This window comes from Puccinia triticina, chromosome 18A (genome assembly GCF_026914185.1).
Source record: "Puccinia triticina chromosome 18A, complete sequence".
Classification (NCBI taxonomy): Eukaryota; Fungi; Basidiomycota; class Pucciniomycetes; order Pucciniales; family Pucciniaceae; genus Puccinia; species Puccinia triticina.
In genome coordinates, this window is record NC_070575.1 from 1,290,313 (window position 1) to 1,431,930 (window position 141,618).

The 141,618-nt window shown below is 46.2% G+C and overlaps 21 protein-coding genes across 21 annotated transcripts; 10 read left to right on the top strand and 11 right to left on the bottom strand.

Moving 5' to 3' along the window:
• Positions 1 to 3,661: 3,661 nt before the first annotated feature.
• Positions 3,662 to 3,874, top strand: PtA15_18A165 (uncharacterized protein; the record flags this gene model as incomplete). The annotated part of the gene is made up of 1 exon (XM_053164676.1): positions 3,662 to 3,874. A coding segment is annotated over one exon (213 nt), but the record flags the coding sequence as incomplete, so codon positions are not given.
• Positions 3,875 to 11,830: 7,956 nt separating this feature from the next.
• Positions 11,831 to 13,099, top strand: PtA15_18A166 (uncharacterized protein; the record flags this gene model as incomplete). Its single annotated transcript, XM_053164677.1, has 6 exons — positions 11,831 to 11,855; positions 11,975 to 12,131; positions 12,204 to 12,344; positions 12,412 to 12,478; positions 12,547 to 12,689; positions 12,775 to 13,099. The coding sequence occupies 6 exons, from the start codon at positions 11,831 to 11,833 to the stop codon at positions 13,097 to 13,099; spliced, it is 858 nt and encodes a 285-aa protein (XP_053028663.1).
• Positions 13,100 to 24,047: 10,948 nt separating this feature from the next.
• On the top strand, positions 24,048 to 24,995 carry PtA15_18A167 (uncharacterized protein; the record flags this gene model as incomplete). The annotated part of the gene is made up of 2 exons (XM_053164678.1): positions 24,048 to 24,218; positions 24,300 to 24,995. 2 exons carry the CDS (start codon positions 24,048 to 24,050, stop codon positions 24,993 to 24,995), a joined length of 867 nt encoding a protein of 288 aa, XP_053028664.1.
• Positions 24,996 to 25,995: 1,000 nt separating this feature from the next.
• Positions 25,996 to 27,099, bottom strand: PtA15_18A168 (uncharacterized protein; the record flags this gene model as incomplete). Its single annotated transcript, XM_053164679.1, has 2 exons — positions 25,996 to 26,080; positions 26,192 to 27,099. 2 exons carry the CDS (start codon positions 27,097 to 27,099, stop codon positions 25,996 to 25,998), a joined length of 993 nt encoding a protein of 330 aa, XP_053028665.1.
• A 2,543-nt stretch (positions 27,100 to 29,642) lies between these two features.
• PtA15_18A169 (uncharacterized protein) lies at positions 29,643 to 31,547 on the top strand (the record flags this gene model as incomplete). Its single annotated transcript, XM_053164680.1, has 5 exons — positions 29,643 to 30,121; positions 30,380 to 30,462; positions 30,526 to 30,830; positions 30,899 to 31,196; positions 31,321 to 31,547. 5 exons carry the CDS (start codon positions 29,643 to 29,645, stop codon positions 31,545 to 31,547), a joined length of 1,392 nt encoding a protein of 463 aa, XP_053028666.1.
• A 1,743-nt stretch (positions 31,548 to 33,290) lies between these two features.
• Positions 33,291 to 33,860, bottom strand: PtA15_18A170 (uncharacterized protein; the record flags this gene model as incomplete). Its single annotated transcript, XM_053164682.1, has 1 exon — positions 33,291 to 33,860. The coding sequence occupies one exon, from the start codon at positions 33,858 to 33,860 to the stop codon at positions 33,291 to 33,293; it is 570 nt and encodes a 189-aa protein (XP_053028667.1).
• A 155-nt stretch (positions 33,861 to 34,015) lies between these two features.
• PtA15_18A171 (uncharacterized protein) lies at positions 34,016 to 34,889 on the bottom strand (the record flags this gene model as incomplete). The annotated part of the gene is made up of 4 exons (XM_053164683.1): positions 34,016 to 34,170; positions 34,241 to 34,369; positions 34,442 to 34,566; positions 34,633 to 34,889. 4 exons carry the CDS (start codon positions 34,887 to 34,889, stop codon positions 34,016 to 34,018), a joined length of 666 nt encoding a protein of 221 aa, XP_053028668.1.
• Positions 34,890 to 35,590: 701 nt separating this feature from the next.
• PtA15_18A172 (uncharacterized protein) lies at positions 35,591 to 36,864 on the bottom strand (the record flags this gene model as incomplete). Its single annotated transcript, XM_053164684.1, has 2 exons — positions 35,591 to 36,198; positions 36,267 to 36,864. The coding sequence occupies 2 exons, from the start codon at positions 36,862 to 36,864 to the stop codon at positions 35,591 to 35,593; spliced, it is 1,206 nt and encodes a 401-aa protein (XP_053028669.1).
• A 2,953-nt stretch (positions 36,865 to 39,817) lies between these two features.
• Positions 39,818 to 41,399, top strand: PtA15_18A173 (uncharacterized protein; the record flags this gene model as incomplete). The annotated part of the gene is made up of 9 exons (XM_053164685.1): positions 39,818 to 40,024; positions 40,117 to 40,274; positions 40,360 to 40,441; positions 40,518 to 40,537; positions 40,602 to 40,666; positions 40,744 to 40,863; positions 40,926 to 41,006; positions 41,074 to 41,192; positions 41,265 to 41,399. 9 exons carry the CDS (start codon positions 39,818 to 39,820, stop codon positions 41,397 to 41,399), a joined length of 987 nt encoding a protein of 328 aa, XP_053028670.1.
• Positions 41,400 to 54,588: 13,189 nt separating this feature from the next.
• On the bottom strand, positions 54,589 to 76,424 carry PtA15_18A174 (uncharacterized protein; the record flags this gene model as incomplete). Its single annotated transcript, XM_053164686.1, has 5 exons — positions 54,589 to 54,802; positions 54,870 to 55,080; positions 55,159 to 55,215; positions 76,041 to 76,107; positions 76,194 to 76,424. The coding sequence occupies 5 exons, from the start codon at positions 76,422 to 76,424 to the stop codon at positions 54,589 to 54,591; spliced, it is 780 nt and encodes a 259-aa protein (XP_053028671.1).
• A 515-nt stretch (positions 76,425 to 76,939) lies between these two features.
• PtA15_18A175 (uncharacterized protein) lies at positions 76,940 to 77,613 on the top strand (the record flags this gene model as incomplete). The annotated part of the gene is made up of 3 exons (XM_053164687.1): positions 76,940 to 77,146; positions 77,318 to 77,403; positions 77,481 to 77,613. 3 exons carry the CDS (start codon positions 76,940 to 76,942, stop codon positions 77,611 to 77,613), a joined length of 426 nt encoding a protein of 141 aa, XP_053028672.1.
• Positions 77,614 to 79,344: 1,731 nt separating this feature from the next.
• Positions 79,345 to 88,507, bottom strand: PtA15_18A176 (uncharacterized protein; the record flags this gene model as incomplete). Its single annotated transcript, XM_053164688.1, has 8 exons — positions 79,345 to 79,483; positions 79,574 to 80,891; positions 81,048 to 81,209; positions 81,343 to 81,427; positions 81,613 to 81,694; positions 81,859 to 81,915; positions 81,984 to 82,155; positions 88,429 to 88,507. The coding sequence occupies 8 exons, from the start codon at positions 88,505 to 88,507 to the stop codon at positions 79,345 to 79,347; spliced, it is 2,094 nt and encodes a 697-aa protein (XP_053028673.1).
• Positions 88,508 to 89,088: 581 nt separating this feature from the next.
• Positions 89,089 to 90,494, bottom strand: PtA15_18A177 (uncharacterized protein; the record flags this gene model as incomplete). The annotated part of the gene is made up of 5 exons (XM_053164689.1): positions 89,089 to 89,126; positions 89,219 to 89,355; positions 89,540 to 89,613; positions 89,705 to 90,279; positions 90,359 to 90,494. 5 exons carry the CDS (start codon positions 90,492 to 90,494, stop codon positions 89,089 to 89,091), a joined length of 960 nt encoding a protein of 319 aa, XP_053028674.1.
• Positions 90,495 to 91,437: 943 nt separating this feature from the next.
• On the bottom strand, positions 91,438 to 92,337 carry PtA15_18A178 (uncharacterized protein; the record flags this gene model as incomplete). Its single annotated transcript, XM_053164690.1, has 4 exons — positions 91,438 to 91,803; positions 91,876 to 92,020; positions 92,084 to 92,170; positions 92,240 to 92,337. The coding sequence occupies 4 exons, from the start codon at positions 92,335 to 92,337 to the stop codon at positions 91,438 to 91,440; spliced, it is 696 nt and encodes a 231-aa protein (XP_053028675.1).
• A 1,373-nt stretch (positions 92,338 to 93,710) lies between these two features.
• Positions 93,711 to 94,881, bottom strand: PtA15_18A179 (uncharacterized protein; the record flags this gene model as incomplete). Its single annotated transcript, XM_053164691.1, has 4 exons — positions 93,711 to 93,841; positions 93,905 to 94,323; positions 94,404 to 94,523; positions 94,613 to 94,881. The coding sequence occupies 4 exons, from the start codon at positions 94,879 to 94,881 to the stop codon at positions 93,711 to 93,713; spliced, it is 939 nt and encodes a 312-aa protein (XP_053028676.1).
• Positions 94,882 to 102,538: 7,657 nt separating this feature from the next.
• Positions 102,539 to 104,657, top strand: PtA15_18A180 (uncharacterized protein; the record flags this gene model as incomplete). The annotated part of the gene is made up of 3 exons (XM_053164693.1): positions 102,539 to 102,809; positions 103,013 to 104,224; positions 104,338 to 104,657. 3 exons carry the CDS (start codon positions 102,539 to 102,541, stop codon positions 104,655 to 104,657), a joined length of 1,803 nt encoding a protein of 600 aa, XP_053028677.1.
• Positions 104,658 to 105,440: 783 nt separating this feature from the next.
• On the bottom strand, positions 105,441 to 107,024 carry PtA15_18A181 (uncharacterized protein; the record flags this gene model as incomplete). The annotated part of the gene is made up of 4 exons (XM_053164694.1): positions 105,441 to 105,558; positions 105,649 to 105,835; positions 105,926 to 106,539; positions 106,624 to 107,024. The coding sequence occupies 4 exons, from the start codon at positions 107,022 to 107,024 to the stop codon at positions 105,441 to 105,443; spliced, it is 1,320 nt and encodes a 439-aa protein (XP_053028678.1).
• Positions 107,025 to 109,418: 2,394 nt separating this feature from the next.
• On the top strand, positions 109,419 to 110,221 carry PtA15_18A182 (uncharacterized protein; the record flags this gene model as incomplete). The annotated part of the gene is made up of 2 exons (XM_053164695.1): positions 109,419 to 110,032; positions 110,218 to 110,221. 2 exons carry the CDS (start codon positions 109,419 to 109,421, stop codon positions 110,219 to 110,221), a joined length of 618 nt encoding a protein of 205 aa, XP_053028679.1.
• A 20,616-nt stretch (positions 110,222 to 130,837) lies between these two features.
• On the bottom strand, positions 130,838 to 131,585 carry PtA15_18A183 (uncharacterized protein; the record flags this gene model as incomplete). The annotated part of the gene is made up of 4 exons (XM_053164696.1): positions 130,838 to 130,918; positions 131,019 to 131,169; positions 131,283 to 131,412; positions 131,573 to 131,585. 4 exons carry the CDS (start codon positions 131,583 to 131,585, stop codon positions 130,838 to 130,840), a joined length of 375 nt encoding a protein of 124 aa, XP_053028680.1.
• An 829-nt stretch (positions 131,586 to 132,414) lies between these two features.
• On the top strand, positions 132,415 to 133,704 carry PtA15_18A184 (uncharacterized protein; the record flags this gene model as incomplete). Its single annotated transcript, XM_053164697.1, has 6 exons — positions 132,415 to 132,533; positions 132,618 to 132,661; positions 132,756 to 132,931; positions 133,053 to 133,339; positions 133,423 to 133,491; positions 133,578 to 133,704. The coding sequence occupies 6 exons, from the start codon at positions 132,415 to 132,417 to the stop codon at positions 133,702 to 133,704; spliced, it is 822 nt and encodes a 273-aa protein (XP_053028681.1).
• Positions 133,705 to 134,927: 1,223 nt separating this feature from the next.
• Positions 134,928 to 136,480, top strand: PtA15_18A185 (uncharacterized protein; the record flags this gene model as incomplete). Its single annotated transcript, XM_053164698.1, has 2 exons — positions 134,928 to 134,991; positions 135,090 to 136,480. 2 exons carry the CDS (start codon positions 134,928 to 134,930, stop codon positions 136,478 to 136,480), a joined length of 1,455 nt encoding a protein of 484 aa, XP_053028682.1.
• Between the last annotated feature and the right edge of the window lie 5,138 nt (positions 136,481 to 141,618).

The window sequence follows — 141,618 nt, forward strand, 5'->3', positions numbered from 1 at the left end:
GTTGATTGATTTTGCGCCAACGACGCCCATTTGGGAGAATCCTTGACCACAGTCCAAGCCTGTTCATAGGTAAATTGTTGGCCTTCTTTCTTGTTGTGGTAGACACTTTTGTTCCGGATGGAAAAATTCAAAAATTTCTAGTTTACATATGTAGTGTTACATTACACCATCTAGTGATACACACACTCCCTTCAGCTTACATACACAGTTTTACAAAACTGCATGGATATAGCTTACATACTACCCTTTTACATATATATGTGTGTATATATGCGGCTACGTAGCAACCAGCCAGCCTGAGATGTGGCTGTGTAGCAACCACAAGCCACTTATTACAGTAACCTAGCAGCCACAAGCCACATTAATAAAGCGGCATAGTAACCATGGGGCTGTGCAAGTCACTCAAGCAGACTACACAGCAATACAGAAAGCTGTGCAGGTCACTTGAGAAGACTCCATAGCAACCAGAGGGCTGTGTAAGCCACACTTGTAACTAGATCACCAGCTAAATTTGCTCAGGTATACACTGCCACACTGTACATAGCTGTATTTGCACATCATTTGTAAAGGCACACCAGCCAAAACCCCTCATGTACATAGACCACCAGCACAAATGCCTCACATTTTCCTATATAAGGAGGGGCTCTCTCTTCCTTTTCCCCCCATCCATGGCATCCAATCAAGGAGATCATTCCCCCCACGAGATTCAAATAAATTGTCACCCTCACGCTCTCCGCCACATAATAAAATACTAGCTTTATATTTTGAAATACAGTCCATTGTGAGCCACTTGTGAGAAAAGTATTCAACTACACTAGACCGCTGTTAGAGCTGGTTGCTTTTGTAAAAATTGTGACAACTAAGAATTTATTTCTAAGTCAGAGAGGTTGTTCTGAGGACTATGTACATGACACATGGCTTAGGGCCGAAGATGAAGAGGAGAAAAAGAACAAATGGTGAAACTGTTGTTTACCTAAGAGCAGGCGAGATGGCCGTACTTCTGAGTCTAAGAGGAATTGAAAGAGTAGCATGAGGTCTGTGGAGAGATGAAAGTGGAAAAGGGATCGGCTGAATAAGAGATTGGAGAAATCTAGGTCATGATCAAAGTCAGTCTCTGGCTAGGATCAATTACACGATCTGGGCAGAGATTGTTTACCTCTGTGTTTCTGCTCGCTCGCAATGACAATGAGTTACGACGAGTCTTGTGTCCTGTTACGGCTGAAGGTACAACGTCTGGTAGTTAGCATTTAATCTTAGGTGCAACAACTAGAGTTTCTATGGCTTACTCGATGTTCGGAGAACTAATTTGAGTGCTTAGGCTGAAGGGGCTTTTACTGATTCTGTGAGAAAGCGGTCTGACGGAGTGATTGATGATTAGTCTGATGAATCATCTCTTCGCCGAAGCAGTCTCTTAAATACTAGAGATGGCAAACGGGTACCCGCGCGGCGGTACCCGGCACCCGCCGGCGGGTACTCATCAGGGTCGCGGGTACCGCCGCCGCGGGTGCCAAGTACGGGTACGGGTGTTGGTTTTTGTGTGATTTTTAGGCGGGTACCCGGGTACCGCCGCTTGATACCCGCCAATACTGCTACCTATTCTCCGCTGTGTATGTCCCCGACCCCCTTCTGGACTTGTCTCCTGCAAGTCCTGTGTGATATCCTCGGCTGCAGCGCCACCAGCTCGCCCACCAGCCCGCCAAGAGGGATTCCTCTCGGCGAGCAGGTATACACACACCAGCTCGCCGAGAGTTCGGAGAGCTGGTGTACACACACCAGCTCGCCGAGAGGTCGGAGAGCTGGTGTACACACAACAGCTCGCCGAGAGTTCGGAAGGCTGGTGTACACACACCATGACCGGCTCGCCGAGAGGGATTCCTCTTGGCGAGCACCGGTATACATACACCAGCTCGCCGAGAGGGATTCCTCTTGGCGAGCACTGGTATACACACACCAGCTCGCCGACGAGCTGGTGTGTGTATACCAGTGCTCGCCGAGAAGCAGGTATAAATCCTCTCTCGGCGGCAGGTATACTGATACCAGCTCGCAGAAGCCCCCTCTCGGCGAGCAGGCACATATCTACAAAAAACAACTTGGCGGGTACCGCCGGTACCCGCCAGAAAGACCCGGGTACCGCCGCCGCGGGTGCCAAGTACGGGTACGGGTATCTGTTTTGGGCCAAAAAAGCAGGCGGTACCCGGACACGCGGCGGGTACCCGGGTACCGATTGCCATCTCTATTAAATACTCACAGGTCCGAAGAATCGAGAACTGTGGTGGCCCTGACGTTGCTAGGTTCTGCGGCTGGTGGTTGCGCCCTAGGAGTCTGGTCGCTCGTGTCACCTGGTGTAGAGGATGAGACGACGGGGTCAGCAACTTGTGGCTTTGTTTCTAGAGGGATGAAACTTAGTGGCTTACGATGCTGTGCATCAGAGCCAGTATCTCCCCTGCGTCTTTTGGCGCTTTGCGCTGCGGAATCAATATTCCGACAGCTTTGAACCCGGGTACCCGTTTGTGTCCGGGTACCCGCAGCCTTTTTTGGGCAAAATGAGACACCCGCAGAGCGGGTACAGGCGGTACCCGCGCGGGTATTCGCGGGTACCTGCCACTTCATCTTCTGTCGCCGAGGTTACATCGGCGACCAGGAGGTTGTCTTCTCGTCGCCGAGGTTACTTCGGCGACCAGGAGGTTGTCTTGTCCTTGCCGAGGTTACTTCGGCGACCAGGAGCTTACCTTCTGGTTGCGCGGCAAGGTTATTCAACCTCTGCGACCAGGATGATTTCCTCTTGGTTGCCAAGTTTTTTATAACCTTTGTGACCAGGATACATTCTGGTCGCCGAGGTTTTTTAACCTTTCCAACCGGGATGATTTTTTCCCTCTGGTCGCCGAGATACAGCCCCGGCACCCGGAAGGAATCCCTCCTGGTCGCTGAGGTTGTCTGTCATCGGCGACTAGGTGGGTCTTTCTGGCTGCCAAGGCTGTAAAACCTTGGCAACCGGAAGGGATCAGGCCTTCCAGCCAAAGAGGTGGGCGGGTGTGGATTGTATTAGCATATTAGCACTATCACTTCCTATTAGCATATACTAGTCCATTATAGTTACACGTTGTAGTCCGCAGCTCCTCTCTTGAAACCTATCTTGATTGTATTTAGTCCAGCATCTCATGTTACTGTTTTTTCTTCAATCATCTTTGTTTCAAGATCGTTCGCTCTGCTCACTCGACTACACCTTTAGGTCCGTTTTCTACTCTTGCTATCTCATCAACCTTGTTTCTTATACTACTCTTTCATCCAGTTTTTTCTAGTGCTCTTGTCGCCGCCGCCCGTTTCCTGCTTGCTCACGAGCACCTCAAACCTTTATAAAAGGTTAGTATAACTTGAAATCAATCATCTTTGTTTCAAGATCGTTCGCTCTGCTCACTCGACTACACCTTTAGGTTTGTCTAGTGCTCTTGTCGCCGCCGCCCGTTGCCTGCTTGCTCACGAGCATCTCAAACCTTTATAAAAGGTTTGTCTAGTGCTCTTGTCGCCGCCGCCCGTTGCCTGCTTGCTCACGAGCATCTCAAACCTTTATAAAAGCTTTTTGTCTTATAGTTTATGAGCCCAGTTGGCCGCTAAAGCACCCCTGGATTATTTTCTTTAACTCGCATCTCTCCGCAAATCAACCATGTCGACCACTCCTTGCCTTCCAACTCTCAAGGAAGAAAATTACAGCCACTGGAAAAGAAAAATTATGGTGTATTGTATGGAGAAGAACACAGACGACTTTCTCTTGTCAGACAAAGCGGCAACCGCCACCGAAGCGGTTAAAGTCTTGTGGACCGAGCGAAAGAAGCAAGCAGCTGGGGTAATTCTCAGCAACATAAGCGATGACATCGAGGCTTGCTTCGTCACTGATGAAAATTGGATTCACCCACAGCTCAAATGGTGATCTTCAACTCTGATTTTTAATCACGCCTTCTGAAGATGGTCCATGAAGATCTAGGTCATAGAGGAGTGGAAGAAACATATCAACGCCTTGTATGCCGGTTTTGGTGGCCCAGCTTAAAGAAGCAAGTTAAGAAATGGGTTAAGAGCTGTGACGCCTGTCAAAAACGTGACCCCACAATACCCCGTGAAGTCAGAAATCCCACCGGAGAAAGTTTCCTTTTTGGAAGAGTTGCCCTGGACGCCTGTCATATCAAAGCCGGAAGATTTAAACACTTAATTGTAGCTCGTGATGATCTTTCTGGTTGGGTAGAAGCAACAGCACTTGTAAAACTTACATCAGCATCTGTTTCCAAGTTCCTCCTGGAGAATTGGGTCTATAAGTTTGGCTCGATAAAGACAGTTACCACTGACAATGATCCAGAATTCAAAGATGAGTTTATTGAAGCAGTCAAGCAAATTGGGGCAACCCTTTGACCAACTACCCCATATTATCCCGAAGGGAACGGGATGATTGAAAGGGGACACAGACCAATTAAGGATGCCCTTGTCAAAATGTGTGGCGAGTCTGGTGGAAAATGGAAAGACCTTTTACCCTTAGTTTTGTTTGCAGACCGTATTTCCACAAAGCGGTCAACCGGATATTCACCCTACGAGATAGTCTTTGGCAAGAAAGCAGTTTTACCTGTGGATATAGAAGCAGAAACTTATCTTGGAGTTGATTGGTCAGAAGTCAACACCACAGCAGAATTACTGGAGGCCAGGACCAGGCAACTAGAACAGCGGGATGAGATGCTTCAAGAAGCCCATCAGAAGTTATTGAAGTCACGTGAAGATTTGGTACGGTACTGGGACAGAAGACTGGCATCAAAATTAAGGGATCCTTTGGAGCCAGGCACATTAGTCCTTACCTATAACAAAAGTCTGGAAGATCAGTGGGAAAAATTATTTTCACACCGTTGGAATGGACCCTATAGGATCATAAGACAGGTTGAAAAAGGTGCTTACGTCTTAGAAGAATTGGATGGTACTGAATTAAAAAGGAAGTATGCGGCATCCCACATCAAAAGATATTTTCCTCGGGGAAGATCGCTACAAGAGCTAGAGGAAGATGCAATGGATGTAGACGAGGAAGAGTCTACAGAAATTTCTGATAATGATGAATAGACCTTTGCTCCTGAGTAGGAGGGTAAACTGCTTACAATTGCGTACATTGCTCAGTTTCCATTGGGCGTAGTCTCTCATTTATACATACCTGGCCAAGATTATAAATGTTCTATATGCATATTGATCCCCGTCACAGTTTTTTTAAGTTGGGGGAGGTTCCTAGTCATTTCTGAAATACTGTTTTGAGTCAAGATATTTTTCATGACTTACATATGCACTTTTATATATAAAAGACAAAATTTTGATGCAGAGTAGGCTGCAGTTTCTTTTGTATGCTGAGGGTATGGGTGGGCACATCAAAGTTCAGAATTTTTATGTTGAAACAGACTTACTTGAAGATATGTTTTTTTTTTTTTCCTCACTTGAATCTCTCATTTGGTTGGATTGGGAGAAAAACAAAAATTTTAATTGCTGAAACAAAAAGAAAAAACTCCTTTGAAGCGACGAGGGGATCCCGCTCTCCCATATGATCTACTTGTTGGGCAACAAGTTGGGTGTTGAAGATACCAATGAAGAGATGTCCGAAGATCAAGGGTCGATCCTGATGGATATCGATGCAAACCATCGCCCTCCTCCTGGTGTGTACAGTTTTCATTTTACTAACATAATATATAGACAGTTTTATTGACTTGATTTCTAATTATTAACATTCTCTTTTTTTAATTTGTGATTTATAGTCAAAGACATTCCGGTCGCACCCGATGCGCCAAGGATGCAATTTCGCCCTGAACCTCCGTTGCCTATGCTCGATCCAATCTATGCATTCGGGAATGCATTCAACCGTCTCTATCAGGTTCCAACCAATAAGTTGGGGGAGAGAAGAAGGGAATACAATTTTTTTGGTTTTTTTGTGTTTAGATGAAAGAGAAACAATTTTTTTGGATTTTCATTTAGTTAAGAAGATAAATAAAGAATTTTTCGTTTTACAGTCATAGCATAAGGGAGCCACCAAAGAAAACCAAATGAACTTACTGGTGTCCATAGAATACCCAAAACCAGTCCCCTGCGAACGCAAGAGCGTTATCGATTTTGTTGATCGCCTCGAAGTCTGGATGGCCGACCGGGATTGTCGCGAGAAATCGAGTAAGAACCTGATAGAGACAGTTGAATGCATTCCCGAATGCATAGATCGGATCAAGCATAGGCAACGGAGATTCAGGGCGAAATTGCATCCTTGGCGCATCGGGTGCGACCGGGATGTCTTTGACTATAAATCACAAATTAAAAAAAGAGAATGTTAATAATTAGAAATCAAGTCAATAAAACTGTCTATATATTATGTTAGTAAAATGAAAACTGTACACACCAGGAGGAGGGCGATGGTTCGCATCGATATCCATCAGGATCGACCCTTGAGCTTCGGACATCTCTTCATCGGTATCTTCAACACCCGACTTGTTGCCCAACAAGTAGATCATATGGGAGAGCGGGATACCCTCGTCGCTTCCTACAGAGCCTTCGTTGGTGGCCATCACCGGAAGGTAGACAGGAGAGTTCCCCCCAAAGATCTGGCGCTCCAGAGTGCATTCCGATCGGGGTGATTCGTTATCATTAGCGTCTTGTGCGTCTTCTTCATAGTCGGGGAGGGAATACTGAGGCGAAGGACTAGGTTCAGATGGCGAAGAATCGGACGAGGATGAGAGAGGCGAAAGGGGAGATGAAGGAATCTCTACACTGTCGTTCGAACTAGCGCTGTCAGAAGATATAGAGATAACGGACTGATGAGCCATGTTGTTCAGCTCGTAGTGATGAGAACGAGGTGGTTGGCTGAGGGAAAGAGCTGAGAGGCCGGACGAACCTGCTCCTTAAATACTCTGACTGGGCGGCCGCGATCGAGACTGAGCTGCGCAGATCGAGATCCGATCGGAGGTCAGCGCTCCCTGGGCAGTCAATACAGATTAAACCTTAGCTTCATACAGCCTAACAGAGTACCGCTTGGATCTTCAAATTAAGAAGATTATGGAAGAATTGGAGGCTTACTGGCAACCGATGCGCACAGGCTCAATCCTTCCGTATCGAGACTCTACATCCCAGTTCTTCAGCGTTCCGACCTACTAAAACACCCGTTGTGATAAAATAACATGAATTACTTCTGTTCTTTAGCTGGCAAACAAACTTGAAGCTTACTGGACTCACGAGTATGCAGGTCGAGTTTTCTTTTTTTGCTTGTAGTGATGCCAGCGCAAGTGGTATGCCAAAGGACCTTCGATCGGCACGGTGACAGTTGAACGGTACCTGTATATTGTACGGTCTGCTTACCTGATGATCGAAGCTTCTTCAGCGACCTGTACACCTACCAAAAATCCAACAGACTATTTAAACATAGTACATACATGTATAAAAAGAAAAGAAGGAGTACTTGATTCAGTCAGGCCGATCACAAGAGGACTGCAGATGAAATTAATTGAACCTCAAAAGCAAATACTTACAAATAGCGAGACCAATTTCCATACGGCAAGGTTGATCGTGATCGAAGCCGAGTTGTATTCGAGGTGTATAGTTGTTCGGCAGAAGGGAGAGCACGTTACTGTGCTGGCTGAGACCCACCAGGGCCGGACAACTCAAGCCCGAACTCGTGTTTAGGCCCGCGCCCGCACCTGTAATTATGTAAACCTCAACTTGAACGCACTAGACCCCCCGCGCGACTTGACCAAGCAAAGCGGCGCGCGCGAGTCCGAATGGGAGCAACATGGCGCTGCGTGCTGCGCCCTCCGCAATTTTAGCAGACAAAGAACGTCAAGACATGTATAAGCTTGTCTGAGCACCTCTCAGAGACACTGTAAATAAATTCAAGACCACATTATACATGAAATATCCCGGTTATTTACATGAAAATAAAAACTTTACACTAGAACCTCACTGCCTACATGATGATGAGAAGGCAGGGGTTGATTTCAGCCAACTCACAGGGATTAAGGCTTTGTTTGGAGCCGATATAAATATAGGTGATATAATCATTGGTTAATTCAATGAAAACTACAAAATTCAACAGAAAGCCTCCAAATATTTTTCCTAGGCAACCTACAATACTGGTCTCTTCAATTATGAAGTCAGATTCAACTGATTCAGTCATATTCAGTACTGTAGTACCATTATATCGCTTTTGACCAAAACAAAGCAATATAATGGTATTATGGTGCTGAAGATGGCTGAATCAGTTAAATCTGACTTCATAGTTGATGAGACCAGTACTGTAGGTTTCCTACAAAAAAAAATTGGATTCTTTATGTTGAGTTTTGTATTTTTTATTGAATTTACAAATGATTATATCACCTATAATTATATTGGCTCCAAACGGGGCCTAAATGTGTGAATTAAATGCAAGCTCAATTCTTTTGAGGATAATTCGGAAAGCTAGCCACTTTTGGATTAAATATATCTTGTTTGAATTTCTTTCTCACATACTTTTTTATCCCACAGGATATTCTTCACATTGCTATATTTTATTAGGAGTTGTGAGGACTGGAACCCTGAAACAAAGATTCCAGACTGGAATATCAGGCTTAAATGTCCAAGATAAACACCAACATTATTGATATGAATTTTATCAACCAAGTTTTTTTTAGGTTTACTTACCATAACAAAACCTATTTTTATGGTGTTTGGGCGCAAATTTTTATGGCAGTAGTTGCACAATCTTTTCATCATCTAGCCCTGGCTATTGAAAGCCAGAGAGCAGTAGTAGATATATTCTAAAGGTAAAAGAATGTGTGAACTAGTCATTTCAGATAGTATATATTTATGAAGAAACTGGCCAAGTTGGAAAAAGCATCATCAATAAAAATTTCTGCTTGGATATACTTCAACATTTTCGACCAAGTAAAGAGGCGGGAAAATCAGCAGCTCTTCAATTCATTACGCACAACTCTGGCACATTGTCTGGGGACAGACAATAAGTTGGGGGAGGATGTGGTAGACACTTTTGTTCCGGATGGAAAAATTCAAAAATTTCTAGTTTACATATGTAGTGTTACATTACACCATCTAGTGATACACACACTCCCTTCAGTTTACATACACAGTTTTACAAAACTGCATGGATATAGCTTACATACTACCCTTTTACATATATATGTGTGTATATATGCGGCTACGTAGCAACCAGCCAGCCTGAGATGTGGCTGTGTAGCAACCACAAGCCACTTATTACAGTAACCTAGCAGCCACAAGCCACATTAATAAAGCGGCATAGTAACCATGGGGCTGTGCAAGTCACTCAAGCAGACTACACAGCAATACAGAAAGCTGTGCAGGTCACTTGAGAAGACTCCATAGCAACCAGAGGGCTGTGTAAGCCACACTTGTAACTAGATCACCAGCTAAATTTGCTCAGGTATACACTGCCACACTGTACATAGCTGTATTTGCACAGCATTTGTAAAGGCACACCAGCCAAAACCCCTCATGTACATAGACCACCAGCACAAATGCCTCACATTTTCCTATATAAGGAGGGGCTCTCTCTTCCTTTTCCCCCCATCCATGGCATCCAATCAAGGAGATCATTCCCCCCACGAGATTCAAATAAATTGTCACCCTCACGCTCTCTGCCACATAATAAAATACTAGCTTTATATTTTGAAATACACAGTCCATTGTGAGCCACTTGTGAGAAAAGTATTCAACTACACTAGACCGCTGTCTTCTTGCTTCCAGCCTAGCTGGGGGTGTTGTCAGTCTTTGTCTTTCAGAGAAGCAGGGGTTTCCCCACACATACTTCTCTAAATTCAGCCATAAGAGGTGCAAACCGCTTTTGGAGTCTCACATCGTAAAATTATTTTTTGGCATCCGCAAAGAGATCTCTCAAAGACAAGCCAGATGGTTGGTTCCTCTCGAGCTTTTGATATATGCCCGAGAATTTCAAGGTCCACTTTTGGATATGGCCCCATTTACGAGGCAAAGGAAGTAAAAAATAAGTAAAAAGATGCGAGAATGAATGATACATATGGCTCACCTGTGCATGACTTTTCCCCCATCTCTAGTCTCGCCGGGTGTGTAGAGGTTGTAGTCTTCTGCAATTAGGTTGAAGAAGTTTGCGCGCTTTTGACCGTTCGATCGGATCACATCCTCAGATGTTTTGAGCCAGCTTTTCGCAAGTTGCTCATCTTCTTGCAGTGTCCAATTCGGGCCTTGTTTTGGTGGCATTGGAGTTCAAGATTGTTGAGCAGCTGTAGGTGATATTGGATGTGTATGTTGGGCAAGCAGATCGATAGCTTCTTGGCAGGACCCTGGCAACCCCCTATAAATGGGCGGCACCAAAAATCTGGAAATTCGCAAAAATTCATACATTTGCAGAGCCCATTCATACACGTTTTGTGCGTACCCTCAGAGGATTTCCAAAATTTCCATACATTTTTCATGCCTACCATTATTTTTGCGGACGGGGGTGCAAAGCCTGTTTTTTTTGCAGCTAGCCATTTCTCATAGCTTCAGGGATCCTGGGTAAACTACCTAAACTGGCACAAAAATATTAACCTGGGTGTTCACCACTGCTGAGGGGGGGGGGGGGGGGGTGGAGAGAGAGCAGTTGTGTTCCCCTCATAAATTCATACATTTCTGGTTACTACCCTCCCTTCTCTGAGGAAAATTTTAGAAATTTGAGGTGCCTACCCTTAATGGCAAAAAAGGCCATTCATACATTTTCCGTGCGTACCATTATGCAATTTGGCCGGGAAATTCATACATTTTGGTGCCGCACATTTATAGGGGGTTGCCAGGGTCCTTTCTTGGCTCTAGCTTCATATGTAGATTGTGAGCTCACCGTTGCTACATGTAGCAACGGTTAGCCAGGATTCTAGCTTCGAGCTGACTTAGCTCAGAGCTAACCGGAACCGGTGCGGTTGAAATCTGTGGCTAAAGTCCTTAGCTCACGCTAAGTTAGCCAGCGATACGGATGCTCTTAGATTTTTGAAGCCTGTATTCACACACCACAGTGGCTTGGTTGGCTGGCCACAAAGACGTTCATGTTAAGGCTAGTCTGATCAAGGCAGAGGCTAAATACTAATAGCAGGGCTTGGTGTGCTATTTATCCGACCGAAATGGGCTGGGAAATAGAGGTGAGTTTTTCTATCACCTTTGTAAACCACATCCGACGTATCCGCAGCCACTCGGTGCTGTGCGCGCTCGACCGTTGGGCGTTGCGCTCGTGCCCCGATCAGAGTTGGTCATGGTTCGGTTGCACTGGCCGACGCTGGAGGATGGTCAACAGCTCATGTCCCCTTGATCCCACCTGTTATTGATCGCTGCTCCCCCTAGTGCCCACCTTCGGTCTGCTCCTTCAAATCGATTGACCCCATTCCTGCTTAACTTTTCGGCCTTACACTTGCTCTCGAACCACCCGATCTCATTGGTTAGTCGCTTCATAGTCTGGGGTGATCATCCACGTTGGCAGACCTCTTGCATCTGCGAGCCTCTTCAGAGCGCTGATAATCCACCAACCTGCTCAGGTCCATCCCCTCTCCAATCAGAAATAAGCAGACGAACCAACCTACTCAGCCAAACGACCTTGAAATGGCTACCTCTCACAATGACGCCGCCCCTAACGGAACCGATGGTGTAGCTGCCATTACTGATGCATTGGAGGCTACCACTATCCAAGAGTTAGGCAGAAAGGTGAGAATATGCTGTAATATGGCCCCCGATGATCCTTTGCAGATTCAAACTAACTACCGAGTTCCGCCCCGACCGATCTAGGTTTTTGTCGGAAACCTCAGCTTCGCGACCAAAGACGACCAACTCCGAGATGTGTTTAACACTCATGGTCAGATGTCAGTCAAATCTCCCGCCTTTTTCGGGGCGGGATTTTCGCGCGATGACCCCAATAGTCTTCCACTCAAACGCATGAACTGACATATTTATTGCTTGATTTATCGTGTGTGTCTAATAGCTCTGACGTCCAAATCATCCACCGTGGGACACGCTCCATGGGGTATGGCTTTGTCACCTTTGCCACCTGTGAGGAGGCTGAAAAAGCTGTCGCCGCGACCGACAAAACTGAAATCGACGGGCGAGCCATTAACGTTGAAATCGCGAAGCCTGCTCCCGTAAGTCTCTGGAGTCTCCTCCTTCAACACCGATAATATTTAATGTATTTTGCTTGTCAATGGTCCAAACAGGGCACACCTGGGGGCCCAGTCCCACGCGCAGCTGCCAGGGCTGGTAAGGCGTCTAAAGCTCGCCCAACCAACGGGGATGCGAAAGCTAGTGACCAGGACCCCGATGCCCAAACTGATGATCCCTCACCTACTGGCTCTAAGGTAAGGTTTAGCTCATTTATTAAAATGCATCCTTGCGAGTTCTCACGGCATCAATAATCTACCTTAGGCCAAACGCAGCGGAAATGGAGCTGGACGTGGTCGAAGCAGGCGAGGTCGAGCCCGCCGTCCCGCTGGTGAACCCAGGCCTGAGGCCAGCGGAGATGATAACGGTGCCGTGACCGATGCTTCCACTCATAACGAGGAAGAGCGAGCCAGCAAACCTCGTTCAACCCGCACTCGCAGTAGGCGAGGAAAAGCCCCAGTCGCAGCGGCTTCTGTAGATGGCGTCAAACGCGAGAGACGCCCTAGGAGAAAAGGTCCACCAGAAGGCGAACCCAGCCAAACGTTTGTTGAAATTATGACATCCAAATCTCGCGTTTTTTTCCCTATTGATGAACTTGAGTTGATTTTATTTTGTTTTGCTTGATAGGTCGTTGTTTGTGGCCAATCTGCCATTCGATGTGACGGACGAAAAACTGAAAGAGTTCTTTGCGAGCTACGAAGTCGTGTCGGCCCATGTGGTTTCCCGACGTTATGGATCGAGCACCGGAAGATCCAAAGGGTTCGGCTTTGTTGAATTTGCTAATGAGGAGAACCAACTGAAGGCCTTGGAAGAAATTCAAGGGAAGGAGATGGACGGCCGCGCGTTGCACGTCAAGATCGCCATCAACGAGGCCAAAAAGGATGCTGAAGAGGCCGCCGATAAAGACACCGGTGCTCCCGCCTCAGTCCCCGCCGAGCCCGCTGCGGCCTAGCGCCTCACATAGGATGTAGATAGTTCTTCGGTGTGGTCCAACTAACCGTCGAATTCACATATTTTGCAATTAAGTGCCACTCACATTGTTGCCGTCATCTTTTAGATTGATATGTTTCCTGAAGAGAAAATTATGAGTATCAATCTGAGAACATTTTCTCTGATCTAAGTGTGCGGGCTCACCACAGATGAGCCCTCGGAGCGGCCTGTTCGATTTCCTTTCGGATGCGGCGGCCCGACAGCAGGTTACTTGCCCATGGGAGCGGCAAGCAGTTGCAACTGCCTGTGGATTGCTCCGACACGGCTTCCCGCCTTCTTCACGGACAACCATGTCCGGCAAGAGGCACGAAGTGTATAAGGCGGGCAGGTCCGGACCCCTTCCAACCTATCTGTGAATTCAGGTGGGGTGATGAATGAGTTCAACAGAAGAGGGAGGCCATGTCTCAGAAGGATGGCTGCTTGCCTTTTCCTTGTCGCACCTCTGATTGACGCTAGCTTAACTAAGCCTCTCGAACGGAGGGTCCGGGGGACCCCGGCCGGAGGGCTCTCCGTAGGAGAGGCTTATGAATAATGTCTGCAGGCTGGCAGACAAAGGGAGAATTTTCAATCCTAAAAACACAAAAACACAATCTAAAATTTAGCACAAAAAATATGTACAAGAAAAACTGAATAGACAATTTTCTTGGCAGTACTGATGGGCACCCTCCCCCAAGTTTTTGAGGCATGAACTCCAAAACTGATTGAAGGAATCCGTTTTGGAGGTCAAAGGAATCCTGGAGGATATTCCATTGCACTGAAGATCCAATTTTGGATTTTCTGATAATATGCACAATTGAATATCCTATCTGCAACAATTGGGTGGCTGCAGGTGTAGGATCTGCAGATATCTGCAGGCTTGTGAATCCAATATTCACAAGGCATGATGGTTGTAATTCCTTGGTTTACATTCCTTTGTGTTTTTTTTATTTTTAAAACATTAGTACAGCAAAAATGATAAGGATTGGGGAGATGAGACCAGCACCATTTGAAAGCTGAGATTGAGAAGGTTAATTTGGCTCTGGGACAGGTCCACAGGAGCTGAGGGGGAGGCTGGGTGATGCTAAGTATTTTTCCTCCAGCCATTGGTGATTTCTTTCTCAGCCAAAATTTTGACTTTGTGCACAAGTCCCTCCCTGCGGGAGGGGCTGCTTCGCGGCCAGCCACAGCGAGCCTCCCACCAGGGGGGACTTGTGTCAAGTTAGGATTGACGGAAGTTTGGAAAATAAGTAGAGGATACAGACCCTAGTAGTCTTTGAACTCAAATGCCGCTTCCACGACTGAAGTGCTGTACCTCTCCTTCCGGCTGATATCAAGATTGATAGATGTATCATTTTGGAAAATGAAGGCAAAAGTAATTGAAAGTATGGTCATGAGTTCAAATAAACCCTCTAAAGGCACTACATGTCCCCCTTTTGAGATTGAAGAAGCAAAGAACTAAAAATGAATCTAAGAATGATATTAACCAAAAGTAAACAGGCTGAGGAGGGGAAACTTCAAGTGAGGCATGATTGAGAAAAAAAACCTGTGAATTCTGCTTTGTGAAAGTTTGAGAAGTGAAGATCTATTGGGTTAGGGCCTGTACCATAGGGCATGAAAATTGAAATTTTCCAAATTCATTTGCCTCAAAATTTCTTGGGACAAAAACTGAGCCTGGCCAAAATGTAGGCTGGAGCCTAAATGTGAAGAATTTCAACATTTGAACCCTCTGCTAGTTTTCAATTTTTGTGTAGAGGGCAAAAAAAGTTGAAATTTTTCAAAATTGAGGCCCATGGTACAGGCCCTTGATGTTTTTGCATAACAACAGAAAACAGATATGCTTTAGTAGCCAGTCAAGATTAAAGAACTCTAGGGATAATATGGCCTTATCTGAAGCCTCAAATCAATGGTAATGACAAAAGTCTTGAATATAATATGCGTGCTTGTTTCCAGAAAGGTGGCTTCACTATTGCTTGGTGTGTATCTTGAATTCTAAGCCCACACAATTTTTCATATAAATTCTCAATCCATTCTTGTAGTTCATTCTGTGTATCATAAAACTTTAATATATTTTTGGCAGGTTTTTTGTAATTCTCAACGTTTCGGTTCCATTTACCCCATTCCTGGCAGAATTCAACTAAATATCCCATCAATATCAGTTTGTTCTGCAGGAAATCAAAATCAATCTGATCAGGCTTCAATTTGATTAAAACTTCTTGATAGTGAATATTGAGGAATTTCACAATTTGGTAGGCCATTCTAAATTTGAAATTGAACATATTGCTGGATAGATCTGCTTGAGGTTTGTCAAAGTATTCAAGCACACTTTGAATTGTGAGCATTGTTTCCTGACTGACTGTCTTTTCTTTCACTCCAGCTCCTTGTTGAATTCTTAAGCTTGAGTCCATCTTGTTGATATCTTCAATAAAGCTGGCTGAACCAAAGTGTCTGAATACATTTTTCATTTTCTCAGATTCTTCATTGAATTCCACAGATGGTTGTGCCTCAGTTTCAATTATTTTTGCAATGGCATAATGTTTGGAGAGAACTTGATCTTGTGGAAAGATGGCTGTATTGCATGCAGTCATGTGTATCCAGGCAAGACGGGCCAGGAACATAAGAAAAAATCAGGTCTTCAGAAACAAGGCAAGATAGTGGAATCATGGCAAGGTGGGGACATACATTGGCAAGATTTAATAAAATGGTTTATTATATTGTCAGTCTCCCCAAATTCTCTTGCACTTTTAATCCCGCAACAACCATACAGGCCAATGTTGGAATTTCTGCGCTCCTCAATTGGGCATATAACTGCAATTTCTAGAGCTTTTTGCCTGAAAATGTGAACATCTTTGAGGAAATATGGTGTTCCTAGGTTGAACTTGCATAGATGAATCAGATCTACTAAAAGAAATAGGGTTCTTGAATATTCAGATCTGAAACCTTCTTCAAAATCTTGAGGATTTCTTTTTTGAAAACTGGAAAACAGTTTTTCCACACTTCTCCACCGCTCCAGGAATGGCTTCATCAGTATGGCATCTATGTCAGAGATAGGATCATCACTTATTGGAATTTTTGAATATAAATTACTCAGTTTGATACCAAATCTAATTTTTGTCTGTGCCTTCAATTCATTGTATAATCCTTCAATTTTGTTGGTGAGCATGTGTTGAAATTGATGTGAAGTTCTAAAACGTTTGAGTTTGTCAATTCCTTCCTCAATACCTTTTCTTCTACTTTTGAACATCTCAATTTTTTCTGTTTGAATGCAAGTGCGTGATTTGGTTGTTAGCAGAAAGGTCAGGATTGGGATCAAAAGGTCAACACCTACCCTTTTTTGTAGGTTCTGCTTTAGAAAATCTCTGCCTCAGACATGTCTGGTTTTTGACATTTCCTGTGTATCCATCCATTTTTGCAAGATCACTAGATCCTGGGAAACAATCCAAAGGGTAATGAAACATTCAAAAAGATGAAAAGACCAGTTAAGCCAAGAAAGGCAAATAGTAACAACATATTCATTTCTTACCCAAAGAGATCACTGCTGGTCCATTAAGACTTGACAGTGCTATCTGACTGGCTCCCAGTATGTACAGAGAGATGTATAAAAATTTGTGCGTGATGTTGATCAACATCTGAAGGTGAAGAAATTGTGCAGAGCCTTCAGGATAAAATGTGGGCAGAATCCCAAGGGAAAGGGGAATGTTTTTCTGGTAGACTGTCAATGTATCTAGGTTCCTTTGCAGATTTTACAGGTGATGCATAATTCTCAGACTCTACCCAGATAAACTCAAGCTTTTTAGGATGAGTCAAGAGGCTCTTACAGCTGACAGTGCCCTGGGCCTTACAGCACATCACACAAGCCCACACCGAAGTTAAAGCTCAGGCGCACCCAACACACCTGCCTGATGTCACTCAAGTACGTAACAAGAGGCGGCAGTTGCGGCGTGTCGGGACTCGGGAGGGATGTCTGAGCGGACCACCGAGGTCGGCGAGGCAAGACCGACAGATTGGGGATTTCTGTACATGGAAGTGGGCCGGTGAGGTTTAGAAGATGGGCGGCGCGCCGGAACCAGGAGAATCACCGCGGCGGATTCATAGGAGTGGGGTAGAGGGTCGAGGAGTCGGCAAGACAGCGGCACGCACATAGACGAGGACGAGGAAGTCCCTGGGATCGCATGTTCGACACGGTGAGAATGTAGAAACACCTACAAATTTACTTGGTGGAAACATGGCCTAGTTAATGAGACCATGGGTGAGTTTGTGAAGTGAATTTTATCTGTCGCCGGACACCCCGGGCAAAACCGGGTCCCGATACCCAAACAGGTTGCGCGGTCCTGTACGCATGTCAGGTGATGGAGGACCTGTCATGCATACAGGACAGCTAGCGCGGTAGCCCACACGCAGCTGTTGTACAGCTGACATGCATTGTATGTACATGTTTAGTCACCCACTCAAGTGCAAAACAGGAATTACATACTCATAATCCCTTAACCCATATCACATAATCTCTTAACACATAGCTCACATCACTGCACATATGTACATGCCGCATGGAGCGCAATACACACAGTCACCATGTGAGAATCGGAGTTACGTCCGATTACGCTAATGTCATGACTAAGGCTGTCTACTTTAAATACGCGTACATACGCGTAACAATTTCGAGAACTAGCTTATTGAAGATTACTTTCACACAGAGAAACGACGCAATGGGTTCGGATATTAGAGAAACATGATACTAGGAAATACGATGCTTGTATCTCCGTTACATTTAGATCATCTGATTGAAATCCAACCACAAAGCACAGATAATCTTGTAAGAAAGGAATATAAGACAGTTGTAGTTCACGTTGATTGTTTTCTTCTCTTTCTCCATCGTAATATTTTTGTTTTCTTCTCATCATCATCATCAGAAATCTGAAAAGGCATTCTTCAAAGTTATCAGTGAACTATCGTTAAGAAACACTCAATCTCTTATAAAGTTGTATCGCGCCTTTCGTTGTCATTAGCTCGTCTGTAGACATTTGTGAGACTTCATTCTCTGGCCTGTCCGATCCTTTATCGTAATACTCTAGTCATTACAAAAATATTACGATCATACTTCTTGGAGATTTCTTAGTTCTTTTATCACCGGATTTAAATACTTTAGAATGGATGTTAATCAAGAGGAACGCGTCCAGGAATTGGCCAACGTCCTCTCCAATCTTCAGCTCAACCATCAATCCGGACAACAAAAGACCGACCATCTCTCCAACGAAATCAACAGTATCAAAGTCGATCTCAACACCATCAAACTCACGCTTCAAGATGTCACCCAACGCCTTTTATCCTTTCATCATCAACTTTTGAATTTTCAACTTCAACCATCGGTACCTCAAGCTTTCTCGGATGTATCGGTAATGACACACGCCTCGTTCTCCGGCAACCCGAAGGAAATCAATAAATTCTTGTATTTCATCAAGGATCGCTTGGTCGAAGTGGAGGCGCGTTTCCCCAACGAGAAGAGCAAGATAAATTGGGTGGTCCGACATTTTTGACACTCCAATGGTAATATTTCTGAAACAGCCCCTTCTTATTTATGGTGGATTTCCGTTTTAAGAGAGAATGCTCGAACCCAAAACCTCCCTTCTAAATCCGCATCCGCCGAAGATCCTTATGTGTTACCATGTTTAGTTTCTATGCGCTCTTTTCTCTCTCACTTAGAAGAAGTTTTCGCCGATAGTAGTAGCGTTGAAGACGCAAAGAGAGCCTTGTATTCTTGTAAACAGGGCAATAAGCCTTTAGATGTCTTTAATTCTTTGTTCAGATCTCTTGTGTTCGCCGTAGATTTGACCGAAGATTGTCGCATTGATGTATATAAAGCTGCTATTAATCCGAAAATACTCGAAATCGCTATCCAGAAGGACTCGTGGAAGGAGGCGACCGATTTGAAGGAAAAGATGGCGCTATGCATTTTGGCCGCCAACATCCTGGACGAACTCACCATTCTCCGGACCAATCTATCAACCAAGCGGGCAGACTTTCAAATTCAGCGACCTCCTCCTCCTCCTCCTTCTCTTCCAACTTCCACTGCAACCCCTATGGACATCGACGCAATCACGGCAAGTGTTGGTTTCACCTTCTCCGCTTACCGTTCCCTCTGTGTCAAGCACAAATTATGCCAGCGTTGTCATAAGCCGTATGATGAAACTCACATCACCAATCGCTCCTGTCCCAACGTGGAGGTTCAAATAAAAGACAAGATCGCCCTTTTCACTAAACTCTCCAAATCCGCTCCCCCAACCACTCAACTCACTCAAATCGACTTGGCAACAACCGGTTCCGGTGCTCTTCCTTATTCTTGGGATCATATTGGGCCGGGTTCTTTCGCAGATATGTTGATGTTTGGCTGTGACGAAACAGGTGCACCACTTGATAATGGCGAGTTCAAATCTCTTTCCTCCCCTTTTGTTTCTTTAAATTCTCTCTCCCTTCCGAATTCTTCACCTTCTAGATTAGTTATCCCAATTCAATTATACCGTCCTGGGCTCCCCCCTGTGATTGCCATGGCTTTGGTGGACTCAGGCGCTGGGGATTTGTTCATCAACACAGACTTTGTAAGACTAAAACGACTAAAGCTAACACCTTTAACCATCCCTTTTTCGTGCAGAAGCTTTGATGGAACACCAGCTTCCTCCGGCGACGTCAGTCAGTGTTGGACCGGCAGTGTAGCGTCTTCGGATTTTTTGAATCATTCTCGGCTGTCCGAAGTTTCTCTCAACGTGGTTTCTCTTTCTTCAGTTGATGTAATACTTGGACTCCCTTGGCTCAAAGCAAATCAAGCTTGGGTCGGAGGTGCCAACGGACAACTCTATTTTTCACCACCCCTTCGTAATTCTCGCTTTTCTCTTTCAACTCAAACCCTTAATGTTGCTTCTATCACTAATAATCTACATCTCACTTGAGAAGAACTTTTGTTGTTACCATCTGCTCTTCGCTCTTTTGCTGATGTGTTTACTATAGCTAGCTTGCAATCACTACCACCTGTTCGACCTCAATTTGATTTGAAGATCCAAATTAAGGAGGGATGTACGCCTCCTTTCGGAGGATTGTACAATCTAAGCGAAGGCGAACGCAGACAATTGCGCGCTTACATTGACGAGAATCTCAGTAAGGGTTTTATTCGTTTATCTTCTTCACCCGCTGCAGCCCCCATTTTTTTTGTTAAAACTGAAGGAAAGGACAATAGACCTTGTGTTGATTATCGAGGACTAAATTCAATGACGGTAAGGGATAGTTACCCTATACCAGTCCTTTCTCTCCTTCTCAACAACCTGGCCGAGTGCAAATTCCTCTCCAAAGTTGATTTAAAATCAGCATTCAACCTGTTACGGGTAACTCCGGGTCAAGAATATTTGACCGCTTTTCGCACACCTTGGGGACTGTTTGAATACATGGTCATGCCATTTGGCCTTGCTAACGCCCCGGCCACCTTTCAACGATTTATCCAACACGTCTTACAAGAGTTCATTGATGTTTGCTGCTTTGTCTATATCAATGACATCCTTATATTCTCAAAGACCGAGGAGGAGCATGTCCAACATTTAACTTCAATTCTTAAGAAGCTTCGAGAATACTCCCTAAAGGCTTCATTGAAAAAGTGTGAATTTTTCCAGACGGAAGTACAGTTTCTGGGATTTATCATTTCTTCTCAGGGTCTTCGAATGGATCCGCGAAAATTAGACACCATTATCCAATGGCCTATCCCAGAAACTCTACGAGGCCTACGCCGTTTTTTAGGGTTTTGTAATTTTTACCAACGGTTCATACCTAGTTTTTCTCTTATTACTAATGATCTAACGGGTCTTACCAAGGAGGCTGCTTTTCATCCGACAAAGATGAAAGAAGCTTTGGCAATCAAGGAATTTGAAAAGCTTAAATCCGCATTTTTATCTGCTCCACTTCTCTCTCACTTTTCGTTTCAAGCAGATAGAATAGTTCACGTGGACAGTTTGGGATTTGCTATAGCCGGTGTCCTAAGCCAACCGGATTCTACTGGTCGTCTTCGACCGGTTAGTTTCTTTTCTCGCAAGCTGACCGATCAAGAAAGGGCTTGGGCTATTTTCGATTTGGAACTGTACGCAGTATATTCGGCGTTCAAGGAATGGAGGGCATGGCTTGCTGGTACTTCAAATCCAGTCCTGGTTTTTTCAGACCACGCAAATCTGAAATTTTTTATGACGTTGAAAAAGCTCACACCGAAACAAGCTCGCTGGGCTGCATTTCTTGATTCCTTTAACTATAAGCTGTTTCATCTTTCAGGAACTTCTAACCCAGCAGATGCCCCTAGTAGGCGACCGGATTTCGAAGTTCCGGAAAAACTCGAAATTCCAAATTCTTTACAAGCTCGTTTCTCTATCAATTCTATTGAGGCAAAGTCTCACGCAAGGGATGAACATGATATATATTTTCAACCAGTCTCATCTTCTTTTCTGGCGAGTTTACAGGAAGCGTACTTGACTCTTCCGAAGGAAGAAAAAGACCTGTATCATTTAAGCCAGGGTTGCTATTGGTTCAGACATCGCGTGTTTGTACCTTCATCACTTCGAGCACAAGTCCTTCAGATGTATCACGAGGACCAAATTGTTGGTCATCCAGGTATTGCCCGAACTTTATCATTGATTCTACAAACATTTGATTGGCCTAGCATCAGAAAGGATGTTATATCGTTCGTTTCATCTTGCGACTCTTGTCAACGCGTTAAGGCAAGCAGACAACAACCGGTGGGACTCTTACAACCCTTACCCATCCCCTCTTGACCATGGAATGTGATAGGCATGGATTTCATTACAAAGTTGCCCGTCTCTCATTCGTTTGATTCCATTCTAGTAGTAGTTGAACTTTTGAGTAAGACCACCCATTTTATTCCTTGTTGGGAGGCTATGACTTCAAAGGAGTTAGCAAAACTATTTCGACGAGAGATTTTTCGTTTACATGGACTACCGGACAGAATAATATCTGACCGAGGTACTACCTTCACCAGCAAATTTTGGCAATCCTTTATGAAACTGTTAAATATTAAAGCAGCGACGTCTACCGCATATCATCCTCAGACTGACGGTCAGACAGAACGAATGAATCAAATTTTAGAAGATTATCTACAACATTTCGTGGGTTATAATCAAACGGATTGGTCGGAAAAGCTAGATATGGCTGAATTCTCTATCAATAATTTACATTCTTCAACTTCTGGTGTTTCGCCTTTCTTCTTTGTACACGGTTTCCACCCTCGATTTAATACGCTTACCACTTCTTCGGGAAAATCAAAAGCTAACACGGTTGTACAGGATCTACAGAGGATACAGGATCAGGCTTGTTCGTCTTTACAAGACGCAAAACAGAAGCAGGCATTGTATTATAATAGGAAGCGACGAGAAACTCCCCCATACGAACCAGGAGATTTGGTATTGTTGTCTAGACGTTTCATTCAAACTAGACGGATAAATTCAAAACTTGACTACCGACATCTTGGACCCTTCAAAGTTATCGAGATGGTAGGAGAAGGGGCGGTCCGATTAGATATTAAGGAGCATTACCCAAAACTCCACCCTGTTTTCAATCTTTCCCTTATTACTCCTTACAAGAATCCCGTCGAGAACTCATTCCGCACAGCAATTGTAGATCCTGCTGTCTATTCAGCTCCGGTTAAAGACATTAACTGGGAGTTGTTTTCGGAGGTATTGGACCATCGAACACCTTGGAAAGGGACGGAAGAATATCTAATCCGATGGAAGCACGCTACTCCAGCGGCAGACAGATGGCTTTTTCTTTCTCAAATACCGCGTTTGTTACACTCATATCTTCTAACTTTTCATCGAAACAACGGTACTCCAGTTCCTTTGTTATTAACGGGTATAAGGTAAAGTATATTTGTGAGAATCGGAGTTACGTCCGATTACGCTAATGTCATGACTAAGGCTGTCTACTTTAAATACGCGTACATACGCGTAACAATTTTGAGAACTAGCTTATTGAAGATTACTTTCACACAGAGAAACGACGCAATGGGTTCGGATATTAGAGAAACACGATACTAGGAAATACGATGCTTGTATCTCCGTTACATTTAGATCATCTGATTGAAATCCAACCACAAAGCACAGATAATCTTGTAAGAAAGGAATATAAGACAGTTGTAGTTCACGTTGATTGTTTTCTTCTCTTTCTCCATCGTAATATTTTTGTTTTCTTCTCATCATCATCATCAGAAATCTGAAAAGGCATTCTTCAAAGTTATCAGTGAACTATTGTTAAGAAACACTCAATCTCTTATAAAGTTGTATCACGCCTTTCGTTGTCATTAGCTCGTCTGTAGACATTCGTGAGACTTCATTCTCTGGCCTGTCCGATCCTTTATCGTAATACTCTAGTCATTACACACCATATAGTATATACATAATCTGTTTCCTCATGTACGTATCAATGTAGATAATATTGACTTGATCGGGTGATGGGGGCTTGGGGGACCATCATACATATTACGGTTATGGTGAATATTGGAAATACATAACCAGGCATGACGGGCTATAATGTATAATATAGTTTCAGACTTTTAGTTGTGCTTTGGCTAAATGCTGGAGTTTCTGACATGCGAACAGATAATACAGACAGTTGACAGGTGTTGCGCGAGTGTGATGCATGAAAGCCTGTCATGCAGCTGTGACATGACACAGGGCGCGGGAAATCTTAATGTACTAAACAGGACCGCGCAACCTGTACGGCTTTCATGACCCGGGTTTGCCCCGGGTGGGAGCGACCGAGGATTCAAATCTCAGGAGGTCCGCGTTGCGGGAGGTTATTGTATCGACTCGGAGACGCTACAGGACGCTACCTACTTCTTCCAACCAAATTCCTGATCCCTGAAGGGCGAAGCAACCTGCCTCGAAACCTATTGCAAGATGACTACGTCGAAAATCTCACCCGCGTTAAAACAACTCCTCAGCGTCAATGCACATCCGCCCAGTCTTCAATCCGCCGCATTCCACCATCAATTGAAGGGACTACTCTCCGATTTCAATCGGACGGCTTCCGACAAGCGACTGACCTCTGACAGTTGGACGATTTTTTCAGTTGAGCAACCCTATGTCGAAATTCTCTGAACCAGCCTTATGCATACTTACAAACTGCTTTCTTTCCACCCATGTACGCAGACTGCAGCCCTAGTTTCACTCAATAGACCAAGCGCCTTCGAACCGTTTTGGGCATCGTTGAATTCAACGACCGGAAACAAGGCATCGCTTTACAATGCAAACTTGATTAGGGAGACGGCATTGAAATCGATCTCGTTTATCGGAATAGCCAAATCAATCAATGCCTTGAACACATTCAGAGCAGTTTTGGAAAATTCGAACCCGGACCTAATCCCTCCATTGGACCAACAAAAACCTAGAAGAATACCCGATGTGAACGAGAACTCGATCGGAAAGGTCTCTCAAAGAGCGCTGGGCACATGGAAATCTATCTATCGACCGTTAGACGAGAAGTTAATATCCAAACTTTCGGCCGCCCATCCCGACTTACCGGTTCACATCTTACATTCTCATTACGGACCCTTGTTATCCGACCCTACGGGAAACCCTGGCCCGATTGGACGGATCGGTACCAGTCTGATAGCCGTTGGAACCCTTCGCGCGGCTGGCAACCTAGGCCCTCAATTACTCTCGCATGTCTACGGTCTCAAGAAAGCTGGCGAGGAACTCCACCAAGTCGGCGAGCCTTCACTTGGTCAGGGCACTGAGTGGCTAACCTCAGACGCCGGCGCTGAATGGATCGTCAATGGTATCGACCGATTGTGTCAATTGATCTCAAACTCTGAGTCGGATGCCCATCATGCTTCAAAACTTTGAATAGACAAATTAATATCACTAATCGTGTTTTGAGACTCTACTTTTCTTTTGTAGTCCAACAACGCGCTCAGACGTAAATGCAAACTGACCCACCATTTCACAAGATAAGATATTACATTAGCTACTTCAAATACACTCTTACTGCACAAATTTATTTCTTCTGAACCTTGTATGAGTCTGAAAAAATAATTAGATTTCCCACTGTTCCACGTTCTAAAAATGAGCGCTCCTGCAGGTACAGGCTAAACAGTAACTTTTTCATACGGTAGCGAAATCAGCACTGCTCCTGAAAGCTAGGTTGGAGTAGTGGGATGCACCATCGAAGTTTGAGATTCCAGAGGGAATCCAGACCATTTGAAACTCAAACAAAACAGGTGCATGACAACTTTTAAAACAATCTGCAGTGGATTAGGTAAACTCCACCAGGGAACCATATTTGAACAAATCTTCATCAAGTGTGATGAAATGGCACTCCACCCCTTCTGAACATGATCGGAAAAAATCAAGGTCTGAACACGTGTCATCTTCCCAAGCTCCCAAGTCAGTTTTTCTCCATCAACCAACCGCAAGCACAACAAGAGTTTAGACCATTTGCCTGTGAATCCAATGCAGTATGTTTTTACGCATGTCACGTTTTGGGTATCTTGTTGAAGAACTGCAATTGCTGTAATGAATTCATGGGCTTGAAACTTGGGGCTGCCACTTCCTCCTCAACTTTCTTCAGATAATTGGCCAACCAGAGGGATCTTTTGTTGCGACTTCATTCTCTTTATCATTACATTTTCCTTCTTTTCTTGCTTCTTCCTGTTTCTCTCTTATCTTCTCCCTTTCAATGGTTGATCTTAATGTTGGATGCGACAGGCAAGTTGGGTTGCGGCGTGATGTTTTGCTTTACGACTAGAGATGTGAAGTTACAAGATGATAGATAGATAGTATTGCAGTACGTAGAATCAATAGCACCTATGACAAAATTGGAGGCGGGGTGAAATCAACGTCGACTCTAATGATCATCCTCCTCCTCCCCAGGACATTCGTTGTTCAGTTCTTCTAATGATTCGTATTGGCAGCCACACCAGATGCAGTAACTTTTTGGTCATCGATGCAGATATTTCAGAAAACAAAAGAGTATTCACGGTAAGAATCCATCTCACAATAACACATTGAAGGCAGCTTGAACATATTCAAAACTCGCTTACAAATATTCTTCCCGTAAATATTCGAGTGTACAGGATAGTCTGGTTGATGGTTCTAGAGCCAACCAGTTCTGTTTTTCTTCGTCATCTGCATCCTCGGCTAGGTTATCGGGGTCGTTTTGGCAATCATCTGATATCAACTTGTCCAGTGTATTAAGACGTGGACCTCTTTCATCTTGAGATGTATGGATCCAGAAGATGTTAGAATCCAATCTACGACGGCGATCGAGTTCCTCGCAGGTCCTACAGGCGCGACCCAGAATAGCTTCCACTTTTCGGCCATCGAAACGGGAACGAGACGTAGCCAAGAAGGCCTCTCGTTGGGCTGATTCTTCTTCCGTAAGTTTCAGTTTCCCTTCGGTTCCAAAGAGTAGACGTGGGAACTTCGCAGCGGACACCGGCTTGGTCGATATTCCAATACCAGCCCGACCTGATTTAGGGACAATGTTGATGGGTTCCTTTGATGACGAATTAGACGCTGATAAGCCTAGCGAGGTCCCTGGCTGGAAGCCCATCTTCAACATCATTTGAAAGGCCTTGCTATGCGACTCTGGCTGGACGTTTTCTTCCCGTGCGACATTTGATTGGATCAGATTTCGACTCAAACCTTCTTCTCGGGCCTCAATCTCTCGCTGGGATCTGGATCGTTTCTGGTTTGTTGTGGAGGCTTCTAACAGTCTGCGTTTGCGTTTTTCGGAATAGGTCTTAGTTTCTGATGATGATTCGACTGTGATTTGCTTGAGAAACTTGTCCGACATGAAATCTTCTTCTTCCTCTGGTGCTTGATCATCATGTATGATTGTCGGCTTCGCTCGCATCGAATTCGAAGTTTCACTGGGACACTGTGGAGTTGATCTCATGCGTTTTTTGTTGACGGTAGTAAGTCTTTGTGATTGTGTACCACCGTGCATGTGATGCCCACCTCGACAGCATGGTCCCGAGACAGCCCGGAGTCCCCGTGGGGCCAGCTTCCTCACAGGAGGTGTGATACCCGAGGAGTCGAAAAAGGGACGCCTCTGGTGACAAAAGTATCCGGAGAAGTTCAATCAGTCTATATTTTAAGTATCCCAAAAGGCGTGCACCCTGTCAAGTGAATCACAGGCTCCAGTCCTTCGGCCTTCCCCGCATATCGTCAAGTTAGCTATGTAAAAAACCTTAGATCCCTACCTCACGAGAAGTAGTTCATATGGATGCTCCAACGAAACCTCCCCGTCCACAAGAAACAACAAAACTATCACCAAAGTTTCAAAAATCATTATGCTCTCAATTCCACACAAGGAAAGTGTGGTCAATATGGGGGTCGAACCCATGACATCCGCATGAACCTTGCCTTGCAGGGTCCCTCTAGCCTCTCTCCGCTCGGTAGCGAGATATCTTCTGGGCCCCCTTGAGGCCTATTAGTACGGCGCTCTAACCAACTGACACCACCCGCAAATGGGTGTGGTTTCCTCCGCAGCCACACCCAGTGGTTTTCGCGCGGAGCTCGCGCGGCCCCCCGAAAACTCGTGCGGCCCCCGGACCCCCTAGCTGCATATCATTCGGGGTGCTTGTGGGGCCGACCGGTCATCAAGGCATACACCTCGATGACCGTCTCAATCGAACGGTCATCAAGGTGTATGCTTTGATGACCGGTCGGCTCTTGATGACCGGAGCCGGCCGGTCATCAAGGCATACACCTCGATGACCGTCTCAATTGAACGGTCATCGAGGTGTATGCCTTGATGACCGGTCGGCTCCGGTCATCAAGGACCTCAATGACCTCAATGACCGGTCGGCTCCGGTCATCAAGGACCTCAATGACCTCAATGACCGGAGCTGGCCGGTCATCTGGATACCACACCTCGATGACCGTTCTCGATGACCGTCTCAATTGAACGGTCATCGAGGTGTATGCGTTGAAGACCGGTCGGCTCCAGTCATCAAGGTACCTAAATATGTACCTCAAGGGCCAGCCAGCTGGCCGGTCATCGCGGTGTATCGATGACCGGAGCTGACAGTTCATCAACGCATACACCTCGATCACCGGAGCTGACCGGTCATCGAGGTGTGGTATCCAGATGTCCAGCTGGCTCCGGTCATTGAGGTCCTTGATGACCGGAGCCGACCGGTCATCAAGGCATAAACCTCGATGACCGTCCCATTGAGACGGTCATCGAGGTGTGGTATTCAGATGACTGGCCGGCTCCGGTCATTGAGGTCCTTGATGACCGGAGCCGACCGGCCATCAAGGCATACACCTCGATGACCGTTCAATTGAGACGGTCATCGAGGTGTGGTATCCAGATGACCGGCCGGCTCCGGTAATTGAGGTCATTGAGGTCCTTGATGACCGGAGCCGACCGGTCATCAAGGACCTCAATGACCGGAGCCGGCCAGTCATCTGAATACCACACCTCGATGACCGTTCAATTGAGATGGTCATCGAAGTATACAGATGACCGGCCGGCTCCGGTCATCGAGGTTTATGCCTTGATGATCGGTCGGCTCTGGTCATCAAGGTACTATGTACCTCAATGACCAGCCAGCTGGCCGGTCATCGAGGTTTATGTATACCTCGATGACCGTTCAGATGGTCATTGAGGTACATTTATACAACCTCAATGACCAGCCAGCTCGCCGGTCATCGAGATTTATGCTGATGACCGGTCGGCCCCATAAGGACCCCGAATGATATGCAGCTAGGGGGTCCGGGGGCCGCACGAGTTTTCGGGGGGCCGCGCGAGTTCCGCAGGAAAACCACTGGGTGTGGCTGCGGAGAAAACCACACCCGTTTGCGGGTGGTGTGAGCTAATCGACCTGTGTGTGTGTGAGCTCGTCAAGGTTGATAAATCTTATTAGGCAATATATCGTGAACGACCAAGTACAGCTTCACGTCGTAGCAATGTGATACGGCTAGTCCGGGCGGCAAAACAATATTTAATATGCCCGCCGTGTGTGGCTGCACACGTGCAAATGATATGATTTGAGGATCTCGCAAACCTGGAAGGGTTGTCTTCTGCACCCCTGAAGACTGGATACGACCTACTGAATAGCCTGCTTACATGATACATGCAGGCTATACAAGGTCCCCAGAGGTGGCCCTCGGTGCCCTCGCATGCCCTCTCACACCCGTATGACTAAGCAGGTCCCGAGCTCGCGACTAACGTTCGATCGCCTTCCATTGCTGCGTGGCCCGCTGGGCCTCGCAGCACTGCGGAACAAGACACATTGCTAACTTTGCGCAAGGCAGCATGTACTTCGAGCATGCTCTAGGGCGGCGCGAAGCTCCGCATTTGAAACCTAACTTACCCCAGGTCTCCCTCCAGCTCCCTCCATGATCCTTCTCCAAACTGCACGCTCCTCCGAACTCCACGCGTCTCCAAATCCAAACTCCACGCGTCTCCAAACTCAACGCTTTGCCGCACTCAAAACTTTTCCGCACTCCACACGTCTCCAAACTCAACGCTCATCGTAGATGTTTTCCGCTCAGTCCAGCCTCCCTGGCCCTTTAAGTGATCCCATCGGTCCCCGTCCACCTAACCCAGAGCCCCATACCCACCCCGTTGCTAACCAGAAGTCCAGCCGCAAACGCAAAAAGCAGCAACCCCGCCAACCCCCTCCTGCTAAAAATTGTAATGGCAGCAGTCAAGCCCGAATGATCCGAAACATTCCCGGTGCTGATGGTTTTCACCACCCCCTGCCTGGTGCAGGCTTGCGATCCACCATAGATATTTTGGAGGAAGCTGCTAACCGAACCACTTCCCTAGACCATCCTCTTGACACTAACCGCAGACAAGCTAATTCCAACATTCCATCCACCGAACCTTGTCCCCCTAATCATTCTGGACCTCTTGAAGGTCTCCATGAAGCCCTAAATGCCCTAGCTCCTAAAAGAAACGGTAAGCGGTTTCGTACCCGGGAGGAAGATGGTCGTTCCCGCCAGTCCCAACCTATGTCGGTCGAAGAGGTGCTGTCACATACTGTTGCCAATCTTGTTGCTTTTGCACGTGAACGGTCCAAAGGAGCCATGTCTGAGGCGGACAGGGCATTTTTTGTCAACTACTTCGAGGAGCAGCGAAAGCTTCTTGTCAGCAAAGCAATCAAGCGAGAAGTCTCCATGGAGATGGTCGCCAAGTTCCTGTAAGAAGCTGATCCAATTCTACATACCCTTGACCTTCTACATGCTTAAATATCATCATTTTGACCCCACAGTGGCACACAAAAGGCTGTCCGACCCCCTAACAAATGGAATCGCTTCCTTCAGCAACTTTCAGCTCGCAAGAAGTTTCGCGGAGGTAAGCACTTTTTACTTCCGCTGCACCCTTCCTTACAAAGAATGCTTAACGTTTGACTGTCAGTTGGGAAAGGAGTTGCCGGGCACCGGCTTGGTATGCGCGAAGTCTCTCTGTTGTACAAGCGATACAACACTCGGAAGCAACCACCCAGAACATCTGGATTGCCTACCACTAACCCTGCCAGTCGGAGCCCTTCCCCGGAGCCTGAGCTCACTCCATCCAAACTAGCTCTAGACGATGATTTGGATGTAGAGGAAGCCCTCAATCCACAATCAAACCCCCCTCTGTCGAGTCAACTACGAGGTCCTGTGTCTCTTTCAAAGGCGGAGAGTCGAGTGGAAGCTTTCCTGGCCAACTGGGTCAACCAGGTAATCAACATTTCCACTTTAGAAACCAACCACGATGTCAATCTGACATTTATATTCCTTTCCTCTAGGCCAACTCAATCGCGCAGACATGCAATTGCGAGATGATTGTCTTTGCGGTATCAACACACCTCGGTCGCCACTCCTTCCAGCTCACCAAATCAACTCATTGCGCCTTGCCATTTGTTGAGCTCGCTGACGAAGTCGACCAGCCTACCACCTACCCAGCTCGATTTCAGGCAAGTTTGGTTGGTACTTCTGCCTTGGACCTCGCTAAGCACAACAAGCCTGCTCGCCGGGTGCGCGCCCCACGCCCAAATGTGACCAAAAGGATGATTCAATTTGTGGGCAAGTATCCACCAGCTTCATGTACCAACTCATTCCTCTCACTAACAATTGCTCCCACACTACTTTCCCCCTGCACTCGAAAAAACAAACAACGCCATCAATCATTGGCCGTGGTCGGAAAATAAACGAGACCTTGCGCGAGCAGGTTACAAACTGGTTACCGATCCTCGGCTGCGCACCCCTATCAAGATGTTCACCTCTAGACCAAGTCGTTGGCTTAAGGTGCAGTACATCCAAACTTTAAACCTTGACCTCGACGATGGTTACATTGATATTATCCCCCTCGAGAGCACTGTTCCTGTCAGCTCCACTGACACTCCTATCCCAGACCCCAGTCTTCAGCGATCAATGCCACCAATTGAAGACTCTTGAATCTTCTCTTTTTCCACAGCTTGCTCTTGATACTCGTCTCCGACCCTCCCATCTGCCTGTTATATTTTCCTTGCCTCTCCCCAGTCTTCCCTGCTGTGATACCTCTTGACCTCTCTAAGGTCAAATTGATACATCAAGATGTTACCCATGCCCGATTTGTTCCTTCGCCACTTTTGCTCTTTGAACTGCTTAACAACACTGAAACCTGCTGGACGATTTGGCAACATGATGTGTTGTTGAGTAGTTCAAGGAGCAGAAAGTGGTCAAGGAACACTGGAGGTTTTCGCAGCAAATTGAGTAGTTCGAATGCTACTGGCAAGTATCAACAAACTTCACTCAAGGGTCAATTGACTTGCATACTTGGCAAGTGAATCAGATTTGGAACAAACTGGGAGGACTGCACCAGATGCGCCGGTGAGTTGAGCACCGGTGCACCAAGGAATGCTTGACCAGAAGTGGAGTTGTAGAATTATTAGAGTGCCGGAAAGAGCTCCTTCGGCTTGTGTGAAGGCCTGATTTCGGGACATCTGTGGATAATGAAAAACTGCTCCAGTGAGGTGTTCAAATTCCAAAAAACGGCTGCCTTAAGTATAGTGCTGCCCCCAAAATCCTAGCTAGCAGTTGAGTTGGCCGCTTTGTTCGCGGTTAAGCCATTCTGGAACAATATCTTGTTGAGTTTATGCTTAAGACTGCCTTCAAGCAATAATTTACTGAAAAAACCTAGCAGTTGAGTTGGCCGCATCACTTGTGGCTAGGCCATTAATCATGTTCTGGAACAATATCTTGCTGAGTTTCTGCTTACGACTGCCTTTAAGTATAGCGCTAGGCCCAATAATTGACTCCTAAATCCTAGCAGTTGAGTTGGCCGCGCACGTTGTTCGCGGCTAGGTCATTATTCAAGCTCTGGAACAATATCTTGCTGATTTTCTTCTTGGGGAAGGCCAAGCCGAATAGTCCAGACCAGATCGGGACACAACAGAAAGGGCATCTTCTCAAAGGTAGCCACCTCGTGATGCTACCTTTGTTTGGCATTGAATTTGCACAAGAATTTCTTTAATAGAAATTATTGCGTCCTTGGTTCTTGGTTGAATCCATTCACATACGCTTGCGGGAGCTATGAGTTTGCAAAGTAATTCTGCCTTCGTTGACTAATGCAATCCGGAAAACTATAGGTCCTGGTATTAAATGCCACTGTAAAATAGTAAGTATTTGTTCACTGTTCCAGTCCGGGGAGTAAATGACATGGTGTTTGTAAAAGAGTGAATGAATTAATGAATTTGCTTCTTTGTCAAAGAAATCATTGCGGAATCCTAATCCGCCTGTGGGAACTTGCGAGTTCATGGAAGTACTGGAATAATAAATGACAATAGATTTTTAAAATAAACCACAAGCTAATCCTAATTATCAACTTGCGCGCACTTCACAGAAGTGATTGGTAAAGGATACAGGCTCCTCAATTTTTGTTGAGCTTTTTTAAAATCCCATCTCCAGGAAGTGAGCAACGTCATTTTTTTAATACTCAGTGTATGGCTATCCCACTTCCTGGAACTTGATTGTTCGAGGCAGTGTGTGCACAAGGATAACTTAAAATCATTGCAGGAAGGAAGTGAAATAAGGAGGCAAGAAAGATGGAACTATAACACTCATTCTACGCACAGGAGACCAGTCTGAAAAATTAACAGATGATAATCAAAAATAATACATTCAAACGATGATCATCATACAATTCAAAGTAGTTTATAGTTATCCTACATTGGACGCCTGAGTGAGGTTTTCAAGTAGATTCACTTCAATCTGTAGAGCTGCGATCATGTCAAACTGGTCATCCTCATTGTCTGTCTCACCTTCGGCATCAGAATCATCCTCCTGGTTACGTTCAGCGCCATCATTACGATTAAGATTCTCGGCCTCAATGTGCGAATCCGTTTCCTCAATGAAGTGGGACAGAAGCCCATTGTGAATGTCGCCAGGTATGGATGAGAGAAATCCAAATCGCAGGGAGCCAGTAATCTTGGAAATTTGCTGCTCCCACAATTGTAAAAGCACATCATCATCTGTCTGTGGTGCAGTTTTACGGATGACCAACACAATCTCCTTGTCCCATTTGACTTGGAGCTTACTGATGGCAATCAAATTACTATGGGCCAGTACTTTGGCTGATTTGATTTTGTCAGCTAGGTGGAGGTGCGAGGAGAGAAGTTCGTGAGAAAGCATTGGTTCAAGGGCCACTGGAATATCCGACTGTTCTGTTGCTTGACACAGTTGTCCCAAATACAACCACACTTGGTTGTGTCGGTTGATCGCCCAGCGCATGGCCCTCCGGGCTTCCCAGCCAAGGCGTTGTTTTTCCTCACTGGCATGTTTAAATCGAGATAAGAGTCGAATCCCACGTTGAGTGTTGATATCAATGGCCCATGGATCATTGACATTGCTAAACAACCCGTTGTTCCAGAACGGATCATCCGGTGTTAGTTGAAGCAAGTCAGTGTATTCAATGAGTGGTGGTGGATGTTGTAGTGGACATGCTGCGATGAACGCTTGAGCTCGCTTAGTGTAGGATTCCAAACATGCACAGAGCTGGTCTGCCCGCTTGCGTACAGCAAGGACCAGCTTTTGATTCCCTCTGGTGCCTATAGCAGAAGGGATCAGTCTTGAGGGGAACAAATAGCATGGAAATACACCATAAGAATTACCTAGAGTGGTACTTTCACCATTCCGACAAACTCGGAATAATGGTTGTTTCTCCTCGACTAGCCCCAAGAAACGCTGTCGCAACTCCGTTTTCGAGTGCCAAACCTTCCAAAGCAAGTCACTTTGATCTCCTGTAGTATTTTTTTTCAAGAGTCAGTTACGAGAAGGGTCACCATCCGGTCAGATTCAATCAGTAACTCAACTGGTTAGGTCACCTATTATCTGATCAGCCCCAATTGCGAGCCGATGTCTGGCAATCTGATCGGCTATGTTACCACAGCTATTGGACCTTGCAATGGCCTGGGCAATGGTGTGCGTGGTGCGCCCCCTGTGAGTGAGTTGGGAAAGTCAGTCAAAGACGTTTGACAGATCTCAAAAATAAACCAAAACACACCAAGCTTCATCGAGGTCATCCTGTAGACACAGCAATTCACCTAGTTTCTTTCGTTGGTCCTCCCTTCTCTGGTTGAAGTTTGCGTGGAAGATTTTCTCAAGTGACCATTGCTCTTCAAGAAACGAACTGGTATATGCAACACCGGGAGTTGCAGGATTAAGTGTAGAGTAGAGGATTTGGAGCGCGTCGGAAGCCAGCCGGAGTGTTTCTTCGGCATTATCAAGCTTTCTACTTAGCCAATCGCCGGTTGCGCCCATCAGAATCTCCAAAAAGTAATCTGCTCGTGATTGAAGTGCAAGCAGTCGGTGCAAGCGAGTTGAGACCCGGAGATATGACACAAGAGGCAACATAAACGACCAGAACCGCTCGAGCCCCTCACCATCAGTTAACCCCCACGTCTCATTGAAACGGGGATTGTACTTTACTTGACATGCCCACTCATGTGCGTAGGCATGGAAGACAGATGTGGCAAATTTTATGTCACTTAGCCAATCACTGAGTAGGCCTCGCTACATTCTGTATGTAAGTATGATTACTGGAAAAATGGCATACAGCGGTCATTGCTAAGGCTCACCTTTAGGATGTGGGCCTCAAGGTGACAGCCAATATTGTATAGGATGCCAACCTTTGATGCTGGAAAGTCTGCCAAGAGGTTTCGTATGATTGAAATGGGATAATACAACCTGGTACCAAAGGAGTGCCACATCAGGATGATTATACAAAATGTTGAATTGAAAATACACATGGAAACGACTTACTTTTCCCCAGTCTTGTAAATGTTTATCATGAGAAGTGGTACGTCATGGCGACATGTACTTGCAAATAGGCCATTATCATCACACTTTTCCCAAGTCAAGCCATTTCTTGTGTCGTCAGCTGCTTTGTGCTGATCTGAGCATGGCGGCTAACAAGTTCGAAGGAAAAACAGAAAAGAACACTCAAGTCAGTGAGGGGGCAGTCAAAGAGTAACGTAATAACATACATTGATGCCTACTGCCACATGCTCTGATGCACTTAAAGCCTCCATGTCATTTGCAATCTTCGAAGGGAGGATAAAGCTTTCGGGGTATTGCTCCTCACGTGGATTATCTTTGCTTGCATCTGCATAGTGTCGTTGCTGAAAGTTTCCGTCTAGTGCTATCATAAAGTCGGGCTCAGTCGGATCAGATTTAACCTCGTGGTGTTGGGGTCCAAAACATTGTGGGCATTTGTTAGCCCACTTGTCTGATTTGGTCAGTTGTAATCCATCTTCAAACAATTTTTTTTGGCTAGTCAGGATGCGGGAGTAGAGGTCGCTGCAGTGTGAGAAGGGGACGCGGAGCTGACGACGCTTATGAGTACTTCCACGGTTGAGCAAAGGAGAATCGGTACGAGTGTCGAGGAAAGAGCTCAGAGATTCAATGAACCCCGACGCAGATACTGCGGTTGCTTGCCACAAGTGATGGTGGTACTGAACCAGTCGTATTGAAAAGGCTGTGCGAGGTGCTTCTGCCGAACATGCGAAATAACCGTAGTGAATCAATCGAACAACATCCGGTGTGCACTTGCAAAAAGGTATGGGCTTCCCTTGATGACGGTCTAATTAGAGACAATCAGCAATTATGATGTTTTGATTGGAGAGTCAAGTTGCTTACGGAGCATATCGAGTAAATCCACTTTCCGTATTGAAATGTCGTTGGATGGACATGTACATACGCCTGGGGGTAGGGTGTAATTGTTTGGTGGGGTGGTCCAGTTGAGAGTGGTTTGTTGGCACAGTAGGTATGCAGCAACAACTTGGTTATTGAGCTCGTTCCATTGTCGACTAATCTCCTCTCTTCTGTCAGCATAGCGTCGAAGGCAATAGTATTCTGCATGCTCTTCGAGTCCGCTGTCATTGCGCTGGGGATTAAAAATATTTGAGCTTCCAGGAGCGGGATCAAATGGGTTCGCAGTATCGTCATAATGTCCTTGGCCATCTCCTTTGTCGGAGGGATCTTCGCTTGCGTCAGATTCTTCACTCGATTCTTGTGGAAAACTATTCGCCAGACCCCCCAGCCCTCGTCGTTGAGAAAGTCGTAGGAATGCTGCCCTGCGTGCTTCCGCAGCGGCCTCTTGTGCCTTGGCGAGCCTGGAGGTACGGCGTCTAGATGAGCCAGTGGAAATGGTTTGCCTGCGCGTGTTCATTTGGGATGACGCTTGTGTGTTTGATTGGCCGCGGGATGGCGCCTGTGAGTTGGATCGGCCGGGCATCAAGCGGATGAGGGATGAAGGTGATATTGACGACCAAGCGAATGGGGATGGGGGTGAGAGGAGTTGAAAAGGAAAGTAACTTCGAGTGTAATATTTAATAATTGAGACACCCTTACAATGTGTATATACATAAAGGGACCCTTATGTTTATCCCTCTCGTTATACATAATCCACCTGTCACACATGTGGTACATGTAGCAACGTAGGTTCCGCAATGCTGCGAGGCCCAGCGGCCTGCGCAGTGATAGAAGCCAATGGAACGTTAGTTGCGAGCTCGGGACCTGCTTAGTCATACGGGTGTGAGAGGGCATGCGAGGGCACCGAGGGCCACCTCTGGGGACCTTGTATAGCCTGCATGTATCATGTAAGCAGGCTATTCAGTAGGTCGTATCCAGTCTTCAGGGGTGGTCTTCTGTCAGAAAGAGTCGTCTGTGCGGAGAGACGGAGAGAATCATATTTATACAACAGCCATCTTGAGCTTTGTCTTGCTTGCTCGATGTGCTGATATGCGTACGTATGTACTTGTTCATGAAGTTTAATAATCTATCCGAATCCAGCGACTAACTTTCGGAGGTCGCGCTTCGCGCCAGCCCAGGCTGTACCAGGGCCCTCCAATGTGGGAGACTTTGGGTTTGGATAGACTATTGAACTTCATGAACAAGTATTTAAATACACATGTTTATCAGCACATCGAGCAAGCAAGACAAAGCTCCAGATGGCTGTTGTACAAATATGATTCTCTCCGTCTCTCCGCACAGACGACTCTTTCCGACAGAAGACAACCCTTCCAGGTTTGCGAGATCCTCAAATCATATCATTTGCACGTGTGCAGCCACACACGGCGGGCATATTAAATATTGTTTTGCCGCCCGGACTAGCCGTATCACATTGCTACGACGTGAAGCTGTACTTGGTCGTTCACGATATATTGCCTAATAAGATTTATCAACCTTGACGAGCTCACACACACACAGGTCGATTAGCTCAGTTGGTTAGAGCGCCGTACTAATAGGCCCCAAGGGGGCCCAGAAGATATCTCGCTACCGAGCGGAGAGAGGCTAGAGGGACCCTGCAAGGCAAGGTTCATGCGGATGTCATGGGTTCGACCCCCATATTGACCACACTTTAATTGAGAGCACATTGATTTTTGAAACTTTGGTGATAATTTTGTTGTTTCTTGTGGACAAGGAGGTTTCGTCGGAGCATCCAATATATGAACTACTCCTTGTGAGGTAGGGATCTAAGGTTTTTCACAAATCTGAAAGTCACCTTATGCGGGGAAGTGTCCTGAACGGTGTTGAATCGGCTGGAGCCGGGATGGACTTGACAGGGTGCACGCTTATTGGGTACTTGAAAATTCAGACAGAGAGCCCTCCTGGTGGGATCCCCGGGACCCTCCGTTCGAGAGGCTTAGCTAAGCTAGATCCAGCAATGTTTGGCAAGATGCAGCAGGATCCAGGAAACCCCTTATAAATGACCGTAACCTAAAATCCAGAATTTCGACAAAATTCATACATTTTTTGACTCCATTCATATACATTTTGTGCGTACGCTTTGAGGATTTCCCAAATTTTCATACATTTTCCATGCCTACCATTCCTGCCGAGAGGGGGGGGGGGGTGCAAAAAAAAAACACCCTGGGGTGTGCTGCCAAGGTGGGGCACTGGGGTACCAAAAATAAGCCAAGCTGTGCTGCTGAGGGGGGGAGGGCTACGGGTTTTTCTGGTGCACTCTCAGGAATTTTATACATCTTAGTTACTACCCTCAGGCTCTTGTACCCAGGAAAAATTTCATACACTTGAAGTGCTTACCATTGAGGCCAAAAAAACCCATTCATACCATTTTTGTGCCTACCATTTTGGGTTTTTGCCAAAAAATTCATACATTTTTGTTACAGTCATTTACAGGGGGTTTCCTGGGTCCTGATGCAGCGTGCTCTCTGGGCGTTGAACCTTGCAACAAAACTTCTCACGATTGGCGGGTTTGGAACCGGTGCAGCATCGAAGTTAGCAAAGTCCCTCCCGTGCTCGCGGGGTGCTAGCACCCTTCACGATTTTTCCGGTTCCGTTTACATATGTGGATTCACTGCAAGTTCAAGATTGACTCCTGCTTCGTTCACACCTTCCTGCAAAAGAACACAGAGCGCGCTCAGCTTGGTCCCTTCACCGAGGCTCTCTCCTAGAGCTCCGCCAGCCTTATTGCCACGCTGTGCCTTATCGGGCAGTCGATGATGATCCGATCGACGCCTACTGTTTTGGTCAATCAGCTCATATTGATGTGGATTCCCCTTGGGGCCCCTGGTAGGACATGTGCGTGCGAGGAAGTGTGCAAGGTCAAGGTGCGAAGGTTTGCAGCTCTTGGGTCGCATGAAGGGATAAGCATACTTAACTCAATGGTCAAGCTCTGGCAGTCAAGACCCGGTAAGCCTCCCCAACGGTGAAACCCCATGCGAAGCAAATGTGAGCATCGCAGGCCTTTCAGCTTGGTCTTCAGCTGAGGTCTGCAGGTAACCTGAGCAATCCTCATCCAGGAAACCAAAGCCATCGATACACAGACTAGTGGTTTCTTTCTGCGACTATTTCCTGCGATAATTATTAATCCTGATCTAACTTTTTGTCACTGCTCTCAGGCTGAGCTCAGGTGGGATCTCAACCACACTCTGTGCCTGTCACTCTTTTTTTTTTACCTAAACTTTCCCCAGGCCTTGTCACAATCACCTTCCGGGCCCGGACAGCCAAAGACAGCAGAAGACAGCACTGAGCAATCCGTCCGCCTTGAGACTTCAAGGTTTCCTCTCAGCTTAAAGAAGCAAGATACATAATCGCGCCGAGGAGCTCTTCGCTACCTGCAAACAAGAAGGAGACCTGCGCTGCTGCTGTCGGCATCATACCACTTTATCATTCACCACTTCAAAGTTATCAGTTAAAAACATTTCATCCGCAAATCAACAACGATGTTGTTCAGTCTGTCCTTCATTACGCTTGGGTTTTCAATCAATGCCTGCTTCTCCAAGTTGACCCCCCCACCCGCTCATCCTGCCACCTCAAACATTCGATCGCTCTTTTCGGTGCCCTCAGGAACGCAACTGACCTACCCGCCAACTGACAAAGCTGGGCCAACACCTAGGAAAGAATGGATTGCAGCTTACCAAAGGGTAAAGGTACGTTGACCAATGTCCTTTCCAATCTGCACTGAGGCGCGCTTGATTGAGTCCTTACATATATTTACATCTTTTCAAATCTTCTTTTGCAGAAAGCGGGCCTTATTCCATCTGTTCCGCAGACCACAGAGGTCGATGGGGCTGCCGTTTATCCCGCCTCCTACCACGGTACCATCTGCAATCCAGGATACAACATGTGTAACGCTTCGGTTGATGTTATTAGCGCCCCGCCTGGGGTTGCTGGAATTAGGCGAGTCAGACGTTCCCGTTTGCCTATATTTTTGATGTTACATTATTTTAAAACTAACTTCAAATGCACGTTTCGCTACTCTTAGCTTTGACGACGGCCCACAGCCTCCTTCTTTGCCCCTGCTCGATTACCTCAAGTCGCAGTCGCAGAAGGCGACACACTTCCTGGTTGGTTATCCTTATTCAACCATCTCATTATTAGGCCCTCATTTTTTATCCACTTTTTTACTTTGATTTAAATTAGATTGGGTCACGGATTATCAAGTGAGATACTAAGTCTTCCCTCAGAGGTTAAACGCCCATCTAATTTGATTAATTTTTCATCCAGTAACCGAGACACTTTCAACGCTCTTGACCAAGCTGACCAGCATCTTGCTGTTCATACCTACTCTCGTGTGTTTCATTCACCCATTTTCAACTTGCCTGTGGCTTATAATTAAGCTAACCCCTTTCACCTCTATGGCAATCAGACGCTATGATGACTACACTCACCGACATGCAAATTCTTGGCGAGCTCGGATGGACCATGCAATTGATTCACGATTACAGTCGCCACAATGTGATCTGCGCTCACTGGCGCCCTCCGTATGGTATGCCTGCCTGATTGAATATTGAATAGCATTAATAGTGAATGTTGCTTTGCCTTGTTCAGGTGACACTGACCAGCGCGTCCAAGCGATAGCCAAACACGTATTTGGCTTGAAGACTATTCTTTGGCTATATGACCCCAGAGGTAAGCGCTCTTGTAAATATCCTTCACGCAGGAGGATCATTAGCTTGACTGTTTTATGTTCGTAAAGATTGGTGTTTGGCGGAGTCTACACCAAATGCATCTGCTTGCTCGCCTGGGAACGGCCCACAGACCTTTTCCGACCTCAAGAATGCATTGAATGTGTTTGTAAATTCGGCCAAGCAAAAGGTAAGTTTTCAATCCTGCTCTGTCGCCCTGACTATCGACCGCCCTTTTCATTTTTTTTTCTTTACTGCACAGGGTCTCATCATATTGCAGCACGAACAATCCACGCGCGCGGTAGCGGGATTCAAGTACATTTTCCCCTTGATGAAGAAGCTGAAATGGTCCACACTATCCATCCCTGACGCACTGCGCCTCCCATGGTACCAATGATACGGAGTATAAACGCATAGATTATTGCTGTGAATCACTTCAGATTCCCGCTCGATCTATCTAGGACGACGGTCGTTCTCTCTGGACAATGTATCGTTTGGATTTCTCACTCACTCGTTCAACCGTACCCATTCAGCCTTTCTTGTCATTAGTCTTTCCAGCCTCTTCGGCCTTCCTATGAGTGCTCTGTGTTTCGCATATTTTTATTCACGTGATTCAGTACAGCATTTTAAACAATCTGTAACGGGTTCTGCAATGGTTCAACTTGCCAAGCACCAAACACCTTCAAATGGATCGAGAGACTCCGCGCGGAGAGCTCTCCGTAGAAGAGGCTTGCTTGAACTTACAGAACTAGGGAACTCACCAAGTAAGCTCTAACCCTTATATAGAATCGCAAACCTGATTCTCCTTATGATCTATCACTACGAAAGAAACTCAAGAAAGTGCTGTCATTTGACATGCACATTCCAGGTTGAAACTTCAAGTACATCCATGGTCATTCCAAGTTTAATCACAGGTTAGCTCAGCGTCAAAAGAAGATCTCTAGCTCATCTTGGGACTTAGCACAGTATCTGCATGTGCTAAGTGTGTCCTGAGCCATACACCTCAACACCTGCACAGTAATGGTGCTGACTGGTCATCCATACAAATCCATACAAATCCATACTGGCTTGTCGACAAGCCCCTGGGAAGAATGCCCCCTATGTCAGCAAGAATACGCGCCTGTATCAACTAGGGGGAATCCCCCCTGGTCAACAAGGGCATACCTTCACGTGCGTAAATCCCTTGCAGTCAACAACACAACAAACACAACTGTGTCATCTGGGAGGAAGTCCTCCACATCATCAACACCATACAACCTGTCAACCGGGAGGAAGCCCTCCTGGTCATCAACACACATGTTGAGTGGGAGGAAGCCCTCCCGGTTGAAAAAACAACAAACACAACCATGTCGACCGGGAGGAAGCCCTCCTGGTCGACAGGTTTATATTGTGGTCAACCGGGAGGGACTCCTCCCGGTCGACGGTCACATATATCAGTTGATCAGGAGGAGTCCCTCCTGGTCAACCCCAATATGAACCAGCCAACCAGGAGGAGTCCCTCCCAGTCAACAGCCATATCAAGCAGCCAACCGGTGTGGAACTCTCACACAGGGCCTAAGCAGAGCTTGGAGGGGATACATAAATATCACGGTTTTGACAATTTACACAGGTGCTTGAAAGGCTGCCCTCATGTAATTAAGCTCTAGGAGATACACTATTATTTTAGTGTGGCACAATCTTCCTGAATTTAAGCTACTTTAACTCTTGTTACTGTTTCAAGCCTTGTAATATGTAATTTTAGAAGTGATGTTGTAATTTAGAATGTTTTGACATGATGGATACTCTGGGAGATTCCTGAGCTTAAATTAAAAAGTCAGATTTTTGAGTCAAGGTGAGATGTGAGGCAATTTTTGATAAGGGGCGATTTCATAAGACAAAGTTGGATGGGGGCAAAGTTTGATGTGATGTCTGCTGAATAATATCAATTATCATTCACTAATGCAAGCATGAGGGGGAAAAGAAAACAAGTAGGGGCAAGAGAGGCCTCCTTTTATAGGAAAAATCACGTCTGAGAGTGATTTACAATGTAGTGAAATAAATTTACTAATGGGGAAAGCTGTTCAATGTAATGTGAAATAAATGTACCATTTGGGAAAGATTTACATATGTAATGAAAACAATTTTACCCTTTGGGTTATGATCACTTGGCTTAGTCTAATTGGGAAGGAAAATTACATCTAAGAAGTGATTTGCTACACGTGATTGAAGATCAAAGTGGTGAAATTTCCTATTAGGGAAAACTTGGCCAATTGTAGGTGATTGCCAAGACTTAAGTGATTTCTAAGTATATTTGTGATAAAAGAAACTCTGTATGAAAACAAATTTGTTTACATAAGATTTCAAGGGTGTTCAGCGCTTTTGAGCGCATTAGAATAAACAGTTCTTGTGTATTTTGTATGTAACATCCTTTTAACTTGTAAACTAGATTCTTCCACTCTTTTTGACGCTGTGTAAATGAATGTAATATATATAAATTGTATATTAATTTAATTTTTAAAGGATTTGGTTTTGATTGGTCTTACCACACCGGGAGGAGTCCCTCCCAGTTGACAGCCATATCAAGCAGTCAACCGGGAGGAGTCCCTCCTGGTCAACTGCTGTATATAGTTGTTGACCGGTGTGGAACTACTCTCACCAGGGGAGATATTTTCCCACTCCCCAGGGAGTGCCCTACTGTAAATCTTTTCTATAACTGTGCTGTAGCCCTTTGGTGAATGAAAATTGGATAGGTATGAAAAAGAATGGAAGTCAGCTGTGGAAATCAGTTGTAAATCAGCCTGAAATAAACCATAACTTGCCAAGAAATAATCCAGAACTCATCTACAATTCATCCAGAACTCATCCAGAATATAGGCCTTTCTTGGCTCCATGACCAGTGTGTCCTTTTCATGGAGATGTGAAAGGCCCGGCCTGTGATATTGTCCCACTCATGTACTCGCGCACATCAGGGGGACAATTGGCATCTCAACACAAAGGTTTTACTTTTCATGTGGATGTGAAAGGCCCATCCTGTGATATTAATGTACACTTGTACATCAAGGTGACTATTAGCAAAGTGCAAAAAAGTTCAATTGCATGTGCACATGTGAATTTTGAAAAGTAAAATTCACCAGATCATTTTTGTGAGGAGGCAAGGATATCTGGCCAAACTGGAGTGGGACCGCAGTCCAACCTTGACTTAACTCAGAGTTTCACCCTATTAAAAAAGTTTTTCACCATTTGTTTTAGCCAAATCCAAGTTTATTAAAGACAGAGAAACACGGAAAGAAAGATCAAGGTTTCCCCCTACAAATCAACAAAATTACAAAAAAGAAAATGCAAGGGTTCCCCCTTCCAAAAAAAACAAATCACAAAAAAAGTGTTCTTAACAAAAAATCCAAACACCACAAACTGGACCCACTATCCATCCCTGTCTAGCAGGGTTTAAAATAGTGGGTGGATGGCCCCCAGCGCGCCGCATTGAAGGCATTATGCAAAGGGGGGCCAACAAGTTTAGCCCCTCAAACTGCGCAAGTGCAACAGCGGAGGGGTGAGGGCGAACCGCACACTGGAATTACAGCGGCAGAGGACGCCCTGGGGGACACAAAGACACCAGCCAAAGTCCTCTTTTATAGACAATCGGGAATTGCCCTCAGCAAAATCGACTTCCACATTCATCAAGCCATGACTACCACGCCACCGCCACGCCCCTGCATGTAACTCTGACCTCCGCGGCGGTGCCTGGACCAGCAAGGAATTGTCAACAAGAACATCCCTTGCGGCCGGTACCAGCCATCAAGTGAGCGTACACACCCTCACTTGATGGCTGGTACCAGCCATCAAGAGAGCGTACACACCCTCAATGGCCAGTACTGGCCATTGAGACAGTATACACTCCCTTGCTGGCCGGTACCAGCCATCAAGAAAGCATACACACCCTTGATGGCCAGTACCGGCCATCGAGACAACAAACACTCCCTTGATGGCCGGTACCAGCCATCAAGAGAGCGTACCGGCCATCGAGACAACAAACACTCTTACCGGCCATCAAGAGTGCAAACACTCCCTCAATGGCCGGTGCGAGCCATCAAGAGAGCATACACTCCCTTGATGGCCGGTACCAGCCATTGAGAGAGCGTACACACCCTCGATGGCCAGTACTGACCATCGAGACAACAAACACTCCCTTGATGGCCGGTAGCAGCCATCAAGAGAGCAAACACTCCCTCAATGGCTGGTGCGAGCCATCAAGAGAGCGTACACTCCCTTGATGGCCGGTGCAAGCCATCAGGAGAGCGTACACTCCCTTGATGGCCGGTACCAGCCATCAAGAGAGCGTACACACCCTCAATGGCCGGTACTGGCCATTGAGACAACAAACACTCCCTCAATGGCCGGTACCAGCCATCAAGTGAGCGTACACACCTTCGATGGCCAGTACCGGCCATTGAGACAACAAAGACTCCCTTGATGGCTGGTACCAGCCATCCAGAGAGCAAACACTCCCTCGATGGCCAGTGCAAGCCATCAAGAGAGCGTACACTTGCTTGATGGCCAGTAACAGCCATCAAGAGAGCGTAGTCACCCTTGATGGCCGGCACTGGCCATTGAGACAACAAACACTCCCTCAATGGCCGGTACCAGCCATCAAGTGAGCGTACACACCTTCGATGGCCAGTACCGGCCATCAAGCCAACAAACCCTCCCTTGATGGCCGGTATCAGCCATCAAGAGAGCAAACACTCCCTCAATGGCCGGTGTGAGCCATCAAGAGAGCGTACACTCCCTTGATGGCCGGTACCGGCCATCAAGAGAGCAAACACTCCCTCGATGGCCGGTGCGAGCAATCAAGAGAGCGTACACTCCCTTGATGGCCATTACCAGCCATCAAGACAGTATACACTTCCTTGCTGGACGGTACCAGCCATCAAGTGAGTGTACACACCCTCTCTTGATGGCTGGTACCAGCCATCAAGAGAGCAAACCCCTCAATGGCCGGTACAAGCCATCAAGAGAGTGTACACACCCTAAATGGCCAGTACCGGCCATCAAGACAGTATACACTCCCTCGCTGGCCGGTACCAGCCATCAAGTGAGCGTACACACTCTCTCAATGGCCAGTACCGGCCATCAACAGAGCGTACGCACCCTCAATGGCCAGTGTGGGCCATTGAGACAGCAAAAACTCTCTCAATGGCCGGGACCAGCCATCAAGAGAGCGTACACACCCTTGATGGCCAGTACGGGCCATTGAGGCAGTATAAACACCCTTGATGTTACTCCTCTTGTCCGTCAGTCTTCTGGCCGGACTTTCCCTTGGTAGACCCGGTGCTCTAGCGCTCAAATCTGTCTACAAACACTCTCAAGCCCTTCATAATAAAACTGAATTGTATACTGTCTTGATGACCGGTACTGGCCATCGAGGGTGTGTACGCTCTCTTGACGGCTGGTACCGGCCATTGAGGAAGTGTTTGCTCTCTTGATGGCTGGTCCTGGCCATTGAAAGGGGGTGTGTACGCTCACTTGATGGCTGGTACAGGCCAGCAAGGGAGTGTATACTGTCTTGATGGCCAGTACTGGCCATCAAGGGTGTGTACGCTCTCTTGATGGCTGGTATTGGCCATCAAGGGAGTGTTTGTTGTCTTGATGGCCGGTACTGGCCTTTGAGGGTGAACATTGAGTTACTGATCTACATCTGTTACTGAAGTTGGTAAAAAAAGGTAAGGATTCTAAAGAAAGCTAGAACCTAAGATTCAACTACCAAAGGAAGATAACCATCTGAACATGGGAAAAAGCATTCTTCAATTCTATTGGAAAAATTGAATGATCAAGTCAAACACTTTATCACTTCCTGATTTCTGTTCAACTTCCTCAGCTCAATACATTACTCTGGGCTACACATGTTGATAGTGAAAATGCTCATGTGCCACTTGATTGAGCCTGTGCAAATAATGTAGACTTTTGGTTCAAGGTTGCATTTGAGTAACAAGATGAAGATAAGATGAAACCAGGCAAGATCGGAAGGCAAATCTAACAAAAATTTCATTAAGTTTTCCCTGGTAGTTAAAAGCAGAGGTGCAATGGCTGGTGTGTGTATAAAGTGAGATTGAGGGGGGGGGGGGGGTTCCTTGGGGTGCGGGTTGGGGAGATCGTGAACTTACACTACATAAAGTGACCCCTGCAGCGGCGTAGCCGCCTTGGCCTCTAGTTCAAATCAATTCCTGCATTTCCAAGAAAATGGGTTTCACTAATTTACTGCAAAATTACCACATTCCAAAATTCTAATCCCAATAGTAACAAGTTGAATTTTACTTTAATTTTGTACCTGAGGGCATATAATGTGAATTATAAGAAACCCATTTTTTCAGAGGAATTACATTTGAGAATGTCAATTTTGCTTTGCTATCCTTCAACATCAGTAAACATGAGCAATTGAAGAGTTGGATTTGGGTGAAATATCATTTCATCATATTTTTTACTCCAGTTGTACCTAGAAAACAAGAGAATTCTACACAACATTGTGTTGAGTCCCAAATCAATTATGGCTGACTTTTGAATCACTTCTCCATCCACTTAACAATTCATTTAGGGATGAGTTACTAATCCACATCAGGCCCACATCCAACCAAAACTCACATAAAATTCAGCTCTGGCACTCCCTGGGGAGTGGGAACATATCTCCCCTGGTGTCTTTGTGGAATAGAGCTTAGAGAGGGATGAGTGCGTGAAAAGCTGCCTCTCAGGTTGGGAGAGTAATATGGAACAAGAATAAGAGTATGGACTCTTAAAGAAAAGTGTGGCTGATGAGATGTTGAGAATAGTGCTTCCTAGATGAAATAAAGGGGCAAAATATACTGTAAGATATGTGGTAAGATAGGCTATGTAATTCTTATTCTGTGACCAGGGATGCAAAATTGACAATCTGATGGGGGACAAATAGAATGGGCCAAAAGGCTCTACATTTATATTGAGGGGATAACAGGTGGTTCTGAGACAAAAAGGAAGATGGGAAAAGGGTAGAAAAAGCCTCTAACAAGGTGACAAGGCAACAAACCAACAAGGCATCTACTACATGGCTTGGGATGACTCAAGAGGAAACAATAACCATGGCGCATCAGCCACCATGCATCTGAGAAAGAGTTACGCCTTGCTGGAATATAGAGGAGTTAATTCTAGTGAACACTCAGGGTCTTCCTAATAGTCTGGCTCTGTTTGATGGTGGAATTTCTCCCACTTTGAACCTGATTTTGTACATATTTTATTACCCATTGTGGAGGGCCATCCATGAAAGTGAATACTGAGGAGTTGAGGCGCCTTGTAGAGATGATTCTAGGCTATTATGAAGTGTCCGTGGGCGTGGATTACATGTACCAGAGTGATTTCTAGAGGGCGTTGGGCGGTGATTCCTTCCTGGTGAGTGTCTGAGTGATGTAATAATGTTTTGATTAGGCTCACCACACCGGGAGGGACTCTCCCGGTCAGCTGCTCAATATGGCTGTCAAACGGGAGGGACTCCTCCCGGTTGGCTGGCTCATATTGGGGTCAACCAGGAGGGACTTCTCCCAATCAACTGATATATGTGACTGTTGACCGGGAGGAGTCCCTCCCGGTCAACCACAATATAAACCTGTCAACCGGGAGAGTCCCTCCCGGTTGACAACTATATACAGCAGTTGACTGGGAGGGACTCCTCCTGGTTGACTGCTCAATATGGCTGTTGACCAGGAGGGACTCCTCCTGGTTGACTGCTCAATATGGCTGTCAACCAGGAGGGACTCCTCCTGGTTGACTGCTCAATATGGCTGTCAACCGGGAGGGAATCCTCCTGGTTGACTGGGAGGGACTCCTCCCGGTTGGATGGTTTATATTGGGGTCGACCGGGAGGGACTCCTCCCAATCGACTGATATATGTGACTGTTGACCGGGAGGAGTCCCTCCTGGTTGACCACAATATAAACCTGTCAACCGGGAGAGTCCCTCCAGGTCAACATGGTTGTGTTTGTTGTGTTGTTGAGCGGGAGGGCTTCCTCCCACTCAACATGTGTGTTTATGACCGGGAGAGCTTCCTCCCAGTCGAAAGGTTGTATTGTGTTGATGATGCGGAGGCCAGTCAACACGGCTGTGTTTGTTGTGTTGTTGACCGGGAGGGATTTACGCACGTGAAGGTATGCCCTTGTCAACCAGGGGGGATTCCTCCTAGTTGACACAGGCGCGTATTCTTGCCTACATAGGGGGCATTCTTCCCAGGGGCTGGTCAACAAGCCAGCATGGATGACCTTGACGCGCAGGAGGGACAAGGATGTGTAGAGCACCCAGCTTAGCATTTGCCTCAGGAAGTATATGCACCTCAGACTGTTTTTACCTCAGTCTAGTGTGTTGTGCACTGCAGACTAAAGCTGAGGAACTTCCAAACCTTCCAGGTTGTACCACCTGGTATTAATTTGTATGAGCCTGGTATGAACTAGGTATGAACTTGAGTATGCTGCATGTCAACTGAAAGCACTTTCTCAAGTTTTTTTTCATAGTGTATTATCCTCTTTCCCTCTTGTTATCATATCCATTCCAATAATAATATAATGTGATCCAAATTATCATACTTTTCAAACTAAATCAATATCATTAATGGGTTTGTTGGTAATAGCCCTACTGCACTACTTTAGCCAGAAAGAAACCAACATGATCTAAATCATATCTTAGATCAATCCTCATGTACATTTCTATACAGAGAGGCTAGGTTTTACCAGCTTTGCAGTCTTATTAGACTATAATATAATCCACTATCAAGCAGACATAAAAGATTAAGATACATTTATTCTTTCTTCTTTTCCTCTTCTTATCTAAAGTAATATATATTTATTATTACTATACACCCTTTTCCAGCTAGCTCTCTGTGCAAGAGCACCAGCTTACAGAAACAGGCACCTGTTCCGTGTATTCCTTGCAATTTCTTCATATTATTAGGGGATTTCAAACATGACCAAATCCACTATTATGTAATTGACATGTTTGAAACAACCCACCATTCTTATAACATGCTGGTCCTTCACCTGCCCCATTTTGGGATCCACTGGGGAAGAATTATTTTTGGCTAGAGAATAGGTACCCGGCACAGCTTGTCTATGAGCCTGTGTCTCTTATGTTACAACAGAACACAAGAAAAAGGGGGGCAATATTTGGATTTCTTTGGATACAGAAAATGCAAATATTAAAGAGAGAAGAAGAGAGAGAGAGAAGAGAAGCAGATTTTCAAAGATATTCTGGTGGGTACTAACTTCCACTGGCAATGCTACCTCCTTAAAGGAGTGCTGCCAAGCTGTGCTAGAGAGTGCAACAGCCTCCTCTCACCAAAGAAACGTGGAGGGCTTCTGGATTAGACAAGTTTAATCCAGCCACAATTTTTTAGCTTCCTGCTGGATAGTCAAGGTTCCTTAAAGGGAAACCTATGTGGTTTGTTTCTTGCAAAAACCACAGAAAAAGAATGATTTTAAGCAGGGGCAGCCCTGTGATCAAAGAATAAGGCAAAGGCCAGCAAAGAAGAGCAGATCAAGCAGACACAGAGTTGTACCTCTGAGATAAACAAGGTTCAGTGAAAGAGGTTACTTACTGTCAATATTCTAGGTGCCTGTGACGGTAGGTATACTTGGAGCGTGGTAATCTCTTTGGTGGTGATCCTGGGGTTATCTGGGGTGTGGTTCTGGTGTGCTGAAGTCTGTAGATCCTCCTCAGGCAAGGGATATCCTGACTACTAAAATTTTCACAGTTTGCTTATGTAATTTACATATGTACATGTGGTTTGGCGCGCCTGGTAGCGCTGACATGTCACAACTGCGCATGCGCACCACAACTCAAGAACTCAGGGAAGTAGTATAGTTACAAAGAATTGGTAAGTTGTAACTAGGGTTAAAATTGCATGAGGAAACAGAATATGAAGTCAAAACAAGGATACCTCTTAAGATGAAAAAGATATGAAGTAATTCATATGTAAAAAGTAGAAAAAGGCAGACTTTAGGTCAGCTGTGTTGACTCTAAGGCTATCAGTTTTACAAGGTACAAGGCCTTGTAAAATTACACATTTGGGGGGTGATGTGTAATTTTACAAGGAGTTGTCCAAATCTTGCCCTTGTAATGGAAGTCCTTGCAAAAAAGACCTTGTAAATTTCCACCTATGATTTTTCATGTGTAATTTCACAAGGTATATTTTTGCAAGGGTTGACCTTGTAAGAAAATGACCTGTCAAAACTTCACATTTTTAGCAAAATCTTGAATTTTACAAGGGAAATCTTGAAATAGTAAAACACCTTGCAAAATCACCTTGTAAAAATCAATAACAGTGGTTACCCAAGTTAAATTTACAAGGTTTCAAAAAACATTTACAAGGTCATCTTCCCCCCCACCTCTCCTTTTTTTTCTTTTTGGAAAAACAACTTCAAACTGCAAAATGTACCTAAGTTAACTGGGTGCCTCCCCCAGGGGATGACTTAGAGCCCTACAGGTTATTTTGTCCCAAGAGGTTGTAAGACCCTTGCGCCTTGGGTTTCATAAACCTTTCACAAGACCCAACTCAGACCAAATAGTCATTTTGCCTCCTCCCCTCCTTAGAAACAGGGAGTTGCACTATCCAGGTCCCTTATATGTCATTTATTTATCCAGTGCTATTTGGTGTGAAAAACAACATAAATAGAATCTGTGGGTGTCAAAAGAAAGCTTGAATGTTTATTAAAAGGATGTGACCTAATTTCTTCCAAGAAACTCCTGTTTTTGATTTTGAAATATCAATTGTGTCATCAAAAATTAGTTATAATCTAGCCTAAGTTAGCCAGATAACTAATGTTTGGTCTTAAAAATGATATTTCAACATGAAAAATAGGAGTTTCTTGGAGCAAATTAGGGCTCATCTTGTTAAGCAACCTTCAAGCTTTCTTTTGAAACCCACAGATTCTATTCATGTTGTTATTCAAACCACATAGGACCTGATAACTAAATGACATCCAAGCAACCTGGATAGCGTAACTTCCCATTGTTCCTCCTAGCTCAGCACACCCAACCCCAACTGACTTTCTCTCTGAACTAGGTGAGCTTTCCAATCTTTTCTCATTCCCCCTTTCTCTTTTATCTAGTCTTCTATATATCAGGGAACCAAAACCAACTGACTGTCTCTCCAAGCTAGACCTGTATTGTAATTAATCCCAACCATTAGCTTCAGTTGCTGAGACCCCATCTCCACTGTTCTGTCTTTACCAAAAGTCAAATCAATTTTCTAGGTAGTTGTGTGGCTCTGTCTAGATAAAACAGAAATAATCAGAGATAACAGCAGATGAGTATGGTAGTGAGGCAAGAAGTTTTATGCATGCTCAAATGGTAGTAGCCTACCTGTCCCAGTGTGGTGGTTTATATATGGTGCTCAGTCTGGAATGACCATGGCTGTAGTGTAGACAAAAAGCACTGCAGGCTGAGCCTAATCAGTCTATATATACATAAAAATGGGCAAGCTTTGTAGAATGCTGATGCTGCATTCAAGCAAAAAGCTTAAATGTTGTATGACATTACATACATGGAATGCTTGGGGTGTTTGGGCAAAAGCACGGATCAGGGACTTGACACAGCAGAGAGGTTCCCTGATCAAAGTAACCAAAGACCTCTGACCACTTGTGGCTAAATGATTGCCTTTTATTTTTCATGAAAGTGATGTTCAGGGATGAGAGTACCTCTAAAACCTGAAACAACTTGACCAAAAAATACAAAAAGGGTTAATGTGAATTTGAATTCATGTACATACATTCTTGTAGAGGTGGAGATGGACAACCCAAACTTCATTCATTTACAGCTAGTGCTGTGTTTGGATGAATTGCAATTAGAAAGCAGTTGAGATGCCAGAGCACTGAGCAGACCATAGCACATCGAATTGAATTGATTTGAGTATTCATATTTGAATTTGATTTGAGTCAAATAATGCCTGGGCAAATCTAAGCTCAAATATTCAAATAAATTCAAATAATGGCTTAAAGGGGCGCGTAGAGGGCCAATGCAAGCTTTCCTGGGGCCCAAAGGCCCCAGATGAGTTTGAAATGGCCCAACAGTGGGTCAGCTACACTAACCATAGCTGTTAGTGTAGTGTAGCGCAACGCAATTGCGCTATGTTTTAGCGTGGCGTTAGCACAATTGTGCGCATCTGCGCTGACGCTATGCGCACAGGGCGCAAAGCTATTTTAGCTTTTAGCGTAGCGTTAGCACAGATATGCGCAATGGCGCTAACACTAAGCACGCAGGGCGCAAAAGAGCGCGCACTAAGCTGTGTCCGCCACTATCAAAAGTGTGTCTGCCACTATGAAAAGTGCATCCGCCACTATCAAAAGTGTGTCCACCACTATCAAAAGTGTGTCCGGCACTCTGAATAGTGCATCCGCCATTATGAGATATGCCTCCGGCAATATTGTAAGTGTCTTTGGCACCATGATATTTTTGAAGGATGACTTCCTCAAAAATTTATGGGCCAGAAATGAGCCAAAAGAAGTCAAAAACACAAAAAATGTAATTTTTTGGTGTTTTTAATGTATTTTGGAGGGTTTTCCGTTGAATATCTCCGAATAATCGAATATTCAACAAATCAGTATTCGACGGGCCCAAAAAACGCGTCAAATACCACCGTGCTATGGTCTGTGCCATAGGAGGGAAAATTGGATTCATTCCCACAATGCCACAAAACAGAAGACATTTTCACACAAACTGCAAGATTTTGATGTTTTTTTTTGAAGTTGGAAATCAGAAATCCAAGTATAAAGTCAGTGAAACATAGAATGAAAGATCAAGGGTTTCCCCTTTACAAAAGATAAAATCCACAAAAAACATTCTGCTATAAGGGGGATTCAAAGTTGGCCATGCACGACTTGCATGCACTTTTGCAAGTTGGTGTTCAAGGCTTTTAATGAACACCAAATTCCAAACAAACATTCAAGCAGGCTTAGGGGGTGTAGTATAGTGTGGCTTGCATGCACTTTTGCAACTCGGTGTTCAAGAATGAACTTGAACACTGGCTTGCAAAAGTGCATGCAAGTCACATCTGATCAACTTTGAAACCCCCTAATTACAAGTCACTCAGACACAAGAAAAAAAACTACACTCAGCCCGCTAGCATCAGCAAGCTAATGCACCCGGGCCCACCTTCCATTCCTGTCTAGCAGGGCTAAAAAAGGTGGGTGGATGACCCCCAGCGCGCGCAGTAAAGGCATTATGCAAAGGGGGGCCAATAAACATTGCCCCTCAGACTGCGCAAGTGCAACAGCGGAGGGGTTGAGGACAGCAGATAGCTGGAAGTGCAGCATCTCCAATTGCCTGGGGAGACAGGCTGCCTCGGAGCTATCCGCCTTTTAAGCTCACCACTCATCACCCCTGGACTCAATTCTCAACGTACTCAGGCCAGAATGTTTGTTCCCCTCATGCAAATGCCACGCTACGCCGGGGCCCCATAACCGTAACTGATTCCACGGAAATCGCGCCAGCCACTGCAGAAGACAAGCCTCAACTTCACCGTTGCACAAATCCTTGGCCGTTCTTCCTCAATCAGGCCATCCCCCAAGTAACATGCGGCAGCTTCATCGGCATTGAGACAACTAAGCCTCATCGTCCAGCTCCGCATCCTCGTTGCAACCCTTGCGCTGGCCACCGGCGTAATGCTCTGGCTGCGCGGCCAACAGACCAACTGTCTCTCGCTCGCCGGCCTCGGCTATCTGCTTGTCTTCGACGCTCTGGGCGCCGCTCATGCCCTGCTTTTCAACCCCCGTCCGGACCGGCTCTGGGATGCCTTGGGCCGCAAAGACGCCGGCGCTAGCATCCGCTTACCCTTTGTGTAAACTCCCTTCCCCTAATCCCCCCTTCTGTTACATCAGCTGACGGGTGTTTTTTCACTGGAAGGCAAGATTGGCTACCCTGAGCATCTTCTCCCAAGCCCTCTTCCTGATCTTCAGTGCGATCTACGTCTGCAAAGAAACCATCAAACACATGATGATGAGCCACCGGCATGGTCCGGACAACGCTGGCGGGGGTAGGGGAAGCCATGTGGGCCACTCGGAGTGCCACCAATCCGAGTGGGTGTCTGCCAGTTTCTTCCGGAATATACAAAAAGACTGAGTGTTTGTTGTTTTGTTTTGTGTGTGTGTGTGTAGGATGGAGATCTTGTGCACCCTTGTGGGCTCCGCTATCGGCCTTGTCCTCTTCGACACAGCCACCAAGCAATGGCCCTGATCGCCGCCGGCGGGGGGGAAGGGACAAAGAGCGGGGGCAGCGAGTGGAGGTTGAACCCGTTCTCGATGCTGTTGCTGAGCTTTGGCTTATTGGTGATGGTCTGCAGCTGCTTCATCTCTCCGTAAGCCTATATCCCCGTTTCTGCAGAAGAGAAGAAGCTGGCGCTGAAAGAGGGTCTTGTGGGGGGGACACAGAAGCCAGTCTGGGAAGGCCAAGCAACCTCTCCTGGCCAGCTACGGGATTCATTTCTTGCTCAAGTGGTAGAATCAATTGTAAACAGGCTTGCTAGCAAAAGGGACCTTTTTTGCCAACTCTTAAATGTCTTACTTTCCACAATTTATTGCTTAGATTCAATCTTCACAACTCCAACATAAATTTTCACAATGGGTTTGACACACCTGTTTTCTCTCAAAACTCACCATGCTCGGACTGAAAAGTGAAACATCAGTCTTTTACTAATTGAAGCATTAATATGTAAGCCTTTGCAGCTTCCCATCTCATCAGAGCAACCTTTTGCTTAAATCACTCTCTTGACGGCTCCTCAAGGTGTGCAAGAACTGCCGTGCTTGCCAGCGTGTAAGCCTTTTTCAACATTTGAAAAAGTGAGACAGCTGTTGGGTGTTTTTGCCCTGACATTTCTTGGTCAATTTACACGCACATATGATTACCAGATGCTTGATTTTTCCGAAAGCTCATTCATGGCACTTGGAAGATCAAAGGTGGCGTGATGGAAGGGGAAGTGATCAGCGATGGGGGAGGTCTCCTGGACCAGATGATCAGTCTCTTGACCTCTGGCGCCGTCGGCAATCTGTTGGGGGACCCGGAGCTGAGCGGGCCAGTGACAGCCTGGATGCTACTCAACCCACCCTTGCAGAAACTTGTATTGTTGATCATTCACTAAATTAAGGTATAATCTGATGTTCTTTTTGATCTGTAAGCCTAAGAAGATCTATTTTTAGAGATCAATTATTTTCTTCAGTCACATGAACATCATCAGTCAGCAAATGAGAGGAATGTAAAATCATTATATTAAAATAAAGAGGCACACACTTTCTGCCACTAAAATTCAGAATATCTTTGGATGTATCTCCTACTTAATTGAGAAATGTAAAATACACCTAGCACCAGGGAAAATGTGATGACAGCTGGTGGCAGGTGAAATTGAGTAAAACATGTTAAGACACCTGAGCTACTGTGGCAAGACTCCACTATCAAAACAATGGCCCCTTTGTGGTTGTTGGGGAGTCCCACTCAATGGGTTTTGGAGTATGATTGGAGACTGAACAAGAGTCTTCTTCACATCACCTGCCCTCAGGTGACCTCTATTTTTCCCTGGTGTAGGGAAGGAGTACTGACTGGATTCAATTTGAGAAGAGCTTTCTTGTTTGGGGATATATCAATTAATTGGACATCATACAAGTTAAGGTGTGATCAAGTGTTGATTTGCATTGTGACATGGGAAAAGAGAATCTAAAGAAGAAACAAAGGTATACTAATCATTGAGATTGCAAGCACTCAAATGAGGTGATCTATTGGAAGATTGAACTGCTGAGTTGATATCTCTATCTATCCAGGGGGTATTAAATCTGTCTGGAATTCAGTGCGCAGTGCTGCCTAAGGAAGGATTAAACAGAGGAGGTCAAGCAATGAAACCTTGGATTTGCAGCGGCGCAGCCGCATTGGCCTCTAGTATGTTATGTTATTTCTGGGTCTTTCAAGTCATGTGACAGAGGGAAATACAGTTTGAAACTAAGCTCATCTTAATACTTGGCTTTTTTCCTGAACCAGAAGTACATTTGTCAGTGGTAGCATAATAATGTAAATATTGCTTGACATCCTGTATGAAACCTGATCAAGTCCACCAAAAATTCATCAGGAGTTGCATGAATCTACGTCATTAAACTCACCACAACGAAGGGTAGTTACGTTATGTTGCGTTATCCGCGCAATTTTGGTAACGTAACTACCCCCGTTATCCGGGCCCCCTCATTACTTCACTAGTAACGGGTACATTTCAGGCCCCGCGTGTAACGTAACGGGCCTCATTTTTGAGGCCCGTTATCATGTTATCCCCCGGATAATGCAATAACAGACCATTTAAGGCTTTTTTAGCCTCATTTTTTGCCCGTTCTCAAGGGCTCCGCGCGCCCGGATAGCGCAACGAGTATAAAAAAAAGGGCTTAATGTGGTGCGCTAATGTAATCACACCGCCGTTACGCGTAACGCGTAGATAACAACAAAAATTCTGTTACGTTACCGTTATCTACGTGTTACGCGTAGCGTAACTACCCTTCGTTGCTCACCAGATACCACTAACATACACAGCCTAAAACTTCATAAAGAAATATGCATGCAAGCTATGTGCCAAAAGAAATTGGGTTGTGATGTCACTTAGAGCTGGCACTTTGCACCGGGGTACCTGCCCAAAATTTGAAGAAATTCAGACACCTGCACCCACCAGCAGGTACCTGTTGGGCACAAACAGGTACCTCCTCATGGAAACAAAGTAACTGATGAAATATCTATTGTCACTACACTAACTTTTATTGAGACACTGAAAAAGGATTAAATGCACTTGAAATTTAGGCCTTCTTTGGACATTGCACCAAATTTGGTGGAGACGGGGACCAAACTTAAAATTATCATGTCATAAAATTTGGCAACCAAATCAAGAACAGTTGAGTCTCCCTGCCAACCATCCTTTTCCATTTTTTTGATCCAAGTTTCAAAATGCTTGGCTCCAAAGTTGGTAAGGCTGAAGGTCTTATTGGCCTTGGCATACTTCAAGATAGTTTGGCATAATTGAATGTGCCCCTCTTGCAATCCTCAGATCCACATCAAAAGCACATGTAATAAGAAATTCCCATCTCCATCAATGTAAACACCCAATCTTATATATTTAGCTCCCATTACCCCAAGTCCCAGTCCACTGTTCATTGGCTGGATACTAACAGTGGACTGTGACTTGGGGTAATGGGAGCTGAATATAAGATTGGGCATTCACATTGATGGAGATGGTAATTGTGTATTCCATGCACTTTTGATGTGGATCTAATGATTGCAAGAGGGGCACATTAAATTGCACCAAACTATTTTGAAATTTGCCAAGGCCAACACTTGTTAGGCTTCACCCTTACCAAAATTGCAGCCAAAAAATTTGAAACTTGGACCAAGAAGACAGAAAAGGATGGTTTGTGGGGAGACTCAACTGTTTTTTATTTGGTTGCCAAATGCTATGATGTGATACTTTTAAGTTTGGCCCCCGTCTCCACCAAATTTCCAGAACCCCCAGGTGTTGCGGGTGATAAAGTTGATGACTTAATGTGTATTTATAAAAGAAAAGTGAAATGTGGCGTCCAAATGAAATGAGGTCTAAATATATATTTTTTTGAATAAAATATAACCAAATGTGGCAGCCACACATTTCCTGCTAGTGATCAGAAATTTAAATAAGACTTATCATCCCAGTATCAATCAAGCATAACGGCGGCAGAGCTCGGCTTCTTCTTGCGGTTTCTGCGGCATTTTGATCGTGGGTTTTGAGTCTCGTGGAGGGATGAGGAAGGATTCAAGGAGGGGGCGAATTTAGAGGCTTTCTTGGAGGGCTGTTGGAGAAGAGAGAACAACAAGAAAGGAGCGAGGCGTTTCTTGCTCAAGGTGGTCGTCCAACTGTCTTCCTCTTCGCTATCCTCCTTGTGGTTGATTGCGGAGCTCGATCCTTCCGGCTTACCAGCCTTGCTCTCATTCTTCGCCTTCTTTGTCAACTGACTAAGGAGTTTGGAAGTGGTTAATCGTGAGGGGGGCTGTTTTGGTGCGCTGGAGCCTAGACCCAATCTAAGCTAAGTGAAACGACCATGATCAGTTACACCCGGCAGTATATTGGCAACTATCTTTTTTTTGGGTTTTACCAATGAGAAAGATATGTAGGGTATTGAGGCACATGGTCAACCAGATGCGTGAGCGCCCTGCTGCGGATAGACCTAGTTGGTGATAGATATAGACCTAGACAGATGTACATAGTTCCAACTACTTTCCACCACGTTGTACCTTATTCATCTCTTCATTTATCAATCATCAACTCATTCTTCCTTCACCCGGTTGTCCACAGGTGTGCCTCCACCTGAGTTTCATCTCACTGTTCGCGTCGTAGCTCACAGCATTATTGCTGTTCTCATAGGTGTGCCTCCACCTGAGTTTCATCTCACTGTTCGCGTCGTAGCTCACAGCATTATTGCTGTCCTCATAGGTGTCCGACAGCTTGTTGTCCATTAGGTTATGAGCCCAGTGGCGTAACTGGACACTTTACGAAAAGCTACCAAACAGACTTAACAGCATGTCCGAACACAAGAGCATCCTTCAGTCTCTCGACAACGTCCCATTTCCCACCTGGAAGGGACAGATGAAAGGATACCTCTAGATACAGGGACTGAAGATGTACATCGACTCTACAGTAATTGCTCCCACCGATCCTGACACAGCTCTAGCCCATAATCAAGACATGGGAAAAACTGCCGGTTATTTGTCTCTTTACCTTGGACAAAAGTATTGAACCCAATTTGTCAAATCCGAAAACAAAAACAATCCCCAAGCCATCTGGCTGCTGATCAAGGAGCATTTCGAGGCCAAGACCGGTGAAAATCAAGCCAAAGTCGTGCAAGATTTCTTTTCAATCACCTTCAAACGCGATGATGTTGAAGGCTTCCTTACTGATCTCAACGATTGCATTCGCAACATTGAGGCGGTTGGCGTCAAGATCATCAAGGCTCCTGAAGAATTCACCCTTCACAAGACTTGGATGTCAGAATTCTTACTCTCTAGGCTTCCAAACACTCTCAACCTTTGTGACATCCTTCTCACCAAACAACCTCTCACGATCAAAATCCTCAAAACCCTGCTCGAAGGCAAACGCAGGGATAAGGCATCAACTTCATTGTCTTCTTCATCTCCTGTCATCAAACAAGAATCGGCTCTTGCTGCAGCAGAATCCGGTGATTACCCTGTCTGCTTGGAAGGCGTCCACAATCCCGCCACTAAACACCGTGCCTCAAAGTGTCAACAACTCAAGCACAAATCGAAGAAGCACACTGCAAAGGCTGCTAATTCAACACCGCTCGAAGACGATGAACACGGCTTGTCTTCAATCAGCACCACCAGCAGCGGCCTTCTCTGCATTTGTCAAGCACTCTCTGCAGTCAAGACAAACGACGTCTGCTTCCTTGACAGCGGGGCAAGCCATCACATGTTCAGTGATTGGTCCCAATTCAAAGACTATCACCCTCAATCGACTGTTATATCCCTAGCAGATGGCAACTCTCTCAAATCCGCGGGGGAAGGCTTTGTCTCAATCATTGCCAACAACGGGTCCCCCCTCAAGTTAAAAGCTCTTCATGTTCCCGACTTGGCCGGTACGCTAATCAGTTTCGGAAGGCTTTTTGAACGCGGATGCAATGTCTCACGGAACGGTCCCAAGACCTTCGACCTAGTTTGAAACAAAGCGGTCATCCTCTCTTCAGCGGTCATCGGAGGCGTGTGCAACATCAAATTAGGCTCCAATACTCAAGGTCAGTCTTCACCAGTTGTCGCCAACAAAGCAGCAGCAACTGACATCACCTTGCTTCTCAGGTCAGCGGGACACCCAAACCTCAAGGCTTTAAAGAAAATGTTCCCAGGCATTCAAGCGTCGAAAATCAACTGCAAGGCGTGTTCTCTTTCCAAATCTCACAGACTACCCTTTCCCGGCTCTCTTCCCAAAGCCACTCGTCCTCTTGAGTATGTGTTCATGGATCTCAGCGGGAGGATCAATCCCAAATTGTTTGGAGGAAAGGAGTACTACTTCAAGATCACTGACTATTTTACTCGATATTGTCATGTGTATCTACTATCTAAGAAATCCGAGACTTTCTCATTCTTCTTGCAATACTACAATGAAGTAACAAATCATCATTCCACCAACATCAAAACAGTCATCTTTGATGGTGGAGGAGAATTCAACTCAAACAAGTTCTTGGACTTTCTGAAAAGCAAAGGGATCACCGCTTAAGTGACAGCTCCGTATACACCACAGCAAAACTCCATTGCTGAACGCAGCAACAGATCCACTTCTGAGAAGGCTTGTTGCATGCTCAAGCAGGCCAACCTCCCGTTGGAATACTGGGCGGAAGCTGTTTCCACAGCTTTTCTTTTGGAGAATATCACCCTCATGCGCAAGCTGAAATGGGATACCCCTCACAACATATGGTTTGGATCACCTTTCAATGTCTCTCAACTCAAACCATTCGGTTGCCTAGCCTACATCAACATACCAAAACAACTTCAGAACGGTAAATTTGGTGACACGGCTAAGAAGGGTCTCCTCGTCGGCTATCAGCTGGGGACGCATAACTGGCGCGCCCTCCTACCAGGGGGGAAAGTGGAGCGCTGTCATGACATTACTTTCGATGTGACAGAATTCCCAGGAGTCTCCACCTTCTCCCCAGCTGACGCGTCTTCTCACTTTGATCCCCTCACTCCACTCGACTTTAATGAAATCCTGGAATCAGTTGTCTCTCCAAACTCATCATCATCTGACTCAATGCAAGAAGTTCTAGATTGGCGTTTGGCAGAAGACAAACTTGATCTTGACGCTCCAGTCATTGACGTCAACTCGTTCTTTGTCAAACCGGATTCAGCTGACTCTCAAGAAGATCATCTCCCTCCCATTCCAACTCCACCGGCGCCCACAGGAAACACTCCTTCTGCACGTCCCAGGCCCGGCTACGATGTCCTTCTCACATCCAACACTGCACCCAAAAACATCAGCTCTGATATCAATCCCTCCCACATTCTACACACCAAACGTAGAGCCAACCTTGCAATGGCCTCTACAGCTTCGGACATTCCGCGGACTCATTGAGAAGCAATTTTGTCCTCCAAGGCATCCTCATGGACGCAGGCTGTGGAATCTGAACTCGCAGCTATGGAAAATCTAAAAGTCTGGTCGATTGAAGTTATCCCTGGTGACAAGTCTCTCTTGGGCACTGTCTGGGTCTTTCAAAAAGAGAAAGATTACAAAGGCATCGTGGTGAAATTCAAAGCCCGCCTTTGTGCTCAAGGATCTCAGCAAAAAACAGGCTACGTATTCACATATGCTCCAACAGGACGCTTGACCAGTCTCTGAGCAGCCATCATTGTTGGTCTATCTCGCGGTTACTCCATCCATCAAATGGATTCCAAGAATGCTTTTCTGAATGGAAATCTGAAGGAATCCGTCTACCTCCGTCCTCCGCCTGGCCTGGAAGTCCCAAAAAGTTACTGCCTCAAACTACACAAGGCAATCTATGGGCTAAAACAAGCTCCTCGAGTGTGGTATGCCAAACTCAAGGCTTTCTTCGACTCCATCGGCTTCCGACCAAGTCCAGCAGATCCTTGTCTCTTCACGTCAACCGTGGAGGATTGGGAATGCTTTGTGCATGTGTACGTTGACAATATGATCATCATCAGCCACAATGTAGATTGCTTCAAGAAACTGATCTTGGCAAAATTCTGCATGGAAGATTTGGGAGAAGCCAAGCAAATCTTGGGAATCAAGCTTACTCAACCATCAAAGAACAGTATTCTCCTAAGTCAAGAAACTTACACTCAGTCCATTCTTGACAACTATGGTTTCTCTGATTGTCGTGTGACCCCTACCCCCATGAATCCTAACACTTGCCTTGTTAAATGCTCCAAAGCCGAGCATCAGTCATTTCTTCAACTGAATGTCAATTATCGTGAAGCACTTGGTTTTCTCAACTATCTCTCTGTCTCGACAAGACCGGACATCTCCTTCACAGTCTCACAACACTGCCAGCATAATTAGCTGGGCTGAGTTTATCCCAGTTAAACTGGGATGCACTCAACCAATTTCAATTTGGTTGATCTCAACTGATGAAATACAAATCCAAGGGACCCCCCTTGGTTTTATATCTCATTGGTTGAGATCAACCCATTTAAGATTGGTTGAGTGCATCCCAGTTAAACTGGGATGACTTCATCCTAGCCAAATATGCTGGCAGTGCAACTGTCTCAGCATTGCAAAAAGCCAGGCATTGCGCACTGGAAAGCAGTTCAACACCTCCTTCGGTATCTGGCGGGGACAAAGTCTCATGGCATTCTTCTCGATGGATCAGGAAGTCTTGACAATGTTTTGGTCTACACAGATGCTGAATTCGCCAACTGCACGGATGATCGCCGCTCCTACTCCGGTTACGTTACTTTGCTTGGTGGTAACTTACTCTCATGGCAATCAAAAAAGCAGCAAACAGTATCCACGTCGACTACTGAAGCAGAATATCGGGCACTCTTTGAAGGAGTTCAAGAATCAGTATGGCTAAAATACCTCTTCTCAAGCTTATCGGTCAAATTCAACAACAAATTCGAAATCTTCATTGACAACCAAAGTGCGATAGCGCTAGCAACCAACCCCATCTTCCAACAACGGTCCAAGCACATCGACATCCTATATCATTGGCTCCGCGAAATACACAACACAGGCCTAATCCACATCAATTACATCTCAACGCAACAGATGAAGGCTGACATGTGTACAAAATCACTAGGAAGACAAAAACATCTCAGTATCATTGCCGATCTCAGAATTCAGCGGCAATGAGAGAGGGGGGGTATTGAGGCACATGGTCGACCGGATGCATGAGCGCCCTGCTGCGGATAGACCTATTTGGTGATAGATATAGAACTAGACAGATGTACATAGTTCCAACTACTTTCCACCACGTTGTACCTTATTCATCTCTTCATTTATCAATAATCAACTCATTCTTCCTTCACCCGGTCGTCCACAGGTATGCCTACAGTGTCTTCTCTCATCACTCTTCATGTTCTCTCGTCTCACCGTGCTGTATTTCTTGTCTCAGGTGTGCCTCCACCTGAGTTTCATCTCACTGTTTGCGTTGTAGCTCACAGCATTATTGCTGTCCTCATAGGTTAGTATTTGTGTCACCGTGTTTCATGATTCATCTCTTCATTTATCAATCATCAACTCATTCTTCCTTCACCCGGTTGTCCACAGGTGTGCCTCCACCTGAGTTTCATCTCACTGTTCCTGTCGTAGCTCACAGCATTATTGCTGTCCTCATAGGTGTGCCTCCACCTGATTTTCATCTCACTGTTCGCGTCGTAGCTCACAGCATTATCGCTGTCCTCATAGGTGTCCAACAGCTTGTTGTCCATTATAGGGTTGAGCTTACTTGGAGTTCCTAGGCCTCAAAGAATTGAGGTGGAGAGTAGCAGTAGATTCAGAAGGCTCCAGTGTGCTCTTGGCTTGCAGTTCCTTGGGGAGCCAAGACTCGACCATAGCCTGGATGTTTTCCAATCTCACCTGGTAATCTTGCAGGTTCAGTGCTTTTCCGTCTTTGGTTTAACTTTGAGTGGTTGACGACATGGGATCTTTTGTGAAGGAATTGTTGACCATTGCTGTTTCCAAGAGCATGGCCTCGTTTGGTGATAAATAGTTTTGGCGCACTTCAACCCCACCTGTAGCCGTGCCCGTGACACCCGGACGCCAGCTCCACCGTTCACCCAACCCTTGCCCCAACGGGATTGGGCCTTTTGATTGTTCCAGGATTCCAGCCCTGCAACCTTCCATCCGGACCCTTGCCCTTGCACCGGGCTTGGGTGCCATTACGACACGGACACCTCCGCCTCAAGACAATGAGGGCGCCTCACGATCTCCCTGCCATTCTCCGTGTTCTTTCTCTGTTTGGGCTTTAGGCCGTTTCCACTTTTGTAGCAGCTTGTACGCCTTCACCACCACGCCGGATACCACTATTCTTGGTTTGGTCATCAACTCCATACAAGATATGTAGCAGAGAGACACAGTTTGTCCAGATCCAGCCATTCATTGTTATCTATGGTATTCAAATTTATGGTGTTCAAAATTGCATAAGATTTTTTTACATAAAATCATAAACTGCAATTTTGGCTGGGAGATGCCACTTTAAGTTTTATGCAAGCTGACATCTCCCAGCCAAAATTGGCTTTATGATTTTATGTAAACCATGACATATGCAATTTTGAACACCATAATTGCATAAGATTTTTTTACATAAAATCATAAACTGCAATTTTGGCTGGGAGATGTCACTTTAAGTTTTATGCATGCTGACATCTCCCAGCCAAAATGGGCTTTATGATTTTATGTAAACAGTGGCATATGCAATTTTGAATACCATAATCTTACTAATTATGAATGTAAATGGAGGACTTCCTGCCAATCTGGAAACCCAGATTTTGCAGGGAAATGGAGGACTTCCCGTGAATCTGGGAGCTCAGATTTTTCCAGATTTTGCGGGGAAATCTGGGCTCAATTGTCCCAAATCCTAGATCTGCCTAGATTGCCCTGCAAAATCTGGGAAAATCTGGGTTTCCAGATTGGCGGGAAGTCCTCCAATCTAGGCAGATCTAGGAATTAGGACAATCAAGCCCAGATTTCCCCGCAAAATCTGGAAAAATCTGAGTTCCCAGATTGACGGGAAGTCCTCCAATCTTGCACACTGAGAAGGGATCAGAGAGAAAGCATTGATGTAGTCAAGGTTGGGTTTGTCTTTATGTTGGTCCAATGGGATCTCCCATTTCATCATCTCAATCAAGCCGGAGTTCAAGCCAGAGTATGTAGATCTTTGGCTAGCCATTGATGTTTTCAAAACAATCATTGACAAATGGGGTAGGTGCAGGGATCCCTTGTTGGAATATATTCAGTTGTAGCTCGACCAGTCTACCACTGCAATTGAAAGTGACATTCCTCAAAATTTATAATTTCCCAACTAAACACTCCCTTCATTGAATCTGGATCCAGAGTGACACAGCTCATGGTTGACGCAGCTCCTCCAGTCCTTTCCACCCAGCTCACAAAAGCATCCAATAGTCTAATAGTTTACAGCTGATGCTCTCTCAATTAAGAACAAAGCAGAACAAGTTCAAAAATTGTGTTCCTCTGGATCTGTGCAACATGCACCAGGGGGGAATGTGTGGCACTCTCTAGAGAGTGCAAGACTGTAATTCTTTCAGTAAAGTAGTCTGATGTGAGTTCAATTTCATCTGTAACTCTGTGTCAAATTAAGTTCCCAATACAAGGATAACTGTACATGAAGCTGTTGTGGAATTATCTGCAACTCAATACAAACACACAAAAATCTCTTAGTTGAAATTTTGTGTTTGGTTTATCATGATCACAATTTTGGGCATGAACTTCAACGCACAAGGTTTTTGGCTAAGAATTTAACTGTCCTTATTTCAAGGGTCAGCCTAAATGCACTCCAAAAATTTACTTCATGCACTCCAAATTTTTGGCTTTGGGGAATGGGTACTCCAAAAATATTGGAGTGCTGTGATTTTGCACTCCAAATTCATGGAGTCTCCATATGGGCACTCCATGTATGTTGGAGTACAGGCCAGGGTAAGCCAAAACTTACCAAAATAAGGGAGTGCAGCTAGATACACTCCAAAAAAATGGAGTATACACCCAAGCACTCACTTTTTGAGCAAAGGGTTTTGGCTATGCACTCCAGTTGGCACAATTTCAACTGGAGTTCATTGGAGTACACTCCATTCCACTCTTTTGTGGAGTGCCCACCCGGCCCCAGACTGGCCACCAAGAGGAGTAGAGACCCCACTTGATGACCAGTCATCAAGTGGAGGACACATCCTGCTGGTTGACCGGTCATCGGGTGGGGTACACATCCCTCGATGACCGGACATCAAGTGCACATCCCACTTGATGACTGGTCAACCAGCGGGGTGTGTGCTCCGCTTGATGGCCGGGCCATCAAGCGGAGTGCATGCCTTGCTTGATGACCGGCCATCAAGTGCACATCCCACTCAATGACCGGTCAACCAGCGGGATGTTTACCCCACTCAATGACCAGCCATCAACCGGAGTGCACGCCTTGCTCAATGACCGGCCATTGAGTGCACATCCCACTTGAATCCGATGACCGGTCAACCAGCGGGATGTGTACCCCACTCGATGGCCGGTCATTGAGCAATGCGTGCACTCCTCTCAATGGCCGGTCATCAAGTGCACATCCCACTCAATGACTGGTCAACCCATCCCAGTCAATGACCGGTCAACCAGCGGGGTGTGTGCTCCGCTCAATGACCGGCCATCAAGTGGGGTACCCATCCCGCTGGTTGACCGTTCATCAAGCGGAGCACACCCCGCTGGTTGACCGGCAAGTGTGATGTGCACTTGATTGGCAATCATCAAGTGAGGTAGGTGAGAGTGAGGTGTGTTCTCGGCTCAATGACCGGCAATTGAGCGGAATACACATCTTGCTCGATGACTGGCCATCAAGTGTGAACATCACACTCAATGGCCGGTCAGCAAACAAGGTGTGTACTCCGCTCAATGACCGGTCATTGGGGTACACATCCCACTCAATGACTGGTCATCAAGCGTGTGCTCTGCCCGATGACCGGCCATCAAGTGGAATGTGTCTGTCAATGGCCAGCCATTGAGCAGTATGGTCACTCTAGGAGTGCACATCCCACTCCACGACTAACCATAGAGTGGTGTGTGTACCTCACATGACAAGATGACTGGTCAAGAGGAGGGGTGTGCTCCAATGGATGGTTGGTCATTGATTGGGGTGTGTACATACACACTTGATGGCTGGCATCAAGTGTGGATGCTGGAGTGTGCAGGGGGCAATCCTTTTTCAGGGAGTAAAATATCAGAAAGGGAGTGCTGGGTCCATGCACTCCAATTGTATGGAGTGAACTATTGGGACACTCATTGAATTTGGTGGCAAATGGAGTGCATGGTGGCTTACTCCACTTTCTTTGGCTTGCTGGGGCCCACACTCCAACTTTCTTGGAGTGCATGCTCCATCAACTCACTTTTGGAGTGCATGAAGTAAATTTATGGAGTGCATTTAGGCTGACCCTATTCTCAAACATAAACTGTATCAAGTGACAAGGAATATTTTTCGGAGATGAATTTATCCAAGTTTATTAAAATCACAGAAACACGGAAGGCAAGATCAAAGTTTTTGCCTGTGCTCATGCAAAAATCCCATAAAAGCTTAAATCAATCCCCAAACACCCCAGAGGGCACCTCAGATTGACCCTCCAGCCTGTGCCAGAGCAACAGGCAAAAAAAGGTTGGTCAAAAATGAAATCAAGGAGGCCCTAATCAAGTGATTAGTGGGCTTCAGGGAGGGGGTAGGACAAAACCTGATTCCCTGGGGGGATAAACCGGTGAAACTTGCTCTCCTTTAAATATACACACTGGGCCTTATGCCACCGGCACACCCCCAACTGCATGTCTCTAATGCCCTGCTTGTTACCAGCCGCCAGTGCTACCATCACCATACCAACCCACTCCCAACAACACACACATTCCTTCTACCATTGTTGCAACTCTGCCTTGCAGGCCAAGTTGTGAGGGCTCTCAAACTTGTCTGGTCCAGTATCACTTGCTGTCTCCACGCACATACTGATACATATTCAATTTTCCCATATGATCCATCAGTTCGCCACCACCACGCCCGTACCCCGCTGCCAGCGCCACTTCTTCTTGTCATCCTCTGCAACCTTTAGCAGAGCAAGTCCATCCAACAAGAACAGCAACATTACCAACCCTCCTTGTGCCTTGCGAGGCTCCCTGCCCAGCTCCCAATGGCCCCAACTCAACCTATCCTCCTCCTGCTCCTTGTCCGATGACGGCCTCCTGCTTGGTCAAGCCTCCTCCTCCTCCCTTGCCAGTGTTGCTAGCATTGCCAACTCTATCAACGGCCTCAAGGCCTGCTGCGGGCTCATCAAGCCCCTCTCACCCGTCCCCCAAGCCAACGACCATCAGCAACAGCAACAGTCTAACGTCGCCCAAGCCCTGGCCACCCCGCTCAGAGAGAGACACGAGCGAACCAACAACAGCAACATGAAATCCAAGACGCCTTATTGCGCTCCCTTTCCCTCCTTGCCTTGGCTCGGAGACCTTGGCCAATCCCGGGCCCAGTTTGTGGGCATGAAGGCCAACCTCACCCACGGGCTGTTTGTGAAGCGACGCACCTCGATCCCCCCACTCTTGCTGGGCGGGATCAGGTTGACAGAAACCTTGAGGGGGCACGAGCTTGTCCAGCTGATTGGCCGGAACAACAAGAGCGTCATGAACACCCCCCCTCAAGCTGCACTTCAACTGGTTTGCTGCGGGTGAAGGCTGCCAGGAACTGATGAGCTTGCAGGCGGGAGTAGGGAGAAAGGGCCACAGCAAAGTACCCAGCAAGTAAACAGAGACGTTCCCGTGCGAATACAGGCCCAAAGGTGTGTTTCAGGACCTCTTCCTGTGCTCGGAACAGAACTCAGCAGAAAGGAAAATGCTGTTGTCCATGGGCTTCGGACTGATCATCAATGTGGCAAATGGGGTCAAGTGTCCCGGACCCTGGGAACCAACCTCTTCACCCGCGCCCATCAAGCACCTCTGGCCCATGCCCCTCCAACAGCAGCAGCAGCCCAGGAAACGTGGCCTGATGGTCCAGCCAATGGCCTCAAGGTCAAATCTGAAGCGCTCCTTTGAGGGCAAGATCCGCGTCAGTCTCCCCAACAACCGTCCCCCCATCCCCACCATCAACTTGTCTCATTGTTGTTGTTGTCATTGAGTCCGTTCCAGATGATAAAGCTCAACACTGACCGCAAGACCTCCCGCCCCTCCCTGGACTACATCAAGCTTCCCTGATTGCACGACCAGGACAGAAGATTTACAATTTTAAACTTCAATAACTTTCAAATATTGTACCATTAGAGATAATCAGGCAGCACATTTATTGAAAACATTCCAATAAATCAGAGAATGGTACAAAATTATGGGTGAGGTCAATTTTGGGTGTGCCCAAAAGCTGATTTAAGTTTAGTGTGAGCTACACTTATCTCTGAAATTCAATCTGTGGATAATTTGTTATTTTACTACTTTGTAAAATCTAAATATACTATATGAGGAGTGTTCTGATGTGACTCACACTACATTACATGATAGAGATTAGGAAGGCTTGAATAGCAAGGGAGTTAAAAAATGCCAAGTTTGAGAGTCAAAAAATTTTCCTTTTTCCTCTATTGCTGTAGGGCCAAGTTTGAAAATCTCAAGAACCATCATTTACATGATTGCATTCAAGTCTCCTGGATTGTGACTATGGTTGTTGGCGCGCCTAGGTGCGCCCCCCCTCCACCCGCGCACCCAGGTGCGCACTTTTTCCTGGAAATGGGGGTTGGCGCGCACCCAGGAAAACTAATTTCCCAAGGGCTGAGAAAGAGTGTCACATAGTTGACAAACAGATTGAAACAAGTACCAGGGCCATCAAATGATGGGATCTTAATTGCTGATGGCCCAGTGAATCAAAGTTCACATTATAAATCCCTCCCAACCTGTGCTTGTGCAATGTGGGGTGCAATCTCCTTTGCAGACGCGTTGTCCCTCCTTGAGGAGGCTTAGTTTAGAAGCTCACTTGAATCATATGAAAATCAGAATCTACTTTACTATGCACTCAACCAGAAACCTCACCTGCTCCACCTGATTGGTTGAAGCTGTCAACCTCCAATGGTCCAAAATAGGCTGGCTTCCTTATGTCCAATCTCAGAGCAGACCAGTCAAGAAGACAACAAGCTAAGTGCACATATTGCAACAAAGTTGTGTTGAATCTTGATATGTTTGAAAATGTGTCATCTTTTCTTTAGGTATATGCTAAAAATTTCATTCATAATCTTAAAAATTTAATTTATAAGTGAAAAACCAGCCTTTATGGTTTAACCAAAAAGAACTTGGCGCCCCCAGCCAAAGGAGCCAGCTCCTGGAATTTTGAGGCGCTGGCTGGCGCGCACTTTTTCAAAAGTGGCACCAACAACCAGAATTGTGACACACCCAGTCCCTGCCTGCCCTGCTGCAGGAAGACTTGCTGTTGATATTGTACCGGAACAGGCAAGTGGGGGGGGGGGAAGAAATATCAGTGAGTGACGAACCAACTACTGGATTCAGTGAGTGGTGACCCACCTACTGGATTAAGTGAGTGGTGACCCAGCTACTGCAGTTCTGATGAGGTGGCTTAGGTAGCTGTTTGGCAGAACAGGAGGATGGATTGGTACCCTGCAGCGGTGGAGCCGCCTCGGCCTCTAGTTTATCAATATATTGAGCAATAAAAGGCAATTTCAGGGCTGATTTGGCCTTTCACTGCTTAATAAAGTTTTGATCTTCTTGATAAGGGCTAATTTAGCCCTTAATTGCTTAATAAAATGTTGCTTTTCTCAATAACACATTACTTTATTAGTAACAGCTGTAAAAAAAACGGGTCAGTTACGATAACCGTGAAGCGGCTATCCGCGCGCTAGCGTTAACAATAACTGGAAAAATGCTAGGCGCAGTTCGCTACTTTACTCTACAGCCCCGGTTATCGTAGAGTAAAGTAGCAACCCACCATTGGCAGAAGTCAACTACGGTGGCGGGGTGGAAAGGTGGATCTGCTTGGTATCCCTGTGTTTCCCTGTGAAATGTGTTGTTTCTTTGTGAAATGTCCACCCTGATGTTCGCGCAAACATCAGGGTGGACATTGACCAGTTGATTATGTAACCTGGACTCAATGGACACTGATTGATGTCATCAAGCTCGGAAAGCCCCGCTCATTCAACAGTACCAAACACTGGTCATTGAGCCTGGCCTTTCTAGGCTCAATGACCAGTATGTACTGATTTTGAGGTCGGAAAAGCCCAGATCAATGACCAGTATGTGCTGGTCATTGATCTGGGGCTCACAAACTAAATTGCTAGTAAACCTGGTCATTGATCTGGGAGAGGCCACGCTTTAAAGCCATAATACCCTTAATGTCATCAATCCACGGCCACCCCGAAATCAAATTTGATGACCAGTAAATACTTATCATCAAAGCAGGCAGGCCCTAGCTCAACTACCAGCCCTTGCTGGTAATTTAGAAGGCCTTTTGGAGCTTTTTAGCCTGCATATACTGGCCACCCAGCTTGGAAAACACCAGCTGGATGGTCAGTATGTACTGTTCATTGAGTCGGGACTTTCCCAGCGCAATGGACAGTACTTACTGTTAAGTCAAGCTGGGAAAGGCCCGGATCACGGACCAAAATGGATTAATGGTCATTGAACTGGGATTTTCCCAGCCATGTGATCTGTAATAAAGTGGAGGGTTGTTGGATTTTGAATAAAATCCGGCAAGGCCGGCAAGAGTGTTGAGAAGAGAAGAGCACAGTGGCTCAAGAAAAATGGGTGGTGAGGATGAAGAATTCACCGGATGCAACTCAGGTGGGTCACATAAATTTCTCTCCACTCAATGGCTGCTAATGTATATTGTCATTAGGTGGTGACACCCTCCACTCAATGGACATCCAAAAGTCATCAAGTGGAGGGTGTCTCCACTTTATTACTATACAGCCCATTGATTAAGTATAGGGTGTCTCTACTTGATGGCCAGTTCAATGTTGGTGTAGAATCCCAACGTGCACCAACCATGGAGTGGATGTACCCTCAACTCAATTAACAGTGTGGCCACCATTGGTTTGATCAAAGTTCAGCCTCAGTTGAACATAACATCAAATTATTTGAAGCCAAAATCAAACATGTTTGAACAGTTGATATCAGAAAGGGTTACAGAAAGAAAATATGGTATGGCACTCTCTAGAGAGTGCCACACATTACCCCCTGGTGATAGTAAAGGTTGTGCTAGAAAAGTGAAGGAAGCGTGAGGGGTCAGAGGAGCGAGGTTGTTGAAGGCAGTGCACACATGTAGTATAGGGATGGATTTCAATCCTGCTTGACCCAATGACAAACAACGAGCAATTCAGTCATGGCATGCGGGAACAGTAGGATGAAGTTGAAAGTGGGTGGGGATATCAGACTCCGCAGGCAACCTGGCAGCCAGTTTTCCTATGTTGGTGCAACTTTTTCTGTCAACCTCCTGCAGCAGGTGGGGACTTAGGGCTGGCCCCTGTTCCTGGCCTCTCCGGGTATACCCGTGGTCTGCCCCGCGGGCACAGGGCTCCAGGACGCCTCTTTGCCTGGACCGTACCTGGCCTACCCGGTGGGTACGGTCCATGGGCAGCCTCAGAAATACCCGCGGGTATATTGGGTATTAGGAAGGTCATGTTCAGGTGCACTGTGGCTACCAATCTGCACCCGCGTGGAGGAAGTGAGCAAAAAAAAGTGCATATATCAAAAGTACAAAGGTCCCTCAGCCCGGACTGGGGCCCTCATGGCTCATGGGGGCAAAGTGGGTGCAATAGCTCCGGGCCTTTACAGGCCTTACTTGTGGGAGTCGGGAACGGGTTGCGGGTATAACCGCGGGCTGGCGGGTATACCCGTAGCCCGGCCGCCCCGCAGGTACCCTGTTCCCGTTCCCAATACCCGCGGGTAAGGCTCAGGCTGCTTGATTTTGGCACCCAAATGACAGGTATACCCGTGGGACGGGCGCTGGGCTAGCTCAAAGTGGCCGGGTACCCCGCGGGATCCAGCCCACCGTAGGGTTGTCAAAATGAGTGGACAGGAGAGGTCAGCAGATACTCCACATGAGAACACTCAAGAATCTATTAGAAGGGGCTTCACTTACGGTGCCCAAAAAGAAAAAAGCAGCGACCAGAGACACAAGGAGCATTTGTGTGATTTGAAGCATCTTTGGGGGTTGAGCTATCATAATCAGATGTCAGTACACATAGTTGGAATAAGCTGTGAGCCGGAGTAACAATGTACTGGAGGCTCACAATTCTTTTTTGGGCTCGGATGGTGGAGATTAGAGGCAAGATCTGGGGGAGCTGATGATGGTGGTGAAAGAAATGTGTGATGTTGCGGGAGGTTGACCTGAGTGGCAAGAGTAATAATGGGGCTTGGAAGGTTTTAGTCTCCAATGCTCTTGACTCTTGACCAATACAAATTTTTTTTGCAATACCTTATCCCTTCTGTTTGCCTGTATTCAGACTTCTACAGCACTTTTGTACATAAAAGGATTGTGGTGGCTAACAAACAAGACCTAGGCCTCCCCCAAAAAAGTCAGCCTGAGGTTGACTCGCGCATGAAGCTGCATCTGAACTAGCAGGTGGTAGATATTGGACAATATTTCCAATCCTGAAAATCAGTCCCCGCCCGGCTCCCATGCACAAAGAGGCATTGGGCCCGTATATCCCCAGCCGCAAAACCCAAGCCAACCTCCATTCTTGACCAATTCAAACATGAATGAACAAGTTTTAGAGTGGTTTTGGGTTTGGGCCCAGATAAGTTTGGGATAGCTCTTGGCTAACTCTTCCAGAAAAGATTTCACCCCTAGGGATTGCAAACAACCTACCCAAGCCTGCTTAATGATTTGTAGAGGGACATAGAAAGTACATATTTACATATAATCATGCTTACTGCTGATTTCACAAGGACCCTGGAAGCCCCCTATAAATGGGTGGCATGTAAATTCCTGAATTCTGCCTAAATTCATACATTGGGGGGCACCGGGGAATGGGTTTTTTTGGCTGATTCATACATTTTCATGCATACACTTGAGCTTAAATCCGACCGGGGGTCCCAAAAACCCCGATTTTAAGCGGGAATTTGTGGTTTTTAGCCAGCTTACCTGTTGGTGTTTCATGCGTGCCCTTCTGGGTTTCAAAGCCAATTCATACCATTTTCATGCGTACCATTTTGCAAAAAAATGCAAAAATTCATACATTTTCATGCCGCTCACTTATCGGGGGTTTCCAAGGTCCTATATCACGTCTGTTACCTATGGGAAACCCCGCAAGTCAGGGTGTAAATGGGTCCGGCCAACCCAAAACCGCCCCGAGACCCGTCGGGTTTTGGGTTGGGTTCGAGCACATTCTTAAAGAAAATGACATGACCCAAACCCGACCCAACCCAACTTGTAAAATTGTCGGGTTGGGTTCGGGCAGCCTATTTCCTAATTGGGTCAGCCTGCAACCCGACTATGATGCCTCCAACCACCCCGGGCAAATTGGGGTCATGAGAGCTGTACATACAGGTTGCATGGTCCTGTATGCATGTCAGGTCATGCAGGTCCTGTCACATATGTATAGATGACAAGCTGTCCAGATCATGACATGCAGCTCACATCTCCAACATGTCACATGCACAGTGACTGTGCAGAGGCTTTCACAGACCTGTCTGCTACAGTTCACATACATGAAAGCCTGTCCTGCAAATGATGCATGACACAGGGTGTGGGAATTTTTCATGTGACGTGCAGGACTGTGCAACCTGTATGCCTGTCATGAACCCGGTTTGCCCGGGGTGAACAGTCAAGTTGGGGGCTTTTGGCGCCTAAGAGGTCGGGTCGACCCGAGACCCCAACCGACCCGACCCGGACCGGACCCGAAATAGGATGACATCGGGTCGGGTTCGGGCAGCATATTTTAAAATCTGCCCCGACCCGACCCGACCCGCGCTAAATGTCGCGCTGTTTTACGACCCGAACCCGACCCGTTTACACCCTGACCCGCAATATACAGTTTTCTTCTTCTTCTTGAGTATTGAAATGAGATTATTTGAGTGATGTACAAAAGTATGCGACTATGGACAGGGATTCGACGAACAAGCAAAGAGAGGAAAGTGGTGCAGTTAATTGTCATTTGACTTCTCATGACTTGTGTCAACAGGGAGCTGTGTTGTTGTCGGGTTGGTATTGCTTGCTCCATCTAGTAGTCCCGACATGCTCATCTCCAATGAATCTATCCGCGTTCCCAAAACATCCACTGTTTTTGTTGATTCATGGTCCACATAATGAGAAGCAATCAGTAATCGCGTTCGTGCTAGAGTAGCCCCAAAGTTTCAGAAGAAGGAATGACTTACATCTTTCAATTACATCAGACTCAATCCTACTGAATTTTGCCTCGAGCTTCTCGAGTACATCATCAACCTGTTTTTTTTTTTTAAAAAAAAAGCAAAAGAAATCTGATGTCAGAGAGACGAAGATCATAACTGAAGATGAGAATCGAAGCTGACCCATCCAATGAGTTCATGAGGGCTACAGATATCGTTGGGATTGAATTCGGGACCGGTATGGTCTTGGTTGTTTGAGCTGCCGCCAGCAGCCGCGTTGGCGGCAGCAGATGCCGAGCCCGATGCGATCGCGGAGGAAGAGTTTTTGAGGGCGCTAGTGGTTTGGGTTGAGCTGAAGTTCTGCTTGGTCGTGATTTGGCTGGCCTCGTTGGTGCTATTGAGCCCGTTGATCATCTTCTGATTTGCCTACTGCGACACGCTTTGCTCAAATGCGCCACCACCCTTTGGGCGTGGGGAGGTGCTCCTCGACAGCCCGGGGTCTCCGGGGTACCCGTTCAGGTGGGCAGCTGTTGCCGCTCGGCGGCCCGGCGGAAGAAATGACCGGCTGTCCGAGGACCCTTGCTTGGGGAGATCAGAAGCATGGGCTCTTTCGGAGTCTTGGCCGAGAACTCGTAGCGTCGGCGCACAAATGTCTCAGTCAAATCGCGCCCGCAGCAAGCCAGCCGACGATGAGAGTTGATATCATCAGCTGCCAGTGCGATCGAGGCGTCCAAGAGTAAAAGGATCTCATGACTGTGGCCCAACCTATGATGCTGACCAAGTGGCCACCGCGCCTCCGGACACTTGAATGAGCCTGGACCTCATCTGATGACTGTAGAGATGCCCGGGGATGTTTGGGCGTATTCAAATGGCAACTCCCTTCCCATCGATAATGCTGACAGAACGAACGCTCTGAGCAGAACAAAGCGATGAGGTTGGGAAAGCGACACTGCTTGGGCATCACTCCGCCACGGCAGACGGGAGAGTTCCTGAGCCGAAGCAGGCCCGACCGAGGCCGAATCTCAAAGCGAGCTGACAGCCATCCCAACCCCAGCTGGCAGCTGATCTCGCTCTCGGTCGACCAGGCTGGCGGTCTCCTAGCTCAGCTCGGGCACTTGGGGACCGTGGTCTTGCGGGTGAGCTGTGTCGGATTGACCCAGCCAACAAGCCTTCCCCACCTCCCATCGTCCCAATCCTCTCAGCAGCTCGAAATACATACCTATATAAGCCACTTCATCCTACCCCTTTTCCTGCCTCTCCCCACTCCACACCAAACTTCCACCATCTCCACTACCCTAAAAACCTAGCCCCCAGATTCCCCCGCCACCACCACCACCAACCCAAAAAAGCGCAAGATGTTCTCGTTCTTTGCTCAACGCACTGTCATCGTTGTGTAAGAGAACCCCTCTTCGACTCCTTCCACCTTTGAGGTAGAAGCTGAACCGATGTTTTCTTTTTGTGGTTTGGCAGGGCTGGCTTGCCCACTGCATACTACGCAGCCAACTCGGTAATCAGTAACAAGAAAAACCTCAGCCAACCTGGCCCATCATCCTCCGCTCAGCTGCACTTTCCTACTGTTGAGCGTAGCAACGGGGGGATCTGATTTCTAAGTCTAAAGTATGTGCGACCTCTCTTTTTTTGAGCTGTCTTACGAAAAACAATTTGCTCAGATTCCTAACTTCTCTTTTGGCAGAAGGATCCTCTCATCTTCTTGATTCTAACTGTAAAGGTCTCGAGAAAATACCGGAGGAACCCGCCTGTCAATGTTACCCATTATACCTACCTTCACCCTCCCTCATCTGTTACATAGAAACCCCCGGCCGCCCCCTCTTCTTCCTTTACTTTTTATCTTTTTATGCCTCTCATGATTCCGTACTTCCCTGTTCGAGGTCAAACTCATAACACTACTCATATTCCCGGTCGTCCTTTTGGTCAGGTTGTAGACAACAAAACAAATGAAAAAAAACTATACCCAAACGTTCCCTGAATGGGTCATTGCCCGGAACCGCTTGGTGAGCCCATAAACCTTCTGCTTCGGTAGCGAGTGCCTCGTCTCGCTGTAGTGCTGGCTGTTACTGTGAGCATGTCTCAGCATCGTAAGGGTCCAGGGGTAAATCTTGGAATAACAAGACCACGCTTCATGATTGCAAAATAGATGAAAAAGCTGCGTGAAAGTAACGGCAGGGAAGCAGGTAGATGGATGATCTCATGACCAGATTGTGTTGGCGCTCTCAAATAACTTGGTGTGCTGTTGCCTCCCCCAACGGAGGCCCTTTCATGAAGAATACTCATCACAAAAAAACCTTATTGAGTCATCCGCAACTTCAAGTGGCCGGGTCAAACATAGTCGAAAATGCGATAACATCTTTTGGTCGGGTCTCATACCCACGTCTGCGAGGCCAAGAGGACTGCTTGTGTATGACTTTTTTGAAGATTGCTTGAGTTGATCTTGATTGACTTCGTGGCAAGTGTGGTGGAGAAAAGGAAAGGAAGGAAAGGAATCAAGAATACCTTTGGATCCATGTGGGCCCTCCTCCTCCTTGTTCCAGCAGGATCATTGCTTTCCTTGGGAAGGCTTGAGGATGTGGTTGTTGAGTTCCAACTAAAACAAACATCTGGCAAGCTTACCAAGTCCTTCCTTGCCCGAGGCTTTGCCTGAGGGGCTGCAACCGAGAAATGTGCTTAAGCTCGCTCGACTTCCAGGCACAGAACATAACCGAAAAATCAAAGTTCATTATAATGGATATGTATGTATGTGAGGAGAAGAGAGGGGGAGTTGTGTAAAATGGAAGGGGTTCGACGAAAGGGAATGATCATGACCATGGAGAGAACCTCACAAAGGAGAAGAGAAAGAAGGCTCATCCCTTCACAGCCCAAAGAAACAAACACATCTTATATCATACAAAAACCAGAATAGAAAGACCAGAGAAAGAACGAAGGAAGGAGACACTTTTTAGGAGGATGGAGATGATAAAACGGAGGTTGGTGAACAGGATTGAGCGGTTGGGTTGAGTTTGAGGAAAGTTTAAATGGGGCAGGAATTAAATTAAGGTTCGATAAGACTGGGCTCAGTCTCAAGAGAACCGATGAAAAGAGTAATGGATGAGTAGAGGGGATACCATTAGGGGGGATAGATTATGGATGGTTGAGATGGAATGAATGATCATAAAGACAACGAAGTGGCGGTGAAAAAGGCGGGGTAGAGATATGAAGAAGGGATACACAATTGAGGATGAAAAGACCCGAAAAATAAGAGAAGCGACAGATCCGCAGCAAACGACGATGGGCGAAGAGGGAGATCGCCAAAGTGGGAGTGAGTCTTCACCAAAGGCTCTCATTCGCGGTTGATCGTAGTGGTACGGCTGAGCGTGTTCGATTTACTGGTGTTGCCCCCACCACCAGCTGCGTTGCTGGTGTTGGTGGTGTAAGCGTTTTTCTTGTGAGGGCTGAGGACGGCTTTGATTTTTTGGAATCTGTGTCGAGCCAAAAAGGAAGGGGAAGGTGATCAGCTTGTGGGTGGTAGGAAAGAGGAGAGTGGGAGAGGGATGGAGAGGAAGACTCACAAGCCAGATCTGCGCTTGGCTCGAGGAGACGAGTCTTCCGGGTGATCAGCGGTCGAGGGTTCGGGAGATCGGGCCTGCGCGAGGGCGGGGCTATCACTGACTGAGCGACGGTCGTGGTCGGTGCTAGTTTTTCGGGAGCGGATGGAGCCGAGGCTGTATCTCCAGCCACTGGTCTTTCGGGTGAACTCGGAAATCTTAGATTTCCCACCGGCGGAGTCCGGGTTAGGTTTGTTGGGAGTCGACGCCCCACTGATTGTAGGCTTTGGCGAGAGCTTCACGGTTGGGGCGGGCGGGACGGTGCTGCTGCCCGTTTCGCGCGCGGTTGCGTTAGCTCGGGCTGCTGCCGCTTCGTCGTCGGAAAACGAGACCTTCGGTGGCGATTCTACCTTTGGGCTGGCTCCAGGGGTCTGGAGTTTGGCCCCCTCTTGTTTGAGGGTAGAAGGAGAACCAGTTTTGGGTTCGGGATTGTTGGAGTTGGGATCCGACACGGAGACTGCTGGGACTGTCTTTGACTCAATCACAGCTGGTGTAGCTTTGGGTGCGATTGTGAGGTCTTCTAGTTTGGGAGATGTTGGCACTGTCGTTGCGCAAGTCTCCGCTGCCGACGAAGAGAGTAGCTGATGCGTGGCCAGAGGCACTACAGGTTTGCTGCTCTTGGGTTCGGGATTTTCAGTAGCATCATTCACAGGCATAGTGGCCAGAGGCTCGGGGGTTGACGAGGTGAGCTTAGCATCGGCAAGCTGGGCAGCAGGTTGGGCAGCGGGTTGAGCAGCAGGTTGGGCAGCAGGTTGGGCGGCAGGCTGAGCAGCAGGTTGAGCGGGTGGCTGAGCAGCAGGCTGGGGTACTTTGTCGGAAGTAGCAACAGCTGGGGCAGGAGTGTCAGTCTGCGAGGGCTGATCGGAACCGCCGGCAGGGGATTGGGATGAAGTACTAGGTTCCTCAGCAGCGGAAGGCGAGGGATCATCATTGGCGGATGGCGGGTCGGCGGGGGAGTCAGGCTTTGAGTTCCGGGTGATATCCTTGCCAGTGACGGCAAATATAGCGGCTGGGATGGCCGTGGCAGCTACACCGGCCATGGCAGAGACCACATTGGAGACCGAGGCTCCGGCCGGAGACGCCTTTTCTTTGGGCGTGCCAGGGGCGGTGGCAAGACTTTGGGTGCGGTGGGATGCGCGACCAAAGCGTGTGCCAGGGGCAAATAAACTTAGGGTTCGTTTGGGATTGGCCGCTTGCTTCGGGCGCTCGGTCAATTCAGGTAGGTTGTCAGTTGAGGTTGAAGGGAAGGCGATGGACATGTCTGGAGGCGTAGATGATTCGGCTGTAAAGCAGTAGGTTGATTTTTTAGGTGACAAGTCAGCAATAGGGGATGAATCAGTTGATGGCAAGGAAGAGGAAAGTTGGAGTGGGGCGGTGGGTGTGAGTGAATTTTAAGGTCCTGGCGATGAGTGCGGAGGGAAGATAGGCGAATTCTTACTCAGACTGTCAGGTTCGGGAGTTTTTGTAAGGGGTGGGTCAGGTGATGTCTCCGTCCCTGACTCTTCAGTTACGGCTGCGGATGACATAGTTTGTACCGGATTGGGCAAGGTTTGAACGGATTCAGCCTCAGGGTTCATGGAGAATAATGGATCTTGAGGCACTGGAGATGAAACAGTTGGATTTTGAGAGTGTATTCAGCCCGATGAGCGTGCGATTGAGGGAGATGAGCAACTTGGAACAGATTCAGTATGAGCACATTGCCAGCTGATTAACCTCGGATCGGGGAGGCGCACCTTCAAAGACATTGTTGATGTTACCATTTGAGTCGGTTTCAGTAGGCTCATTAGGGTTGTGCCGCCAGGTTCCGTCGACAACATACTGTGAATTTGAATGATCACAGGTACAGAGATGGATTGTACGTAATCGAAAGGGGCAGGGAGGAAGGTCGATTAGCACTAATAGGGACTCAAACAAGGGTTTTTGGCGGATCCCTTTTCTGGCGTTTCCAATAAGGGTCCGTCTTGCCTGCCGTGTATGTACAGTGATGAAGTGAGATGGCTGACCTTGTAGGAGACTTTTGAACCAAACTCTAGTTCGATTGGAGCGGAGAATTTACCGGACGTTTTTTTCTGCAACTCCAATGAGCTACAACACACAAGATTCAAAAAAGGGGGGGATTGTAGAAGTCAGTGCTCACAGCAAGACAATCGAAACTAGCTCAACAGTGGCTATTCTATGTATGTTCTCGATGTATTTTCAAGCAAAAGGAAACCAGATGGCCGATTCAGGTTTCGCCAATGGTGACTTACGATTGCCACTGATCGAATGAGCCTTTGATCGATACTCGTTCGGGCACCGAGCTTTCCCTGATTTGCGTTGTTATGAGGGTGAGCTCTGGAAGCTGTCTGGATGGTGGTCATAAGTATGTACTGACCATCTGAAGTGGTGAAGATACTTGTTCTGATGTGTTTCTTGTTCATTTCGGGAACCCATGTCGTTTCGTTTGTTCCGTTTGCGTGGTGTTCGTCGTTGTCTTGTGGGGGCGTCTTCTCCTGTTGACCGTCGCTCGCGTTCACCGGCAGCTTGGCACTGGACGTCCGGCGGAGCTTACGTAGGCAGTTCGGTGGCAATGTGATCAGTCAGCGGGCGATCGTCACAGCAATCCAACAGTTTCAGACTTATAAAAATTATGTAAGCCAGCAACATATGTATATGAGCCATACATTATATGCATTCGGAACCTTATTTACGAAGCACACTGCCTCACTGAGTCTGGGCACGCCAAAAAATAAGAGTTTGGCATTGGTCTTTTCTCAAGCAAGCATAGGAAAGAAAGTCTTGGCGTACTGCGCTCCTTAAATACCACAGAATACCACTCAACTACAAAAAAAGTACTTGATTACCCAACACATACAACTAGTGCATAAAATCATAACACCATAAAATCATAAAATCTAAGCTGAAAAAAATATGTACCACCCAAACACTCAAATTAGAGCACCACTTCTAAAATGGTACATATAAAATCATCATTTGAAAATTTTATGATTTTATGATTTTATGATTTTATGTATTGAAAATTTTATGATTTCAAGGTTGAACACCTAAGTTGACTTGCATAAAATCATAACACCATAAAATCATAAAATTCTGAGGTGAAAAAAATATGTACACCCAAACACTCAAATTAGAGCAACACTTCTAAAATGGTACATATAAAATCATCATTTGAAAGTTTTATGATTTTATGATTTTATGTAATGAAAATTTTATGATTTCAACTTTGAACACCTTAAACATCTTACATATATACAACGATTCCAGTGTAAGGTTGAGTGGAAAAGCCAAGGCAAATAATACTTTAATAGCATCTAAATATTGTCTTTCCCAGAAAGCTTGGACCCAAGAAATTTATGAAATTTTGTTGTTCCCAAAAAACATGGAGATACACGTTTAAAGCTCGCAGTTTCTGCCTTTTGACATAATCTAATGTATGCAGCTGGTGGATGACACACTCTGACGAGTATCATACTCATTTGCAAATCCTGTTGTTCACTATCTGACAGGTGCCACTTGCACTTACTTTCTCGCGGGTGCCACTCGCAGACATGCCCCATCCATCCGCCCAACCAAAATCCTCCCGATCCAAAATCCTCCCGATCCGCTCCAGCTCCGCAAACCCAACCAAATCATCATCCTCCAGCTCCACAACCCGACCAAATCACAGCCAACTATGACGGAAATCATGCCTCCCGCTCCGCCACCGGATAACAGTGAATCACCTTTGCCAGAAATCAAATCACCTTTGCCAGAAATATCAGAAATGGCTGCACCTGCTGCTCGGCAACACAAATCCGAAGAACCCGACTTGCCTGATACACCAGCTCCGCAACCGGTGAACAGCCGACGTCAGCCCTTGAAAAAGAGTAGTGATTTACCATCCCAGCCAGTGAGTTTCCCTCCTCCCTCTTACCCTTTAACAAGAAAGATATTGATTCGTAACTGATCATTGCACATATGGTTGAGTTATAGTCGACTCAAATGGATGTGACGACTTTGTTCAAACTCTTCGTATCTAAACGAGGCAAAAAAAACATCAAGAATTGGATGCCAGTTCCATCCAAAGTGGATTTTAATGTGACGATCATTCCGGGGAAAACAACACTCGAGGAGTTTCAATCACTTGTGGCGTCGGGATGTGATAAAGCGGTTGCAAACACGGGTAGTTTAGTTCTTGAGGTGCTCGGGAAGAATAAGAAGAAGCATGAACTGAATTGGTTCGTGAGCATCCCCCAAGTCAAGGGATGGTTCAAATGCGACTGGGTCAAGATAACCGATGTCGACTCCTATCAACTTTGGATCGATGCGTTTCTCAACACCAAAGTCAAAAACCCGGAGGCTTTCTTGACACTCCGCATGACCAATCCAACCACGGTTATCAAACGCGGAGTACAAGCAGACCTCTTGGCCAAACGAGCCCAGTACCAACAAGCGGTCAAAGATAACCGAGCTCTCAAGCCCAAGGCGGCGGGAGATGACGAAAGCAATGGTTCTGCGGCTGGTACTGACGAGGACGATGAGGAAGATGAAATCGACCCGGAAGACTGGAACGATGTTAACTTTCAAATGCGCAAGATTCTAAATGGCTGCGCTTTAAATAAAGATTACAATACAAACACGCCGGTCTTCATCAACCCGTCGGATCCCAACAAGTACGTTGTGGTCACAATGAATGCATGTCAAGAATGGGCCATGTGTATTGTGAGCTATTTGAACGTTTGGTCTATTTCTGTATATTTCTTACTGATCTATCTGCCTTTTTAGCTTGACCCCGATATGCCTGGAGTTAACTTGACGTCCCCCCCAAGAAGTTTGCTACCTTACTGCATTCGTGGAGCAAAGAAGACCAAACTAGCCGATGCCGATCCACCACAACCGTTGCAATCCGATTTATTGTTGCGACAGTTTATAGTTGAGGCCATCGCAGCAAATGTAGGATCATTGGTGGCCAATGCCAATGTGGCATCATCATCGCAGCCATCCACTCACATCGCGCCTGCCCCTCCTACTCCTCCAGCTCCGTCTTCGGATAGTAATCCCGACTTGAATCCACCGATTCTCGAGTACTTGCAGTTTTTACGACTCAGAGACGTATCAATGGTTCACAAAATCCTCATAGAGAACGACATCATTTCCCACAAGTACTTCCGCCCTGGATCTTCCCTCTCTCGTAATGAGATCCGTCAATTTGGCTTGACGGTAGGCGTAGTTACAGCTTTGGTTGATAACGTTAGTAAATACAATCAATATCTAGCTAGAAGATAATTTGTACGACTTGCTTGTGTGTCTATCTATCCTGTACTAGCGTGTGTGTGAGTTTTGTCTATGTTGGTTGGTTCTCTGTCTCTCTTCAATGTCATCATACACGTTGTCCATACACATTGTCTCTGCTGGTTATATTTCTCTCTCCAATGTCAGACGTCTCTCAGACTTCTCTCTCTCAACTCACAGGAGCCAATGATTTGGACTTAAGAAAGTTGTAACATGGATTGGTGCTATTCCTGGAAGTCATGAGTGTAATAAAATACAGAAATAAAAAAGAAACAAACATGGAAACATGGAACAGTGAGGGAATACTCAGAGGTTATGTGGAAATACACTGGAATACGGGAAGACTATTCCCAGAGGTCATGAGGAAAAACAGGCAATACATGAAAAATAGGAATACATGTCATATCAGCGGGGAAGGGGTAGCCGGCGTTCCATGTCTTCCACGCTGCGCAATATATTCATAGTCCTGTTCGTGATCATATTCTTGGTCATTGTGCCGCTCAAGACGTCCAACACCTTCAACTAAGGCTCGCGCGACGCCAATTGGAAAGCCAAGACCTATGAGCTCGGCCTTGCTTGACGTTCGGAAGAAAACCCAGTGGTGGATGCCCAAGCTCATCAAGCGGCCGCGTGTGTATGTGTCACCTTGATCGATCAAAGCGGCCCGGAGGTAAGTCTCCATTTCGTAGCTTTCTAATCGCGGGGAGGCTGGTGGGATTGGAATTAGCGGCGCAACCGTCGCGGATTGTGGGATCAGAGGCGGTTGTGGACCAGTCGCTGGTGGTATTTGTTCATCCACCGCACGCGTACCCATGGCGGATGAACTCGTGAGGACCTCAATCTCTTCTTCATCGCCCGAGTCAGTTGGTAGCTTGGGACCGCTGAGCCGCCGGATTTGAGCGGGAGGTGAGTTGTCAGGATGTGAGGTACTCTTCGGCGCATCATTGACCAGGCCCCAAACAAAATGGCTGGTAGGAGGCGGGACTGGGACGCTGACACCAATGTGGTTGTGGATGACACCTTCTGCCCATTCGCTGAGGTGTTCATTCTTCACATGCATGACTTGCCGCCGATCGAATGGATTAACAATAGTTATCCCTTGAGGACCAACTGCCGACGCATAGCTCCGGATGGTGTCTACAACTCCGTTCAGGCGAGTCTTGCTAATGCTCTCGAAGGTCTGTAAATAAATCAAATCATTATCAGATTATGAGAGCGGACACTGACACTGATGAAGCAGAATCATACGGTCAGAAGCTTACCTTATCTCCTGCTGCACAGCTTGGGTTCTCCATCACAAGCTCCAGGTCGGTACAACCGGGGTAATTTTCATACGCCGCATTTGAGAAGCTGACCCAATCGGCAGCGCCGCCAATCTCGGCCCTTACAACGCGGTCCTTATGGTTCGTAATGGACGCCACCCACTTGATCCTGCGCTTATCGTGAAGGTCGAGTATAAGTTGGTAAACATCATGGGTTGGGTCTCCCGACTTCAAGTGAGTCAAGACCTGTTCTTGAAACTTAGGCCAGGTCAAAGACACGATGTCTATGACTAAAGGTTCCAGAACCGCAACAGGAATGATTTTCGTCCAGTTTTTGGAATGCGGGAGGAGTGTGCGGGTAGGACTGATCATGCTGGATATTTTTGAGACCTCCATGTAGAAAAGGTAGTCAATGTTGAGGGGCGATGGACGTGGTACTTTAAACATATTTTGCAACTCGTCAGAAGAGCTCATTTTGTATTGAGTGATGGATGGAGGAGAAGTGAAATAAGAGGTGGATGAGCGAGTGGGAAAGGGAAAATCATACCAGCACTCAGCTCCTTTTATGGTGCTCAATCATACCCACGATGGCAGGCAGATATACCGACAAATATCACTGCGCCTTGGTGACCGATGTCATTTTTCTCATGAGTCTTTCGATTGGCAAGAACTCACAGCGACCACATGGACTGTATACTTACCTAGACATAGACCGTACCCTCACCGCTACAGCTAGACATAACTAACAGCGCCTTGGTAACCAATGCCATTGTTCTCATTAGTCTTTTGAATGGCGAGTAGATCGATATCGATTTGACCACATGGACCGTACACTTACCTAGACATATCCTAGACATATACCTAGACATAGACCGTACCCTCACCGCTAGAGCTAGACATAACTCTCACATCTCACCGATCATATCTTGCATTCCGTTGGAGACAAGACTGACTAGATTGCACAATACATGACATAATCAGATTGATAGTTTACATGACAACGAGATAGAGAGATATAGGACCAGATGAATAAAACACAAAAATAAGGAACTACTGGGGATAGTGCCTCAATGATGGAACTGTGTAGCCGGCATGTCGATAAAGCTTACCACAGAGATTCTCAGTCATCACGTGTGCGCAAGCACGTCGAATGTCCCATTTGGGATGTTCACTTAATGACATTGCCTGAGTTCGGCGCAGTTGTCCCTTGAGGATGCCAAAACAGAGCTCAATTGGATTGAGCTCTGGGCAGTAAGCTGGAAGGAAGATGAGCCGGACGCCTGCCGCATTGCAGATTGCCCGAACTCGATCGCTGCGGTGAATCTTTGCATTATCGCAGACTAGAACCGAGTTGGGCGCAGGAAAGCGATTCATTTGTGGAATCTAGGGTGGCGGTCAAAGTAATCAGGAGCCTTGATGATTGAAACTGCTGTATTGAAATTGGACTAACCAGGTCCCATTTTAAGAAATGCTCAAACTTCCGAGCGTTGAAAGTATCTTCCCGGACGGTCAGAGCCAGTAGACCATTAATTGAAATCGCCGGGAGGATGCTGAGCCGGATAAGATTTGAACGCTGGATAAAAAGAGCCGCCGGAGTTCCTCGTTTGGAGCGTGCGTGCGTCCGAAGCAAGTCGCGCTCGCAAATCGCACTTTCATCTGTTGGAAATTCAAAGCTTTCAGCTCAGCACCGTGACGCCATGAAAAGGGAAGAGATAAGGGCGGGCTCACCTGTGAAAACCAGGAAGTTGGCGGGATAGAATCACATTTTCTCCACATATCTGAACTTCTTCACTAAGCATTTCTTGGAGTTGAGGGTCTCGGCCTTCTTCAAAGTTATTGATAAGTGGTTTACCAGGTTCTTGTGAACCGCACTGATGCTGAGCAGAGTCCCACTCGAGTCGTAAAGCCGCTCACGTATCTCGTCCAAGAATAGACCAGGTTCGTCGCGCACAAGCTGGACCATGAACGCCGCATCCTCGGTGGTCATTGTTCTGGGGCGACCAAGGAGCTCGTACTCCTCTGGATTGTGGATTACTGATTTAGTTTGTTGAAAGATGTGAAGCCACCGATTGAACGACTGTTTTGAGATTTGATGGCCTAGAGTTCTTCGGATAAAGTCTTGTGGATGGCCTTCGATTGACATTCTGACCGCAACTGCCTTGATTTGGGGATCGTATGGTACGTAAACCATTTGTGAGGTGAATTTGGATTTTGGACTGCGATGGAATGATAGGCGAGCGAAATGGGTCGGTTGGCGGAATGAGATGCTGGGCAGAAACGACTTACAGCTTGGTGCGTTGGGAGAGTGACTTGGATCGGATGGGATAGTTGCCAATTGGCAATTGGCGGGTTTGACAGTCAACATCGTGCTAAATCACATTGCATGATATTTGACAGCTCAATTTGGTTTTTGCCAAAAACAATACCCCGTCCTATCTCATTCCAACCCCATACTCAGTGCGATAAACAAAATTTCATAAATCTCTCGGGTCCAAGCTTTCAAGGAAAAATAATATGTACATCAATGTTTGTCAATCTACTGTTGTAGGGAAGACGCTGTTTCGCCAAGACTGCCAAGGCGCACGGCTAAGCAGTCCTACGTTCTCTACTGCCACGCAAAGCCAGACTCATCAGAAACTTCCTTTAGTACATACTAGTGAGCACAACATTGCTTCGAAAGAAGCGTCATCCGATGCTAAGTATGTGGATGTATTGCCGGGAGTCGTCGCTATCGTCAGAGTCGTGGCTCCCTCTGCTTCCCGATCGAAACAGTTGGCGATGTTAGCTTGTGGCTGTTCCCATCCGTTTGAGAGGAAGGAGGGGGAGACACAGCCACTAGTCCATCCCGCCCTCAATAGCTGGTCACACAATTGCACACGCTGCTGAAATATTAGAATATATCAAATGAGAATGAAGGAAAAATAATTATACAGCGTGAAGCAATAGCTAGGATGCTTGGCTCCCGGAGGACATAATCTCAGCATCTATTCAATTTCAATTTCAATGGCAACATCAAAGTGATAATTCGTCAGAAGGAGTTCACCGAGGTCTGTGAAGTCGAGAAAAAGTGACTAACCTGTGATGATGTCTTTCGGGTACACATCAACTACTCGTCTTTCTTCGTCCATCACTACTTTCAAAGATGCGGGGACTATTCCTTTGCTGTTGGGATCATCTGCAGACTGCCCGTACAGCTCATAGCAGGGTATATATCTTCATGTGCAATGTTTTTGTAGAGAGAAAAAAAAAGACGTTTGAGGTTTCCGGTTCGGGGAGAAGGAGGAAGCCATCGATGAGCAGAGTGATACGAGGGGAAAAGAAGGACGAGAGAAAACGAGATGTATGATAAGCAGATTCAACATTCGGATTGGTTTGATTTGGCACAACATGGGCATACCTGAAAATGAATTTCTTCACTTCTTCCTCTGACATACCGATCCCACCATTTTTGGCCTTCATTTCATTCTCTTGCTTGGAAAAGACGATTGAGAAAATATCAGCAGAGGAGTGAGTGAGTGAGTGATTTATGAAGCAGGGGAGAAGGGTTGAGGGACTCAAGTACTTGGATTCTCCACCGCCAAATGAAATTTATATCTTGAGGGACCAAGTTGATGAGCACATCGATCCTGGGCCAAATGAGACGAAGATAAGCGGATAAGTTGAGATTGATTTTTAGTAACTCGTCGATAGAGAACTTGGTGATGAACGTGTCGGAAGGAGCTTCGCGCGCGTGATCATAAGTGCGTCTCAGCTCGAGGGGATCACGGGGAGCGAAGCCGAGCATCCAGCCCTCGAAGATGACCAGCTGGAGCTCCTCGTCCGGCGGGACGGATAATGTGGCGAATCCGGTGCGGTCGCCGAGGCCATCGAGCGCCGATTTGTCGTAGACCGGCAGGAGAATCTCCTTCGTCTCGTTGATCCTCGACAGCGACTTGAAGACCTGGACGGCCAGGTCGAGGTCGTGCGTCCCTGGCAAGCCGCGTCCCTGAAGTAGTCTGTTCCGGGGTTCTTCTTGTTCTTCCACCTTCTCTTGGCCCCGGCGGGGGAGATACAGATCATCGAGCGAGAGGGCAATCGTCTTGATGTGATGGACGGTGTTCAGCTCTTCTTTGACCTCTCTCGACAGCCACGTCTTCCCTGGTCCGCACATCTTCAGCTCCGCTGCCTCCACATAATCATGCCCATCAATCCGATCAGTCTCCCTTCCAAGACGTACCGATTCCTTGGGGTCCTTGGATGCCGAGGACCACAGGCTTGTGGGCCCCAGTCTCCGTCACTCGAGCAGGATGCGACCGCAGTTTGTTGAGGATGAATTGGACGAGAATCTCTTTCGCCGTCTTGAGTCGTGCCATGTGTCGTTTGTGTCGACGGTGAATTTTTGCGTGGTTTGGATTGGAGCGAATCGCTGAAGTGAAGGTACAACCAGCGCAGCTTCAATCTGCCACAGCATCTGTTCGCCTCTCCCTGCTTCCACAGAATCCACCTCGACTCCTACCTCGTTTTGAGCACAACACCCACTCTTCGAATCCTACGCATACAAGCTCGCGAGTCACCCACCTTGATGTAATCACTTTGCAAGTAGCAGCGCCTGCCCAAACCGCCTGCTCAGCTCAAATTCCATTTGAGGCGTGAATTCTTGTATCCCTCACCTTGCAGTTTGCCGGATCAGAATGTCATAAAATCAGATGCGTTGACCACCTCTGCATGCTTTAGCCATTAACTCGGGTCAACATGAGCTCTCAAGGAACACCCCATACATAATGATCAGGCGCTATTCGGAACCGTCAAAAGTGGTGGCTTGGAATGGAAACTCATGCCTGATCATATTTAATCACTGGGTAAGGTTAGACAACCAAAAAGGGTTGAATCCTTTCCACTGAGCTTGCTAATCACTGCTAATCATTAATCTGCGCTAGCTCATTATTGCGCTTAGCTTACACTTGTTTCTTACAGCCGCATGCGGTACTTATGTAAATTTCAAAAGAAGATGATAAGAGTGCGCTGAGTGCAGCCTGGGATTGTACACCCTTATAAAGGGCACGGTGACTGCTAACACCAGATTTTGTGAGTCAGTGAATCTCTTGCTGTTTTGGTGCACATATCGAATTCAATGCTCAATGCGGGGATTCTGGTTCAAGATGGCAGATAAAATGCCTAAAAGATAGTTTGCATATTCTTCTTTGCTTAGAGCATACGATAATAAGTTAAAGGTAAAATTGAAATAATAATAAAGGAGTAATCATTAGCGCGGTGTGACAAGATACCTAAAAGATCGTGATAGGGGGTCAAGTGACCTCATGCCATAAAAAGTACAGATACAGGCAGAAATGCAGCCGCTATAATCTTCTGGAAAGATATTATACTTGTTGAGGCGAAGGAGCCAGCACTATCAGCAGCCGCGGTCGCATTGTTCAAGGGAGAAGGTCCAACAGGTGGTGATGATCCAGGACCTGAAGACTTCGATGTTGCGGAAGAAATCGACGGGTTTGGGGCAACGTCAGCGGACGATTGGCTAGCCGGAGGAGTGTTTGGGGTCGAGCTCCCTCCGGCGGCTGGCGGCTGCTTAGTGGTGTCTGAGTGTGCCACGCTGGCTTGAGCAGTAGCTGGAGTGGATGCTGGCGTGACGGTGAAAGGGGCCGATTGGGCCAAGATACCGGAACTCTGAAATTGGTGAATCAGGGGTAGATTTGTCTCTCAATACCGGTTCTGTTCGATCAAGTCATACTGACTTACATAGCTGTCCGCTGCGTCTACAGCCACTAGGTTGATCTGATAGTCGCCACAAGGCTTGACTGGTGAAATGCCACTGATGTCAAACTTCCCGTCGGAACAAGAGACACCCTGCTTGATGACCTGGCTCATTGCAGTGGGTGCGCACCTGTAGTCATCAAGTCAGCATTTGCGGATAGTAGGCAATTGAAAAGGTCAGGCTTGCACTGACTTGGGATTATTGTTGACGAGTACGATGTCAAATTTCTTGGGATCAGTGGCAACTGAGGTCCAAGTAACAGTGTTGGGGTTTTGTAAGCTGATCGGGCATTGTTAGCCAGGTAGTTACTATTAGCTCTCTCCTGATGATGTGAGGGTGTCAACTTACTTCCATGTCGAAGTCCGGCAGGGACTAGTGACCTTCAAGGCCATGAATCCGTCAATAAACAATGGAGTCAAACAAACGAGTACGCTGGAAGAGATCATAGTGCCAGTTAAAAACGAAAAGCGAATTAAAAATCCCCTGCAGCTCGAACAAAACAAATCAAAGACAGGAGCAGCTAGCGATTGCAATACCGAAATGTAATCTTTAGTGCGACCACTGAGCTAGAGAAACAGTGACCAGAAGATGGTAAGGAGCCAAAAGAATGTGGAAGTCAAGCTCACAATTATTTCAAGAAAAATAAAAATGCCACCCGGGCTAAGCTGGGAAATTGAAAAGTAATGAGGAGATTGATCTGGGTTTGGAACCAAGCTGTAAAATTGAAGTGGTGCAATTGCTGGAGTGTTACCAAGTGGGCTCAGAGCGCCCTTTTTATACCGCGAAATCTCAAATTCAGATTGAAGGGAAGAATTGTTGCATTCAGAGGTGCCATGGTCATAGTGCTGACACACTAGACAGCACGCATTCGAGCCGCATTCTCTGGTGAAATCCAGAGGCCTTTCTTGTTCTTATTCATGAGAATACCGGTCCCAGTTGGTAGAGTCGGCTTGAGCGTGGACTGGAGATCGGAGGTCTATACACTGGTGCCAGACAGCTTGACTCTGAGCTCATTGGCTACGCTAGCGGCACAAACCTCCCGATTCGTCGCGCCTGGTATGGCCTGGCGGGCGCGTTTGGCTCACTGGGCTATTGCTGTTGGAGATGATGCGGTGTGAAGATCTGCGTCTAGCCGTGATCAAGTGCTTATCTAGACAGCCTAGCTGCCCTTGGCAATCGACGCTGGGACAACTTATCAAGGACAAATAGGTCTTATTGCGACTTCGCCGGCTCGGAGAGCTCCCACAGGTCACCGGTGTTACCGGTTACCGGAATGGCTTTAAACCGAGCGCACTCATGGCTTAGACATCCCCGTTAGCTTGAGTTTGGCGAATATGGATTTTTTAGCTTCTTGCGGTTGCCGCAAGAGCCCGCACAACTCACAAGCCCTATTGTTCAGCTGTGGGACCCTGTGGCCTGATTTCTGAAGATGGCGCTCTCGTGCGTCCAATTCTGTAGAAATCTGTTAATAAAAACGCTCCTGCCACCACCTTTCCCAGTTTTTTGTTGTCAATGGTTTAGTACGCAGGCATCGAGGTACTCGCAACTAATGGTGTGCATAGTAACAAATACATGGACATACACGGCTAGGAAACAAAAAAGACATTTGAGCAAAGTAAACCTTTTCCCAGCGCAAGTAATTCACACATCTGCGTGTAATGATGAGCCAGGAGCAGAGGATGGAAATCTCGTTGGGATTGGAGCTGTTACAAAATATACAAAATGTTCATGTTGTATCACACATTATACAAACGAGAAGCTGGTGGTCGATTGGACTAGGTGAATTTCGATTGGCTTTCTTTTCTTCTTTCACCTTGGGTTAGATTGGGAAACCTAACTGCGCTCTCCAGTCTTTCCAATCTTGATAGGTCGCGGTAAATTTAGAAGATTGATACCTTTCAATAATTAGCGAGCTGCGTAGTGCCGGTGTAATAGGGCCTTTCCAGCCAGCTGGTTCAAAAGATTGGATTGAGTACAAACAAGTTTGGTTTCCACTTCCGAGAGGTGACTGACCTTTTCTGATTGCCGAGTCGATTGCCTCGACTTTCGTCCAACCTTGCTCGCCAGCAACGTCGGGCAAGTAAGTCGCACTCATCATTCGTCGTCGATTCTGCCCGGCCCAGGACCTTGGGCGATTTCTAGAAATTGGAGTGGCTGATGGTGTGGCTTGGACCTGGGACAATACGTCTACCAAAGCATCAGGGCTGGCAGAATGTTCAGCATCTTGGGAGGACGGCGTGATCGGCTCAGAGGGCGAATTGCTAGTGATCGGTTGATTAGGGTCAGGAATATGGACGTAGATCCCGTGCTGGCCGATCGTCCAATCGGTAAATGTTGTGCAGTCTTCAAAACTGTGAAGTAAGGAAACTGTACAGCTCAGTCTCTTGAGATCTGTAAGGGTGACGGGCGAAAAACGGTGATCTTTGAGAGCACTGCAAAGCCATGGGGGTATCCTGTCAGTCGGAAGGTGGAACAGCATATAGTAGTGCATAAACAGCGTCCCCCCACATACCTAATCACTGCATAGTCCTTTAACCCCTCGTTCAATGGACTAGGCGCGAAGTTCCCGATACATCCTCTAAGTTTTGGTCGAGCTCCATTGGATATAATATTCCACGTAACAAATAAGGGGCTAGTGGCGATGGATGATTAGTTAAGACCTCGCTCAAGATGTTGATTTCAACCAAGGCAAAAACCAAGCGAGCGTACCGAGAGACTTACAACTCGGAGGTACCTATACTTTCTTCCAGTTTATTCAAGAGATTATCATCGTAGTTGCTCTGGCTCTTTAACTCGGAGTACAGTGAATCGAAGCAGTAAAGACAATGTTGTATTCCAGCCGGGTCGGAGGGGTCAAAGGGTGACTGCTGACCTTCCCAGTCGGTGAAAGCGTTTCCGAGCATTAGAACGGTTGGCTTGAAAGAACCACGGAGAGTGAGTGGCAAACTTCCCAGAAAGAAGTTGCAAGGATCACCGGAGTCGAACACCATGTCACAGGAATCCGGAGGATTCGATGGATGCAGCATGCTGCGACATGGGATTGACATGTGCAGCTACAGCCCAGGAAAGGGCTGTGGAACACAATGTCAAAATTGCAGGCCAACTGCTGGCCCCCCAACGGAATTTTGACAGTTTTGGTCAAGCCAATATTACCGCAGCTGCTCAGATGACTAACACAGTTGGTTCAAGTAAGTAGTACACGCTTGGTAAACACTGGAGTGGTTTGACCATTTTGGGCTGGTCCTTGCTCATTTATGGTATTCAAAATTGCATAAGTTTTTTTACATAAAATCATAAACTGCAATTTTGGCTGGGAGATGTCACTTATAGGGAGTTGAAAATTGACTCCCAGGAATCAATAAATCAACTCCCAAAAGTTGTTTACGTCACGCGGACCGTCTGCGGACGTCCCCCCTGGGTCCTCGAGACCTCGCGCGGCCCCAAAAGCATTTTGGGAGTCGATTAATTAATTCCCCTCTTGAGGATGGGAGTCGATACATTAATTTAACAAAAAATGACGGAATATACAAAAAAAATTATATCTTGTCACTGTTGTACCCAAACACCCTAAAAGTTTTACAGCAATATAAATACACTCTTTAGAGAATATTATGAGCTTCACGGCACTAGTACTCCTCAGGGAGACCCTGTGTAGCCGGGGGTGCATTTGGCGGATTTCCTACTAAGGCAGACCCCCGAAACCTTATCTACAGTGCTCCAAATGGCCCCATAATTTTTTGGCTAGAAGGATACACTCTTTAAAACATATTTTAAGCTTCACGGCATTAGTACCCCTCAGGGAGACCCTGTGTAGCTGGGGGGCGGATTTGGCGGATTTCCTACTAAGGCAAACCCCCGAAACCTTATCTATGGTGCTCCAAATGGCCCCAAATTTTTTCTGCTATACAAATACACTCTTTAGAGCATATGTTAAGCTTCACGGCATTAGTAATCCTCAGGCAGACCCTGTGTAGCCAGGGGGCAGATTTGGCGGATTTCCTACAAAGGCAATCCCCCGAAACCTTATCTACAGTGCTCCAAACAGCCCCAAATTTTTCTGCTATAAGAATAAAATTCCTATAAAACATTACAAGCTCCAAGGAGGTATTACACATCAGGCACACCTTTTATCGACTGTGGTGTAGTGTAGCGCAGCACAAAGCACTATTTTTCAGCGTAGCGTTAGCGCAATCGCACGCATCTGCGCTAAAGCTACGCGCACAGGGTGAAAAGCTATTTTAGATTCTATTGTAGTGTTAGCGCAGATACGCGCGATTGCGCTAATGCTACGCTAAAAAATAGTAGATTTGTGCTGCGCTACGCTACACCACGGTCAATAGAAGGTGTGCCTGATGTGTAATACCTCCTTAGAGCTTATAATTTTTTCTAGAGAGTGTATTCTTCTGGCAAAAAAAATGTGGAGCTGTTTGGAGCACCGTAGATAAGGTTTCAGGGGTTTGCCTTAGTAGGAAATCCACCAAATCCTCCCCCCGGCTACACAGGGTCTCCCTGAGGAGTACTAATGCCATGAAGCTTAAAATATGTTTTAAAGAGTGTAGTCTTATAGCTAAAAAAAATTGGGGCCATTTGGAGCACTGTAGATAAGGTTTTGGGGGTTTGCCTTAGTAGGAAATCCACCAAGTCCGCCCCCCGGCTACACAGGGTCTCCCTGAGGAGTACTAATGCCGTGAAGCTTAAAATATGTTTTAAAGAGTGTATTCTTCTAGCTCAAAAATTATGGGGCCATTTGGAGCACCGTAGATAAGGTTTTGGGGGTTTGCCTTAGTAGGAAATCCGCCAAATCTGCCCCCGGCTACACAGGGTCTCCCTGAGGAGTACTAATGCCGTGAAGCTTAAAATATGTTTTAAAGAGTGTATTCTTCTAGCTCAAAAATTATGGGGCCATTTGGAGCACCGTAGATAAGGTTTTGGGGGTTTGCCTTAGTAGGAAATCCGCCAAATCTGCCCCCGGCTACACAGGGTCTCCCTGCGGAGTACTAATGCCGTGAAGCTCACAATATTCTCTAAAGAGTGTATTTATATTGCTGTAGATTTTTTAGGGCGTTTGGGTACAACAGTGACAAGATATAATTTTTTTTGTATATTCCGTCATTTTTTGTTAAATTAATGTATCGGCTCCCATCCTCGAGAGGGGAATTAATTAATAAACTCCCAAAATGCTTTTGGGGCCGCGCGAGGTCTCGAGGACCCAGGGTGGACGTCCGCAGACGGTCCGCGCGACGTAAACAACTTTTGGGAGTCAATTTATTTATTCCTGGGAGTCGATTTTTCAACTCCCTAAGTTTTATGCACACTGACATCTCCCAGCCAAAATTGGCTTTATGATTTTATGTAAACAGTGACATATGCAATTTTGAAAACCATAATTGGGCAACTCTCCCCAAAAGTTTAGTTGCTGGGGAGACACATTTTTGTGGGGTTATGTATTTGGTATTTGGGTTTCAATAGAGGTGTTCAAAGTTGAAATCATAAAATTTTCAATGCATAAAATCATAAAATTGTAACACTTTCAAGTGATGATTTCATATGTACCATTCTAGAAATGTTGGCGTAATTTGAGTGTTTGGGTGGTACATATTTTTTTAGCTCAGCATTTTATGATTTTATGGTGTTATGATTTTATGCAAGTCAACTTTGAACACCCTAAATAGCAAGTTTTTTTCACAATTCAGTACTTATGTAAATACAAGCTGTTTTTTTGATGGTCAGATCAATGGTACATAGGCAAAATTGAATGAGACAAAAAAACTATGTACATAGACTATCTACACATAAATGAATACAAATGGTTTCAGTCCAATGAAAAGTTGGAAGCGAGTTAGACAGCAAGCATATTGGATTGATGAGAATGGGATAAATCAACATCTAAGTTGGTCAACTTTGAAAGGGGATATCAAGAACTTGTTGAGGTTGGGAGGAACTAACAAGGGAGGATGCAGGAGGAAGAACAATTGGGGGGAGGGGATTGGAGCCAGGCATGTTGAGAGAAGAGGATGAGAGTGGGATAGGATGGGGAACCAGCCAAGTTAAGAAAGAGGACATGATACAGGCAAGGGGATGGAGATGGGTAGAGGCAAGAGAATGAGAGCAATATCATGAATGCTGAAGGGAGGCAGAGGGAGGAAATGATTTATATGCAGAGAAGTCTGAACCAGGTGATGTCACACCCCCATCTTCACAGGGCATGGCTGCTTTCTTCTTATCAATGAGGGTTGCTTCCATTAATTTTTGTTCACTTTTCTCTAGGTGAGACTTACTGCCCAAGGGGTTACTCAATGGAATCATGGGGTTAAAAAAGCCTGTCTGCCATTGGTCTGCCCACAGGGCTGAACAGGTCTGCAATGTTGAACAATGCCAATTGTTGGTGATGGGCCAAGTCAAGGAGACCCAAAGACATATCAACCAAGCTCACTTTTTGATGACCATGCTGGTTGCTGACATCAGATTTTGACTCTTGGCTAGCTGTCCTTTAGCTGACCTCTTGCCAATTGATTGAACTTGGTGGTCAGATTGCAACAGTGTGCAGTCAGGGTGACCGGTGTGAGAATAAAGGTTGGTTAGTGGGTAGAAATGACCACTGTCCGCCTTCTTCAAGAATATATATATGCATCTGATCTGAGTGATTATTGGTGTCTCGACTTCTCACTGCTACTTTCTGCTAGCCTTCAGCGCTCCTTGTCAAGCCTGATCTATAGCATAATAATACGCGAGTGAATAAAGCTCTGCACTCCGCAAGCATAAATACACAAAAGTAAAGGTCACATAAAGCTCTTCTAACACTCTCCATACGTCCGCAAGCTTTAAGTACAATGATGAGTAGTAAGTAAGATGCTAGAAAGAAAAGAGAAGAGAAACCGTGAACCTCCACAGGCGTCTCCGTTCCCACCGGATCCCGCAGATCCAACACTTTCCCACACTATTCCGTCAGCTCCGCCCAATTTACCACACTCCGCTCATCTCCAACGCTTGACCTCCCACGTCGCCCTCTGTCTAGCAGCAATGGGTAGTTACATTATGTTACATTATTCACGTAATTTGCGTAACATAACTACCCTCGTTACCTGCAGCTGCCCGTTACATTATTTGTAACAAGGTCTTTGCAGGCCTTGCGCGTAACGTAACAGGCTCTTTTTTCAGGTTGTTACTGCGCGTTATCCACCAGATAACGCGTAACGGGCCAAAATTGGCCATTATCAGGTGTTATCTGGTGCTCTGCAGGCGCCAGTAACATAACAAACATCAATATTTTTTTGTCATCTTGCAGCGGTACCATAACGCACTGCTGTTACAAAAAACAGTAACAATAACAGCTGAAAAATTGTTACGTTACCGTTGCATTACTGTTATTGGCAACGTAAATACCCACCGTTGTGTCTAGCCCCCATCAGTCAGTCTCTTGCCAATGCCTCTGTCCCAGCTCCACCCACTGGTGAAACCCGCTTTGGCTGCCTCGGCTCACCTACTGATGTGCCACTGCTACCAGTCCACAAGTGTAGTACACCGTAGTCCAGCCCTGTCTTTTCACTCTGGTCCAAATATCCGCTCTGAGATCTGCAATCCACACAATCCATGCATTCCATCCGCGCGCAGCTTTCCGTAAGCCTTCTTAGTGTGCTTTCTGAAATCATCCTTAGTGCGTATGTCACTGGAATGCACTCTGCGCTCAGCCGCTCTGTGCATTCCCGCTAAAGATGTCATCTGATACCCGGGTACCCGCCATGGTGCGGGTACTTGTTGCAAAAAACCCAAAATCTGGACACCCGCACCCGCGCAGGGGCTGGGGGCAGGTACCCAGGTACCTGTTGCGGGTACTTGCAAGTACTTGGTCTTTTTTCCTCTCAGAATGGTTGCTCTCTTTCATCGCGATGATTACACATCTTGAATAAAAAAAAAGGAAAAAAAAAACATGTCAAGTGGTACCCGGCACCGCTTGGCGGGTACCCCATGCGTCTGTGTGGTACCCGCCAGGTGGTGCCAGGTGCTGTTTCAGGTGCCTGCTTTTTGGGGGAAAGGCGGTGTGGTACCCGGGTACTGCTGCAAGTACCGCTCAGCAGATATCAAAAATGTTGATCCGCAAGCTCTGAGTTCCTCCAATTGGGTCCCGCGACTCAATGAATTACAATTGGTTCCCGCGACTCAATGAATTACAATTGGGTCCCGCGACTCAATGAGACTTATGGCGCGCATGCGCAGTTGTGACGTGGCAGCGCTACCAGGTGCGCCAACCACAGTACAGTAATTCATCCCATTGGGAGTTCCACAGTTTTTGCCTCTTGCTCCTCAAACCAACGGGGATCACCCTTCAACCCACCAGCAATAACAATGGCTCCCAACCACAAAAGGCAAAAACCACAATTATCTGGGACATCTCCATCCCAAGATGACACTCTGGCCCAACCAGAAAACATCACCTCTAGTGATTGAGTTGGACAATGTAAGACTCAAAAGTGGTTGTGAAACCCTTTTGCTGAATGGAGAAGGGGATGAAGGAGGTGAAAGCTCTGCCCTTCTATACTACCAGCTACAAGACCCACCAAGGTAAGCTTGGCAAGTTTTAATAAGTGATAGGAGTGGTTAGCTCAAGATAAGTTTCTCGTGACACAGTATAAAAAGGTTGTTATTCAGTATGTAAGGGTTGTTATATGTAAGTAAGAGGGTTGAGTGGGTACGTAAGTGTTTTGGGTGATGGATGAGTATAAAACTTGATGAGTAATAAACTGAGGAACTACAAATGGGGGGGAGAGAGCTCCTTATATAGACAAATGTGAGGGATTTTGGCTCTAGGGCAGCCCCTGAGTGAGGTATTTTAGCTGGCCTGGGCTGTACAACCTGAGGGAGTTAAGAGGGAGTGGCTGTGTACAATTTATGCAAGGGGTGCATGCGTGAGGAGGGGCTGTGCCAAATGATGTCATAGTTCATGCAAGGGGCGCATAAGCTGTGCAGGGAATGATCATGTGATGTAATAAGACCAAACAAAGTGGAGTTAGAAGGAACTAGAATGTGGGGACCATTCAGTTGAGGGGGCACAGCCTGCAGGGGCAGTGCTGCATGATGTCATGTACATAACAAACAAACCCAAACCAATATATGTAGTGGGGATAGAATGGTGCAGGGAATGTGACTTGAGGCGCCTGACAGGTGGTTGACTGGGTGCTACATGTTGTCCAAAGGGTCTAACTTCCAGTGTAGTGGGGCTCCAGTGATGCTTCCAGTGGGGAATAGGGGTTACTTTAGCCGTGGTGTCCATTTATGGTGTCCAATGGATGGTATCTTGAGGCCTTCTATATGTACATGAGAAAAACTTTTGATTTTTCACATTTTCGAGTACCACAATGATGATTGATCTATGCCTAACACAAAAAAAATATTTGCTGGATTTATTTTTTTGATATGTATGCCTGCCACAATATGAAAGTAGATAAGTTCCAATTATATGAGAATAGTAAATAAATAGTTAGCAAAGTATAAAAAATTGTGAGTGTGCGGAGCAATATGAAAAAAAAGCCCTGGTGGTACCCGTGGTACCCGGCTTATGTACCCCTGGTATATACCCGCCAGGCGGTGCCCGGTGCCAGTTTTGTGGAAAAAACACCCGGGTACCGGCGGTTCAACCAGTACCCGGGTCTACTTTGACATTCTCTAGCGCCGAGTATTGACAAGTACTTGGTGCAGGTACCTGCTGTTTTTCACCACCAAAAGTGGACACCCGCACCTGGCACCCATTGGCAGGCACTCTTCTTGCAAAACAGGTACCCGCCATTGGGTGCCGGGTACCCGCAAACGGGTACCTGATGAGATCTTTAATTCCCACCCGCGCTATCTCCAAGTGGACATTCTACCACACCTGCCCATATAAATCACCACACCGGTTTCTGACCAAGAGAGCTTGCCAATCAGTCCACACTTCCTTCCACGTCCTAGCCAGGAGAGAACCCTGACTGCACATCTCTCCCAGCTAGGTAAGCCTTCCTTCCTTTGGGACTGAGTTGATTTACCAGCATTCTTTTCTATGCAGCTTTTTTAGGATAGAATATCTGATCATTCTTACTCTCAACACATCTAATATAAAGGTTTCAGATAATGGCCTCCAGCTCGTATCCATGACCTGGTTAGGTTTAATGATATCCAACGATTTATCCAAAATATGATCTTCCTCGTCAAAAACCTCTGGCGTCGGTGTGTGTCACCTGGAAACTGGGAGGTTTGTCACGTTGTACCAAAACTATTTTATTTTTAAGGGAAAGATATTGAATGAGCCTCTTCTGCGGAACCCACTCTTGGAAATCACGACAGTGAAAAAACCAACCATAGGATCGCTGATATCAAACGTCTTTAAATTGGGTAACCATGGTCCACGGTCTTCAAAGCCTTTGGGAGGGCCAGGTGGAGGGGATATGTTGTCCTTATTATCTCGCCATGTGAAGAGATCGGCAGCAAATGATGCAGCGTCGCATTGACCCCATCGAAGGTGGACAAGAGATTCAGGTAAAAGGTGAAATAATTTCGAGCTAGCTATTTTCCGCCTCCGAGTGTCCGGCCCAACAGCCCGGGTCACCCGGCCGGATGCAATATGCATGCATCCCAGCCGATTCAGCCGGAGCCAGGCGCCCAAGCTCACCGCATGGGATGGCAGTGGCCTCCGCAAGCTGGACCACGCACAACAACATGCGCATCAAGCTAACCGACTTGCCACTCGACGTGGTCCACATCGTCATCGCACACTGCATGGATCATCGTCGGCCCCCTCCGAAGTGCCATAGTCAGCTCGACCACAACGGAATCGGCCCCATGGGACAAAAACCAAGACCTCATCAGGAAGACTGCGCGCCCTATGCAGGCCAAACCAGCCAGGAGGGACCTTCCTCCGGGAAGCTCCCTGAAGTTTCGTGGCCAGAAGGTAAGCAGTTCTCCAAAATTCTGTACCCGTCACATCTGGGACCCCCGCCGTTGGGGATACAGACCCAAAAAGTCTAGATTTTCGCAGGGAAATCTAGCTTTTGGGGCTCCAGACCACTGCTGGGAGGCCCTCAGATCTCGCCGGGGAGTCGCCCAGTCAGCCTTTTCCACCCCCTAAAATATTCCACCTTCTGTCTTCTGTAGGGCTCCCTTCCAATCCATTAGTCTCACTATCGTTGGTCAGCTGCACCTTTCGACAGTGCGCCCAGGAGAAACTCTTCCAAAATGTGCGGATGTCCGATCAATGCCAGGCTTACCTCTTCCTTCGAACCCTCACTCGCTCATCCATTGCACACAAAGAACGAATGCCCCCAAGCGCCCATCTCAATAGCCAGGCCGAGCACAATGCTCGAGAGGGCCGGACCGAAAACGTGCCATCATCGGAGATCAAAAGTTCTGCTGTGAACGAACTAGCCCGACAAGTTCGCTCGATCCAGTTTGGATGGCAGGAATGGAGTACAATGGGGCTGGGCGGTGGCTCTTTAATCTGTGATATCCTCCGTAACTGTCCGCTGCTCAAAAATATCGCCATCGATATCACGTTCTACGAGTGCTGCAAAGAACCCATGCTGAAAGCTCTGGAGAGTCTACGACATATCAAAGAGTTTGTCATTCTGAGTAACGCCGGAGAAGACACAAAATTCCTCCAATGGCAAGCCGATGAAATAGTCAATCGATTGTTCTCCAAATGGGACCTCCTCGAGACGGTTGAACTCGATAGGATCTCCTTTAGCCGGCCGGACAAGATGATCGAGTCAGTTCAAAGACCGATACCTACCCTCAATTGCGCGCTACGCACAATAATCTTGCATGAGCCTCAACTGGACGAGGGGGAGCTGTCCTGGATGCTGAAGAGCGCTTTTGAGAGCATGCGAACACTCACGCTCATTACATCACTCTCGAAAATCGACAGAGCGGGCTTATGTAGAATCCTGAAAGAATGCACTGGCCCAAATTTAGAATCTTTGACGCTGGTGGTATATGGTACTTTCCGCACTTCCAAGAAGCAGCAAGTCGAATCTCCTGATGACCCTAACAAAAATCCTGGCCTGTTAGACATTGTCTTCAAGTCATCTTCTGCTTTGAGGAATCTCAAATCGTTGTCGATTAAGGGTGATCTAGTCGGATCCGAGTTCTTGAACCTCTTGCCTCAATCTATCGTGAAGCTTGGCTGGAGCAATAACGGCAAGCCCGTCCCGGCTTCAAGGCTCGCTAAAGTACTCTCAAATCGCAGGGAAAAAGAGGGCAGACAAGGCCCTCCTGAGCCATCTCATTCCCAACCGAACTCTCACTCGAATCACTACGTCCAATGGCTACCTAATTTAAAGTGTTTCTCAGTCGGCATGTCTTACTTGTGTCAGTTTTTTCTCTTTGTCCACTTCTGATTATAAAATATGTCTTGGCTGCAATACGAAGATGATGACACTAATAATTCCATCGAAATCTCGTGAAATGTTTCTGCTCGGTAGGGTCCGACGAAAAACGGAGATTAATTTTAAAAGCGCTGAAAGCACGAAGGGTGTGCCACCATGGTATCAGCGATGAAGAGGATTCCTCAGATGAGGAAATGTCTGATAGCTCAGACCCTCCCGATGGTGAAGATTCGGTCTCTGATAGCTCGGACTCTCCCGATGATGAAGATTCGGTCTCTGAAAGCTCTGACCCTTCCGGTGAGGAAGATTCTGTGTCTGATAGCTCCGACCCTTCCGGCGAGGAAGATTCTGTGTCTGACGGTCACGGCTCCGATCCTTCCGATGTCGAAGATTCTATGTCTGATAGCTCCCTCTAACCCTGATTCTAAGTGCATTTCCACAAATGAAAAGAAAAATATAGATGCTTATGATAGCATCCTGAAGGAATAAAAACCATTGTCTTCCTTTTAAATTTGACGACAAAAGAGTGACCAAGTCATGCTTGATCGATTGACAAACGATTGGTGCTGTTCACCATCAGAGCATTTTCCCGTCATAGCATCATAGCCATCAGAAGTATGTAAAACTATTGAAATCACACCACTCTTCGGAGCGTCCAGTGTGCATGTATCAAGGGCTAGGTTTGCCCGCCAGGCCTCCGAATTTCCACATCCGTTCTTGTGAACTCTTGAAGGGGCATAGGCCGGCCAGTCTGCATAGATTTTTCGTCGGACATCATCTTGGGTTTTGCTATCTCTCGAGAGAGCTCTTCGAAAATCATTGCAAGATATTTCTGACGCAAATCGGGTTTGATCAAGAATATCGCCCGCAAAGCAAAATTACAAACGGGGATCTCCACAGAGAATACAGTCACGAAAAAAAAAAACATATAAACCATAACCATGACAAGAAAATACCACAGGATAACAAAAAAACAAGAGGAAGGAACAAAAAACGGGCTGCATATGCCATTTTTTTACTGAATGTCCCGGGCGGGGTATAAAGCAAATGTTGAAGTGAAAATTATTCAACTTCCAGCGTTGACTCCGGTCTTTACGCAGACAAGTAAAACAGTGAAATGATGGTTATGGCTGCATCCAAAAAAATGAATGAATATGTGTGGTATGATCTAAGCAAGAATTTAGGATGAGATGAATTGTTTAGAAGGCAAGACGCAGTAGCCTGGTTACAATCAATGGCATCCAAATCATTCTAGAAACTCCAAGTTCTTCTACTCCTTGAAATAAACTATTTTGGTCGAATGATAAGGACTTCAACCTGAGCCATATTCAACCCCGAGAAAAAGCGAAATTTCAATACTTGGTCTGAAAGGATTTTACGTATCAAAGACGGGGCAGATCAACAAACCAAATTGTCATCATCGGAGTACCGAAATAAATCAACCACGAAAGAGTCCACATCTTGCCGAGAAAGCCGTTCACCTTACGGCTAAAGATTACCTTGAACACGTTCTCTAGGCATACTCCAGCTCCTTGACTTAAAAAGAATATTGTAGTCGTGAATTTCGGGTCGATCGGTCCAGCTGTCCATACTCCTGAGACAAAAAACAATTCAACAAATAAAAAGGGAACAAGTGGATTAAATTTTCATTCAACCCAGCTTCTGCCAAATTGAAATCACGTACCACATTCATGAACTAATCCTGAAATTGTAAAAGCTGCGAGTACTCCAGCAAGCTGCAGCGCTTTGGGATGCAGCTTGCCAGTCCCGAAACACCATATCAAAAAGGATGTAAATGGAACAGCGCCAGCTTCAAGAACGAGGTCTCTGATCTTTTGATGCCAATATTTACCCCAAAATTCTGTAACACTTGTAGCCTCCAGCGGTGGTTTTGAAAATAAAAACGGGCAAGTTTCTTCCAAATGAATCTGATCGATTTTTTTTAAAAGTGGTTGATGCTTCGAAAGTGCCGGCAAGAATTTTAATAATAATCTGTTGACCATTTTGATTGTAAACAAGACCAATCTAAAAAGGCACCCGAAAAGATCTAAGTTTGTCCATATGATGTTTCCGCAACAAAATGCTGTAATCTCGGGCTTGTACTTCTTGATCATTGGTTCCAGTGGGCCGGTCAGAGTTTCATCATTCGCACTTTTCCAACAAACCAATGCGATAATAGCACAAATTTGGTGAACAAGCAGACGTCCGAAGGTTCTCGATAAAAAGACCACGTCTGAGTAGATGTTGTGATTAATCTCGGAGCTGGACATCTGCTGCTTTGATCGATCGGAGCTTGAGCTGATTGGAAATGTTTTTATGGGTGATTACGGAAACAGGATGATAAAAAGTCAGCCGACGTGAAACCATCAGAGCCTGGCTCACCGAGGCTGAGACTTCTTGCGAACACTTGAAATGTCAAATACTAACTCAGATACGGGCGAAGTACCGCTAGTGAGGCCAGATGTGGACACCGGAGCAGTAGGCGCATCTTTCGCTTTGATTGATGTTAATGAGGAGGGTTGACTAAAGGTAAACAAGATGGATTTTATTGCGAGAGAAGCGAGCATAGAACCAAGGGTGAATCTGGCGAATGGCGGGAGCTGGGTTTGATGCTTCAAACTGAACCAATCTGAGAATACCACGCAGAGTGTGATAGGTAAGAGAGAGATCCTGGTCCATCGAATGAGTTTCCCTAAATCTCGGCGAGTCCCGGCCAAATTGAGCAAGCTGGTATGAATGGCCAACAAAACCAGATGCAAGAACACGCGACCGAGCCCGTACATTGTTTCTAATCCCCTCCTACACCATATCAAGCAAAACAACGGAGACATTATCAGCAAGTGCCTTAGGCGCGTCCAAGGAGATTGTTCGACCAAAGCTATAAGGAGATCATGCGAGCTACAGAGCGCCAATAACTTCTGATGACCCAAGATGTTCAACTCTGAGGAATGTTCCATTGCAGCGATTTACCTTTGTTTCCAGAGACAAGGAAAGAGCACGATTGGATGAGACAAGGAAAGAGCACGATTGGATGAGTTCCCGCTGTCCGTTCTATCACTTCAAAGCAGGAATTGCGATATTTATCATTTTCGTGAGTGTTGCCGGAATTCACTCGAGGGATTGGAACTGCGAGAAGGCTATTTACCGCCCTTCCGAAAAAGCTTGCGTTTCCGGAGTGCGGTTTTTCAGGGTGTTTCTCAACCCACTATATGTATTCTTCCAAACCTTCGCACTCATTCGACCCTCTCTCCTCTCTCCGCCCCTATTCCGGCCGGCCGGCCGGATTTTTCCATCCAGTGACTGAGCCAGCAACCCGCAATCAACACTGGATGAGTGGAGGACTTCCCGTGCAAGCCGGGACCCCCGCAGATGTCGGTTTAGGCCCAGAAAGCTTATATCTTTGCAGGGAAATCTAGTTTTTTGGGCCCTAGGCCACTGCTGAGAAGCCTGCAATCTTGACAGGAAGTCATCCACCAGTGGAGGACTTCCCGTCGGCATTTAGAGAGCTCTAGATGCCCCTATAACTCCTAAATTAAGACATCCACTAAATCAACAATCATGCACATGAAAGTCATGAGCTGTAGGGTTAGGAAAACATTTTCCCTTCTACCAAAAATTAAGAGTATGGGTGTGTAAATTGAGATCTGGGAGGGTCCCAGACTCAACAGGGTGAGCCACCCGTGGGCTCAACCTCCACGTCAGGATCACTGGGAGTCCACGGGGATTCCACGCGGAGCCAAATCACAGGTATACCCGCGGGCTGGCGGGTATACTATGTACTATACCCGTAGCCCGGCCACCCCGCAGGTACCCTGTTCCCGTTCCCAATACCCGCAGGTAAGGCTCAGGCTGCTTGATTTTGGTACCCGACTGACAGGTATACCCGCGGGACGGGCGCCGGGTTAGCTCAAAGTGGCTGGGTACCCCGCGGGATCCAGCCCTAGTCATAACACAGCATAGAGGTCATAACACAGCGTAGAGGTCATAACACAGTGTAGAGGTGGCAGTGTAGTGTAACACAGCTTTACACTCTTCCCTTCAAGATGTGCAGGACTCCCAGAACTGATCTAGAGCCTGAAAAGCTAGATTTCCGTGCAAATAATCCAACCTTTTTGGGTCTGAATTGACAACTAGGGGATCACAGATTGCACAAGAAGTCCTCAAGTTAGCCTATTAACACAATCCCCTCATTTTGGGGCCCGGAAGACTGGTACAGCAGGGACACCCAAGCATTAAGCTGGTGGTACTGTTTCACCCACCTTACTCTGAATCAAGGGGCTTGTGTTGAGCTAGCAATTGAAAGAATTCACTGAATCAGACCCAACCATGATAAGAATAAAGCCTCTTTGGAGGAGGGTCCCACAGCAGCCCGCAGGCCACAGGGTCTCTATCTCACAGACAAATTGCCCTAAATTGTTCAATTATGGCATTGATCCTGGTGGGCCTTAGAGAATCTCCAATGCATGCTCTAAAACCCTCAATAAGGCCTGAGAAAATGATGTAGCACCTAAGAGGATTCTACTTTATCCACTGCAAGAGCTGTATTGACTGGTAAAATTTGACTTATTGGGATTATGGTGTTTTATGAGCAGCTGAAGCGCCACAGCCTACCCGCACATAACATTGTTCATAGACATGTCACAGCTTCAACCCTTAAGGGGAAGCCAGGGAGAGATCTTACAGTGACCCATGAACCCAACCCTTCTCTCCTAGACAGATCATTACATGGTGTCCATGAGAGATTGTGAAACCTTCTGAGATGGGAAGTATCACCAGGGATAGGGAAATAAGTCCAGGACTTATCAAGCTGTATAAACTATGCATCTACAGAAAACTTTCCAGATTTTTACTCACGGGTGTCCTGTTTGGAAACCCGGGTGAATCCCGGACAGTAAATTGAAAAAAACGGTCAAGAACCGTTAAGAGCGATCCAAAAGGTTTTTGTCAACACGGCCTGCTGTGTTGAGAATCCTGTCCAGTTTTTGCCCAAAGCAGTCATGAGCCAGCTGAGGGTCTGAGTTTTCCTCACCCTCAAAGTACATCACCTTGGTCAAGGAAAACAAGACAACCGATTTTTTTGGATCCCATGAGTAGTTGAATTATCGCCGAGTAAGTGCTCAGGTGTCTGAATCTGGTCTACATAACCATGCAGCTCACACCTGTTGCTTTCCAAAGACATGCCGAGCTCCAAATTGGGATCTACTGGGCACGATCCACCCAATTCTGGACCAGATGATGGTGAAGCTGGACCGTCGATTTCAAACAATGCTGCCATGGCATCTGAGCTTGCGAAACACAACGCAGAAGCAAAGCGCTTGCAAGCCAAGATTGAGTTACACTCGTCGGCAATTCAGGAGGCCCATCGCAAGATGCTTTCCAGCCAGTCGCTCAGCAAGGCTTATCAGAACCTTGAAAAGAATAAGAAGAAGCAGAAAGCTGCCAAATCTTGCTCTAGTCACCAGAGAAGGCCCCACCAGCCAATGAGTGGAGACGTCCGTAACCTTGTGGAACGCTCAATCTTTGATCAAAACAAGAAACAAACTGAGGTCACCAAAGACTTTCAAATTTCTGACTGGCAAGTTCGTCAAATAGTCAGCAATGCACAAGAGGGGAAACCCGACGCTTCACTGAATCGCCGTGGGCCTAAGTCCAAGATCACCAGTGATATCTTGGTTTCCATTCTTCTTCACCTGGAAGAAGACCCAAAATCGACTCTTTCCGACCTCGCGAAATTAGTGAAGGATGAATTTGATGTACAAATATCCACTCCTGCGATTCACAAAACACTTAAGTCAGTTGATGTAACCTGGAAGACGGTTACACCAGTCCCTCGGAAGTGGAATGAGGCAGCCTTCCTCCAACAACAACACGACTTTGTTCTCAGACGTGCGACTGATGTTGGACGCGAGATTGTATATGTTGATGAATCTGGTTTCAAATCAGAAACTCAAGCATCTTGTGGCTATGCACTCTCAGGTAGGTTTTTCCACGTCTGCAAAAAATTTATTGCTTGCTTGAAATGAAAGCAATCAATTAACTTTTTTATATGTAATGTAGGTCAAGCTGCCCAGATCAAGACTAACACTTGCAGTAGCATGATCAATCTGGTGGGTGCAATGTCAACTAGCGGCTTTCCGTACTACGAACTGTTGAATGAAGATGGCAAAAAAAAGCAAGGGACAACGGCAAACGACATTTGTAATTTCCTACTCAGACTGCGAGACCACTGCGCATCTGGGACGCTTGTAATAATGGACAACGCTAGGATTCATGGTGGTGAGGACTTTCAACGGGTCGCCAATCTTCTCAAAGAAAGCAAAAAAAAAATTGAAATCAAATTCTTACCAAAATACTCGCCAATGCTCAACCCAATCGAACTTACTTTCAACATTATCAAGACTCACATCAAACACAAAGATATCCGATCCCGCCATGAGCTTGCAGCAGCAATTTGTGAAGCTATCAATGAAAAAATGACCTCTGAAATCTGTCAAAATTGCTTTGTTCACTGCCAGAAATTCTATAAGGCATGTAGTGAGATGCAACCTATGGATGGGAACATCATAAAAGACCCAGAAAATTATTTCCAAGCATTGTAGATTATTAGTTTTTGTTTTTAAATGTGCTTCAGTATGTACCCAAAAACTGCAAAAGACAGCCATGCATAGCCTTTACACCATTTAACAATTTTTTTAGATAGCTTACCTTGACCATGACTGTCGGAATACAGGTTCCGCTGCGCAAGGCGCCAAGAGGCGCAGGGGAGATACAAGCTTTGATGCACCGCAACGTAAGCCTCTGTTTCATCCCTCCAGACACAAGCCACAGCCTATTGATCAGATCGTCTCACTCCCGCTACAGCAGGTAAAACGAGCGACAAGACTCCGAGGGCGCAACACCCGGACTCGGAACGTAACAACGTCAGAGCAGCCGCAGGTCTCGAAGATTCAATCCTGTGAGTATTTAAGAGAGCAGTTTGAGCAGGAGATTCGGCACTAGACTAATCATTGCTCACTCCAAACAGCTTGCTATCTCATAGAATTACCAACAGCCCAGTCAGCCTCAACACTCGCATCAGTTTACCGAACGACGAGTAAGCTGTCTAGATCTTCAGTATCCATCACCGTTGCTAAACGCACGGAAGAGCTAACATGAGTGTTGCTTGTGTAGCCTCAACAGGACTTCTTCATCTCCGTCGTAATAACAGACAAGCCGCCAAAGCCAGCGTGCAGATATTCAGAGGTATTTCCCCTTAGACTCAGTTGCACTGCAACCATGCTGCATGCTAATGCAATGCACGTTCAACTCCCCAGAATTCCTTATTCTCATATCTCTAGCCGATCCCTTCTCTATCAGCTCTATCTCAGGCTTCGTGCCCTTCATCTCTCTTTACTCCATTCAGCTCAGAAGCAAGGCTACTTCGCCTGCTCTTAGGTGAATATCATTTCACTCTCAAGATATCTCCTTATCTTTCTACTATTGGCATTGAGCCTTTTCATGTACATACTTCAATGTGATTAGTTCTAACTGGTAATATATCTCTTAGTTGTCTAAATTCTTACAGATTTACAGTCTCGAACGGCTCAAACGACCTCATCTCAAAACTAGCAACTAGGAGCAGGACTGAAGATGCCAACTGCCACGCGCCAAGGTTCCCTTCCACCAATCAGCATGCCAAACCCCGCGATGGCTGTCACTTCGAAATTGAAGGAGGAAAAGGAAATAATTGTGATACCCACGTTCAATGGCAGCAATTATGCGAACTGGCAGAACGCAATGAGCGCATACATGGAATACAAGAAGCTCTGGCCCGTAGTTGAAAAGGATACCTCAGAGTCAACCAATGAGAAAGTCAAAGAACAGAAACTTGAAGCTTGGCTAATCCTCAACTCCAAGATCGTCCCAGAAATCTTAACCAGTCTCAGCAGTACGTGTGGCCGAGATCCTCACAAAATATGGATGCGCTTGAGAACCAACTACGCTACCGCGACGATATACGGTATATACAGAGTCTGGTCGCAATATCTGCGAATTTCGTACAACGACGACTTGCTCAAATACATTATAAAGGTTGAAGCAGCGCTGGCTGAAATCAGTACCATCGGTCTCAACGTGATGAATGAACTCATCAGCGTCAGCATTATCGAAACTATAACTGAAAGAAGACCGATAATCATGGAGAGAATACTTGGGGACATGGAAACGCTGGCCAACCCATTCTTACTCCTTGACAAACTGAGATTAATCGCCAACCACGAGCAGGTCACGCGACTCAAAACGATTTCTAGCGGTCCAGGATCCGATCCGCCTGCTGGAACAGCGCTTTCAACAACAACAAACCCAAGGAAGAGGCCTTTTACGGCCTGCAAACAGGGAAGGCACAATCCAGACGCCATGCACACAGAGGAGCAATGCTGGACTCTGCACCCTGAGCTTCGCCCGACAAAGAAAAGGGCGACCAACCTAAACACCACCACAGGAGGCTCAGGAGCTACACAAAGCTTTGCGTATCAAACGACTGATCACAAGGTCAAGAAGAACTCGGTCATCTTGGACTCTGGCGCAAGCCAGCACATGTTCAACTTGTTCAGTTACTTTACCAACTCTTTTGAGGTAAACGTACCAATAGTCGCCGGTACGGGACAGGAGAACCCAGAAATGATAGCAATTCGTCAAGGCACGGTCAAGCTCGAAATTGAAAACAGTCCAACCATCATTCTTCGCAATGCCCTCTTTGTTCCCAATCTTTCGACGAACTTGGTCTCTTTTGCTCAGCTCATCAAGGAACGAGCCAAAATAACAAACAAAGAAGGGAGAATGATCATCCGGTTGAACAATGAGCACAATATCTTGATCAACACAGAAGACAACTTGTTCAAGATCGAAGGTGTCAAACCACCACCATCCTGTTCTGCCTTAAACACCACCGTCATCGCCCCCGCCAACACCTTCATGACCTGGCACCAAAGACTTGGACATGCCAGCGCAGCACGAATAAGGGCGACCATTGGCGAGCAAAACATGACGAAGGAAAAGACCGCCTGCTCCGCATGTATGCAAGGAAAGATGGTCAAATTACCATTCAAAGGAAGCTTTTCGCCTACCAAAAAGACTCTTGAGGTCGTCCACGGCGATTTGGTCGGACCAATTCGACCAGCAACTAACAGGGGATTCCGTTACTTTTTAACACTTGTTGACCAGCACTCCGGTTTTATCCATGTCAGTCTCTTGAAAGAAAAATCGGACGCCGTTGCTTCAATCATTGACTTCAAGACAAGATTTGAAAAACAAACCGGCAATCAGATCAAGAAAATTGTGACTGACGGAGGGGGAGAATTCTGCAACAAGGCCCTCGGTGAAATCCTCCAGCAAGAAGGAATACAACACAATGTATCCCCTCCTTACACTCCGCAGCACAATGGAATCGCCAAACGAGCAAACAGAACGATAATCGAAATGACTCAATGCATTCTTCTGCATTCCCGCATGGCGGCAGAATGGTGGGGGGAGGCAGTGATCACTGCTGCCGCTACAACTAATTCACTACCTTCGCTGTCAAAATCCAGGACAGCACCCGTCACCCTCTTCCTGAAATTGCGCCCGAGCATTGATTTCTTTAAACCATTCGGCTGACGCGCTTGGATCCTCAAGGACAAAGTCAAGCGGGACAACAAGTTCGACCCCATTGCTTGGGAAGGCACCCTAATAGGCTATGCCAACGACTTCTCCGCCTATCGCATCCTGCGTCATGAGGATCAGACAATAGTGATCACAAGGCAAGTCAGATTTCAAGAGAACTTTTTTCCGGTCTGCCGAGCGATAAACAGAAGTCATGAGGCGCGAGAAAAGTCCGAATCAGCTCTGCCATTCTTCAACTCGGACCCCATCCTTCCATTTGATGAATCTCCGAGCGTTGATCATGATGAATCACAAGCAACAATTGGAATAGAAGAGGAATTCAATCAGCCCCCGGTGGAATCACATCCAATCAGTCCTGAACCCGGAAAACGCTGGGTGTATGTCAAAGACTTCACTCCTGCAGAAAATATCGACAGCTTGGTATCGCAAGACAACATCATTGAGGGAAAACGGTCTGGCAGACCCGTTTGCTATGTGGCCATCTCGAATGATCCAAAATCTCACCATAACGCAATGAAGTGCCAGGACAGTCAAAAATGGATTGAAGCAGAACTGAAAGAGATAAACAACATGAGAAAGCACCAAGTCTGGATTGAAAGGAAAAGAAGACCCACTGACAATCCAATCGCATCCACCTGGGCCTATCGCAAGAAGCTCGGCCCGGACAACCAGGTTGTTGAATACAAGGCGAGAATCTGCGCCCAAGGGTTCCGTCAAACGTTTGGTGTCAACTTCAAACTAAAGTATGCTCCAACTGGGAAGCCTGCATCTCTTCGTCTCATCCTATCTTTTGCGGTCAACAACAACCTACTCATTCACCAGCTCGACGTGAGAAGCGCGTTTTTGACTTGTCCGCTTCAAGACACGGTGACCCTGATCCCTCCTCAAGGCTACAACTGCCCGACGGGAACAATCTTTGAGCTCAAAAAGGCCATCTACGGACTCAAGCAGGCATCTCTAGTCTGGTACAAGAGACTAAGTGACTACCTGAAGACCATTGGCTTCTCTGCCTCAGTGGCAGATCCCTGCGTGTTCTTTCAAACTTCCGGCACCCCCACCTGGCTGTATTGCCACGTTGATGACATTGTTGTTGTCAGCAGCAACCCTGCTGTCTTTAAGGATGAGATGGAACGGGAGTTCGATATCAAGTATCTCGGCAAGGCGTCATTTCTACTAGGAATGAACATTGACAGAACCAAAAATCACCTTCACATTCATCAAACCCAATACATTGAAAGAAAACTGTCCGAATTCAGCCTTGACTCGGCAACACCTGCCTCGTGCCCGATGAACCCAAGAACTCATCTCAGATCAGCAACAACGAATGAGATTGAGGAACTAGCGAAACTCAATGTGAACTATTGAGCTTTGATCGGATCGCTCAACTATCTAAGCGTCCTCACCCGCCCAGACATCTCGTACGCTGTCAGTGTCCTATCTCAGCACCTGGAGAAACCAGGCATACAGCACTACCAGGCTGCGCAACAGGTGTTTCGCTACCTCCTCGGCACGAAACATGTGGGGCTTGTCTTCACTAAGTCACCCAGCCTAGAAGTTCGAGCACATGTCGACTCGGACTGGGGCAACTGTCCAGACACGAGAAGATCGGCCACCGGATATGCAGTTCTGACAAGATCACAACTCATCTCCTGGAAGGCATCCAGGCAATCCACCGTATCACTCTCATCGACAGAAGCAGAGTACAAGGCTCTGTCAGACCTAGGTCGTGAAATAGCATGGCTATCAAATCTCATCAAGGAAATAGGCCTTGACTACACGCCCCATCAGCTGTTTGTAGGCATTGACAATCAAGGCGCAATTGACCTAGCAAAAAGTGAAATTTTGCAAAACGGATTCCGCACCAAGCACATGGACATCAGACTTCACTTTGTCCGTGAACTTGTCACTTCAAAGCTCATCGTCCTCCACTACATCCAAACGATCAACAACTTCGCAGATTTCCTGACCAAGCCAACTGGAAGATGCTCAATCAGAAGATCTCTCCAAGCCATCGGAGTCATCACAGCCCCTTCTTCTGCCTCGAGCATACCTGCTCAAGGCAACCCAGCCTGTCGGAATACAGGTTCCGCTGCGCAAGGCGCCAAGAGGCGCAGGGGAGATACAAGCTTTGATGCACCGCAACGTAAGCCTCTGTTTCATCCCTCCAGACACAAGCCACAGCCTATTGATCAGATCGTCTCACTCCCGCTACAGCAGGTAAAACGAGCGACAAGACTCCGAGGGCGCAACACCCGGACTCGGAACGTAACAACGTCAGAGCAGCCGCAGGTCTCGAAGATTCAATCCTGTGAGTATTTAAGAGAGCAGTTTGAGCAGGAGATTCGGCACTAGACTAATCATTGCTCACTCCAAACAGCTTGCTATCTCATAGAATTACCAACAGCCCAGTCAGCCTCAACACTCGCATCAGTTCACCGAACGACGAGTAAGCTGTCTAGATCTTCAGTATCCATCACCGTTGCTAAACGCATGGAAGAGCTAACATGAGTGTTGCTTGTGTAGCCTCAACAGGACTTCTTCATCTCCGTCGTAATAACAGACAAGCCGCCAAAGCCAGCGTGCAGATATTCAGAGGTATTTCCCCTTAGACTCAGTTGCACTGCAACCATGCTGCATGCTAATGCAATGCACGTTCAACTCCCCAGAATTCCTTATTCTCATATCTCTAGCCGATCCCTTCTCTATCAGCTCTATCTCAGGCTTTGTGCCCTTCATCTCTCTTTACTCCATTCAGCTCAGAAGCAAGGCTACTTCGCCTGCTCTTAGGTGAATATCATTTCACTCTCAAGATATCTCCTTATCTTTCTACTATTGGCATTGAGCCTTTTCATGTACATACTTCAATGTGATTAGTTCTAACTGGTAATATATCTCTTAGTTGTCTAAATTCTTACAATGACAAGTATTAACTAATGTTAAAAAAATAATTTCAAAAATAAACCTTCCTGAAAATGTGGACAAGTTCTGGTTAATTTGAGGACAAAAAAAATCAAGATCAGGACAAGAATTTTTGAAAAAGAGACCAACTTTTTTGAATCATGGGACAGAAATAATACAAAACAAGACAAGAATAGTAAAAGAGAGGAAGTCAATATTGAAAATGTGGACATGAATTTGGAATAACCGGACAGCTGAAATGATAATATAGGACAGTTTTCTGTAGATGCATAGTATAAAGTTTGATAGGGAGTTTGAACCCTTTTCCCTATTATAGGTCCCCACATAGAGACTGTGGTGTCTGTGGTTTTGGGAACCATCTTAGCCCTGACAAACCTCCATTTCCCCTTAGATAATTAATTACACATCACTTGTGAACCTGAAAGGGTAATTTCCAGCACTTTCTTGTAACCTAGCTTTGTGCACAGGTAGTCATCCACTGACCATTCACCAGTCCCTCCCATGGGGCTGCTGATTATCTTTTCAATACCCTTTTGAGCTTGTTACCACAACTGAATTTGTTTCTTCAACTCCTGTACACCAAGTTATGCAAGATAATTAAATTTTCCAACACTTCACACCGGCCTCTTGATTTCCGCCAAATTTTACTGCTTCCAAATAACTTCTTTGGAGCCTTGGATAGCACCTTGCAGCCCTTTCCTCACAAGGAAGGGGCCACTAAAGCTTGTTGTTGGAGGACACTTTAGTCTGATCTGCATCAGAGAGCCTCAGCGAAGAAAGGCTGTGAGCCATGTCACTGCATTCTTTCCAAAGTAATTGCATGGAAGCAGCATTTTCTGCTTTTAATTACATTAAAATGAATATTTTTCAACCTTTTCAATTCTGAATCACAATGGATGCATTGCTTGATATACAGTAGTGAAACAACCCTCCATTTGTTGGAGCAAGCTCAGCAGGGATTTTGCAAGGATGTCTAGCAGCCATCTGGGGGGATAGAAATCTGATTAGTGGATGTCTGCCTTTGCAAGAAGATAGCCTAGGTACAAGGCTGCACCACTCATGTCCCTTTTAAGGAAAAAAATGGATGTGAGATAGTGGATCAAAGGAAAAATGGGGGTTGGTCTGGCCCAAGGCCCGTCAGCTCTCACACCAGAATTTGCGGCTTGGGGGAAAGAACAAGCTTATCTACTTCCTTCCAAGGGGGGGCCAAAGCGCCCTCTGCAGGAGACACTTATACCTAAGCAGTGAAAGTTAGGGTGGCAGGAACAGAAAATCATCCTTGATGCCAGTGCTCATTTTTGAATCAGTTTTTTACATCCCCCATTTGTATATTTTTCCGCGGAGTCTTAGAGATAAAGGAGAAGCATGGCTTCATCTTAATCCTACCCACATTCCCTCATCATCCCATTTCTTGTTTTCCAAATGCTTCAAGCGCACAAGTGATGGAAAAATGCACCAAACCCCAAAATATCATATCACACTACTGACACATACATGCAGGTCAAGTTACAAAGCTGGCATCAGCTAGGATAACTGAAAAGGATATGTCAGGTGGATTTTCAAACTCAAAAGTTCAAAATGATATTTGGGCACTTTATGAAATTACTCACTTCCCCTTCCGGGGTAAGTTGGATGGTTTGTTGCTTTGATTACACAAAGAAGAAAGCAGATAATGAAAATTTTGCAATGGCAGTCAGTCCCCTCCGCAACATGAAGATCTTTCATTTACTGAAAAAAAAGGAGAATTAACTTGATAACATGAGGAAAAAATTGTGAGATTACTCAAAAAAAGTGGGATTTTTTCAAAAAAAAAAAAAAACCAAGTTCCTCCTGCGCTGAAGATCACCGCTTGCAGGCTGCATTAAGTTCAGGGCAAGCCTATTTGTGAGACAGAGACCCTGTGGGGCTCTCATTCAGAGAGGTTTCAGCTTGTACTTGCAACACCATATCTTTCCCGGGGCATGGAAGTTGGTTTACACAAAAACCTCAAGATCCTCACACACAAGACACTGTTGCTTGGGAATATGTAAGTCCCTCCTCCCTGCAGGCAAGGTTTGTGCGTCACACCTCAACAAGGTCCCCTTGCTCACCACAAGGGACAAGGGACTCAGATAAGTTGGACCCAAACTCTGATCTCCCGCATGGGGAGGGACTTGATAAGTTAGCCTCCTCAGCAAAACAACACCCCTCTGTAATGGGAGTTCTGGGCCCCTGGCCACATGGTTCAGTACTGAAATGAATATCATCAATTCAATTACCCATCATACAGACGGCTGTTTTTTTGATAGGCTTGTAACAAGATGATGAAGAATGTGGGTATGGGGTTGAGGAAGTTCTAGAAGTTGTAATGGTGGTGAAGCGGATCTTGATTTTACAACCAGACCTGCTAATGTCACCTAGCAGGCTGAAAAGCTTAAGAAGCCTCTCTGGAGGTGTTGCGGGGGCAACACTCTTGTAGAGAGGCTTATGCGCAAAGTTGGGTTGTGGGGCTGGCAGCATTGCAAAATCACTCAGGGTGTAAATGGGTTGGGTTGACCCAAAACAATCTGCCTCAACCCAACCCGACCCGCGCTAAACACCAGGTTTGGTTTGGGCGCTGTTTTTTTGGCCCAAACCCAACCCATTTACACCCTGAAAAATCACTCAAATTACCTCTTTAGAAATTATTTCTGGAACACAACACACTTGGTTGACTATCCCAACAGATGGAATTCATATTTTTCCCAATGTGCACCTTTTGTGATATGTAGCTTTCTCATAGTCATACCTTGTGAACCTGATTTTCGAGTGACAAACAAAAATCAAGTCAAACTCCTCTTTTTTACAGTGCAATGCCTTATTACACTTCATGGCAAATGAATTATTAATTCAGTTTGGCCAGAAAAGAATAAGAAAATGCACAAGAGATTTTATTTAGGGTTTTTACTACATATCATGGGGTTTAATTCTGACAGTCAAGAAGGATTCACCAAAAACAGCAACTTTCAAAAAAAGGTATAACACCAGGAAAAAACAATGTTCCATTGACAGAAAGTGACATTTGAAAATCTCCAGCCATCTATCCGGAGCAATCACATCATGGTGTGAATACTAGAATTGAGTATGTATACATTTATCTGCCTTGCACATCCAGCAGCTGCTAGTGTAGCTCATTCCTCTGCGTGCGCAGCTTCTCATGTGCAGATTCTCAGCTAAGCAACACCTGAGTTTCTCACATTGACCTTCTTGAACCTTCCTTTCCTTCAACACGCCTATGTATGTGCACATCTTGATACATACCCTACACATCTTGATACATACACTACACATCTTGATACATAGATACACCCTCAATGACCAGTGCATATGTACCAGTACCAGCTACTAGGGGGTTTCAAAGTAGACCCGCGCGTGCATGCAGGTCACTTTGCATAACCCAGTTTTGTGGGGAGACTGCAAGTCAATGTTCAACATTTGAGTTGAACACCGGCTTGCCTTGCCTTGGAAATGGCATGCGCGGGTCTACTTTGAATCCCGCTATTCATTGGTGAACACTTCACTAGCTACAATCCCCTTGTTTTGGGGGCCTGGGGAAATGGTGCCTCAGAGGTGCTTTGTGCCAACCCAGTCACCACCCACCCACCCTGGCATATTACACGCATGGGGGAATCACCCAGACCATATGGATCACCAATCCCCCAAGCACATTCCCTTTCTCCTCTGCTCTGGGAGGATTTCCCTCCTCTCAAGCCAAAGAGACCCAGAATAAATTCTGAAGTGTCTCTCAAAGGCTTGGGGACATGGGGTGCAAAGCCCTCCAGCTTACAACTAAAGCCCCTCCGAGACGGTTGACCAAAAAGCCTGCTTGGTAAATGTGACCAACTAGGATTCAAGGATCTAGGCTACTTTGGTTATTTTTAAGGTGCATGGATGCCACTGTGGCGTCCAATAACCACATGTCCCAGTCACGCCCTCTTACATAGCACACCCCTGGGATGCATGCAAGTGCTATCTGGGTGCCCCAGCAGGACCAAACTGGTGCGTATGGGCCTGAAGGAGCCTCATTGTGACACTCCTTGGGGCTGCTCAGGTAGGGAATAACGATTTGGACCTGTTGCTAGGTACCTGGCACCACCAGGCGGTGCCTGGTGCCTGTTTTTTTGTGAAAAGTGGGGGGGGGGGGGGGGTACCCAGGTACCCCTTGAGATAGCTCAAGTGCCTCCCAATGCCGCAGGGGCTGGAGCCCGTGCCTAATACATTGCACCCGGCGAGCCGGACTTTGTGAACATCTTGCCAAGAGAAATTCACACCTCTTGGCGAGATGAATTTGTACCAGCTCGCCAAGAGGAATGCATCCCTCCCGGCGAGCTGGACTTTGTCCAGCTCGCCAACAGAAATCTACACCTCTCAGCAAGAAATCCATCTCACCAAGGGGTGTGTCTCTTGGCGAGCTGGTCAAAGTCCAGCTTGCCAAGAGGAATACACACCTCCTGGCGAGCTGAATTTTTACACCAGCTCGCCAAGGGTGTTCTTCCCGGTGAGCTGGTCAAAGCCCAGTCTGCTGAGAGGTGTGTATTCTTCTAGGTGAGCTGGACCTGACCAGCTTGCCAAGAGACATACCTCTTGGCAAGCTGGACTTTGGGGAATTGGTTTCCCCAGTCCCGCACACCAAGTATGTGAAAAAAGGCACAAAGTACCGCTGGTACCCGCCAGGCGGTGCCAGGTGCGGTACTTGGTCCCTGCTTGGGAAAAAAAACGTACCCAGTACCCGGGTCCAAATCGTTATTCCCTATGCTCAGGGGCAACCCACAGATATCTAATCCTGATCCAGTTGTATACCCGAGATATGGGTAGTAGGCAGACAGCCCAAAACTGCATTTCAAGCAGAGGAGGATGGTTGGGGGCACAGTTTATCTAATTGGTATCTCTACTTATCTGCTAATACATAGTGTTGATGGGTGAGGTGGGATGGACGGCTGTGCAGGGAGGAGAAAACAGTGCCTCAAAGGGCGGCAGGTTTGGTACAGGGAATCTGCTTGGCAATGGCGGCGGGGGACTGCAAGTCCATACTGGGGCCGTGCTACTTTTCGGGAGAGTTCCAGTCATTTGGATCAGAAGAGTGAGCCGGGTCAAGGGCAATTAGGTCTGGTGGGATGGGCTGCATGGGGCTGGCGCCCCCAGGCTTGTGTGTGCCGCACCACCCTTACTTGATTTGCATGGGGGTGTACATACATAGCTGAGTGGCTCGCTCTGAGCGCAGAACTGTGCCATAATGAACAATTCTGGGAGGCGCTGTGGATTGTTGAGCTGGGCCAGTGAGCAATGAGCCATGGGGTATGTATGACTATGTACATATACAACTAAACCATACTGAGCACCAAGGATGCAGGTGGCACAGGATCAAAGCCACTTCAGAGCTGCAACCAAAGCTGTCAAATGTCACTTGTCTCCAAGGGACTATCCTTTTTTCCTGGTGTATAAACTACTTGTAATGTAAAATTCAAAATTTTGAAGAGACCATTATGACAGGATGATGCATAGGCCCTAACTTAAGACAAGTCCCCCACTTTGGAGGGCCCTGGTACAGCCTGGGCTGGCGCGAAGCGCAACCTCAGAAGGAGGGACTTGGGACTAATGTCCACTTTTTGGCCTCAGGGTTTGAGGCCTTTTGGTGGGTGTTTTGTGCCATTCAAATTTTGACCCTGTTCCCAAAGGGCCCCAGACATGCCCTTTGGATCATGAAACTTGTCTCACTCTTCCCTATCTTTTGCCGCTACACACGTCTCTGGAATTCCAAGTGTTCTCCTCCCATGACCCTCCAAACTTACGATTTTTGGGGTATTCTGGGCTGTATAACATGTGTGGATTGAACTGACCTCGGAAAACAGTATGCTCATTCAATTCAATTCCACAGGATCCAACTAACTTAACACAAGCCCCTCTTTGGAGGGCCTGGTACAGCCTGGCTGGCGCAAAGCACCCCTTGCAAAGCAAGCCTCCAAAGGAGGGACTTGCGCCGTATACCCCCCTACCCGCCCTACTCTTTTTGGCATTTGGCAGGGCATTATTTCACAATCGCTATAAAAGCTGATCCACTCAACCTTTTTTTTTTTCTTGTTTAGTGTTCCAAGAACATCTGTTTCTGCTCTACTACCCTGCCAAGTCTCAGCCTTGCACCGGATGTAAGGGTGGTTTTATTTTATTTTTTAAACCTGAAAACTGCTTTGAAGCACTGCTGTTGGCTGATTATGGTTTTACATATCTCCTCCAACCTTCCAATCCACACCTCAAATACAGGGCACGTGACCTCCAAGCTCTTCTCAGCCAGTCGGCGGCAGCAAAGCAAGGCCTAAAAACAACCAGACTTGCCCATCACACCCGGTCTTGTATATAGCACCAGCTCAAAGTTTCATGAGCCTACAAGCCCGGGGTTTTTATATCTTTCTGAAGATGTATCATCCCTTGAATGAAGCCTAGCTTCTCGATTCTAGGGCTTGTTCTGACGTAGGCTTCCAACTGGACTTGCCAGTCTTGTAGCATCAGCTCAAAGTTTCATGAGCCTACATGCCCGGGGTTTTCCTATCTTTGTGAATATCATCCCTTGAATCAAGCCTAGCGTCTTGATTCTAGGGCTTGTTGTGACATAGTCTTCCAATTGTCTTGCAATTGTGTATCATTAACTATATACACAGTGGAAAGCCACCGGTCACAGTACAGGAAGTGGTATCATGAGACTCGAGCGCTTCAAAATTTACCATTGTGAAGATAAAAAATGGGGAGAAATCCAGCATCCCTGATAAGTATACTACAAGACGCAGGAGAAGCACGTGGTCACATGGCTCCGCAGAAGTTTTGTCCTATTCCTTAAGAGTGCAATAATACAAAAAAAAAGCAAAAAAAAAAAAGAGTAGGCTAAGTACTAGGATGTAGTGTATAAGCCCCTCCTTCGGAGGGTCCCTGCGGGACGGCGTCCCCTGTTGTGTGAAATGTCACACACATGATAATGATGAATAAACTTCTACAACTTTCCAGAAGGTTCATACATCTCAGTATTCTCGGACAACTCGCAGGCGGAACTGGAGGAAAATTCTGAACCAGAACAACAATCTTGACCAACGTACCAACTCGTCAAATCAAGCCAAACACTCAACACACAACCAAATCACACACCACATCAACACCACGCACGGTATTCAGGGGGAGATCCATAGGTATCTGTGATTAAATACTCATCCAGCGGAGTTGTTACTTATGTTTCTTATGTTGTTTAGTTTCTGTCTCAAGTTGCCGTCTTCATTTTCGTCTGTCTGCTTTTGATTGTTGTTTCATTGTTTTCAGGTAAAAGTGCTCTTTATCTCATTCATCATTATATTCTTCATTGATCCTTGTTTTTATATTGTTTGTCTCAAGTTGTTACTACTACTGGTTTTCTCAAGTGTTTGCAATCAAAAGATCAGACTTCTCAATCCTACATGGTAGCGAGAGTCTGAAATTGCACAACCACCAGAGATAGAATAACTACAGCCGCAGACAAGACGATACCACAAAATGTCTCAATCAAGTTCCAACGAAGTCGTGTCCTCAACCAAAATCTGTATCAAAAAACTCAACCGAACAAATTACTGGGCATGGCGTTATCATATGGACAACTACATGGTTGGACGCGGTGATGAAGACCTCTTTGAGAGCAAATACTACGAGCAGAAACCTTTGCCGCCAAACTACAAGAAGCGGAATGCGGGAGCAATATCACTACTTCTCAGCGTCGTATCCGATGAGCTACACCATGAAATTCAGGCTCATGAAACCTTTCTCAATGCTTGGAATGCTCTTTCCACTGCATGCGGAAATGATTCTGTAGTAGTTATTTGCGAAAAGTTATTTGAATTACTCTCCCTGGAATTTGAGCCTCAATCATCCCTTCAAGCGCACATCTCAAAGTTCAAATCTTTGTACACTGAGTTGACAGTTTCAACTACGGACAAGACATTCATGGACATTTCGACAGGACTTGCCGCAGCTTTCTTTCTCCAAAGCATCAAAAACGACGAAGCTCTAGCGGCGCTGGTACAGACGCTCTACGATGTGAAGCCGTTCAATCTTCAATCAGTAACAGATTGCATTGGCATGGAGCATATTCGTCGCGGAGGAGAAAAAGAATCTGTACATATGTCTGGCGCAAAAGGAAAAGGACAAGGCTCAAGTGGATCAACCCGTGGCCGAGGCACTTTTAGTCGAGGATGTGGTGGATATTGAGGAGTGGCACCAACGTTTCATACAAACTCAGCTCAGACTCTTGAACAAAGACTTGCCAATATCAAACGGGCAATAATTTCATCTTCCTCGTCAGCTAATCCCTTGATACGTATGTTTGATGATCAGCAAACCACATCTCCGATGTCTCAAGTAAACAGCGGGACCTCTCATCAACATACAGATGCTTCTGACTCGTGGTTTCACATAAATCTGGACCCCAAAAGCATCATGAGTGCAGGAGCGGTCAAAGATACAGAACTTATCTTCGATACGGGGGCTACTGGTTTAGCAGTCTGCAACTTGACTATGTTAACTGATGTCAAGGAAATTCCGCACAAGAAAATCACAACCTTCTCGTCACCACTTTATGCTACCCACACTGGCACGCTCAAACTTGGAGACATGCATATCTCACCAGTGCTGTTTGTCCCTGGAGCAAGTGTGAATGTTCTTTTGTGCTCGCAAGCTGAGGATCATGGACTCCAAGCGTATCACAAGCAAGGGCTATTTCTGCTTAAACAAGGAAATGAGATAATAAAATCCTTTAAGCGACGCGGACGGTTATACATCAGTAATAGTGAACAAGACTCTATCAATGCCGTCAAATATCTTCCAGCTCAGTCTCGAATTGATTGGCATGTGCTGCTGGGACACCCCTCCGATCATTATCTGAAGATCACGTTGGAAAAACTTGGAGTTCAAGCCTCTCCAGAAATTTTAGATTCTCATCGGCATTGCGATGTATGTCACTCTGTTAAACTTAAGCAAGCTCCCCATGTTAATCACATTCCATCTGCTGCTTTACCTTTCCAGAAGTTGCACTTTGACACAATGGAAATCAACACTCCTTCCAAATTTGGCCATAAATACGTGGTCGGAATCGTAGATGACTGGAGCAGATATGTTCGAATCTATGTGGTCAAATCTAAAACCGAGGTTGAGGCTAAGCTACTAGGATACTTTGAAGAGATCAGAAACAAGTCAACCGATATCCAGCCTATCTCCACAGTGATCACGGTTCTGAGTTCAGCTCATCGGTGTTTCTGAAGAAGGTTCAATCACTCGGCATGTCACTAGAAAGGGGTGCGCCTTATTCACCACAGACAAATGGAATCACTGAGCGGTTCAATCAGACCTTACTAGTAAAAATCCGTTGTCTTCTAGCTCAGTCAAATGTTCCGCTTTGCTACTGGCACGAGGCTGCATTATACTCTACTGTCCTGATCAACAATTCACCACACAAGGCACTCAATTGGCTATCTCTGAGTGAAAAGTTACAATTAGCACAAGCAAACATTGAACCACAACAAAATCTGTTGCATCTCATCCCATTTGGGGCAATCACATTTGTTCATCGCAAGCAAGACTCCAAGATCAAGCCTGCTGGCAAAAAAATGATGTGTCTCGGATTTGAACCGCTATCAGATGCCATGAGATTTCTTGATTGATCTACAGGACGCATTACTCTTAGTCGTGATTATACGCAGGTTGCCCCTCCTAGCACGGCAGATCTATTCTCAATGAAAAAATTGCCCAAAAATCTTCCTGCATCGGTGGCCGAATCATACAATACATCCGAATGGGTGGAGTTACCGTCACTTCCAACTCATCGTGAAAAATCCACTCGGGAGGAAACTACGCAAGCTCAAGAATCTGCGCAATCTCAATGTGAAGTTGTACCGCTGCCTTTGCGTCCTGCTCCGTCCACTCTGGCAAATCGCGGTGGGGGAGTTCAGGATCAACAGCAACTGGCCACCGATACTCCGCAGACTAGTACTCCTTGTGCTCCGGGTGCATTTCCTCAAGGCAATAATCAGGAGAGGGAAGCTCAATCATCAACATCTACTTTGCATTGGAATTCAACTCGCTCGGATAAGTCTTTGGCCACATTGTCTCTCAAGAATTTGATCAATGTACCTGCTAAATCACAGAGGCCCAATTGGGATTATGTGATAAAAGGTCCGAGTGACAAGGCACCCAAAGAGATCAGCAGTGCAATTTCTAAGGACAATATTCTGCCTTCAACAAGGCGCTCAGAAGATGAATTCAACAAGGAAGAAGGAGATGAGGGCGAAGATGACGAGAGAGTGCATTTTATAGCACTGGTGGACAAAGTTACTGTGGACAAGGCGTTAGCGGACGAAGTTGAGCGACCAATATGGGAAGAAGCTATGGGAAAGGAATTCGCATCTCTAAAATTTCATTCCACTGGCCACCTGGTACCACCGCCTCCGGATGAAAAAATTATTGGCGGCATGTGGCTGTTGTCCCGTAAACAAAACGAGTATAACAAGGTTTACAAGCATAAGGCGCGCTGGGTGACTTTTGGAAATCATCAAGAATATCAAAAACATTACTGGGAAACGTACGCGTCTGTCGGTCGAAATGAGTCCTTGAAAATTCTGTTGTCTCTTGCAATCAACAAGAAAATGTGGGTTTGCCAGTTTGATGTTGAAACCGCCTTTCTCTACGGTCAAATCAATGCTCCGGTTTATGTGCGTCAAGTGAAAGGGTTCGAAGAGCCCGGCAAGGAGAATTGGGTTTGGAGGCTCAACAAGTCGTTGTATGGAACCAAACAGGCTCCGCGCTGCTGGAAGGCTCATCTGGTAAAGACTCTTGATTCTATCGGCATGTATCCTCTGAATGCTGATGATGCGCTCTTTGCGAACAAATCAAAGACTCTATTTCTACATATGCATGTAGATGATGGACTTCTGGTCGGGGAAACCAATGCACTTGTGGATGAATTCCTCAAAAATCTCCAAGAAACATACAAACTCAAGATCACAAATCGGCCAACTCAACATCTTGGTTACACACTCCAATGGCTAGATAATGGCGAATTAATTCTTCATCACACTAATGTTATAAATCAACTTATTGAAGATTTTGGCATGAAGAACGCAAAATCGGTCCAAACGCCAGCGCCGCCAAATATTCATGAACTACTGAATAGATCTGATACTCCGTTTGATGTTACGATCATGCAGTGTGCGGTTGGAAGCTTGGATCATCTAGCGCTACACACTTGACCGGATATTCAATTTACAGTCAATCAATTGGCTTGGTTTGCTTCAAATCCCACTCAAACTCACTGGCTACTTGTCAAGCACTTGTTGCGGTATCTCAAAGGCACATCGTCGCTTGGTTTGCACATACGCAAGACTAAACCCTTGGATCTAGATAACATGCATCTTATTGGATGGGCGGATGCTGACTATGCCAACATTATACCGTCTTGGAAATCAATCTCGGGTTACTTTATTCAATTTCTTGGAAATCCGGTATGCTGGTTGACAAAAAAACAACCTGTTGTGGCTCAATCGACAACAGAGGCGGAGTTCATTGCAATAAATGTGTGTGCCAAACAATTACGGTGGCTCTTGAATTTGATCATTGAATTGGGAATCTCAATAAATGTTCCGGTCATTTACAACGATAACTTGGGTGCGGTCACTATTAGTCAGGAAATACAGCTAAATCCAAACTCCAAACACATTGAAGTTTGTTACCAATATATTTGTGACCAAGTCAAGAAGAAACGGCTGATTGTAAAGCAAGTTGCAACTACGGAAATGGCGGCCGATATCTTATTACTTAACAAAATCTCTTGGACCAAGGAAGATTGACATGGCTCTTGAACAACTGAAGATGGTTCATGCGCGTAAAATTTAGGGGGAGTGTTGTGTGAAATGTCACACGCATGATCATGATGAATAAACTTCTACAACTTTCCAGAAGGTTCATACATCTCAGTATTCTCGGACAACTCGCGGGCGGAACTGGAGGAAAATTCTGAACCAGAACAACAATCTTGACCAACGTACCAACTCGTCAAATCAAGCCAAACACTCAACACACAACCAAATCACACACCACATCGACACCACGCACGGTATTCAGGGGGAGATCCATAGGTATCTGTGATTAAATACTCATCCAGCGGATTTGTTACTTATGTTTCTTATGTTGTTTAGTTTCTGTCTCAAGTTGCCGTCTTCATTTTTGTCTGTCTGCTTTTGATTGTTGTTTCATTGTTTTCAGGTAAAAGTGCTCTTTATCTCATTCATCATTATATTCTTCATTGATCCTTGTTTTTCTATTGTTTGTCTCAAGTTGTTACTACTACTGGTTTTCTCAAGTGTTTGCAATCAAAAGATCAGACTTCTCAATCCTACATCCCCCCTCCACAAACGGAGGGACTTAGTTAAGCTAGAGGATCCAAGCTCTCCGAGCTCTGGTCAATATGCCTTGGCCAATCCAGCTCATGCATCCAATCCTCATTATGAGGACATGGATATGAAGCCAAGATGGTCAGCTGTATTGACCCTTCAGGGCTTCAGCAGAGGCTTGTCAGTTTTTGCTGTGTGGAGGACAAAAGGAAAAAAGGGCATAAAAAGCCACAAAAGCCCCAAACTCTCAGGCAAAAAGTATGACATAAGTCATAAGCCTCTCCTACGAAGAATCCCTTTGGGACGTGGGGTCCCCCCCCCTCTGTTCGAGAGGCTTAGTTAGGGCCTGTACCATACAAAATCTGTTTTTCCCGCGCGAGGAAAACAGTTTTCTTTTTTTCAATATTCAGTTTATCAAGAGGTAAAAACAGCCTCCCATAATCGTGTACCACAACTGCAGGCTTCCTGCACTTCTCTCCCAGCCCAAACTGTGTATGTACATACATAAATACATAACACATGGGTCCGGGGGGGATGGAAGGTCCTCAACACTAGACCGATACATTCATTGTGTATCGGTCCAAGATGAGATCCCATCAGACCAATACAATGTATCAATCTGAGGGGAACACTCCCCTTCTTCCTCTTGGACCAATTGTATATTGGGCAGAGAGGAAGAAGGGGAGGATTCCTCTCGGACCAATCCAATAGAGCGGTCCGAGAGGAAGGGGGAGAGGGCTACTCGATACATAGTATCGGTGGCAGAACCCTCTCTCCAACCGATCTAGTTGTATCGGTCGGAGAGGAAGGAGAGAATTCCTCTCAGACTGATAATATCAGTCTGGGAGGATAGACGGACCGAGTTGTTGGCTCGGTCCAAGGTGATCATGGGTTGGTCCGAGGTGAGAGATGGACCGATACATATGTTGCATTGGTCCGAGATGAGAGAGAGACTGATACACATGTTGCATTGGCCGAGAGAGGCCCCGGTGTCTTGGTTGGAGGGGGCTCAGCAGAAGGAAAACACACATGAGAAACAGGGTCAGACCTGTTTCTGGAAATTGATCGTTTTGAGCAAAAAACGAGTTCTGATTTCCCCCAGAAACAGGTGCTGTGGTACACGTTTTTGAGGGGAAACTGTTTTCCGTGAGGAAAGTCGTTTTCCGGCCGAAAAACAGTTTTTTGAGCCGCTATGGTACAGGCCCTTAGGCTAGGCATAGGCCATCATCTCTCCTGAAATAAAAGTCAAGGTTTTCTGGGTTTGCGAGGTGTAGTGCGAAAAAAGGGTGCTCTACACCAAAATGATTTTCTGCTCTCAGGCCAAAAGGCTGACTTTGCGCGCAAGTCCCTCTACCAATGGTAGTGGGGTTGCACACGCCGCCCGCGTCCCTCTACCAAACTGGGTACGAGGGACTTGTGTCAAGTTCGGCAGGCTGACCAGTCAAAGCTTGCCGCGGGAAGGGAGGGGAGCGGGACTGGGACTGAGTAGCTCAGAGGATATGTTTTGTTAACACGGACGAAGATCCATCTCATATGGAAAGGTGGAAATATAGTCTGATTACCATACGGGCTGATTCAATTGAACATGAAAGGCATAAGCAAAATGGGCTATGTCGAGACAGTTGAGGTCTCTAGGCCTTCAATGCGTATTTCCTTTTGGGAAAGTGAATGTCCCGCTTCTTCTGCTTCTCGGTCTTCAAGTTTTTCTCGTGCTATGAGGAAGAGGATTGTTGGGGGGTTGGGAGACTTGATGTCAGTCACAGCTTCAATATGAACAGAAAAATTGGAGGGAAGAGATGAGGTGGGGCAAACTTTGGTGAGGCGACGTCGGATGGCCCTTGTCTTCTTGGCTCGGAGGTCGAGGGGGAGGTGCTTCTTGCCCTTGTACAATTGCTTGAGGTTTTCGCGGGTCTTGGATTGGATGACGGTCAAGACACGGGCGATTGCTTTTCGGACGGTATTGCTGTGAAGAAGTAGACGCAAGTGGGCGATGGGTCAGTTGGTTGGTTTTATGACGGAGGATGCTCCGAGACAGCACTAAATCGAGTTGAGAAAGCCTGGCGATAAGGGACCGACATTCTAGTCAACTTGGACGAAGAACCACCGACGACCTTGTGAACTCGTAGTCCGACCAGTTCGACCTTCAGCTCTTCTAGCTGTTTGGTCAAGTCGGCCTTGGACTTGGTGACCAGCTCATGGGCTCGGACTTGAGAATGTCAGAATAAGTTGGTGGCGGCCATCGAATGAGTAAGAGGTGATCGATGGATGGTGTAGGGACATCGGTTTCAGCAAATTCAAAAGCAAGTAAGTAGCTCGTTCTCGGGAATGGTGCTTCAGGCTGATTTCGAAAAGGTTGTGATACACACCTTTGGTAGTCATGTCGGATGTCGTCGGATGTCTTGAGGTGGTTCGGCGGCAGTCTTCAACAGGGGTGTACAGGCGCAGGCTGGTCGGCCATGGCAAACGAGTGCGGCAGCGAGGCGAGTGCCGAAACCTATCCGATATTAATCCGCAGCACATAGGTTTCGCTCCACCCTCCTGCGGCCACTGTGCCTGCCCTCTGCGCGGCGCGCGCTGTCGCGGGCATGCGGCCAACAGACCCAATCCGGCGCCCGCATGATGAAGGGCTACCCACGGGTCCACCGCCCGTCCGGCCTCGGAGCAGCGACTCGGCCCAGCTCGGCCCTTCATCACAGGGCGATCAGCGTGCCGGCCGCCCGGCGGGTGAACGAGGTTTGTAGCGGAGGCGCATATCCACCGAGTTCAACAAAGCCTCCCAGTAAAGGCCCCCCAGGGTCTCTGTGAGACTGTGACGCAAGGTCGCACTTCGTGGGGGCGCTTCGCGCCGTGACCCCGGCAGGCAAGAGACTTAAACTGGGGTTCGCTCGATGAACGCAGCCAAGGTCACGATGGATTGTGAATTCGACGAGATTTCCAAAGATCAAGGTACATAGAGCCATCGGTTGCTAAGGCCCAGGCCTCCACACATCTCCGTTTTTTTGACTGGAACCGAGCCACGAGTTGCCAAGACTTGGACCCTCGACAACACATTCGCAGTCCATCGGCCGCACATCTTTCAGCTCCCAACCGTCCTCGCATCGAGCACGTCCACAATCTTAATCCGAGGCGTCTGTACACTCGGACGAGTCAAGCTACATAAATACACAATCCGACAAAGTCGATCCCGGACTGCTGCTCGCTTAAACGGATGTCGAGTCCATTGGCTGTATTCGGTCATGGAGTGTCCAACTTACTCGGATGGGTCTACACCCTTGCGTGGGGAGTCAGCTTTTACCCGCAACTGACCTTGAACTACAAGCGGAAATCGTCAGTCCCTGGTTCTCCTCTTGACGTGTCGACAAACTCGTCACGCTCGCGATGAATTAATTTGGTGGGTTTATTCAACTTCAGCGTGCGCGGTCTGTCGCTCGATTTCCTGGCTCTTAACGTTTTCGGTCAGTCTTGCCCTTACATGTCCATCTCGTCTCCGGCGCTTTCCCGACAATCTCTTCTCATCAGCGTACCTCTAAATCTTTCGTTCATCCTTAGGCTTCTTGTGTTACTCCACTTCAACCGTCGGTTTACTCTTATCGCCCATCGTCCGGAAAGAATATGGCGATCGACATAACGGTGGAGTCCCTAACGTTCGCTTCAACGACCTCGTCTTCGCCCTCCATGCACTCGTCCTCAGCACGCTTACCTGGCTCCAGAGTTTCTACTACAAGGTCAGTCAGTGTTGCTCTACTTTCAAACTGCTGGGTTTATTTTGCGAGCGTTTTTTTTTTTGAACATCTAATGAGGGAATGTTTGCTCATCTGGCTTGTTTACCCGAACAACAATTGACAGAGAGACATCACTCAGAGGGTCTCGCCAATCACTCGGACGGCTTTGACCCTACTGATAATGACGATTGGCTGTCTGCTGATCTGGACGCTCGACTCTGAATCCATCTCCTCACGCCACCACGACGTCTTCCAATGGATCGACCTGATCACTGCTCTGTCAACTATCAAGGTCTGGATCTCCTTTGCCAAATATCTGCCCCAAGCTATCCTCAACTGGAGACGCAAAAGTACGGTCGGATGGAGCATTCAAAACATCATTCTTGATTTTACTGGTGGCGTCTTGAGTCTGTATGTCTATTTATCCTTCTCCCTCAATTCCCCCTTCCGTCGAACTCCCTTGAAATGCTGATTGCCACTTTGTTATCGTCCAGTGCTCAAATGATTCTCGATGCAGGTCTCGATAATGATTGGAGTAGTATGACTTCGAATCCAGGAAAACTGTTGAGTCACTAAAACTGTGTCCCTTGATATAATATGCAAAACCTGACGACTTGTTTTTTTATCTTTCGCTATTTAAACATACTAGTGGGATAGCTATTTTGTCAATTGCCTTTGATGTCGTTTTTCTAGTTCAACACTACGTACTCTATCCCCAAAGTTTACCTTATCTGAGGAGTGACACTGGCTCAGAGACCGACGGCCTGATTGCTTGATATTTTACACTCGGTTTGGGCACATTGTGTGTGTTCCTTTAGCCTTAAAAAACTACCACGTTGTAAAAGTATTTACTTAGCCCGTCTGAAATGTAACACCAAAGCTACCTGTTCTTCCTGCTTGTCTCACTGCCTCAATTCAACACTTGTGTGTGCTTATGGAATGTAAATGATGTTTTATCACCTCCTGAAGACAGTTGCCTATCGAAAACTGAGCCCCTCGAGATCTACAAAAGCTTACCCCAATTTACATAAATGTGCCTAACTTTTTGCTTGTTGGATGCAGTTGAAGATGCATCAATTGACAACAAACCTTCGCAGGGACATCTTCTTAATTCGATCTCTTACTACCGCAGAGTCAGTTCTCAACTAATTGCCGCCTCAAGCCGCGCGCGGCAAGAAAAACCCTTCCTTTCAACATCCAAAATGTCGGACTCCCTGCACACCGCTAATCATTTCTGGTCATGAATAAGGGTGTTCAAAGTTGAAATCATAAAATTTTCAATGCATAAAATCACAAAATCATAAAACTTTCAAGTGATGATTTCATATGTACCATTCTAGAAATGTTGCTCTAATTTGAGTGCTTGGGTGCAACATATTTTTTCAGCTTAGAATTTTATGATTTTATGGTGTTATGATTTTATGCAAGTCAACTTTGAACACCCTAAATATACATTCAACAACTTCAGAAGAAGGCAAATTGTCAGGAACTGATGGTTCAATTGGTGCCCATTACCAATTTTGAGATACTGCATGAGGATGTCATAATTACCGGAAATAGGTAAACCTCCTCAGACAAGTTTTATGCAAGGAGTATCAGGCAAGAATAACTCTGAAAGAGTTCTATTTTTTCTATCTCTAAGGATGTCTCCCATGCGTAAGGATAGGGAGAGCTATAGAAACTGACTTGGCGCGCACATCACTGGTCAAAATCCAAATTTTGAGACATCTTTGGGGGAATGGAAAGAGTCTTGTGAAGTAAATCAGATTTTATAGGTTGGAGAAGCCTGAGCTAATCTTCAACCTCAACAAATTTATCACCTTTTTTTTTTGCGGCAAAGTCACTCCTGCTGAGGGCTGTCGCAGCTCGCTTCGCGAGACACACGCCCGCAGCAGCGAGGGACTTGGTTAAGTTCGTTGTTGTCGCAATGTGACCTTTTCCGGATCGTCAAAGGAAAACCGAACGAATACACTCAATTAAACAGCGATAGAACGAAGCGATGTTGACTTACAGACACGTGTTAAGCGATCGGCGGACCATATTGGATGATGAAGCTAACCCATGTAAGCACATAAAAACCAAACCATATTTCATCCACCTCGAACGAAATTTTCAAAACCCGCGCTGAGTCAAAGTCCTTTTTTTTCAATTATCCTTTTAGGTCCCATCCTCGAGGCGCTTGTGAGCTTGGCTGAAGCATCATCCGACGTCACTATATACCTCGATCATCACCGCCCCGGTAAGGAGAGACTTGTCGCTCTGCCAACTGATGAACTCGACACTCTTAAGGATCTCCTTCGTCAAATGGAAACATGCCTCTTACCCTCACTCAAACAACAACTTTCCGACCTGGCGGAGTCACTGGACCTAAACAGTGTACACGGTTCCGGGCCGACCGGTCTTGATACCCTAGAAATCATATCTCAACTCCGCCACACCTTGGAAGCAATCGATGCTGCGCGCGATTCTATTGGCCGCATTGCTGAAAATCGCTTAAAAGATGTAGGGGAATACGACCGTGACTACGGCGACTTGAAGTTATATCGATCTTGCCATCTGAGAAGAAAACTCGACGAGTTGATGAGTGACTACGTCTGGGAATTACTCGACTATATTGGCCAGCTCAGTCTATCCCGCTCGAAGATTACTCAGATCGATTCCTACGGTTTTCCAATTTATCTAATAAAGGAGTGGGCCGAAAAATGTTCAACCAGATCCTCAGATGCCATCGATCATATAATCAAATCTTTCAAACAATCTGATTTCTGTACTCTCCAAGATTCCTGGCGAAAACCCGCAAATGATCTTAATTTGACTCTCGCAGACCTAAGCAGACTACTTGGATTAATAGACAGATTAGAACAAGAGGACAGTGCAAAGGATGAAGATCCATCGGACAGTAACTCCTCAAGTCATGCACCCGAACACAGTCAAGATCAAGAGAATTCTTCTGACAGCGAACAGACTACAGCTGAATCTTGGAATGAAGATGAAAATATTTCGTCGGATTCGAACTCTACCATCGAAAATGAAGATGATCGTCAATCAGATGCCAGCCTTTCGACTGACTCCCGCCGACAGACCACCTTCACAAGACATCCACTGATGATCCTTGCTAAATCGATTATCCCACTTGCCAAACTGATCAGAATATTTATCAACAAATTATCAAGTCCGCCAACAAATAAACCGCAATTTACAATTGGTACCAAGATGAGTTCAGCTGAAATGAATTCAGTGTACCTAGAAATTCGCTGCCTCTATCGTGACATCACGGCTCTTCTGAGGACCTTATTTGGCATGTTTCACGATGACGCCCCCATAAATCACATCAAGGATGTCGAGGATCTGCGCGAGCAAGTACGCAAGAAGTTTGATTCCTCTTTAATCTTATTATGCTTTTATCTTGTACCTCTGAATCCAGATGTTGATAGTCCTCCCGCTGGAAATCACAGCAAATCTTGGTTTTTAACCTTAAAGCAACAGTTTCTTTTGGCTGATCACAACTTTGGCATTGCTATATTCAATTTCAAGAGAGATTTTCCAATGTGATTCCCCTAAAATATGTACTGGCAATCATTTTTTAACACTGGTCAAAGTAATGGATATGGAAGCTGCCCTTCAATTGCAATCTCCCAAGACAGCCCTCATTCATGAGGTGAGGTTGCTGTCTAGCAGAGATAATCATTGCTGGTGTGCATATAGGGTGTTGGTAGTTTTGGATTCTTGCTTTTTAGAAGTGCTATGTACTAATTTCGCCTACACACCACACTATGTGCATTCTGCCCAGAGTGATTATGTATGTATTATCATATACTACCAAATCATACTTGCATGAGATACACCTCATTGTGACTATGAAGCAAAGAAGTCAAATAAATGAGACAAGAATAGAGAAGGAATAAAGGAGAGAAAACCATTATAACAACCAGTGAAAACAATGACTGTTTGAAGCAACAAAATTCACCCTACCCACACCATGGGTGCACTTTGGTTGGGGACAGGGCACAAATTCATTCCCCATCTGTTTAAAAATGAGACCCTCTTTCAGATTCACAACAAGGTCACAATGGGTCTGTTGTGGTACCTTTTTGATCCTTGGGAAGGTATTGAACTTACTGGAAGCAAAATTTTGAACATTGTGCTACACAAACATGGATATTTAACGCAGTGGTTACACTGCTTGGGCCTCACAGCCGTTAGCAGTAGCAGCCAACAAACCGCTTCTGCTAGCTGTAAATTTAGTGGTGCACCGCTTTTTTAAGAGCAATCAGTGTTAGTGCAGCGGAAAAAAAGTGCTGCTGCTGCAAGATAGCATAGTGCAGTGCAAAACCGCTATGTGAGAGCATAGTTAACAGTATCTTTCACAGAAAGAGCACACACACATGCAGAGCAGTAACCAGGAAAGCTAACAATCTAGTGATAGTCTAAGCAGGGATTGATGTCCCAGGATTAGTAAGAAAAGAAGCATGACCAATGGCAAAGATAAAAGACAATCATGCAGGACAAGCATAAGCGTGATAAACAACCAAGATTAATGAATCAGGGTGAGATGAGTGCAGAAAGAAGACAAGAGAAGATAGAAATCCAACAAAGGTGTTGATTTCTGTTGTGTGTGCGGGTCAAGCATATATTATTAGCTTGTGAGATAATCTTTGCTAAATGTAGCAACAGTTAGCTTGATTTGGATCCTCCAGCTAATTTAGCTTGGGATTAGCTCAGCCTGGTGCAGTAGAATTTTTTAGCTAAACTGCTTATGCAAGCCTTAGTTTTGGGTTGCTGAAATTTGATCTTTGGGACTGCGCAGCTGGGTTTACCATCCCAAACTGCTGTGGCATGCACCACAACTTGACAAGCCTCCAAAGGGAGTCTCTAAAAACTCATGGAACTTCACATGTACATATGTACATACACTTTCCTTTCCAATGACCAGAGCCCAACTGAGGACAGCATGTATATAACACTCCTCTATGACCGGCAGTGGGCACAAAACAGTCATCCAGAAAGAATTCACTTTATGCAATGACCACCTTATTTGATGAACATCCAAGGTGGTCATTCAGAAAAAACACCTTATCTTAAATGAACCAAACTGGCATTGAAGGGAGAGAGTACTCTCAAGTCTCACTAGGTCCATCAGATTGCTTAGATTGAAATTACCAGAATGAACAGGTCATCAAGAGGTTTTAGACTCTCAAAAACAGCCAGCCTCAGCCTGGGCTCCCTCCAATGACCATCTTGAATCATTCATTCAATGACTGTTACATGATTGTAGTGTACTTACCTCAATGGCCTTTGCAATGTGTTGTTCTTATTTGTGTGGTATCCACTAGATGGGCCAGTCATCTAATTTTGATGGTTGTTGATTGATCAGTGACTGGTATAGAGTTGATCAGCAAGAGGAATCAGAGGATTGGTTCACTTTCACAAGGTGTTTGTTGTGTGAAAGGTAGTTGAGGTGGGGATGGACAAGTCCCTAGCGATTCCCTTGGACTTCCCACATGTAGGCACTCAAGCACTATATTTAGAGCATCCACATCAGTGGCTAGATTAGTGTGGGCTAACTAGCTTGGATCACAATTTGAGTAGTTTATTCTGCAGGGTCTGTAGATCTCAACAGGAAGTTATCCTGTTGCTCATGATATTTATCTGTCTATGCTGGGTTTCAGCATGGCTAAGTCTCAAAAATCTGTTATACCCCAAAAATAAATAACCCTTCTACCATGCCTCATACTGGAAATGAATTCACCACTCTTCCTCAATGCACTTGCTATGAGTCAACTCATCTTTTTATACCAAGCACTTGGCCAGGTTACATCTTGCTGTTGAGCACACAACATCCTTAGATCATTCTTACTGGTGGATAGTTTATCTTGCAGATTGCTATTTCAGCCACTAAATTTAACCACATTTGGCTGGGCTAAGCCTGAGCTAAATTAGTGTGAAGCTCCTAATTCAGCTAACCCTTGCTACATCTAGAAACAATTAGCTCACAAGTCAGCTAACTACCCACGCATATCACACAGCTGACACACCAATACAGTCAAATCAATCCTTGCTACTTCAGTTAGCAATAGCTACAAGTCAAACCTTGCACAAATTTAGCTTGACTGGTAAGGATGCTCTTAGTAAACAATTACCAACTGGAGATCCAAATTTGTGAAATATTGGGCTCTTTGGATGGCAAAAGGTGATAAAAAAACTCAACTTGATGAAAGAACACAAATGAGTCCAACTGCCAAAAATAAACTAAAAGAAAATTCCTTCCAATGTGTGATCATGGGCATAATAACATAAAATTCCACCACTTAAACTTTTTTTGACCCACTCTGCAACCAACAATTCTGTTTTCTGCAAGAAGACCTTGGAAACTTGCATTCTTCCATTCAAGCATACCAGAGTATTCTCTAGATCTAGAGGGGCGTGTAGTACAGCTTTTGAGAAACACCAGATAGCAGTGGGTGTGCTATTATGAACACAGCACAGAGAGGGAAGAAAAAGACTACACCTAAGTTATTTGTGAGGGAGAGAATGACAAGATGACACTATGAAAAACAAATCAAGAAACTGCTCCCAGTTGACATGCAATTCAGGGTGTAAATGGGTTGGGCCTACCCAAAAACAACCCAAGAACCATTGGGTTTTGGGTTGGTTTTGGACACGTTCTTAAAGAAAATGACACGAACCAAACCCAACCCAACCCAACTTGTAAAATTATTTGGTTGGGCTTGGGTAGCCTATTTCCTAATTGGGTCAGCCTGCAAACCAACTATGACACCTCTAACAGTCAAGTTGGGGGCTTTTGGCACCTAACAGGTTGTGTCAACCCAAGACCCAACCCAAAATAGTATGACATTGGGTTGCATTCGGGCGGCACATTTTAAAATCTGCCCCAACCCAACCCAACCCACCAGGGGAGATATGTTCCCACTCCCCAGGGAGTGCCACTGCTGAATTTTATGTGAGTTTTGGTCGGATGTCAGCCGGATGGGAATAGTAACTTATCCCTAATCTGATCAAGAACTCTGTCAGAAGTGAGTCACAAGAAAGTTGAAATTAATCCAGAAGTGATTCACAATTGATGCATAAGTACGGCAACAAAATGAGGCTGAATTGAGTCTCAAGACAGCTAGAAGAAATGTGGGAGGTAACACAATGTTGTGTAGAACTCTTTGATTTGCTTTTCTTAATTGTAGTACAACTGATGTGCAATGAGACATTAGTACAAGCCATTCAAACAGTAATTCCTGTTGAATATGTGTTGCGCATCAGTGTAACTGAATCATTACTCCAGAAAGATTTCGTGTTGTGGAATGAATGCCCTTGCAAAGAAGCATGCTTTGCCCCACCTCAAGCCCCATTCCACTGTGCAGGACAGGCAGGGTGAATGTGAAATCTGGCAAGGAAGTGTGATATTTTAAAAAAGATACTACTCAAAATGTAAAAAGAGCTATAAGGCTAACTGGACGGCTAGATAACGGTTACTTAACTGCAAGGTTCATTCATGTGACGTACCAATGCTTCAGGGGAAAACCTTATATTTTGCAGTCGTAAGTGAGGTCACTCCCACATATCCCACATATTGGATATTCAATTGTCACGTTAAACATAGAAAAACAATCTTCATGAATATCCTTGCCTGTGAGTTTACATAAAGATTCAATATCCAAAGGGGCAAAGGGGAGATGATTTCATGTTCATGATATGTTCAAGTTGACCCTGCATGCTCTTGTAATCAAGTAGCGATTTGGACCACCCTAACCCAACCTGCAGAGCTCAAGAGCCCAAATACAAGTGCCAAACAAAGTCAAAACAGATTTTTTGATATTGTCATGCTCAGTGATACCCCCAGTGGCCCATCTCTGGAACGTTTCAAAAGGAACACACTATCTCCCCTGTCTTTCTCAGTTCGCATTTGTGTAACAGAATAAATCAAATTACCCATCCCTTTCCACAAATGTCTTCAACATTCTGTCTTGGCCAATTTATCATCACCTTGCCTTCCACTAGGACTGTAACACTTACTTCTGATGTCCCTCAGGTAGCTTTTCTTCAACGAGGCCGACAGCTAGTTCACATATACTGCGCGCCACATAATTGCTTTGGAGATCTCAGCCGAAAGCAGAGTGAATATCTAGGTCCATTATTAGGGCCAGTTTCCAGCTGTTCAACTCCACCCACCCAACCAGAAATCCCTCCCAATGATGTAGCTCTGGTGAAGTTGCGTGCCTTTCTTGTGACCAAGAATTGTATACAGCCTCAGCTGAGGGGATGTGTCTTCAGCCGCTCGGAAAACATATCTCAAGTCCAATTGGCCTTTGAAGCTGCCGAAGTGGAACTAAGCCCAATCTGGAACTACAGCCCAGATGTTTTCTTCGCAATTCCCCACCTCACTGAAACCACTAGGGACTCAAACTCCAGACCAGCACCTTGGCTCTCGACATCGCTTCAAAAGTGCAAGACAAGTATGAAACCCCATCAGATTTCCGCCCTAAACTTCCTCCTCAAGAATGAGGACTCCGAGAACAACAAGCCAGAAGCCTTGTGGTACCATCATGACAATGCCTGGCTTCGCGATTACTGCAAGAAAGATTCAAATTCTAGCGCGAAGGAACCAAATCACAACAGGTCCCAGGGATCGATACTAGCTGACTATATGGGATTAGGAAAGACGTTAACAACCCTTGCTT